Raw genomic sequence first — 113,185 nt, forward strand, 5'->3', positions numbered from 1 at the left:
TCTTGTTTTGGATAATTCTTTCGTGCTTCCCAGGCCTTAACGGTTTGAGTGTTCCGTTGTTTCCCCGTCGTCCTAATAAAGGCGGCCTGGGCTGTTGAAGGAGGCAAGACACAGATACCGAAAAAGGTTATTGGGAGAGCATAAACATGCAGCAACCGACAGCAACAAACTCGGCCCCAGCAGAAGAGGTACCTTTCCGCGCTTTCATCTTTGTCCTGTTTTTCACACATAGGTAGTTCTTATCGCGCGCAGACTATCTAAATTATCGTGCTCGTAGACCCTTAAATTGTAGGAACTGAAAAGTATATGGAGATGAACACTTATTAATTTATTGCGCATATGGGAAATCAAGAAAAATCACTTTATATGGAGAGGTAGTCCGTGGAATATGATCGACATACTCTCAATTCAAAGCGACCACTGCACCTGCGAACCGTGGCGGCCTCAATATCACGATTACCCCAACACTACAAGACACGACTGATTATCAGATAGCGAAAGAGCCTGACATGGTACGGCGTGCAATGGTCAATCTCATCTACGATCTTTACACAGGAGTCGTCTCTGAGATTGCTATAACTCGGACCGTGCAAGCCAGCAACATGACCTGGAAAGTGAGGCGTGATGTGGCGAACAGGGACCGGCTTTCCTTGCTAGAGAATGGCTTTTCTGAGTAGTTAGTTATCTCTGTTCAAAATCCTGACCTCCATCCACACCGAGCCTCGGAGGCGGCACCCTTGCCATGGCATCTCTTGAGGCTCTAGCCGCAGCACTAGCAGCAAATATACGCACACCCCAAGCGAACGGTGCTGAATCCAAAGTTTATCGAGGGAGGTGTCACTAGCTGACTACCTGATGATTCTAATCTCAATGCAGTTGAAATTTTCGTCCAGTTGCGAGATAGTTTGAGGGTTGATGGCTACAGTTGTATTATAGAGAAAAAGCACAGGCAATTTTACATGATTAAGCATAGATATAATGGCGCTTGGGAAGTATCATCGCTGCACCTGTTCTTTCTTTTAATCTTCTAACCGTCGAAATCGAATCTGCAGCGGAGTCCTGTGACGATGGCAAGTCATGAGACGAAGACAGAGAGCAGCCACCGTACCACAGAGCCAGCAAAGAGGGTTCCTTTTCAAGAGATTCGGAGGTAATTGTGAACTAATTGCAGACCGCACTTACGTTGATACAGATTTCTTTCTCGAGATTGACTTAAGCGGCCGGATGTTCTTCAAACGCGCCCTGAAATACGAAACGATCTATCCTTTGCTAAGAATGCGAAGTATAATACGATGAAAAAGACCGAAACTTGGTAATTAAAAAACGCCAGGACGCCGTTTCATCTGTCGATTTTCAGTATCGAGGGGGTCTTGCACCGCCCAACACCAGGGGAAATTTACCCTGCCGGGGGGGGGGGTCTTGACTTGAACAGTTCGTGTATAGAAACGGCTCGCCATTCCGGGACTTATATAAATAGACTCTAGCACTTAATACGTCTGTATAATTAGAAAGCCGAAGTATCGAAATAGCAGCCATCCACTTCTCCTTATTGTGTGTCGCTTGGGCCAGTATATAGCCACTGCGAAATGTGGGCCGATGATGTGAATAAGTTGCCCGCTGCCGAAGTTCGCACTATCTCATCCAGTCCCTCGATGAAGAGAAAACCAACGCTCCATGAATGCCATGTAAATGAGCACTTTGCAAGGCAATGCCTATGCTGAACGATTCAAGTTCCACACACCTCGTTAGGGAACTAGCGCTTGATCGATCATACCTATGCTCTTGTAGAACGAAAGCATTACTTCTTATTCCGACATATTAGTGCATTGCATGTGGTAAAATCTATAGCTATTAATACCATAAATTCTTCTTAACTTCTCCTGAGTCGTATTGATCCATGTTGTTCACATCATATTTTAAGGACAAGTATACTAAATGCAATGCACTATTCTTACATTGTCGCGGACAACTGGAGTGAAAATCGTTAAAAAAAAAGTAATTTATATGGGTTATATGATGCTGATCTTTGTTATAGCTCTTCCATTCATTAATTTCATAATTTAGTTTGAAATACCTGGGTAATACTTTGGCGGCGGAGATCTAAGTGGTCCTGTAGCTCAGTGCTACATATCCAATGTAGAGTTTATCCACGTTGCGTACAGTAGTTCCTGAGTTGAGTAGCGTTGTAGTGCTATTGCTGCCATCTCTTAGCTTGCGCCAAAATCTACTGCAAAAAGAATTCAAGACTATTTATGGCACTAGTAGGCTGGTACGTTCGCTGCTAAAATTAGGCATAGCGGCTCACTTTGCCGGCAACGAAATTCCCTCTATTCCAACAGAAACCTATTGTGATGTGAAATAATATGTATCTACTAAATCATAACGAGAATAGAAAATCCTCCGTCGCGCTTTTCAGTGCCTGTACTAATATAAATGAAGGCATTCCCCGGCCCGGGTGTTCTGCTGCTCAGTACCCTCACAGGAATTGTTTATCATTAGAATTGATCCAAAATGAAGGCTGCCATCGCCCTTCTCGCCCTTGGCGTTGCTGGCTCCGTCGCAACCATGCAGAACATTGCGAGGGATCCTGCCAGCGAGGCCAGGGGTGCCGTTGAAGTCACTGTCCCTCCACACGAACCATTTAAGAGGACTGATACGAATACCGAAAAGGGAGTTTCTGCTAAGGATGTCCCCGACGACACGGATATCGATGGGAAGCCGGACAAAAAGGGGGCCAAGAAAGGCCCCAATAATGACACCGCGGTTTCCGAACAAATATCTCCCGAGAAAAAGGATCCTTGGAAATTTAAAGCCAAGGACAAGAACGCCGCGAAGGATTCTGGAGCCAATAAAACCAAGGGCAAGAGGCCTGCTGCCGTTGATCCCATTGACCAAAGTCCGGATGACACTTATGGCGATGGCCAAACGAGCGACAGCCAAGCCGATGATCTTGCCGACTATGGTAGCTCTGATTTAGGTTCCGACGACGACGCCTCTGATGGTGTAGTTAACTTTTCTGGCGATGCTTCTGGCGATGCTTCTGGCGATGCTTCTGGCGATGCTTCTGGCGATGCTTCTGGCGATGCTTCTGGCGATGCCTCTGACGAGATCTCTAGCGATGCCTCTGACAAAGTTCCTACTAAACAAAACGCCAACGAAAAGAGAGCCATCGGGAAGAACGATTTAATCGCCAAACAGAAAAATTCCAAAAAAGGTCGAAAAAGGAGCAGAAGGGGAAGAAAGAAGAAGGCCAAGGGTGGAAACGTCATGGTTGGTGTAAGTTGAAGCCAAAACAACCGATACGTCAAATGACATGACTCTATTTACGACGCCATGCCTCCTTCGGTCATGCCCGAGCCAGTCTCTCTTCAAAATGAAGAGGCATCTTTTCGCTGATATAATCCGCCTAGAGTTGCAGAAAGGCCACTAGGACTTGCGAGATTATCGAAGTAGAAGTTGCAAGCAAGACCGATCTTCAGGGACGTGCCTTGCGCCGCAAACGAGTCGGAGGGAGGAAGAACATGAGAATAGTGGAGAGAAAGTACGCGTGCCGAAACAAGGTGAGTAAAGACGGCCTTGCCGACCCGCAGCTTGCAGCAAACGCGCAGACTGACTTCTGGAAACCAGTGCATGAAGGGTATTTGCACCGTTCCTCTGACGAGCAGGACGGCTAAATGCTATTGATATTGCAAAATTTTGCGTCAGAAGAGGCAGACTGGGCAAGGGAAGTAGCTTCTGCATAGGATACCAAGTTCTTGCATCTCAAGTCAGATCGACCTCGTCAACCACGTGATTGAAATCTCCATGGCCTTGTGAAAATGAGTTGCGACGGGCTCTTTGCGAGCTACAACTTTCCGGCTGATGCTCTTTCCCGTCACCCTGCTCACACCCAAAGCTCAATATCCCAGTGTCGGTCCGTAGTTTTGGTCTTTGTTGCTAAAGCAGCTTCCATAAATTTGCCGTAGTGTTGGATGGAGTCAGGGCCGCACATTCCGATTCTTAACCTTTACGAGGAAGAGACAGCATCAAACAAGTGCTTCCGCTGTATCATTAGCGTGCCAGTACTCCCGTTTCGAAGCGCTGATAGTTCCCTCGTGGCTCTTGGCGTTGATGCTGAGTCCCTAGGGCAGGCCGACGTCGAGCCAGGGCCTACGACAGAAACAGCCTACACCGGATGTCTCGATCGGTTCGCGGATGCTCGCCAAAGGTAGCTCTTTTTCTTGTACGAGATACTTGGTATGGCTTTAAGTTCAAACTCGGAGAGAAAAATACTAGGTCCGACGTGCCGGTTTTATCGGCAACGTAGGAGACGCAAAGCTGTGGTAGCCCTATGCAAGAAATGATTGGTCGGCCTACCCCACTTTAAAAAAAAAAACATAGGGCACACACAGGATTCGAATGCACAACCTTTTAAGATGCGTAAGCTATTAACGCGCAATAGTAATAGATTCCTCATTTTACATACAACATATTAGAGATATTTTGCACTTATATTCGCAATAGAGAATCTATTCTCTGCAGACTATCTATACCGATATAATATGATTAAAGGGTTACTGCTATAAAAAAAAGTGGCTACTCTTACTAGGTTGTGTAATATATTAATTAGGCGGCTAGCCAGGACTTAACGCTGTATTGCTATAACCGCCTTAGGCACTAGTCTGACGACCCGAAGGCAATATATCATACAACCTAGATTACTATATAACCGAAAGCCCTAGTACGCATAGAATATTAATTAGGTTAGTAGAATAGTCTTAATTATTTCGGTCGGTTGGTTCGGTCGGTTGGTCGGTTAGTCGGTTAGCGATAGTCGGTATAAAGCATTAGGCGTTAGTTGGCATTTATTATTGTCGGTCGTATTATTAGTTATTATCGGTCGTCGTTAGTTATTATCGGTTATCGTCGGTTATCGTCGGTTGTTATTGTTGAAATCAGCGCCTTTTTAGCTGTATTTTGGTACTGGTCTCGCTACCGTACGACGTCTCTACGTTGAGATATCGCGGTGGCTATACCAGGCGCTATGGTGGGGCACAGCGCCCACAACGCCGATTACAGTGGGCCACAGCGCCGGTCACGGCACCGGCACAGCGCCCCACAGCCGGCCACAGCGGCCGGTCACAGCGGGCCACAGGGCCCACAATAGGCGGCGCATTTCTACGGGATTACCAAATGGGCAAATCAGCACTTTCGGCCTTCTACATACAGTCACCCGCTACACCGCGCCTTTACGGCACACCGGTATAGGGCTTCCGGCCCGTACGGCACACCGATATAGGGCTTCCGGCCCGTACGGCAGGCTGTTATAGGGCATCCGGCACACCGCTATAAGCCACTGGGCTTGGTTGGGTGTGCACTGGGTAGGATATTGGGCACAGACTGGGCACGGTTGGGCAGACCGACTTTTCGTCGGGTTTTTCGCTATTTTTGCGGTTTTTCATTATTTTCAACCACTTTTTTAAGATGGTAGAAATATGCCTAAAATTCCCTCTTTCTAGCTAGAATAGTCACCAACAATTAGAATTAGATTTCCCTGATATCTTTGCTCTGGTCAACCTCTTATGCGCTTTAAATCCTTAACCAGTTCTTTGTTTTATTCTGCAACGCCTTGTACGCCACTGTCGGTATCCAGTATATTTCCAATAGTGTTCTGAATCACCATTTTGCAATAGGTTATGAGCCCGGTGTCTTAAGGCTTCTAGCTTAAGACTTTTTTACGCTAACTTAGGATTTTAACGCATTTGGCAGCTAACCTTCCAGAAATCTAACTAACGATATTACTAATCTGCAGTAAGGGATTGATCATCCCAGATTTAGGAACCCAGCTACTATACTAAGCTGCAATATATCCTTTTTGCAACAGGATTTTCTAAGGTTATTCCTTAATGCAGCTTTCTTCTAGTTTTATTTAGATTTTCAGTCTTGATTTTCTTCGCATTTTTAAAGACTTTCCGGCACCTTTTCTCTTCCTATAATAGCTAGTTAGAACGTTCCTACCGCCGATAATCCAAGCTATACGGCAGAGGTAGAAGAATCTAATAATAACTAGGAAATTGCCTAGCTTAGGGAAGACTAATAGGAAATAAGAAAAGAATTCAATTATAAATTTAATCGAATGAACTCAAAAATCGATTTTTTGGCTAATAAAGTAGGCACCTTAGTAGATAGACTAATCAAGCCTGCTACTAGCCTACCATCCCAGGATATAATGGATGTGGATACCTTCTAAACCCCTATGGGTAAAGGAAATAATCCACCATCACTACCTAAAGCCCAGCAGCAACCCCTGCCAGTTCCATCTAGCATTAGCAGCTAAGTCAGCGCTATAGCTATCAAGGAACTAGCTAAAATAGCCAACGGATTCCAGGAATCCTAAAAGCTAAGGGGGGTATTTAACTTCGACTAATAGAAATAGGCCCTTATGATTCAACTTAGGGCACTCAATATCGCTAAATTCATCGAAGATCCTTCTATTGCCAGCAAATTTAACGACTTAAAGTAAGCACTTTTACTATTACTTATTAAGAATAGTTGCACAGAAGGACCAGCTGCCGCTATCAACTAGTGTACTGACCCAGAGTCAGCCTTTACGTTACTCACTAAATAGTATTCTCACTTATTAGATGTATAGCGGACCCACCTATACCCTGCCTTCCATTAACTAAATTTTATAGGCTATAAGGGTACCTTAGAATCTTTTAACGCCTCCTTTAATAGCTACCTATCCAGGCTGCAAATTTTAGGCTCCCATATACAACCTTTCGACTAAATCAGCTAGTATTTATATGCTGTAGAAGGGGTCTTTTTTTAGTGGGTAGAACGGCACCGCATAATAATGAGAATCGCTTATACTTAGGGAAATACATTAAATATTAACCTGCAATTTTATATAGTTAACTTACTGGAAGAATAATGCATTAAAGGATCATCAGTAGTAAGGGCTACTACCCACCTCGCAAAGGTCAAGGGTGCCGCTACTAACAACAGTAGCAAGCCAGCTAGTAATAATACTAGTAAGGGTGGTAAAAATACTACCACCAACGCTAATAAAAAGAAACAGGGGTCTTCTACCCAATAAGGGTCTTCTTCAGCTATATAAGGCAAGCTAGAAAATAAAAAAAAGAAAGAAAAGAAAGATTTAGCTAATAAAGTAGATACCCTATAAAAGACCGACGAAAAGGAAAAGACTATTAATTCCTTCGTATTAGGGAATTATAACACTCTAAGTCTTATACCCAGTAAGACAGCCTATTCTTCCTTCTAGGACCGTAAATATATGCAATTTCTAGCTACTAGCTATAGTGTATAATCCGGTGGGAAAACGCTAATAGATTCTTTACTCTACAATACTGGTTCTACGGTGTATATTATTAACGATAAAAAGCATTTCACCTACTTCTAATACTATACCGGAAATAGACCAGTTATTAGCATAGGTGGTGGCCCAATTAAGCCCAATGGGTGGGGCATAGCGCGTTTTACCGTACTATAGGGCACCAACCCACCTTAGTAGGGCACCTTAGAGCTGACTAACGCCCTTTTTATACTAGCTTTTGATATTAATATCTTTAGTGGCGTTAAACACTATCTGAATCGTGGTAGTATTCAGGGCCAAAGCCTAGTTAATAGCAACAATAAGTGTATTGGGCTTCTTAATTTTAAGAAGTATAGCTTCTTTTTACAATAGAAAGGGGTAGATTCGCCGTTTTTATACTATTCTAGCCAAAATCACCCGGCTTTATATAATAACTCGGTCGAATTACCTGCCCTAGCCAACCTAGAAGAATACGAGGAATATCCCCTGCCAGAGGATTTACCTACCCCACCAGCTGACTCGGACCTTCCACTTCTACCAGCTAATTCGCATGCTAACCCACCAGCTAACTTACCAGCTGACCCACCAGCTAGTCCTGGTTTTTCGGTGGTACCAACAGAGGCTGCTATTCCTAATACAGCCTAACCACTATAGAGGGCCCCGGTCGCCCTCAACCCAGCCCTAGTTACAATACCAGCTGCTGATACAGAATATCAAAAGCTGATATTATTAGCCGGACTTTGGCATATCCGGCTTGGGCATATCGGAATCCAACTTTTAAAGAAAACCTGTGCATCAACCATAGGGTTACCTGATCTCAGTAAGGTAAAGGATTCTGATTTTAACTGCATCGCCTGTAAAAGGGCAAAGTTAGTTTAGCGTTTTACATTAGGGGCTATACTAGACCCTATATATTATTTAGATATTATAGAGGGCGATATCTTCCAAATTAATCCTCTTCTATATAATAAATGCCCCATTTGCCTCATTTTAGTTGACTGGAAATTACGCTTCCGTTAGGTATATTTACTACCTAATAAGGAGGGACCTATAGTATTTCCAGTATTATAGGGGTTCTTCTAAGGTCTTAGGAATCGCTACAGTAAATCAGCTATTGAATTCTACTATAATAGTAGCAAGGAAATTAACGATATCATTATAGCCTAGTTAGCTTTTAAGGGTATAGATTTTTTAACCTCTTCCCCTTATATTTATAAGCAAAATAGGTTAGTAGAACGCTCTATACGGGTTATTATTGACCGATTTAGAGCTATTATACTTTAGTCTCGGTTACCTTCTTACCTTTAGTCTGCAGTAATTCTTAGTATTACTACCTTGGTAAATCTAATAGCAGTCTTAAACCGTTCCTTGTTACCTTTCGAGGAATTAAAGAAGGATTTTCCGGAAATTATATATTACCACCTACCCGACCTTACTAGCTTTAGGGCTATTAGTGCGGCTGTAGAGGTGCTAATCCCTCCAGAAAAACGGGTTATTAGCCACAAGCTGGCCCCCTAGACCGAATCAGGTAGGTTACTAGCTACGCTAGGTAACAGCACCTACCTCGTTTATATCCTATATCGCCGGGTCGTCACCAAGACCTCTTTCATTACTTTTACCTACTAAAATGAAGGTATAGGCCCTATTTTAAGTGGCCTAGAGGGCACTTTTGATTTCTAACCGCCTTCTAATTTAGAGGGGGTAAACATCGACTAAATTGCTCTGGAAGAGCCTATTTAGAAGTCGCCTCGCCTAAATATGCCTATTTTAAGCTTAGCCGAGGGTATAGGCCTACCACAGGCCACGGATCTAATACAGCCCACGGGCCCACCACAACCAATAGGCCTAATATAGCATACGGATCTACTACAATCAGCGGGCCTACTATAACCAGTGGGCCTACCACCAATTGGCCCGCTATAGCACTCTGCAATATTTCTTAGTAATTCGCCGTCTTTCGATTCTAAATCGCTTCAGCCTAACTCAGCTTTTCAGCTTAGGCAAGACGGTCCGCTTTTACCGGCTAAGGAAAATACGCCTTTTTCCCATATAAAAAGGCTGTAAATGCTAGGAAATGCAGAAAGCTCTCGTCACTAAGAATCTTAACTATAGAGATTTTCCGAATCCGTCACAAAAGTAGGCATACCCCGTATATATGAAAATTCTGACTCGCCCCATATAGAAAATTTTCAATAGTCCGAATCTTAAAGCCCTACACATACTGATTTTCTGCGACTTTCCGATATAATAGATTCTGCCTTTTCGCCCGGCTTCCTAGTAAATACAGCATTTCGCTATAGTAAAACGCTACCTATACTAGAATATCTAAAATTCGAGAGTCTAAATATCGCCTTAAATGAGAGACCGTAGGAGAAAATATTTCGAGTATTAGAAAAGGTGCCTATTCAGCTATACCAGGTTAGGGCTACTAAGGGTAGAATTCGAGGAAGAATATAGCTACGGATATAAGACGTGCAAGGTATCCTAGGTTATAGATACTATAGGTCACTTTTGGACCTATAGACTGACCAACAGTCTAACTAATAGTCTGACCTACAGACTGACCAATGGGGTGCTTTCCCACCCACCTAGCCGAAAAACGACTAGATTTTCGGATACCTAGGCAGCCCCCCAAAGGCTTCCACACAGGATTTCCCCCCTTCCTATGCTTTTTACGATATTTGCTATGCAGTAAAGATTAAGGCTGCAAAACAGGCCCCAGAAGGTATGCCTAATAGCTGGAAGGAAGTCTTACACAGCCCACATAAGGATAGCTAGGTAAAAGCCTTATTTTCGGAATTCGAGCAATTAATCGATTTAAATATCTTCCAATTTATTCCTAAGACTAGTGTTCCTACTAGTAGGAAAATATTGCGTAACCGGCCTGTTTTTTGTATTAAGAAAGATGCGAATAATAACCCGGTTAAATATAAGGCACGATTAGTTATCAAAGGCTTTATATAGGTATCTGGGCAAGACTTTACGGAGACTTATGCCTCTACTTCGATCCCACCAATATGGAGGATTATCCTTACTCTTACTGCTGCAAATAACTAGGAAATAGAGCAGATCGACTTTATTAATGCCTTTTTAAATAGTGAATTACTAGAGACGATTTATATAGAGATTCCAGCTGGTTTTCTAGAATTTGCAGAAAGCCTACTCTCACCTAACCCAGCCTTATGGTCTGACTAGCAGCATCGTCGACTTCTAGCCTTACTTACTAAGGTTGGATATAACCCCTCTGCATTATAGGTTATACTATTAAAGAAAGCCTTATATGGGCTAAAATAAGGCCCTCGTGAGTAGCAGTTACGGTTAAAAGACCTTCTAGTGCAAGAGGGTTTTAAGCCGTTACTTTCTGATGCTGCCGTCTTCTATAATAAAGGAACGTATACCTTTATTGTGACCTATATAGATAACTGCTTGATTGTTAGTCTGGATCTTAGCTATATTGACCAGCTTAAGACTAAGTTCCATAAGGTTTACGCTATAGAAGACCGAGGACCTGCCTCCTTCTTTCTTAGAGTATAGATTATTAGGGATAGAGAAAAAGGCCTATTATAGCTGCACTAATCGCAATTTATTGCGGAAGTCCTTAAGAAATTCAACCTAAAGGATGCACAACCGCATCTAATCCCACTACAGCCCGGTATACTTGCTGAGTCTGAGGCTGGTAATATGCCGCTGGATGCTAATAATTAATACTTATTCTAGCAGCTAGTAGGAACAGCGATATGGTTAATAATAATGTCAAGACCTGATCTTACCTTTCTAACGCAATACCTGTCACGATATATGCAATAGGCTTCCACTATATAGCTTAATGCTGCTAAGGGCGCTTTTCGCTACTTAGCTGGTACGGCAAATACAGCTATTTGTTACCGAGCCGCTAAAGCTACCGTAGTATTAGCTGCATTTTCTAATAGCGATTTTGCTAGGTGCCGGCTGACTTCGAAGTCCACTAGTGGTTATCTTACTACCTTAAATAGTGGACCTATTAGCTGGAGGTTAAAACGGTCTTCGACTGTGGTTTTATTAACGCTTGAAGCTGAGTCTAATATAATGCTTGAGGCGCTTCGCGAAGTGGAATGGATATCTAATTTATTTAAAGAAATCCAGGTCGATATTCAACGCCCGATACCACTATATTGCGATAACCAAGGGTCTATTTCTAATGCAAATAACCCAAATTAGCATGCCCGCACTAAGCATACCTTGCTTAAATTCCGGTATATACGTGAGAAGGCCCACAGTGGCCTGGTAAAAATATCTTATTTACCCACGACAGATATGCCTACAGATGGACTCACTAAACCACTTCTAAGCCCGAAATTCCCTATATTTCGGCAGCTATTAGGGCTGCAATCCCTATAGCATCATCATCTTTTTTTTCTAATTTTTTACAGGGTCTCTTTCTTTTATTTCTAATGCTAGGATTAGCCATGTTGCTAATCAGAGGGGGTATTAAAATCAGCGCCTTTTTAGCTGTATTTTGGTACTGGTCTCGCTACCGTACGACGTCTCTACGTTGAGATATCGCGGTGGCTATACCAGGCGCTATGGTGGGGCACAGCGCCCACAACGCCGATTACAGTGGGCCACAGCGCCGGTCACGGCACCGGCACAGCGCCCCACAGCCGGCCACAGCGGCCGGTCACAGCGGGCCACAGGGCCCACAACAGGCGGCGTATTTCTACGGGATTACCAAATGGGCAAATCAGCACTTTCGGCCTTCTACATACAGTCACCCGCTATACCGCGCCTTTACGGCACACCGGTATAGGGCTTCCGGCCCGTACGGCACACCGATATAGGGCTTCCGGCCCGTACGGCAGGCTGTTATAGGGCATCCGGCACACCGCTATAAGCCACTGGGCTTGGTTGGGTGTGCACTGGGTAGGATATTGGGCACAGACTGGGCACGGTTGGGCAGACCGACTTTTCGTCGGGTTTTTCGCTATTTTTGCGGTTTTTCATTATTTTCAACCACTTTTTCAAGATGGTAGAAATATGCCCAAAATTCCCTCTTTCTAGCTAGAATAGTCACCAACAATTAGAATCAGATTTCCCTGACATCTTTGCTCTGGTCAACCTCTTGTGCGCTTTAAATCCCTAACCAGCTCTTTGTTTTATTCTGCAACACCTTGTACGCCACTATCGGTATCCAGTACATTTCCAACAGTGTTCTGAATCACCATTTTGCAACAGTTATCAGTTATTATCGGTCGTATTCTATTATATGTTAGTATTACGGCGAAAGGCATATTTAATTACTATCTAAGCTAATCTAGTTATATATAATACCCTACTATCACTAATCTAATCTATTATCCTTAACTTCCAATCGTAGCGGGGGGGGGTTTCTTCTTTTTAAACTAGGCAAAAAAGTAGCCTCAATCCCTATATACTTATAAAGAGGTCTACTACACAAAGGCCGGTCTTATGCAGCGTTTATTAGCGAATTAATAATACCAGCCTTACTACCAACTGCGTTAAAATACGACCTTTTTACTTATGGCTTAGGTTGAATACCAATTTACCAATTCTAGTATATAATATATTAATACTAATTAGAATAGAGGGAGTGGAAGGGGGTAAAGGGGGGGGATGCAAATAAGGTTATCGCAATACTATACCACACTATATATATATTACGATATATCGAGATATAATAATAATTAAGCACTCTATAATTGACTGTACAGCTTAATCTTATATTGATTTTAACCGTCTCCTAGATACCTATTATCTACCCTTTCTATTGAAGAAGAAATAATGTACCGTTTAGATAGCGCAGTTGCTTATCATTATAACGCCCGACTCCTAGATACCTATTATCTACCCCTTCTATTGAAGAAGAAATAATATACCGCCTAGATAGCGCAATTGCTTATTAATATAACGCTTAAGCGATATACTACCTCTTCTATTGAAGAAGAAATAATATACCGCCTAAATAGCATAATCGCTTATTAATATAATGCCTAAGCGATATACTACCCTTTCTATTAAAGAAGAAATAATATACCGCCTAGATAGCGCAGTCGCTTTATATTAATTCTATTGAAAAAGAAATAATATACCGCCTAAATAGCGCAGTCGCTTATTATTATGACGCCCGATTCCTAGATATCTATTATTTACCCTTTTTATTAAAGAAGAAATAATATACCGCCTAGATAGTATAGTCGCTTTATATTAATTCTATTAAAGAAGAAATAATATACCGCCTAGATAGCGCAGTCGCTTACTGTAATATCTGGTTAATATGACGCTCGTAATCCTTTTGCCTATCGCTACTATAGGCACTTCCCCTAATATTAGAATAATTAAAAGCAGTATTAAATATAATGCCCTAAAGAGATATAATGCATGAAATAGCGATATATAAGAGTCTGGCTTAGAAGTCCCGCTGCGAGATATCGACTACTACTCTCTCAAGCGTAGCACCCTATAATTTATATATAGTAATACTATATGCAATAGTTAAAGGGAATTGCGAGCGTGAATATAGTATTATACCCTTAAGGAAATCGCGAGTAGAATAAAAGATAGGAACTATATTAGCAAGACCTAGGTCTTTAAAGCATTAGGGTCTATTATATCGCTTAAATTAGACCAGTATAAACGTAGGCTACTCTATATGTGGATCGGTAACTATAGCATCCCATATAATATCATAAATAGTGCTAATTACTCTATTAATAAGACTAATAGTAGTCTAAATATTCTCTATTAGTATAATACAAGCTCTAATACATAAAGGAATGCATTAATATAAATTGCTAGTAGTTATTGAATCAACATCGGCCGCACCTAGGCCAATATTAGTTGCTATAGCTAGTATATATAGCACGCGTAGTCGCTTTATATATTCGAGGTTATATTCCTTAATTTGTATATTTATTGGATAAATGCATATAGCCTTATTAAATTTAGCGATCTCGTTATCTAGAAGAAGAGCTTAAATATAAGTGTAGAGTAGCTTCTAATCTTTAGTAGTTAGACTATTATATTAGAGTCTTTCTAAGGCTTAACGAAAAGTAGCCTATTTGTCTCCCTACTGCTGAATAACCTGATCTAGAATAATAGTCTTATTAAAGGCGCGATAAGTATTATGCCTTAGAAGCTTAGTCGGGCTCTTAAGTGTAATTATACTATAAAGTGGCTTTTCTATAATAAGCAAAAGCTAGTAAAAGTCGCTAAGAAGTAGCATACTAAGGCCACCAAAATAATAGTCCTAATAGCGTGAAAAGACCTAATGCAGTCGTGAATTAATATAGCTAAGAGTCTTAAGGCCGATTATTAACTTCTTATTAAGAATTAGATATTAAATGCGGCGAAGCTTAGCCTAAAGGTCGGATAGATTACTACCTTATAGGGGCGATATAGTCGAAGTATTTTTTAAGACTAGTAGACGAAGAAGAGTATATATTATAGACCTATTAATAGTATTCGCAGCTATACTAATTAGTACTACTCGAATAATATACTCTAGCTTTAATTATTCTAGTCGTTAATATAGGGTATAAATTATAAACGACTTTCCAGTCCCTCCTTATCTATTAACCTACACTAATAGTTAAGTAGGAGTTAGTATTGTTTCGTCTAAGGCATCTATAAGATAATTAATAAAGAGATCGAATATTAAGCGCTATTTTATATTTAATCGATTATAAATATTATTAGATAAGTTATATTCTGAAATATCGATATAGTCTCGCTTTATAACGCGCTAAAACTCGCGGCTAGTTAATATAATATCTAGATACCTTCTAATATAAGCAACCTAGGATGCTTATAGGTTAATATTATAGTTTCCTAGTAGCTTAATATCTTTAGTTTTAGGACCATACTAGGGAAGCTATATAGTAAGCTCTTCCTACTTAGTATTTATAATACTATAGTTATTATAAGGGCTATCCTCAAACTTATCTAGCTCTACCTTAGGAAGGTCTTAATAGTAATTATTAGGGTAAAGACTATTATATATAGTACAATAGTAATTATATGCATTAGCATATATATCAAACTTAATACCTTTAACCTCCTTTAGCTTATCTGGATATCGATATTTATAGTAGAGGAGCAGCTTTATGCGATAAAAGTTTTTATAGTCTATATAACTAGGAATAGTCTTATACCAAGGGAAGTAGGCTAGTACCTAATTAGGCGTATTATTAAAATATCACTAGGTCAAAGGAGTAAAATTAACTTTAGTTAAGAACTTAAAGTATATTAGATCCTCCTATTTAGTACCGTAATATAGATACTTCTAATATAGGTTTTTTATCGCTTAAACCTTATCGCTATCGATCTTTATGCTATAAAACTATTCATTAAGAGGGCGATAGTCAATATTACGTATAGTTTAAATACTGATTTATAAAGGTAAGTTAAGTAGCAAATGATATACTTCTATTATTAGCCAATCTCTCTTAGCTATAAGCTTATTTATAAAGCGTATTATAAATCCTTAAAGTCCTTGCGATTAATTAACTAAAGGAAGTAATTCTTAAGCGATAGCTTAATAATTTTAACTCTAGGTTTCCGCCTTATTGTAATACTTTGCAATATACTAAATAACTGCGTGTATTGAGGTATATGGTGATATATTATAATTAGCAAGCCAGCTAATAGCTAATATATTATTATAGTTGTTTAAATGCGAGTTATTGCGCGTACTATTCAAGGTATAATAATTAGTATTGAATAATCGATAAACTTAAGGGCTAGGATAATACTAACGCAGGAAATAAAAGCGGTATTTAGGCTAGGCATTAGGACTAGCACTATAGCGTTTTCGCAAGCAATAAGTTAAGTTGTATTAGTAGTATTAAATGCAATTAACGATATTAGAGAGAACCTTATAAGTTAGACCTTTAGTATAAAAGGATATTAATGGATCTCTATCGCCTTAATGACTAACTTAATAAGGCTTAGGATTAAAGGCTATTATAAACTGACCCTAAAAGTCTGTAAAAGCCTAGATTCTCTTAGCAATAGATAGATTAAGTAATAGATTATCCTCTATCTAAAAGATACTATAAATATATATGCTTCTATAGGCCTACTACTTATATCGAAACTAGCTATTATTAAAGTAGAACTTCTTAATTAATACTTCCTTTAAGAATATAGTAAATCGATAGTGGAAGTAATAGGTAGTAATATAAGGGTTATCGCGTAAGTTTGCGCTTAAGATATTAAGCTTACGATAAGAGTCTGCCTCTAGCCAATCCTAATATAGTGGGAAGTGTTTATAAAGACTTGCCTAGTATAAATCCATAGCAGAAAAGGTTAGGAAAAGTGCTGGATATCTAAGAGTATATATTTAAGCCTCTAATTAATATCGTTTACTATTCTAAAAAGTATAAATTCCCTATAAGCTCTTAGAGAATCGCATAATAGAGTTTAATAGTATATAAGACTTAGGTATATCTTCATTAAAAGCTTCTTATATAGCGCTAATATAAAGGACTAGCCCTAGGGCTACTGCGAATAGGCATCGAATAAATATATTAAATAGACTAAGGAGGAAAGAAAGAGGACCCGAATAGGGGCCTTTAAGTAGTCTATTTATGCCCATATATAGCATAGGCCGAGTCCTTAGCAAGCCCTCGTAACCCCATGCCGATACTCCTTAGGCTAATCGCAGGCACAGCCCGAGTCCTAGCTATATTGTAGCGCGGGCGTAGCCCGAGCCCGTAATATACCCCCCTCTTCCGCCTTAGAATCGGAAAAATCGCCTTCCGTCATCAATTAGTACTCTACTAGGGACCAATCATATCGCCGATTACTACGCCACGATATCCTTAAATCTATATATAGGCCAATTGCCGGGTATAGGAAGGATTCGTCTATAAGCGTAGTAGATATAGCCATACAATTAATAGGAGTCATATAGTCATTAATTAGGAATAGTATAGTAGAAGCGTGTAGAAGTTTATCGTTATACCGTTAGCTGGAGGTTGACTGGTGTAGCTGGGAATATTATAAAAAATTTTTTGCTAGCTATCGGCTAGAAATCTCCCTATAGTCTTTATTATTTTTCGCTAGGGGCTCTTTTCCTTCTTCCCTTCTTCCTATTAAGGCTATCACCAAGCATCAAAGGTCCCTATTATCGTAAGTTTTTTATCTTACGTTAAGCCTGTATTATATGCTAATCGGTTAAAGTATTATTTCCGCCCCTTCTGCATTAGTATTCCTTACTAAGTTCTATCTCTATTGCAACTAGCTACTAACTCCTTTCGTAGTAAGACCCGATCTAGCCTATATATAAAGCCTATTAGTAAGTCTTAAGTCCCTACCTATATTGCAAGCGTCTTATACTGACCCTATATAGAACCCGAATATATCCTTATCTGCCGCTAGTAGTACCTTTGCCGGGGGGGAATTAGATCCTACTTATCCCTAGAAGCTATACCGCGCTGCCGGTGACTATCTTCTGGAGGGGGACTCCTCGGATAAAGAGTATTAATATATAAAAGACGAAGAGTTCCTATACGATAGATGTACTAAACGTATATAAGCGACCGGAGAGCTACCTATTTATAAGCATTATAAAAGAGTAAAGGGGTGCAAAAGCTATACTAATTCCTATACATCCTATATATAGCTTAATTAATATCTCGCGGGGAACCCTATACTACGACGCATCCTACACAATTAAATTAAGGCAATAAAGGAGGGGAGGGCCGTTATAGAGCCCGCCCATCTAAAAACAGATATATAGAAAGCGCGTACCACTATCTTAACCCTTAAGTTTCGGGCTTTAAATAATTAATAGTATTATACTTTCGCTGCCGAGCAGGTGGCCCCCCGCGCCCCACATTTAGCATTCGGGCTACAAGATGCCTCTAATATAATTTCTACTACATCCGCGGTATTAACGCCCTCTTAGCGCTAGGCTAGGTCCGTTATAGATCTCGCCCCTATATTAAATATTATAAGGGAAATACAAGTAGAAGCCTAGGAACATTATGCCAGGATAGAGTAGTACTAGGTTAGAGTTTAATATCCCCGGCTACCTTTGCCCCTATCTTATCCCGCCTTCCCTATGTATTATATAAAGGGGGAACCATTATACAACTAGGGCGGCTAGTACTATACGGAGGCTTTGCCGCCGCTAACGCAAGGTTATCTATTATAATCCCTATAATAGCAGGTAGAACCTACTCTATAGCCCCCTACGCCCTCGCTATCTTTATCGCAGCTACCGCTATAGACGCCGTATCGCCTGGCCCTATCTTATTAAGGGGTCTTATCGTCTTTTAATGCGCCCCTACCGTATTCGCCTTATAGTAGCCTATAGATTCCGTTATATTGTAGATATATAGGGAATTATCTCTATCTGATATATAGTCTATATACGCGCCCTGCCCCGCAAGGACCCCCGCTACTACCGGCCTATATGCCGTTATAGGGATAGGAGGAGGCTTAAGGAAATAGAAAGTAGCCCTAAGAGGGGGCGTATTAAGGGTAAGCCTATATCGGCCCTAGTTTGGTTTATTATATTTTTTTTTTTTTGAAGTGTTTTTATTATTTTATATTTTACTTATAGTAGTAGGTATTCGGTATCGTTTATTAGTCTAATAGACCCTATTTTAGGACCCGGCTAAGCCTATTATAAGTTTTAATATCCCCCTATTTAGCCTTAAATATTTCTCGTGCGGTAGTATCCTTAAAGTTTTCTAGGGGTTCCTATATCGGTAAGTCATACCCTTTCTACTTTATAAATATATTATGTTTCTATCCCTAGCTCTATATATTCTTCGCTGCGAGTATTTCTTTAACTTTATACTCCTTATATAGGTTTATAGAGTCTTAGGGGAGGATAAATAGGGGCCTAAGTTATATATTAGTTATTACCTAATTAGGTAATAGATTAAAAGCGGCTTATTCGATTAGGTTAATATAAAAAACCGGATAGATGCCTTATAGGATATTAAGTTAGATATTAAGCGGTAATAGGATGGCAATAATAGTATATTTAGTAGAGACCTAATCGAGCTTCTTATATAGGCAGTTCGTTTTAATATTCTAGAGGTTTAACTATACCTGGTTACCAACCTGGAAGCGCTTAGCTAGGCATTATAAATAGTTAGTAGTATCTTACTATCGTTATTATACGAAAGCAATAGTAGCTTAGGCTAATTCCTATCCCTCTTTAAGGTTGCTAAGAAAGAGGGCTATATGCCCCTTTAGGGTAATTAAGCTTAAGGTTACCTCTAGAGGCAGGGCGATAATCAGAATATTAAACCTATTAAATAGCTAGTTTAGGCTAAACCTAGTAATGGATAATATCCGGTTATTTAACGCGAGTTAATATACCGTAAGATAGTGTGGCTAATTGTATTAATTAAAGGAAACTATAATATAGAGGACCGCCTATACCTCTTAGTTTATTCGCTCTATGCTACTATTGGTTTAAGGGTGGTATACTATTAATAAAAGTTGCTCGGTCCCAACTGATTTATATAGTATAGACTAAAATTGGCTTACTTAATCTAAATCTTAATTGCTAATAATCTCTTTAGGGAAGCTATAAAAGCGCTACTAGTACTATTAGAAGCATTCTACGCAGTCTTCTGCTTTTATTAAGTATATAGCCTTAAGCTAGATATACTTTAATAAGCGATTTATAATAACTATAAGGAATTGCGGGTTAGAGGCATTATAGGCAGGAAGGTCGGTTATAAAATCGACCGATATTTACGACTAAAAGCAGTCTACGATTAGTAGTAGTTATAATAACCCCTGGTGTAATTGGCGGCTCTTATGCACCCTACGGTATTGGCAATTCCGAATATATCTCGCTATTTTAGATAATATATTATCGAAGTAATAATCCCGTCGCAATAGTTAGAAGGTAGTATTTTTCCTTAGGTGGCCTGCAATAGGCGAGTTATAGTAGCGTTGGATTACTATAGTGGTTAAGGGCTTAAATGATAGAAGCTATACCTATACCTAGTAAAAAAGTATGCCGTATGCATTTAGGGTATAATCGGCAATTTATTCTTATATCGCCGCCTCTACTGGAAATTATTATTCCCTATTTATAACTACCGTCTATTAGGCCCGATATATACTATCTTCGGATATTATTTAGTCCTAAATAGCTTAAAGGTAGGAGTCGGCGAAGATATATAGGCCGTAAGGTAGGGTAGTCTATAAGGCTAAAGTTGGTATCGTCTTACCTTCTATTTTATCTATATCGAGTGCTAAAATAGATAGTAGTTTTAAAATTTAACCGATTTATAGCTTTGCCCTATCTGCCTTTTATTCCTATTGAGAAAATGCATTAAGGCATTAGGCTTATAACCTTAGCTTATACCGAAGATAGAAGTTAAAAAGCGCTAGAGTTTTAGCCTATTAGGCTTATCGCTTAGATATTTCTTATAGTCGGGCGAATTACTCTAGGTTTTTATAATCGATAAGGATAATAAAGGGGGAAGCTACTAAGCAGAATTCTACTAATTATACCTTAAGGCAAAAGATAATAGTAAGGAGTTCCTTATCGTATATAGTATAATTCTATTCTATATCTAATAAGCAAGCGGAATAGTATATAATAAGGTAGAATATACTATCCTCCCTGATTTATAATAGATAGCCGCTAAGGGCTATACTAGAACTATCTGCCTTAAGGACTATCTCTTTATTAGGGTCCTATTAGGCGAGAACTAGAGATAATATAAAATACTACTTAAGCGCTTAGAATACCGCCTCTTCTTCGTCTAACTATTAAAATAAGACCTCTTTTTTTATTAACCTAATTAAAGGGTTAATAAAGCGGGAGAAGTCTAGGATAAAGTCACGATAGAAGTTAGCAAAACTAAGGAAACTATAAACGCCTTTTAATTTCGTAGGTACTTCTTAGTTCTAGATGGCCTTAATCTTTTCGGGGTCTAGATAGATTTCCTTTCCGGCTATTATAATATATCCTAGGTATTAGACCTCCTTTACTGCGAAGTCGCACTTATTAAGATCTAAATTTAAGCCGGCCTTTTATAGTTATTAAAGGACTTCCTTAATGCGCCCTATATAGTCCGTCTTTATTCCCCCGGTATAGATTAAGACGTTATTAAAGTAGGTAGTTATAAAGTCTCTTAGTATATTCCCTAAGGCCCTATTAATATATCTTTAGAAAGTTATAGGGGCCTTAGTTAGGCTAAATAGTATAATAAGCTATTTAAATAGTCCGAATCGTATGCAGAATACGGTTAAGTATTTATTGCCCTCTGCAATATATATCTTATAGAACGCTATATATATATCAACTTTAGTAAACTATTTCGCCTAGGATAAGGATCGTAAGGTCTCCTTAATTAAAGGAAGGGGGTATTGGTCTTAGACTATAATCTTATTAAGGGCCCGGTAGTCGATATAAAAATACTACCTACTATTCCCTTTTCTAGCTAATAGGATTAGTGCCGCTGCCGATAAGGAGCTTATATAGATCTATCTTTTATCTATTAAGTTAATTACTTATCTTTGAACCTTAAGTAATTAGTCTTATGGTATATTATATAATAGGCCCTAAGGTAAGTCTGGCTGGCTCCTATCTATAGTCTTTTTAAGCCGGATATAATAGTCTAATATACCCTAGTGTAAAAGGAGACTAAAAGCCTTCTCCTTATTAAAGAGGTCGGCGAATTCTTATAATTCTATCGGGAGTACCTATAGCTCTTGCGATCGTAGGGTAGAATCTTAATAAGGTAGTAGTATAATATAGAGGATATGTATTATCTCTTATAAGCTTATTGCAATAAAGGAAGTCGACCGGTCCTTAGAGTATTTCGCCTGCTTTAGTATACTATAGAAGACCGAGCTAAAGATATTTACTATAGTTAGACCTTATTGCTTTCTCGTCGATTCTTTAACGATAAGGCTATTTATTAATCCGATCTTTAATTAATATCGCTTCGCCTATAGTATAATATTATAGTGTTCTATCTAAGGCATCCTAAGGATAATATCGCGGGTAAGGCCTAGGATAATATAAAGTATAACTATAGATAGCTATCCATCGATATCGATCGCTATGCAGACAATATAGGTAATAAAGGAATATATTACTTTACGTTCTCCTAAACGGCTTTAAATATCTACTGCTATTCTAATTTCCCTACGTTATAGTAGGCGGATAAATTAGAGGCCTAACTATTATACTATCTTTTCGCTTATAGCGCTATAGCAGTTATATCCCGAGTCGATTAAGGTATTAATAAAGGTATAGGATTTATATAAGATTGGTACTAAAAAAGGGTATCTATCTATTCATTCTGCGATCTCCTCTAATTCCTTCTGTGATTAGGCTGGGGTCTATATGCATATTTTAAGCCTTCTAATGAGATTAGGTTTAAAGGCTATTCTTTTTCCTAATCTTTATCGCCACTTTCGACCTCTATAATTTATAAGTTAAGCGAGGCTACTTTAGCTGCATTAGGTCGGATTACCGGCAATAGGTGGCATATAAATATCTAATAATTAGGAGAGCTATACTGAAGATAAAGACTTTTCTTCCTATAATCTTTATACTATTCTTTAGAGACCTATATCGCCTTAGGCGCGTATTAATTACCCTTCGAGTCTAGTTTATTAACACCCGATATTTATATATCGCCCTTAGAATCCTAGGCGTATATTAGTTAGGAATAGGTCGAACCCGTATAGTAATTAATAGTTAAGCTAGTCTTAATATTAATAGCAATTTATCGGTAATAGTCTACTACTAAATAATAGTCGTGATAGGAGACCCTAAGGCTAATAATCTTATTAGCTATATGAGCATTAAGCGCCGATCGGAGGTATTTAAACTTAACTTCCTTAGGCTAATTAAGACTACTAGTAAGTGTAAGTTTTTTCTCGAATCGTATAAAAAAAGCGGCAAAAGGTTCCTTAGGGCCTTAGCATAAGGAGTACTTAAGCTTAGTAATAGCGCGATCCTATTAGTATAGGTCTTTAAAAAGATATTAAAGGTATTTAAAGAACTTTATTATATTATAATCGTAAGCCGTATCGTTCTTAAAAAAGGCTGCGACCTATAATTAGATTATAGATGAAAGGTTCTAAAAGATAAATATTTATTAGATTTTCTCGTCCCTAATAAATTCCTTATCGACCTCGAGCTTATATTATATAAAGGTCCGCCAGGCTATAAATATAGCCTTTTTGCTATTAAAGGGGTCCCTTATCGGGATCGGCTTACATTTTAGCTAGGTATCCTAAGCCGTAGGAAGGGGGGCGTTCTATTATACGACTAGGGCCGGTTAAGTGGCATTTTAGGAGCTATTTAACTGGTTCGCAAAAAGGGTCTATAGCGAGGCGGCAACAATAGCGAGGTATTACGTATTAGTCTGCATTTGCGCCTCTATCTATTGTAACCTTAATGCAAGCTACTCTACTTAGGTATATATATTACGTCGGGAGCGTTATAGTCTTAGGTTATCTATACCCGTTTCTCTAGGTGTACTTATCTCGATATTTTATATAGCTTGCATTATCGGCTCTATAATGTAAGGTTATAATAGTAAGGCTGAGAGAGTCTATTTAAATATAAAGGACTGGCCCTAAGGCTACTGCGAATAGGCGTCGAATGAATATATTAAATAGACTAAGGAGGAAAAGAAGAGGACCCGAATAGGGGCCTCTAAGTAGTCTATTTATGCCCGTATATAGCACAGGCCGAGTCCTTAGCGAGCCCTCGTGACCCCGTGCCGATACTCCTTAGGCTAGTCGCGGGCGCAGCCCGAGTCCTAGCCACATTGTGGCGCGGGCGTAGCCCGAGCCCGTGACAGCTAATATCAATAGGTTCCTAACGACTAGATTTTTTTATAAAGAATAAGCTATAAGTATTAACCTATTGTCGTATTAGTATATTAAACACTATATATCGAAAACGCGGGTGCTATATAAAACGTCCATCGTACCACTTTATAGCATACTTAAGATACTCGCTATATTCGATAGAGCGAGCCTAAAGTGCAATAAAGTCTGCCTTACTATAGGGATATAGTATAGGGAAAGCAAGTAATAAAAGAGCTTATAATCTATTGAACTTATTAAGTAGCATTAAGTGAATATTAGGCATCTCAATATAAGGCTGTATAAAGACTTACTCTACTAGCTTCTACCCTTAGAGCTAATTATAAAGGCATTCAAGATCTGACTAAGCTGCAATAAATATTAGAATAGCTGCCTGATCATATATATATGCATTATCTTTAGTTGCATAAGCCTCTTCCTCATCTATAGGCTGCTTAAAGTTAATATCTTTAACATCCTAAATAGCTAATTGCGCTATAATATCGCTATCCTCAGGAAGTTCATCAATATAAGCATAGTTGATTATAATATTACGATATCCAGGATGGTGGTGCTATAGAAACTCCAACTAAATCTCAATATACTGCTTTCGTATACGAAATTTATTGCAATTCTCAAGGTCACTATAAAAGCAGAGCCTTACTAGCTAGCTAGATGGCACAAGACTGTCTGCGACCTGTGAACTAATCTTAGTATAAATACTAGATTTTTCACTAAGTCCTAAGACTATACAAGTGCTATAAAGCAGGGCAAGTGTAAAGGCAAGGCAAATATAAGATAACCAAAAACGCAGGGAAGGTGGAAGTTAAGAGGCATGTAGTGCATTAATAGGTTCGATTGTGCTGCCCTTCTACTATCTAGAAAGAAGGAGAAAAGCTATCCTATATATACACGAAGGAGGGGTGGGCCCAGGCATCCAAGGTAGCCAGTAAGAAAGCTCCCCGTAATGCTCGCTATGATACGTCAGCAACCCCGCTATATCCGACCTTTCCAACCACCCTAACTACCGCACTAGTAATTAGTCACCGCACTAGTAACTAACCACCACACTAGTGGACTAGCCACCACGCTAGTAGGCCACCACGCTAATTTAGCAATGCCACACCACGCTAGTAGGCCGCCACCACGCTAGTAGGCAACCACGCTAATTTAGCAATGCCACACCTTTTCAACAAGGCCTACCTTACTTGATATACAGTAAATAATCCACTGAAAATCCTTAAGGTAGAAGGCAAAGGCCTAAGGTAATACTACCATAAGTCCAAGAGGCGGTATAAGGGCCAGAAGGTTAGTAGGCCAGTAGGGCATAAGGCCAGCAGCCTAGTAGGCTACTATAGGATTTTAACACCCCCTCTGATTAGCTACTATAGTAGCAAGCTAATCGTATAAAGGATAGGGAAAGAAAATGCAGTAAAAAGTGCTAAGGAAAAACATAAGAAAAACCTTAGTAAAAGTAAGTTAGTATAAGTTAGCAGGCCCTAAGACCTAGTAACTCGCGGAACCTAGTAAATTTAGGGCCCGGCAGTGGCTTCGTAAGACCGTCAGCAGGCATACTATTAGTAGGTAAATAGGTAATTTTAACCAAGCCCAGCTAGGCTTGCTCCCTAATATACCGGAATTTTAATAGCGTATACTTAGTGCGAGCGTACTGATTAGGGTCGTTAGAATTTGAAATAGAGCCCTGGTTATCGCAGTATAGCGGTATAGGGCGTAAAATATCAATTTCTAGCTCCTTACAAAGGTTAGAAAGCCACTATACCTCGCGGATAGTCTCAAGTAATGCATCAGATTCAGCTTCTAAAGTAGATAGCACTACTAAAAAGGCTCGCTTAGAACGCCAGCTAATAGGACCACTATTAATAGTAGTCAGGAAGCCTCCAGTAGATTTAGAGGTTTCTTTACAGCCAGTAAAGTCGCTATCAGAATAAGCGACTATAATAGGCTATTGGTTGCTTTTAGTAGCACTAAAGCAAATAGCTAGGTTCTCAGTGCCTTTAAGGTAACTAAAGCTGCCTTTTGCAGCATTTAGATGCACATTAGTTGCTTTCGATATAAACTAAGAAAGGTATTAGATAGGAAATGCTAGGTCGGGCCTAATCATCATCATAAGCCACATTATAGTGCCAGTAAGGCTCTAATAAAGGCTCTGATCAGTAGGGCTAAGATCTTTTCCACTAGATTCATTTAGAATCCCTGGTTGAAGTAGAATAAGCTAAGGTTTAGTATCCTATAAGCCGAATTTAGCTAAAACCTCTACTATAAATTAGGCTTAGTGTAGCCACAATAGACCTTCCTTCCTATTTCGTATAATCTATACACCTAGGAAGAAGGAAGCCGGACCGCGGTCTTCTATAGTATAGACCTTATAGAATTTCCTTTTTAGCTGGTTAATATAAGTTATATTTGGACCAACTAATAGGCAATCGTTAACATAGGTGACGATAAAAGTGCTGGTTTGCTTATTATAAAAGACGGCAGCATCAGAAGCTAAAGGTAAAAAACCTTCACTAGAAATCAGGTCTTTTAGCCGGTATTGCCATTCGCGGGGTGCTTATTTTAGCCCGTATAGGGCCTTCTTTAGCAAGATAGCTTGCTTAATAGAAGGGTTAAATCCAGCTTCTTTAAGTAAAGTTAATAGCCATTAGCGCTATATATTAGACCAAAGCTTGCTATCAGTTAGTAGACTTTCCGTAAATTCAAGAAATCCGTCAGGGATATCCATATAAATAGTCTCAGAAAGTTCGCTATTTAAGAAGGCGCCTATAAAGTCGATCTGCTCTATTTCCCAGTTATTACTAGCAGCTAAAGCTAGTATAACCCTCCAGGTGGATAGGATAGAGGTAGAAGCATAAGTATGCTAGAAGTCCTTTCCTTCGACCTGCATAAAGCCCTTAACAACTAATCTAGCCTTATATTTTATAGGCTGATTATTAGCATCCTTTTTAACCCGAAAAACAGGCCTATTACATATAATTTTCCTATTAATAGGAACGCTAGACTTAGGAATAAACTAGAAAACTTTAATATCCAAAAGCTACTCGAATTCCTTAAATAGTGCCTTTATCTAAAAGTCTTTTTCTTTTTCAGGGCATTATAGCACATCCTTCCAGCTATTAGGCGTACCATCAGGGGCCTTTTTAGCTAGCTTACGCTTAGCTGCATAGCAGGAATCCCATATCAGGTGGTATAAATCCTAATTAGGGAATAAGTCGGTAGGGCTAATAGGGTCGGTAGGGCTAGCAGGTATAGTAGGGCCAGCAAGGCCAGCAGGGCCAGCAAGGTCGGCAGGAGTAAGGCTAGTAAGGATATCTATAAGGTCATCCTTTACAGTAGCCAGGGACTATAATATAGGACGGTTATCCAAGGTAGGACGGTTATCTAAGGTAGCATTAGTATTAATAACACTAGTATTAATAGGGTCCGGCATGCTTTCTAGGTCATCCGGTATAGCATTAGTATTAGTAATGCTAGTAAGGTTAGTAGAGTTAGTAGGGTCAGGAATGCTTTCTAGGTCATCTAGTAAAATAGCAGGTTCTCTACTAAATACCCCCTCTGAACCTGTATTTTGCCCTTTGTGAAAGTCTCCTTCTAGGCCATTAGAAATAGGGCCTATACCTTTATTTTGATGAATAAAGGTAATAAAAGTTGTTTTAGTAACAACCTTCTTCTTTAGAAGGTAGACTAGGTAAGTATTATTACCTAGAGTGGCAAAGAGCCTACCAGGCTCGGTATAGGGCACTAATTTGCAGCTTTTTATATGCTTTTCGTATGGTATAAGTACTTTAATAGCTGCTCTAATGGCCCTAAGGTTAATAAGATCAGGGTAGTGCTCCAGCGTAATATAGTCATAATCCTTTAATAGCTCCTAATAAGGGCTAGAAGGTCTATTAGTAACAGCTGTTATATTTACTAGCATAATAACGCCAGTAATTACAGCAGACCAGAGGTTAGATAGAAGCCTTAACCAGGCTATAGTAGCACATAGCCTATCAGCTATAACCCTAATGGACCGCTTAGCTAGGCCGTTTTATTCGTGAATATAAGGGCAAGATATATTAAAAGTTATACCCTATTCGATAAGCTAATTACTAAGCATTTTGTTGATTTCATTTCCACCATCATAGTGGAATTCAACAGGCGTTTTACCATATCTGACCTATAGGCTCTGTATAAAGCTCTGTAATGCTTTAAATACAATAGTGCCTTCCCTATTAGGCAGTAAGTATAGCCAACGAAATCGGGATTTTCTATCCACTAATATAAGGGCAACAGGTCGTTTGTTATATGGCATAGGTGATATAGCAAAAGTATCACCTTCTATAATATCCAGGCATTTAGCTGGATTTAGAATTGCATTTTTAGAAGGTCTTCTAACCTTCTTAGCCTATATATAGGCTAGGCAGCGAAAATCAGCATCTTTAACCTTATTAAGGTTAGGAAGACCAGGGGTATTAGCACAAGTCTTTTTAAGTAGCTAAATACCTATATGCCCTAGCCGTATATGCTAAATGCCGGCTAACTGTAATAACTTCTGATATTCTGTATTAGCAGCTACAGGGGCAGGAGTAGGGCTAGTAGCCACTACAGGATTTTCGCTAGTCGTAATAGCGGGCTCTTCGCTAGTCGTAATAGCGGGAGAGTTGGTAATAGGGCTAGTAGCCTCTATAGGTTCCTTACTAGTTGCAGTAGTAGGAATAGGGGTAATAGTGGTATCCTTAGGATCACTATAATCAGCAGGGTTAGTAGGGCTGGGGACCTCTACTATTATACTATTAGTAACAGTATAATAGCTGTAAGGTTGATGCAGTAGTGGTATGTCTATTCCTTTCTGTGGAAGGAAAAAGCCGTATTTTTCAAAGTTAAAAATGCCGATACATTTACGGCTTGCTAACTAAAGCTGATTTTTAATTAATACCCCTTTAGCGGCATAGTGCTTTACACCGCTAATAATATTAATATCTAAGGTAGGAATATATAGGGCATTCTTAAGCTCTATAATACCCCATTTGGTGGGATTAACGCCCTATAGCACAGTAAATCGTGCCATGCCCCAACCAGTAGGGGAAATAGGGCCACCACTAGTAGTAATAACAAGCTTATTATCCTTCTCAAAGTAGTAAAAAGTGGTGAAATGCTTCTTATCATTAATAATATAATAAGTGGAGCCTATATCGTAAAGGAGGGCATCCTTAGGGGTCCTACCGCCTAATTTAGCATTATAGCTTATATCAGTGGATATAGATGAAGAAGAATAAGATATATTAATATCCTAAGTATTATAGTTGCCTATAATAAAAGCCTCAATATCTTGCTGTTTGCTATAGTCCTATTTCTTCTTCTATTGCTGCTTCTTTTTCCTATTATTAGTAGAATTATTCTTACTATTATTATTAGTAGAAGCGGTATTAGCAGACCCTTTATTCTTAGAGTCCTTAGAAGCCTTAAGCTGCTTGGGGTTATTATTAGCAGCTACCTTATTAGACCCTTTAGAACGCTGTTCTTCTAGTAGGTCAACTATAAAATACTGGAGGTTAAATTTGCTGCTATTAATAACACCTTGGGCGCTATAAGCCCTAATTATAGAGCGTTAGCGTTCAGTCTAGCGGGTAAATACCCCCTCTATAGCCTAAAGATACTAGTTAACTTAGTCAAAAGAGTCGATCTTAGAACCTAGGATTCTGAGGCGAGATATATAGCTGTTAAATTCGCTATTAAAAGCCTCTAAAGTGCCTTTATAACCGGTAAATATAAGGGTGTGAAACGTAGGGTATAAGTATGCCCGCTATACTTCTAGTGAGTGGCAGTACTGGGCCACTAGTAAAAGGTAGGCTTCCTCTAGGTCATTACACCAGTCTATAGCCTCTATAGCTTCTTCACTATAGCTATTCTTTAGCATTAGTAGTAAAAATGCCTGCTCAGACTTATCAAAATGCCTTATTATAGAGGGGTCGTTGATAAAATTAGCTATTTTAAAGGCCTTGAGTTGTATTGTAAGGGCCTGCTTCCACTGGTCGAAATTATAGGGGCTTTTTAGCTTTTAGGACTCCTTAAAGCGGTTAGCAGTCTTAGCTAATTCCTTAATAGCCCCATCACTAATTTGGTTGGTAATAGTTATTGGTGGCGTTGTATAAATAGGCTCTTTACCCTTATATTTTATAGGAGTAGAAGGTTGGTCGATTTCCATAACATCAGCTTCACTATCATTATCTTTAGTGGTAGTCTTAGTGGAAGGTCTAGCTTTAGTGGCTTTAGTAGGCTTCTTATTAGTAGCCTGGGTAGCCTAGGTATCGTTATTTTGCCTACTAACTAGGCCCTATATAAGGTCAGTTAGTATATTCATCTGGGATTTTATATCGTCTATATCTAGCTGTAGCTGTGCATTAGTATCAACTTCAGTATCGGATTCAGGGACCTTATAGGATCCTAACTCTACCATAATAGGCAAAAAGGGTTTAAAAATCCGTTGAAAAATAGTGCCGATAGTTATAAAAATAGAGGAATAACTAGCTAAATAGCTAGCAAAATAGTCGAATAATTGGTAAAATAACCGAGTAACTAGCTAGACAGCTAGTAAATATAGTGGCTAGTAGCCTACTATAAAAGGTAACCGCAGAATATAGCGGTAGGTCTCAATATAAAAAAGCACGGATACCGTAGGCGTTGTGCAAGTCCGTATTATAGCGTTGGTATTCAAGGTGCTTATATGGTGCCGTAATATAAAGGTGCCGTAAGTGCCGTAGGTGCCGTAGGTGCCGTAGGTGCCGTAGGTGCTATAGGTGCCGTAATATAAAAGGTGCCGTAAATGCTGTACCAAAAGTGCTATAAGTGGAAGAGTATAACAGGTGCCGTACAGTGCAGTAGGTATCGTACACTAGGTGCAAAGGTGTTATACAGTGGTATAGTATGGTAGATATCACACTATAAAATCCGTAGGTGCCGTAGGTTACGCCGAAAATAACGTAAGGTTACGCTAAAAGTGCCGTGAGGTTACGCTATAAGTTGCCGTTAGGTACGCCGTTGATTGCCGCAGGGTAATACCGTAGGTAATAAGGGTAAGCCAAAGGTGATAATAGGTAAGCCGAAGTTAATAAGGGTAAGCCGAAGATACTAAAGGATAGCTATATTAGTAGTACTAATAAGCAAAAGAGACTAAGGGGTAAACACAAAAAGGTAGGGTTAAAACAAAGAAGTAAAACCCGGGCTCATAACCTATTGTAATTCTCAAGGTCACTATAAAAGCAGAGCCTTACTAGCTAGCTAGATGGCACAAGACTGTCTGCGACCTGTGAACTAATCTTAGTATAAATACTAGATTTTTCACTAAGTCCTAAGATTATACAAGTGCTATAAAGCAGGGCAAGTGTAAAGACAAGGCAAATATAAGATAACCAAAAACGCAGGGAAGGTGGAAGTTAAGAGGCATATAGTGCATTAATAGGTTCGATTGTGCTGCCCTTCTACTATCTAGAAAGAAGGGGAAAAGCTATCCTATATATACACGAAGGAGGGGTGGGCCCAGGCATCCAAGGTAGCCAGTAAGAAAGCTCCCCGTAATGCTCGCTATGATACGTCAGCAACCCCGCTATATCCGACCTTTCCAACCACCCTAACCACCGCACTAGTAATTAGTCACCGCACTAGTAACTAACCACCACACTAGTGGACTAGCCACCACGCTAGTAGGCCACCACGCTAATTTAGCAATGCCACACCACGCTAGTAGGCCGCCACCACGCTAGTAGGCAACCACGCTAATTTAGCAATGCCACACCTTTTCAACAAGGCCTACCTTACTTGATATACAGTAAATAATCCACTGAAAATCCTTAAGGTAGAAGGCAAAGGCCTAAGGTAATACTACCATAAGTCCAAGAGGCGGTATAAGGGCCAGAAGGTTAGTAGGCCAGTAGGGCATAAGGCCAGCAGCCTAGTAGGCTACTATAGGATTTTAACAAAATTGGTTTTTAAACTGACGAATCATATAAGGTTAATTATTAGCATTCTAAGGTCAAAGAATAATTATATCTAGGTCCTTTGGAAGCAGAGGGAGTTATAAATAAACTATCCTAATATCCCGAAGGAAGTTAATAACATAACCGCGATACTAATATTGCTGGCCACGATATTAGAATACCTAGATATGTATATAAACTCGTGCAATTAGCATTTCTTCAACTTATAATAAAGGTGGAAGAAAGTCTAGAATAGTACTAAAGTTAAGGTTATTTTCTTATGAAAAGAAAGGGGGTTTATCTAGGCCTTTATTTATATCACATCGGCAGCATCTACAGTAAATATAATTGCATAAGTCGAGGCCGAACCACTTTATTTTGCATTAAACGCAATACTCTATCTTGCAGTTATTAATCTTTATATTCCAGTTGGTAAGGAGAAGAATATCAGATTCGTTAATTGCTATTAAAGATAGATCACCTATAAACGTAGGGTTTTCAATAAACTCCCTAGGTTGCACTACTAAGGTAGCTGCTTACTGTGAACTTTAACCCTATTGAGACGAGAATATAAATAGATTATTAGTACTACTGCTAAAGAAGGATAATCTTAGCGTAGAACCAGCAGTAGAATGCTCATACCTATAATTGCAGCAATAAGGAACCTCGTCACTATTCGCTATAAAATATTAAGACTTAGGCTAAATGCTATAACAATTTAAGCAGACTTATTATTCATCTTGATCGTTTATACTACTTATCGGAATCGCTGTCGCAAGGTGCCCAATTGGGCACAATTGGGCACATTGCGACGGATGTGCCGCGCACACCCGTTGCGCACGATATGGCCACTTTTGCCCCTTTACCCCTAAGCCCAGTAGGGCACGCGGGCAGCCCGGCCCGACTGCGCCGATGCACGTGACAACGGCACACGCACAAAAAGGCCACATCGTGTAATTACCCTCTTTTACTTCCTTTCTTTCCTTTTAAATATTCAGTCATAAGTAAAGCAATAGAATCCGTTGCCTTGTGACCTCACGGTATATAATACCACGCGCGCAACCCTATATATAACTGGGTACCCCAAGTTTATATCAATACTAATTAATGGTGATAACCACCACTTATAGGATAATTATATCCCGTAAAGAACGGTGCATCACAGATCAGCAAGATATTGATTTCGAAGAGGCAGTTGAGCTTTCTTAGCTATACTAACTAGAGGGAGAACGATTTATAACCTCTCCTTCCCCTTATTTATCATGAGGAAGAAACTTACGCTAAATATCATAATCTTTGAAGATACCCTTAGTATCTAGGAAGAACGATTTGTGACCTCTTCCTATTCTTTCTTTCTTTTACCACTACGGTAAAAGCCCTTTCGAATCTTACACTCCTTGCAAGAGGGAATCTTACGCTCCTTACAATACATCCCCCCCCCCCCCCCTTCAAACCCTCATCTTAACACCATAGCCTCATCATTATTAATATCATCACAATAACCACGAGAGCTACCTAAGAGGATACAACGGTTTGCCTCACTCTTTGACGATAATTAGACTAACACTATAGAGCCCGTCGACCCTGATAATGCTACGAATATATAGCTACACAACTGTATCGCGTTCCTTATAGATACCTATAAGGAAAATACCCACCTAGATAATAATCTCTGGGAATAATTCCGCGAAGATTATAGCGAGTGGAATGAGGCCCTATTCCGCCGTATTAACGTTTAGGTTTTACGGCAATTCCGCTTAATATTACGGGAACGCGGCGTATATATTGGAGTATCGGGTTCCCTAACAATACTAACCCTACTTAAATGCCTTTAATAATAACAGAATCCATAATAGCCTTAAGAGGAAGTAACCCGGCAACTTATTCGCAGTGTATTCCTATCCCGGCTCAACCCTACCAGGGAAGCCTTACTGCCTATCGGTAATACCGAGCAAGAGATGCAAAGGCTTCAAAATACGCCCTCATATACACGCATAAGGCTCTTATCATCATCATCACGAGCCCCTATAACAGTTGTGCGAATACCCTCACTAAGGCTCGCGTTACGGCTCTTATAAGCCCCGTCAACGCCAAGGAACTTCGTCACACTAATGGCACGATCATAGTCACAACAACCTATCGTCCCCCCCTCCACATCGAAAAAGCCCCTTGACCCTGCCCCTACCGATAAAGAAAGGGGCCGGTCCCAATAACCAAAAGGGAAGACGCCTATTTACAATAGGCCGCTATTCGAAACAGGGGAAAGCTCCCGTCATCAATAATATGTAATGGCCGATAATTACAGCCCATAAGACCGACCCGATCAATCATATCAACCTAGGGATTATACCCCTAGCCGAGGCGGCTATTCTAATGCCCCTCGAGGTCATAGCATACCCAATAGAGCTCGGGTTATAGGCCCTGATGATGTGCTTCCTTCAATAGAAGACCCCGATGATACCCTATAAGCTAACGCCGCCACCGCCCGTAATACCAGATATCGGGCCCAAACGCCTCGCCCGATAATGCCAAAGATAGGTGCCCCGGCGGCCTGCCCTGACAAGATAGATACCCCGGCCCGTCACGACAAGATAGGTGCCCCGGCAGCCTGTCATGACAAGATAGATACCCCGGCCCGTCACGACAAGATAGGTGCCCCGGCGGCCTGTCCAGACAGGATAGAGGCCCCGGCCCGTCACGACAAGATAGGTGCCCCGGCGGCCTGTCCTGACAAGATAGGTGCCCCGGCAGCCTGTCATGACAAGATAAATACCCCGGCCCGTCATGACAAGATAGGTGCCCCGGCGGCCTGTCCCGACAGGATAGAGGCCCCGGCCCGTCACGACAAGATAGGTGCCCCGGCGGCCTGTCCTGACAAGATAGGTGCCCCGGCAGCCTGTCATGACAAGATAAATACCCCGGCCCGTCATGACAAGATAGGTGCCCCGGCGGCCTGTCCCGACAGGATAGAGGCCCCGGCCCGTCACGACAAGATAGGTGCCCCGGCGGCCTGTCCCGACAGAATAGATGGCCCGGCCCGTTATAACCGTCCTGATAGGATAGATATCCCGGTCTATCCCAGCCGGATAGAGGTCCCGGCCCGTCCCGACAAGATAGAGGCCCCGGCCCGTCACGACAAGATAGGTGCCCCGGCGGCCTGTCCTGACAAGATAGGTGCCCCGGCGGCCTGTCATGACAAGATAGATGCCCCGGCCCGTCCCGACAAGATAGAGGTCCCGGCCCGTCCCGACAAGATAGAGGCCCCGGCCCGTCACGACAAGATAGGTGCCCCGGCGGCCTGTCCTGACAAGATAGGTGCCCCGGCGGCCTGTCATGACAAGATAGATGCCCCGGCCCGTCCCGACAAGATAAAGGCCCCGGCCCGTCCCAATAGGCATATATCTTTCGACCTACCTATTTCACAATAATAAAGGCCTAATTTTAAAGATATCGCGAGATGGAATAAGCGCCTTGAATGGCAGGTCGATAACCAGCTCTATATAGAGCAAGCATGTCATATACAGCGCAATCGCTTCCAAGCCGTAAAGTATGGTACGAAAGGGAATGACAATCTCGCCGATGTAATGACTAAGGGAACGCCTAATAAAGCCCTTGAGACCTTCGTCGACCAAAATAGGGCTGTTATACGTGTGGAAGGATAGGTAAAGAGGCCGGTCAATGTCTGACTGCGTTTGGAAGGTATTGGTGATATCATGGGTGGCAAGTGTGTGGATTTTCCTATATTCAATGTTGTGTTGTTTTACTGCGTTTACTACTGCCCCTTTTTGCCCCTTTGTTTTGGCTGCGATACTCAACATACCGGCTGTGCGGTATGAGGCCGCGCGGCGCGACAGCGTTATCGGCGGCATAACCTGCCGAGACCGCGCCGCACTTTTCTTTCTATGTGTGCGCCTTACATCCTAGCGATTCCGATGTTTGCTTCTATAAAAAGAGAAGCTGCCAGTGTCGGAATCGCTGTCGCAAGGTGCCCAATTGGGCACAATTGGGCACATTGCGACGGATGTGCCGCGCACACCCGTTGCGCACGATGTGGCCACTTTTGCCCCTTTACCCCTGAGCCCGGTAGGGCACGCGGGCAGCCCGGCCCGACTGCGCCGATGCACGTGACAACGGCACACGCACAAAAAGGCCACATCGTGTAATTACCCTCTTTTGCTTCCTTTCTTTCCTTTTAGATATTCAGTCATAAGTAAAGCAATAGAATCCGTTGCCTCGTGACCTCACGGTACATGATACCACGCGCGCAACCCTACGTACAACTGGGTACCCCGAGTTTATATCAACACTACTAATAGTACCAGCACACTAAATGTATAGGCTATCGGGATATCGATACGCAATAGCACGAGCAATTCTATATGCACTATAAATAAAGAAACCAATATTATTATTATTACTATTACTATCTCGAGATAGAGGCTAAGATAGAGGCTAAAGTAGAGGCTGATTATATTGACTTAATTGCAGAAAGGCTGATAATAGAGGAGTAGCTAAAGGCTGCTCGCCGGCTCGGCATCAAACCCGATATTTACACTAAATAATATCCTATATATATATATATATTAGAGTTTATATAATATATCTACTAATAGTAAGAGTAAATACCTGCTGCCGATATACCCATACCTAAGTAAGAGTATCATTAAGGCGAATGCCTTTGCGGAAGAACTATAATATTAATCGTCTAGCCCTATTAACGAATTAACCGATGCATATAAAGGATATACCTAAAGCTTATAATAGAAGAATTAGTCGAAATAGCAATATAGGATCTTATGGCATATCTAGTCGAAGCATAATAGGAACACCGCATATGACTTCTTAACGCTCTAGAGATGCTAGCTCAGTAATATCACGCTTCTGCCTATATAATATACTCCTAATTCGCTCTATAATATTCGACAACCGGCTTATCTATAAAAAGAAGAGAAGTATTAGAATCGTTCTCTAAAAAGTAGCAAAAAAAATATACTAAAGAGATTCGCTACTAATAGTCCAGACAATTCTAAATAAGCTTATTTGGATTTCTCGCCCCTTTAAACTCAGATAAAGGCTTATCTCTCTTATAACGGCCACATTACTTATGAGGCTTAGAAAGATCAGGATCATCAGGCTGTGCTAATAGTAGTAAGGGGGGGGGTGGAGGCAGTTCTAGATTTGCTACTAATGCAGCCATTATACGACGATAATACTAATAATTACTTAATGATAAGGCTGTTTGTATTGATAAGGCTGCTTATATTAACGAGGCTGCTTATATTAACGAGGCTGCTTATATTGATAAGGCTTATGTTAACGAGGCTGCTTATATTGACGAGGCTTATATTAATAAGGTTATAGCGATAGCTAGGCTAGGATCACACATAAGGGAATTAGAGGCGGGTGTTATTGCGCTATGAATTAGAGTAATTCCTTATTATTTTACACTAATAGGATAAGATAGGCTCTATAAGGATTCGTCTATACATCTTTCTATTAGACCTAGCTTTCTACGCCTCTTTTCCGCCACTTCGTCATAATCAAGAACAAACCCGACCTCTTGCAATACTAAATACTATAGCAACAGCCTCATTTACGCCTCTTTAGAGTACGTACCGGATCTACAAAGATACATACCGGCTCTATTTTTTCAGCCAATAAGGGCGTTTTAGTGCCCTCTAGACCAATCAGATGGCTTGCTTGAATGACATGTGGCTAGTGATTATAGTGGCTTAGCACCCCTGGCCTCTCATTAAAGAAGCAAAGCTGGAAGGCACGCTTTACGCACTTACGTAGCACACGCTGCACCTTCGGCACAGCTTTGCTTAACAAGGTTTGCCGGTTTGAGACGCTGTGCGGATTACTGAGTACTTGTGGTTGTCGAGGTGATCGAGTGATAAGACGGCGTCGGGTGCCTCGGCGAGAATTGGCATCTTTGAGTCGAACTTTCAGATGATGGCGCCTGGGGGTAATGTTCTCAAGGTCTGATGGTTGTAGGGTTGTGATGGTGAGAGGTTCAATCTTTCTGGTGTCTTCCATGTCTACCTAAGGTATGTGGCAGCGCTTGTCTGGTTGGCCCAGCCCAGCCTGGAGCCGCCCAAAGACCCCCCCAAGTTACAGTGGGTAGCCTCACCCAGCTTACCTAAACCCTGGTTGTTGTAACGGACAAGCCGGTACTTACCTCCCAGCCACCCCAGGGCAATAAGTTTGCATGTGGTCGACTTGCCCAGCCAATTTCCTGCCACCACTTGCTCCTCTTCCCTCTCCGACAAGAGATGGCAGAACCGTGATACAAGGCAATCCTTCCACATTTTCTGTATGCGCCATCCTTGAAAATGACGATTGGGGAAAACGACAATGCTAAAGGCCCCGAACCCGGCCAGAAAACCGCCTTGGTCACGGGTGCTGGCATCGGTGGCATCGGCGGCTCTCTTGCTACAGAACTTCACTCTGCCGGCTTCTTCGTCATTTGCGCCGTGCGCCGTCCCTCGACCGCCACCGACCTCCTCCTACCGGGTATGGTTGCCGTCGAGCTGGACGTGACCTCGAGCGACTCCGTCACCGCAGCCGTCAAGCGAGTCTCGTCTATAACAAACGACCGACTCGACGTCCTCGTCAACAACGCCGGCTCGGCAACACATCGCCCAGCATTGGACCTCGATGTCGACGGCGTCGTGGCCGCCATGTTCGACGTCAATGTCCTAGGGGCCATGAGAACGGTCAAAGCTTGCGCAGACCTGCTCATCAACGCCAAGGGGTGCGTCGTCAACATTGGCAGCATTGCGCCGATTATGCCTCTGGGGTACTCGTCTGCGTATAATGCCAGCAAGGCTGCGCTGCACGCATATGGGGATTCTCTTCGCATGGAACTGAAGCCCCTGGGGTAGGTCGATTGTACCTATGCAGGCGGGCATCGCCGCTAATGGAATCCAGTGTCGATGTCCTCACCGTCATAACCGGTGGCGTGAAGAGCAACATTGGTGAGAAAACAGCATCCCATTGCCTATCGCACGTGAGCTAACACTGCTCAGTCCGCGAAGAAAGTCCCTCTCTGCCCGAAAACTCGCGATACAAACCCGTGGAACAGTTCTGGCGTAAACGAGTTACCCAGTCTCAGGAAGGGGCTATGGACACGGACAAGTATGCGCGCGCAGTTGTCAGCATGATACAGAAAAAGAACAAGCCTATTTGGTTTTGGCAGGGCGGCTTCTCTTCTCTGGCGTGGTTCCTACACTATTTCATTCCGAGGAGCATGAGATTGTACATTATGGCGAGAAACTTTGGCATGCATCTATTATAAAGGTGTGGCAAATATCCTGGGGTGTCGGGGGGGAGGGGGGGTTGACAGGTTTGTACAGTTGAGAATGGACGGCGGTCTTTCCGTAGGGCCTCGATGAGGAAGACGAATCGCCTATGACACGTGATTTGGAGATTTGCTGACTTATTACAATGCATAGATAAAAAACCACGATACTATGAAAATAACGAAGTTTGTAAAAGGTAAAAGACTGAGCAGCGCGGGAAGTAACAACCAGACACCACCTACCAGGGACCTTATTCTAGTGGGAATAGGGGTACATGGCCTTAAAGGGGACTGGGCTGCTGGAACTGTTGCCGGGGATATCGGTGGATCCGTGTAATTGTCGGGAATGTTCGGCTAGGATGAGGCACATGTAACCGAGGGAACGGTAGCCCCTTAGGGCTACCCCCGTGCCCACTATAAATAGCTGGTGCAGCAAGTACCGATCAGTTAGTGCTTGTTAACCTTTAGACAACTGAGCGCGATGACGAGGACTACGAGGAGGGCTTTAAAGGGCGGTTGACTAAGCGAATGGGACGAAGGCGCCCATATCTCTGAACTGGGGGGACGAACCCGGGGCTACTCCGGGTAGAGTTTATGCGGCGTCACGGGCTATTAGAACCGGGGGGCTTGGGGGAAAAGCTCCACATGCGCCTGCCAAACGACGATTTGTTGCGACCGGAAAAATCAATCGACCAACACAACAGAACGAAACGTCGATTGCACTCCCCGCAAGAGCAGCGCGTTTTCTTTTGGGGTGTGGCCGAGCGATACGGACGCGCGCACCGGCTTGGCGAGATACCGATCCGTCGAAATGCAGAACCAAGACAATGATCCGATGCGACAATGTCGGTGCATGAAAGTCTGTAAATATACTCTTGCCACTTGTTTTTGTAGACTCAGCTCCGTTCTGCAAGACGTGTTGATAGTTTTCAGGCTCACTCTCATTCATCTGCATTTGAACCAACATGCTTTCCTGAAGCCCGTTGGCAACTTGTCGATAGAGGAACTGGCCTAGTCTTTTTAGCCTAGTCTCTCGTGCTGAATGTGTCTGGTTTTCTTCTTCTCAAAGCGCAGTATTCTTACAACTCGACAGCCATCCGCCAGATACTAAACTACCATTACTATACGAATAGGAAGGAATCGCACCACGATAAACTCATGATTTGTTGTTCGTTTCGCCTTGTGGTACGTATATTTTACACCACAGACCCCGTTCTGTATTAGAATGCGCCAACCTTGGACGGGCTGTTCTCGCATTCAGTGATTTGAGCTTGGCCCCAGCTCCCAAGTCCCGCCCATAGTAGCCGTGGTCCTGAAAATAGCAGTGTGTTGTTTTGGCAAATGCCAAGTACAAGAGTCCCAGGCACCGGTGAGCGGTGGTTGTATATAGTAGATTCCACATCCCAGCTGGTAATGGCACGTATTGCGAGGCATCAACAGACAGATCATTCTTTGATGAACACGGACTGGTTCTTCCTGTGAAGCTGCCTTGGAAGGACCAGAGGCAATTAAGCGTGAATGGAGACCCATCAAGCATCATGTTCAAGAGCTCATGTCAGCCTAAATGGGAGACCCTTTGCACAAGGAGTCTGTAAGTCAAAAGCAATTGCAAGGTAGCTTTTCAAAGGGCAGAACTATCGTGTGATGTTGTTTCCAACAGACTTGACCTCAAGGACAGTCCCGAAAAAGATCGTCTTGTGTCCATCATGCACTTCCATTCCCTGTTCATGGCACAGTAGCATCATCAATCCTCCTCATACGCGTATACCTCCTCCTCCAGTCCCTTTATCTGCAAAGCTAGCAATTGGGAATAATACCGACACAGCGCAAGATTCCCCCCGTGATACCAAAACCCCGGGTGCCCCGTCCTCTGCCAAATGGTCCGCATCTCGCCCTCTTCATTCCACCCCCACACATCGCCCACTCTGTCTGCAACCAAATCCCCAAAGATATGACGTGTTTGACTCCTCATGCTTTGATAGCCAGTAGCAAAGATGATTTCATCAGCTTCCAGCTCTGAGCCATCCGAAAATCGGATACCGTGAGGAAGAATTTCGGTGATTTCTTGGCCATGCTTCACCTTGATCTTTCCCTCAGCAATAAGCCTCGAAGCCCCCACGTCAATGTAGTAGCCTCCACCGCGTTGGAAATATTTAAAGAACAGACCAGAGTCGTCCGGTCCATGGTCAACTTTGAAACCAGCCTTTTCCAGGCCTTGTAGCAGGTCTCTGTCGTTGTCGCGCTGAATCTTGGCGACCACGACTTGGATGGCTTTAAGCATGCTGCTGGACATGCTCTGCACAATCATGTCCGCGTCTTCGACAGGCGGTCCATCCTCCGAGTAGATGCCCTTGAGGGCGATTTCGGTAACGGCCTGCGACGAAACGACGTGGGTGCTGGAACGTTGCACCATGGTGACGTGGTAGCCGTTTTCGACGAAATCCTGAGCAATGTCGTGTCCGGAATTGCAGGAACCCACGACCACGGCTTTCAACCCGTCTCCCCCTTGTCTGGCACCAGTAAATTCGGAAGAATGGCAAATGCGGCGACCAGCAAATTCATTCAACCCCTTTATGTCTGGCTGATTTTTTTCGCCCGAGTGCCCCGTGGCTTGGATAATGTGATGCGGGTGGAAGGTTTTCAACTCGGAGGTTCCGTCGGCCAGTTTTCGCACAACGTCTACCGACCAAAGGCGTGTTTCGTCGTCCCAAGATGAGCTGACCAGCTCCGTCTTCAACCAAACATTCAACTCCATGATGTTGGCGTACGCCTCAAACCAGTCGGCCAGCTTGTCCTTGGGGCTGAAGACTGGCCACTGAGGAGGAAAGTTCAGAAACGGCAGGTGATCGTACCAGACGGGATCATGCAGTACCAGTTGATGGTAGCGGCGGCGCCAGCTATCGCCAACACGCTCATTCTTTTCGATGACAAGAGCATTGACTCCCAAGGCCTTCAACCTGACTGCTGCTGTCAAGCCAGCCTGTCCGGCGCCTGTTGCCACCACGTTAGCATCGCCCGGTAAACACGGCCCTCCCACCAGCAGAACTTACCAACGATGAGCACCTCAGGCTCGGAGCCATCCCTATAGTCCCGAGCCAGTGCTCTCCTATCAGCCCAGTTCTTTCTGCCCGGCTGGCCGCCGTGACTAACACCCTGTGGTCGGTTTGAAAAGATGGCCTCATTGTAACCTTTCAATGCGCGCAAGCTTGTATATATGGCGTATATTTTCCATTTTCCGCCTTCACGGGCCAGACGGACAAATCCCTCTCCCGAGCCGAGCACACTTTCCACTGACAAAAATGCCTGAATGCTCGGCACGCTGGCTTCCCCATCCAGGTATCCCATACTGGGTTGGCGACTAGGGGTACTCTTGTCAATGGCAACTTTTTTGAGCCGAAACCCATCCTTTGATTTGGCACCTATCTGAAGAAAATCTGCAATTTGAGCGGGACCCTTGACGGTTCTAAAGTTCCACGATATCATCAAGTGATCCCGCCAATATCCATGCGTGCAGAACAGATCCGCCGTCTCGTTGAAAGTAGCATCTTGGAAAGACTCATTCAGATGGTTGATTATCCTGTCGGCTTCCTCGGCGGGCTCAACGGTATCCGCTGCTTCAGGAGAAGGAAAGTCTGCAAGCGGAATGTTCGACGACCCTGGTAAGGTGTGTATAGTCGGCGCGGCCTTGGCTGCTACCTCGCTTTCCATCGTAATAAGGAGAGTTTCTTTCCGCTTTGGCGAGTTTGGTAGTGTTTTGCGGTTTCTTTGTTGATTTCCGTCGAGTGCCAAGTGATGTTTACCAGTCGGGTCTTGCGAGAAGTCTGCGGGTTAAACAGAAGAAATCAGCAGGTTCGGTAAAACGTCGTGTTTCACAGGCGCGGGGGTTCAGGTCGTAGGTCCGGCTAGTGAAGGGCAAAGGGGAAAGCTAAGGAGCAATTGGCCCGCGTAGAATTGCCTCCTTACCCCCGGTATAACCTTGTATTCCGACAGCGGAGCTCTGCATATACCATTTCTACCACGTGCATCCCCACGCCCTATTCTCAGACGGCCGCGGCTATGTAAAAAGGGTTTATGAACAAGATTCCAGAAGCTGTGCCTTAGAGCCACCCAGAACAACAAACACCCTTTGCGGGGGAAAGAAAGCAGCAGTGAATCACGCCGGTCCGGTAAGTCACCAGCACGGAGATGAATATGGCATCCCGAGACGAATGACGTGCAAACGGTCTGTTTTGTGCCTAGGCCAAAGCTGGAAGGTGAAATCAAGTGGGCCGGTTCCCGGTTTGTTTAATATATAACACGATGCAGAAACAGGTCCGCTTCTCGGAGCAAAAAAACGTCTCCGACGGGAAGTGTCAGAGCGCTTCAACGCAGTGGTTAATTTCTTGATGTGGCACAAAGGGGCCACAAAGAGCAAGCACTTGTAGGAAATTGCATGGCACAACGCGCCCTATGATACGCACAACTTCAAGACAAATCTACATACTGACACGCGGGGAAGCCGCCCCAACCGGGTAAACCCTATATATAAGTGGGTCATAGGCTAGCGTTGGAATCGGGAAGCGCCGTTGGGTTCGGGAATGGGCATAGTGTAGCCTTTTAGTAGGCATTCATAATACTCCGTAGAGCATCGGCTGCGCTGCTGCAGCATAGGGGGAAGGCTCTTTATCATCGTTGCATTTCATTTCTCCCCCTGACAAGACACCTATATACTCAGATCGAGCCTCCTAATAACAAGTCATGTCTTATCATCGATCGCGTCGCAATCTTCACCTCTGAGGCGAAACCAGGTTGAGGCATTAAATTTGCTGGAAACTTTTCGACACCCCGCTCGACCGCTCGCTCCACAAAAAAAAGTCCCTGACCCTCTAGCTGTCGGACTAGTTAAATAGTCCAATTCTTCAACTAAAAACACCAACGCCACCGATATCCGTAAATTTCATCCCCTTAGCTCATGGGCGGACCGCAAAGCCGGCAATTCCTGCGGAACATTGCTATACTCATTGAAATGGTAGTCGGGAGAGCAGTTCTTTGATGTGTTAGTCCCATTCGGACCTCTTTCGCCATTCCTTGACCTTTGCCTGTGCATTACTGCGATTGCCCCTAGGGCGGCCAGGAGTGCACCTCCCAAGACTCCCCCGACTGCTCCGCCAACAACAGCCGCTTTATCCGTAGGACAGGAAGCGTTTCCCGTCAGATTGTTATTCAAGGTTACGTTCGATTCACAGGCTGCCGCTGTGGGTGTGGTTGCGGCCGTTCCGGAAGGTGCAGTTGTGACCGTCTTTGGCTCTGGAATGAAGAGACCTCCTAGATCAACTTCTACCTGGGCCAAGGCATTGTCGCAGCAATTCTTGTGGTCGTTTGCGTCTCGGCAACAGTAATGGCCACCGCTGTTGCATGCTAAAACATTGATAGAGAAAATCGATGAATCCAGCTTGCCTGACTTGGACTTAAATTGGCCACTCGAGAACTGGACACAAGTCCCGGGGAATAACTAAACAACATACCAACGCAGATCTGTGGACAGTTTCTGTCTTTTCCAGTTGGATCAGTGCAACCATTGGCAAACGCCAAGCCCGTATACCCTTCATCCTGAGAAATACAAATGCCACGCGTCGTGCAGATATCTGGTCGAGCCTTGTTGGATGCGCAGCATGCGCTGACGGCTTGGTTGGGATTGCACGGTTGCATGTCTTTTGTTGCCTCTGTGCCATTCATCCAGTAGCACTGTGCTGTGCTTTGAGCCGAGTGTGCCAGCGCAATGGCCGCGAAGATGAAGCTTATTGCCATTTCCTTGGTGACATATGGTGAGCCTGGGATGGTGTTTTGTGGTGGTGCAGACAGGAGACACCCGGGTTCTCTGCCTAAATGCTTAGAGCTTGCCGCCTCAATTTTTAAACATGCATTACTAGATTCGGGTGGTAAGATGTATAGTCAGTCAAAAGGGGCTAAGCGCTTACATGGCGGAATATAGACCATTTTCGTCCGAGGCTTAGTTTATCCAGGCGCCAATAGATAGATAGGTAAGGACAGGGGCTAAGCGCTTACGTAGCAGACTATCGACTATTTTTATCTTAGGCCCAGTTCACGGGGGGCCAAAAAACGGACGAGGCCGGGGGCTTAAACAAGGAAAGTGCATGTATGTAGTATTGCCTCCTCGATTCCACCAATATCTTTCAGAGGATGCAGTATTTTGCGACCCTGACGGCCTCTCGGCCTCTCGGGCTGTGCCTGCAGGTACGTACTACACCATATGCTGCGCACAGGAAATCCCAACATTAAATAACAATTACCCAATGTTCCAGAACGGCCAGCAACTCTTGGGAATTCCGTGACAGCTCGCTTATTTTTGCTCCTATATATCGATCCGTCCTGTTTTGTGACGACGACCTTGGAGCGGCGGACGTCCCAGAAGAGATGCCAATCTAGACTAGGTATCTCGAGGCTTATAAGAGCGCTGTTGATGCTATTCTGGTCGAATATGTCGCCGCAGCTGCCAGCAATAATAAGAGGAATCTGTTAGGCCAAGATAGCAGTCGCGCGGCTTGCTCACGGGAGCTGCTTCAGCCAAAGTCAAAGCCTTTCGTCGTAATTTCGCCCTTCCTGGCGGTTGTTTGAGGCTCTTACTCATAATTCTTCAAATATAATTCGGCATCTTCTCCAGATTGGTTTCCTAGTAGGCGTTGTTGCCTTGCCTTATTAAAGTAAATGTACGAACGCGGAATGGAGAATACTCAACAAGATGGATACAACCAAGATGTTATTTTTCGTCGCAGAAGATAATCTCCCTTTCAACCCTCAAAGCCGGCCAGCATCTCGGTCAAGGTTCCTCGTTAGAAGCAGTGGGTCGAGACTGCTGCTCAGTGACGTCTTTAGCGCCCTCGCCGCATTCAGCAATTGCGATCATCATGCCCCTCTGCATCATCGAGAAGCTTATCAAAAGCATCCTCAAAAGAGCGAGCAACGATGGGTTTGCCGCTCCCTTCGCCAATAATAACGTTTTCTACTCCTTCAGGCTTCTGCCACCAGCCCGGACCCGAAATTTCCCCGTTGATAGCGCTGGCAGCAACAACTTCAGGGCTTGGTGTAATAATCGTAACTGAATCAGGGCCAGCAACCAGGGGTGACAACCTAGACAAGTTTAGATAAAGTTCTTTGGTACCAAAAGGGCACTTGTTGTTCCAGACCCTACAAGTGAACCCATGCGGTCATGTAGGATTCGTCGGTACTAGCACCGACCTTAGTATCGATAGAACCAAGGACATCTTATTGGCTACTCACATATATGGCCATACCTTCTTGATGACCCCGATCATGACTATCTATGCCTGTCCTTGACTAGGTTCATCCTCTGTTAGGTTCTGCGGATCGCCGTTTCCGCACCATCCAACTGCCCATAGTAAAGAGACCGCGCCGTCAAACTTCGCCCGCCGTCGTTTCCTACGGAACCCCCGTGCCGCCATGCCCGACAAACCACGAGGACGAGGACAGCCTGCCGAGCGCCACAACTCTCAGAAGGTAAGGCGGTAACCCGTCAAGTACGCCGTTTAGAAGAAAAGGCAGAAGTCTGCGCGGCGGGAGGTGCTGGCCCTAGCAGCCCTAAAGAAAATGTACCACCAATATCTGCGAAAGCAAGAAGCAAGCAGCCGGTTAATAGGTGCAGACTCGGTAGAATCCGATTTATATTGGTTCCTCTCTTTCAAACTATTAGTGGAAGAGTCCTATAGACCTGGCTCACTAGCCTTCTATAAATGCCTTAAATCCAATGAACTGTGGCGGATTCACAGGAATTGGGTCCAGTTCTTTGGCGTATGTCGCACTGGGGCCGGCAGTAAGCCGATTCTCCAAATATTATGGATTGGCTCGTGGTTGATGCGCTCTTTTGGTGAAACTATCGAGCAAAGCGGCAGTGGAAATCTCGAAACGATACCGAGAAATAAGCACATTATTGATCACAGGCCATATGAAATGGCGAGGTTTTGAAACCACGTAAATTATAGATCAGTTATTCTCGGCTTACCACCGAGGGTTCCCCACTGTGGTTCTGTTGCTGGCGGAAAGGCGGTCGCCCACTTGGGAGTATGCGAAAGTCTGTTCGGAGCTAGGCAAACTCTCTATAGTGGTGAGATAATGAAGAAGCCATAAAGAGCAACTAGTCGCACTCAGTGTGTATACGGTATCCTGAGCGAATCAGATTAAAAAGCCATTCTTTAGTAGAACACCGATCGGGAGGATACTGATAAGAATCACCTTGATAACAGGCGGGACCTGCCACCACGTCGGGTTAGATGAATGTTAGCACGACTTTCAGCTGCGTAGAAGCTGTCCGACCTACCCCGTAGCCCAGATAGAGACCGCGTGCGACCTTATAAAGGGAGATGAGGGCATGGAAAAGTATGCACGAGACTTCTTACCCGGCTGTATATATTGGAATGACTATCGCTTGCGACAGTGGCAGCTCCCGGACACGTGAATCCCTCTTCGATAATTGGATGACTGATTCCTTGTCCTCTTAAAGGAGCAGCCATGTTTACGGGCAAATTCTTTTAAACAGAATATAATTCAGTGAGTTTAAAATCGTATACGGTCCTGAGCGTCATGAGCCAGGGTCAGAGCAACCTGCTGGTTGTCAATCATCTTGGAGGCTCCAATTTCCATATATTTCTTGGCAACCAGGCATTGCCATGTCATGACGGCATAACGGTGAACAATCTTCTCAATGATGGATTGAGGGGCCGCTTAAGCCCTCTCTGAGGATAGGAATGCATTTGTATATCCGGGTTTTTTGGGTAGAAAAGTCGGTGTGGGGCGTTTCCGAGCTGCGAGAGGAAAGCGTCGAGTTGATGTTGTCGCAGGGAGCAGCTGCAGAACCGCCACTGAGCCGAGTGCAGCAAACCACGGTCCGAAGCAGCAGAACAAGGCATTGCGACCAACGACTCTCCGCTCTAAATGAGGTACAATCCACAGTGCCGCGTTCGTCAGGTGTCTTGAAGCCGGCCGCGGGCTTGGGAAAAAGCGAATCGCAAGTTTTGAAACATAATGACCAGATTCGGGAAGATAAATAAGGTAGCTAAGCTATACTGCCACACCCCACCGAATTATTCAAGTGGGTACTGTGTTGCTCGGGCCGACCATCTACGGTAGTTATTCCGATTTTCAGGTATAGATATGTGGGGTGGGAAAATAATGCACGAAGTCGATTCCTCGTGCAACTTGGTAGCTTTGTTTGATGCTCTGTTTGAGCGGCTTTGCTGCCTTCATTGTGCGCCGTTTTGACTAGCAGAGCTGTTTGCCAGTTCTACATCAAATATCAGGCACAAGCCTGATATTATTTAGATCCTATATCGCCTGTCCTTCCATTTTTTAGACAGCTAGTTGCTATCATTATCTTCTTTTTCCAGAATCATTGTGCTGCTGCTTTTCACAGCAGCTACGGAGTTCAGCTGCGAATATCAACCTACGGGCATAACTAACGGGTAGGTTCCTAGGTTCGTGTCTGGGTTACCATAGGACACTATGAACGCCTTGAAAAGGAGACAAAGAATCCTGACAAATTCATGCACGGGCTGTCAGCAGGCGGCCTGTATCAAGAAAGCTGAGAGAATTTTGGTGAATGAATAAAATACCCTCCAAGGAGCCAAAGGGAGGCTTCAAGTTCAGCGAGCCAACGTTCTTTGGCCACCACGGAGTACTCACGTGAGGAAAAGTATTCGCACATACCTACCTCATAAACGTAACAATGATTTTCTGAGGGCGAATTACGCAACAAGACCCAGAAACATGTTACGCAACGCCACCGAGAAAACTCGGATGGTCCGATTGTGTGGTTACACGGCAGTGGTGGCAATCATGGAAGGAGCATCCGAGCTTCAGGACTGGACAGGGTGGACAGAAACATTGACGGCTGGCCCCCCAAAATGAACAGCTGAACAGCAGCCATTCGCCAATGGCCTCCGGTCTCACAGAAGGTGCCAGTCAGCCACGTTATATACTGGACGAAAAATCTGCAGCATTCATCATGGCTCGAGGTGAGCTTGCTGCGAACCAAAGCCCATGACAAACTTGATGATACCATGTGCCCTCCAAAGCCAAAGCCGATTCGGAGCTTTAAGCGGACAAGAACAAGCAACGGCAGCCGAGCTCTCGTGATACTCTAGCCAGCGCAATGGCCAACAAAGGTCCGTCCACTGGTTGCACCGCACAGCCCGAGTCACTAACAAAATGAAAGAGGTTAAGAATGTCTCACTTACGTCAACGGTCAGCATTTTGAACCCCGACGGCCGAGTCTCGCAACTCTGAGGCCGGCCTTGTTTAATTGATTACCTTGGGGTGTGCTACTTGGTCTGTTCACTTGGTCAACCCTTGGAGAAAGGACGTGGGCCATTTCATTCATCTGCCTTTTTCTCGAGCCCGCACTGTCAAGATGCAACGGCAAAGCTTTTTAGCTCGACTTCGCCAGCAGCTCTGCAGAACCAAGCTCCCAGGCCAACACCACGAAGACTCTATTCCCTCTCATGCGACTGAGACATCACCGCTACTAAAGTCCGATTCATGCCTTGACCATGATCATGGGATCATCGTATGTGTCCGTCGCCGACAGAATATCGACCAGCCAGAACAAGGAATCCTCTCGCTTGACGATAATCCCGTTACTTGGCTGCACGAGGCCAGGACCATTGCATCTTATTCGCTCCCTCTCACTGTCACATTTTTGCTCCAGTACTCAGTCGATGCCCTGAGTCTCATCGCCGCGGGAAGGCTCGGGAAGCGTGAGCTGGGAGCGGTATCTTGTGAGTTGCAGCCAGACACCTGGAGTCGTTGCCCACGAAAAGAGCTGACTGCTGACGGTTTTGAACTAGTGGCCAATATGTCAGCTGCAATTACATGCTTCGCACCCATACAAGGCCTAGCAACAAGCTTGGATACTCTTTGTGCTCAGGCCTACGGCTCCGGGCGAAAGCATCTCATCGGCCTCTACTGTCAGCGCATGGCCCTTTTTCTCTTATGCCTCTGCATCCCCATATCTATCCTGTGGCTGTACGCCGAGCCCATCATGAAGCACCTGGTGTCAGACGCCGAGTCTGCCCGCCTAGCAAGCTTGTATCTCGTCGCACTAACATGCGCAATTCCGGGCTATGTCATTTTTGAGATTGTGAAGCGATTTCTCCAAGCGCAGGGGCTCTTTCAGGCGACAACCTACGTTTTACTCGTCGCAGCGCCTTGCCATGCCATCGTGGTTTCTGTCTTGATTCGGAAATTTGGTTTCATCGGTGCTCCAATGGCGGTTGCGGCCACAAGGACGTTGATAGCTGTCCTTGTCCTCCTCTACGTTAGGTTTATCAATGGTTCTGGCTGCTGGGGAGGTTTCAGCCACCGAGCACTCACCAACTGGTGGACCATGATTCGGCTGGCGATTCCAGGGATGATCATGGTAGAAGCAGAATACCTTGCTTTTGAAGTCATGATTATTGCTTCCAGCCAGTTTGGCACCGACTATCTCGCCGTCCAGGGCATCTTGTCGGCAATCGCGACGATTTCATTTCAGGTCCCCTTTTCCATGTCGATTGCTGCCTCCACGCGAATCGCCGGCCTGATAGGTGCCGGGGCGGTTGGCGCCGGTAAGGTTGCAGCTAAAATGGTGCGTATTCTGCTCATCTTTTCCACGACAACTGTATCATTTTGTCCATAGTGCTGACCGAGACAGGCCTTGACCGCAGTTTGCATTACGGGCTGCCTCAACTTCATCGTGTACATCTTATTTCAAGCCCGACTTCCCTTTATATTCACCGACGACCCGGTTGTCGCGAGACTGGCTACGCAACTCTTGCCGATGCTGGGCCTCACGACATTTCTGGAAGGTGTAGGAGCGACAGCCCATGGACTGCTGCGAGGCATCGGCAGGCAATCAATTGGCGGGCCGGCCACTCTTTCATCGTATTACTTTGTTGCGCTACCTACCTCTTTGGCATTGGGTTTTGGACTTGACTGGAAGCTGCATGGTCTCCTTTGGGGTCTAACGCTTGGACTGGTTGTGTGAGTGTTCTGCAACTAATGACTAAAATAGAAAGTGCTAATTGGTATATAGCGTATCACTTATAGAATACACATATCTGTGCATGGCGAATTGGAACAAGGCAGCCACGGAAGCGACGGCCAGGAATGCTGCAGGTTGATCTAACTCTAATGAACTTCCAAGAGCAACTAGACGACGACCTAGCGGCTGAACAGCTGGTTCCCAACTTGCGGTTTGGCGAGAAAAAAAAAGTAACTGGGCAAATTGGGTCCAAATTGTACCACAAGATGTACCGTAATTGTTAATGAGAGCGCAATTGTTATCCATCGAGGAAAAGGAGCATCATCAGGTTTGCGCCAGTGTGTTTCCCATCGAGCCAATGCATTTTCCTTGTTTTATTGTATAGCCAAAGGGTGATTTTCTCACCTTCATACCGAACGACGGCTTGCTAGCTGACTGCCCATGCTGCTTCGTCTCGGTCCACGACGGAGCTTTTCTGGGCAATATGACCCGGGTATGACTTATCTCCCAGTTATGAGGTCTCATTTCTTCATCAGCAAATGATCGAGCCACAAGACCATATATGCCTCCCGCAGCATGCCAGCAGCTACACTGCACGAGACCTCTTTTCAATTCCAGCGAAATAGGGGCTCGGAGCCTGGTCATTGATCATTCATCTGGAGTCCGTAGCAAATTCTGATTCTTGGTTTAACGATCTAGCTCCGTTCATCCCCGGTAGCCAGAGATGTCCAATGAAACAGAGCAGTTAATTTCCGAGCCAGCTGTGTGAAAGTTCGTCAGCCCATGTTGGGAAGCTCACTAGCCGTGGTTGCAGGAGTCGACTTTTGAAAAGTCACTTACGAGCCTTTGCATGCCAATATAGTTTTGCTATGCTCCTTAAATAGATGTTATAGTGGATGGAGGTAAAAGGCAAGTAGATGAGCCCAAGACAGAAGTTGTTACTGGGCTGGCACTGTGCATTGCTACCTTGAAAAAGGTATTTAAGCAGGTCAATTTCCAGGTCGCAACCAATTCCACTTCAACATAAAATTTGGTTAACCTACAAGTTGCCAAACTCTCGCCCACTCAACCAGAAAGAAGCTATCACTATGCCAAGTATTGAGCATGGATCACTTGTCCTCGTCACCGGGGTGAACGGGTATATTGGCAGCCATGTGGCTAAACATCTCCTGGAACGCGGCTTTCGCGTTCGTGGTACGGTTCGAGACGACCACAAGCGCGGCTACATGGAAGCACTATTTGAGGAAAGCCATAGAAGAGGCGAGTTTGAAGTTCAAATTGTCGAGGATATGGCCTCTGATGGCGCCTTTGACACGGCTATGCAAGGTTCGCGCCAACATGATTCGTCACCGCCGGTCCAGGTTCTGCTAACGATACTACAGATTGCCAAGGTGTCATCCATGTGGCTTCGGACCTCTCGCTCAACCCAGATCCCAACAAAGTCATCCCGCCGGTGCTTTCTGGAGTACGGAACGCCCTCACTGCGGCAGCCCGGAATCCATGCGTCAAGCGCTTCGTCTACACCTCCTCTTCAACTGCAGCAACCGCCCCAATCGTAGACACGGTGTTCGACGTCGATACAAATACATGGAATCACGATGACGTTCAAGCCGCATTAGCCCCGTCGCCGTACAATGACGATCGGAAGCTGGCCGTATATGCCGCGAGCAAGATGCTAGCCGAGCAGGAGTGTTGGCGCTTCATGGAGCAGGAGAAGCCTGTCTTTACCCTCAATACGGTACTGCCAAATTGCAATATTGGAAGAATCTTGTCCAAGGAGCAGCCAGCGTCGACGGGTGGCTGGTATAAGAAAATGTGGGAGGGCGATAAAGATATTCTCGAGCTTTTGCGATGCCAGTTTGCGCCGCAGCACTATGTCAACGTAACAGACACGGCTGTTTTGCATCTGGCGGCCTTGCTCGAGCTGGATGTGACTGGAGAGAGACTATTCGCATGTGCGGGCCCGTTTGGTTTCAACGAGACAGCCGAGCTGATGGAGGAACTAGATGCTGCTGGCTGCGGGGACGGCAGCAGGCGGTTCGAGAGAAGCACGAGTTCATCCAAGGATCTCAAGACGTTCGCGACGAAGAGGGCTCAAGAGCTGCTGCGAAGGTATAGTAGACCTGGGTTTACTGGCCTGAAGGAATCGTTGAGGGAAGCCATCGAGTCCTGAGTTTGACAATGTGGACTTGCGCAACCTCATCAAAGCTTGTGATTGAATGCCAGATGATGGTGCGGATTTGCACAAGTGTTATTTCAGTTACTCTGCAGAATCTAAGCGCTTTGAATCATGTTCTTTGGCCTTGACCGCCTTGAAGACACCGTCGTCGTCGGACATGGCCACGCACATGACACGGAAGCAAACTGGAATTTCCAGATATCAGGACGTTCGGCCACCGAAAAGATACAGCCTCTCTTTGAAGCTACCATGCGTCATGTTGCACCAAAAATGTAAAGTCACACCAAGTGCGGCTTCTAATGCAGTGTGTGATGTAATGCAAAGACTGCCTGCAAGTTCAAGAACTTCGTGAGATGCAGCAGCACAGTGACGCTAAGAAAAGAAAATGATAATGTCTGTCAAATCCTGTCAGCAGAGGGGAGATATGACATTACTCTCTATATATTAGGCCTGTGTCTGATATATGAGGCTGCTAAATGACTCATAGAACCGGCTGGAAAACAGCTCGGCTAGTAAAACAGCGCACAACAAAGGGCAAAAAGGCTGCTCAAATAGAGCATCAAACAGGGTCCCCAACGCATTTTACCCGAGCTCAGACAGCAGCAGGACAGATGAGTGTCTCCCCTCCGTCTGGAAACAGAATCTGATGGTTGTAAAAGCTCCCCCCCACGCTCGCAAGAAACAATATCGTGGCGGCAATGTCCATCTCCCCGCCTGGCCTACCTACACCCAATATTAGACACGAAACCTACGCGGCAAAATCCCCTCACTCACCTGCAGCGTTCGTCACCGGGCGATTCATCGTCGACTTTTGATCCGGCCCCGAAGAACCCGTCGTCATCTGCCCCTGTCAGCTCCCACCAGCAAGCGCAGGGTTTCGCAAAAACGTACTTCTGAAGGAAACGTGCCCGGGGCAATCTGGTTCACCCGCACAGTCGTATTGGCAAGCAGCCGCGCCAGTATGCGGCTCAGATGTACCGTCCCGGCTTTACTCACCGCGTAGGAAACGTACCCGCGGCAGCTGTCCTTCAGAAAGGCCGCGTTGCTGGATAGATTGACGATGCTGGACGCGTAGCCGTCGACTACGGCGGAGCCCTTTTCGAGCAGCGGCAGAAACGCCATGGACATGAAGAAGCCGCCCATGGCGTTTGTGGCAAACGACGCGGCCCAGTCGTTCGGCGCCGAGCGCATGAAGTGCTCCGAGATGGCGGTGGCACTGCTCATGCACGGCTGGCCGCTGTCCGCAAACCTCGTGGCGTGGTCCAAGGCAATCCCGGCGTTGTTGACGAGCAGCTGGATGCCTTGGGGCTCCAACGCGGTGATTTGCTCCGCCAGACGTACCACGTCGGCTTTGACGCTGATGTCGGCCACAAGACTAGGAAGCTGTTAGCGGAGCAGTATCAAGGGGCGCGAGAAGGGATGTCTTGCGGTATCATCTCGCCGGGTCCGGTGTTGTACAGCCGCTGGACCGTGTCCAGGGCGTCTTTTCGTCGGTCCACGACGTAGATCTTGGCGCCGTTGGCAATCAATGCCTGGGTGATCATCAATCCTATTCCGGAGCCGCCCCCCGTGAGCACAGCCGTCACATGCGACACGTTGAAGAGACGGTCACGATTTAGATGCTCTGGGCTGTGAGAGGCCATGGCTGTATGTAGAGAGCTGGTTTTTGAACAAGATCAAGGTTTGCGGATTTTGTCAAAAGCATCATCGGGCGGTCAGTCTTAATGCTGGTAGGAAAGCAGGCTACCTGACCCTATCTATCTCTGTTGCGAATACTGGCCAGGGAGTAGCAGGGGTGGGTTGTAGTTTGCAGCATTAGTGCATAATCCTGCAGAATCCTCACATAGGAACATGCTCTTCGGGGCTCGGTAGCGGATGGGCAGAGGTAGGAAGGGAAAGTGTAGAGAGCGCTTCCATTGGACCTATCCATCCATGTTGGCTGCCAGAGCGGCTGGGACGTAACGGTCCGAAACACGAAGTGAATTCGGAGCACTCTCATCTTCCCGGAATCATTCGACTCAGCGTTTTTCCTTCTTTTCTTTCATGTTTCTGTAATCCAGCCAGTCAGCCATTCCTCGATTAGACAGCGGTAATCTGCATTCCTATTGACAAAACCTACACGATGCCGACAAACAACGCAGATTTCGCCCTCTCCAATGTCTTCAACGTCAAGGACAAGGTAAACTGCCAAGTCTGTAACCCAAATCGTCACTAACCGGCGTCTAGGTGGCCGTTATTACCGGCGGTGGCTCCGGGCTGGGCCTGATGGCCGCTCAGGCTCTGTCCGTCGCCACTACCCCCCCTCCACTCTCCCCCAATCCCAGCTTCTCGCATCTAACACAACTGCAGAGCGGTTAACGGCGCGAAGGTCTACATCGTCGGCCGCACTGAAGCGAAGCTGCAGCGCGCAGCGGCAGCTCACGGACAAGGCATCAGCGGCTCCATCATCCCCCTACAGGGAGACGTCTCGCAAAAAGACGACATCCGGTTAGATCTCTGCCCGGCGCTCGCAACATCCGGCTGACTTATCCAGGCGTCTTGTTCAAGAACTCAGCAAGCGACAGCAGTGGGTGGACATTCTGATCAACAATGCCGGCATCTACAGCAACGAGCAGAAGGCCCGAGGCGCCAGCGCGCAAGAGGTGAAGCAGAACCTGTTCGAGGCGGACAACGCAACCTTTGCGAACTGGACCGATGTCTATGCTACCAACGTCGCCGCCGTGTACTTTGTCACGACGGCCTTTCTTCCCCTCCTGCAGCGGGCAAGTGACGAGCGGCCCGGTGTCGCGAGCACCGTCATCAACATATCGTCCATCAATGGCTTGATCAAGGAATCCCTGAGCCGGTTCGCGTCAAATGCCGCCAAGGCAGCTACCATTCACCTGACCAAGATGCTAGCTGTCGAAATTGCAAACTGCAAACTGTCCATCAGGGTCAATTCCATTGCACCGGGCTTGTTCCCCAGCGAGATCACCACGGGTACAAGTGATGAGTGCCAGAAATCGCCCCCTCTGCCGGCGGGCACCTGTGCCGAGATATCGGCTGGGAGGCCTGGCAATGATGTGGACATGGCGAGTGCGATTCTCTTTGCCGCTACGAACCAATACCTCAACGGACAGATCATAGTTGTGGATGGAGGCTACCTGGTTAAATATGGAACGCTGTAGACGCTGTCTTTGTATCCGTCAGCAGTCCAATATAGCGTGCTTGTTGATAAATCATTTAAGATGCACCGATTCCGATGGATAAATCCAAGCTCTTGCTACTTTTTGTCACCCGTCTATCGCAACTTGTCCCTTAAGACGCCTTTATTTTGCTCTTTTTCATCTCTGCTGCCTGGCGATCTCTTGCGTATAGCTGACAAGCAACCTGCTCGTCTGTAAACTCGGTGCCCCAAAGGCGGTCCCAGAACCGGAAGTGGAGAGCAAAATTCTTCTGCAGATTATGTTAGCAACAGACAGTAAATAGGGTCTATTGACAAAAACGACGAGAGGAAAAGGATCACATTACCTTTAAGCCCCATCGCTGATGGTGTTTATCGTGATATCCAGCGTCGACCGTGGTAAGAATGTCTACTGGGTTCCACGGCAGAGCATATCCGCTATGGTCTGTACAGGACTTGAAGGAAGAAAAGGCCGAAAACACCATGCCTTCTCTGAGAGTCATGCCAGAGCCCACGACAGCCACGACAAAAGCTCCGACGCTAAGAAACAAGCTCTCGAGTGGGTGGTCGTAGATTCCGCCCCAGCTATAAGGCACGTACAATTCGTGATGTCGGGCATGGAAATTTCCTACGACAGCATCAGCCTATGAAGTACACTTGTAGCATGCCACTTACTATACAGCCATTGGTTACTGTGCTCTGCCCGATGAATAAAGAAGACCCATGTGTCCGCCAATCGCAAAGCGAGGTAGAACCGTAGCACTGGGATCAATCCGTAATACATCATCTTTGCTAGTAGCAGTTCCGCTTTCTCATTTGGAGGGAAGGGCAAAGCGGTACCAGTGGCGGAGCGTGAGAATGGGTCCATAGAGTCCATAGAGTCGGTCGAGACAGATCCACCAGAGAGCGCCATCACGATGGTCCGTCTCCAACAACGAACTAAGTCTGCCCATGCCATCAAGTCACCTTGTGCATTGGGTGTCGATTCTCCCTCAGTGAAAAGCATATTCATCATTATTCCCAAACCTGTTTGTAGGATCTAGTACATGTCAACAGGGCCAGTCGTGGACGGATACCCCCGTGACGCACCTGCACCAGAATCACACCACGGAGGCATTCCATCCGGGTGATGGTGTTTTTTGTTTTTTCCTCCGCACTAGTGTGTATTTTGTATTGATAAAACAACTGGTATCGCTCGAAAACCTCGTACACAGCTGCAGTGAGCCAGTGTGTCACCACCGGGACAATCAACGAGAGGGTGTAGTCGGAAACCCCGTTGATAAGTGTGTGCTTCTGCGGCGGCGGGTGTGATGAAGTCGCCATTGGTCTGTGGTCCATATGGTTCATTGCGAAGCATATTACTCAATAATGGGCACAGAGGAGTCTGTACTTGGAACAAGCTATTATACTTGTCTGATAAAAAGTATTCTTATCATAAGAACAGAGCCGTGGCTGGAACAGAACAGACAGGCCTATTGGTGTTGGTTTCCCTAACGGATCCTCTTCGGTAGCTCAAAGGTAAGCTACTGGAACCGGATTTTATATGCATACCCCTAGCATGCAACTTGCAAATGGTGGAACAAGTTGAGATTGCCAGCACGAACAGTTCATTTGCGCCTTTAGTTCAAGTCAAAACACCAGTCGAGGTGCGTAACTTACGGAGACTGTACCTAGTACTGCCTGAGCCTGGAGAGAAATACGCCGAGCCAGAGAAACATTAATTAACGCAGCTAGCCCATCTTTTTTCCAGCAGTAAAACGCTAAATTGGCTCATCTTCTTAGCAACTATGCCTATTATAGGGCATATAGGCGACCCTTGCTAGCGCGGCGTATAGTGATAAGGTTTCTTAGAATTACAGAACCCTTCTACAAACATATACTGCAGATCCTTACCAAATCCAGAAGGCGCCCGATCTCGACTCGATCACGGCCCTACGGGTTCCCTCTGGCTTCACTAATTCGTCTGCAATTCTACCTCATGGAGGGTTGAAATTATAGAATCAAAGGCAGTTCAACCTGATTGGCTTCATGGCGGGTAGTTTTAAGATCTTAAAGACGAACTGGACGTTGTGGAGAGCTTATAACCGACAACCACAGGCCTGGGTGAGGTATATTCCTCTCTGATGCTATCGTACAGAGCGGGGCACGTAAGCGAGGCGCGCGTAAAAGTCAATCGTTGTATCGGTACGATACGAAGCGGCGAGCCCTGCCGCTAAATGTAATGCCCAGTATCAAGCAAGTACATGTATGAAATGATGGCAAAACGGATTAATCTTATTTAGGCGTAAAATCTAACGATAGAGATATTGTGAAGTGTTGATAGCATAAGCGCACGAAGGCTGGCGTGTAAATGGTGGCTGAGACTTGCGCCATCAGCATTAGTATGCTTGGAAAACCGCCCACACAAGTGACAAGACACCCAAGGGATAAGATAAGGCACACACGGAAGCACTTGGGCGGCACTGGACCCGGCAAACGGACCGGGAGAGGGACCCATCATTATGCAAGAATTGTCAAGTTGACCACGCTTCGGGCCGTCTTCTTAGCCTGACCCGCAAGCCGGTAATGCGTCTGATAAGGGAGCTCCCAACAACCATCCCTTCAAATACCTCGCTCAACTTTTTGAAAATCTAGCCCACGCACAAACCCCCTCAAGAAAAGGAACCGAAAACCCCGTCACCGCAAACCATGGCTGCGCGCTCTTTGGAATCCGCCTACCAGGCTTACATCGCTGCCCTGAACGAGCGTCCCTTCCGCAGCCTAGCCGACCACATGCACCCAGTCGTCATTCTCAACGGCAATCCCATGCCTCGCGAAGATTTTGAGGCCCTGGTCGCGGAGGATGTTGACGCGGCTCCAGACCTGAAGTTCACAGTGGTCATGCCAGTGGTGGACGAATCGACGCAGCGGGTAGGCAGCCGGATCGAGTTTCGATGCACGCCCCAGCGCGAGTTCATGGGGAAGAACATACAGGGAACGGTCAAATGCATGGAGCACATGTTTTACGAGTTTCGGGACGGCAAGATCGAAAAGGTGTGGTGGATGCCTGGGGAGCTGGTGGCTGTGGAGGCAGGCGATGCGGATGCGTGAATGCATCGCTCGAAGATGGGGCGACGTGCAAGAATCTCGGAGTTGCAATAACTTGCGGCATCGTGCTATGGCTTCTCGCTAGCATTTTCCCCTTTTTTTTTCCTTTTTTTTTTTTTTTTACATCAATCTCAGATCATTGCGCAGCTGTTGCCGTCCCGTCCCACGTCCATTGTATGGTTGAAGGTGGTATTGCGAATCTCCATGCACGCGGCAAGGAATAGTGAGCCGAACTGTACGTGGCCAGGAATATTGGGCCAAACGGCCCAGCAGAAACAGGACAGGGGCTTGCCGAGACACCATGCAGCACTATACGACGTCGGGCAATGTATGACGCGGATGCGGATGCACGGCCGTCCTTGCGAGGGAAGAGCTTTTTCCGCCAATTGTTCGCCCCCTCTTTGGCGGTGCCGTGTGAAGAGCGGAAGTCTAGATGGTTGATTGACACGGTTTTGGAAACGAGCATGACGGAGTTGCTTGTCTCTGTCCAATGCGGACTTTGCCCGCCTTTGATGATGTCATGGCCGTTCTGCCCAGCCGCCCTGGTGTTCCGTCCCGGTTTGCAGTGATTCGTGGGTTTCCTCGACTTACCTGGCCGTTTTTGGGATTGCGCTGCTGGTTTGATGGTGCTTAGGTTTGTGTCTTGTGTGGGTGGTGTTTTAAGCATGCATCCTGTGTCCCTATGCGCTGACTGCGCAGGTCCCGGCAGGTATGCATGCGCTAGCCTTGGTGCGCTTATGCTGTTGGCTCAACCTTTTTCTGTTATCGGCTCTTTACTAGTAGATTCCGTTTTGATTGGGCAGGGTATTGGATGATTTAGTAAATCGTTCGTAGTTTAGACTCTGTGTCCAATAGTCAATCCTCTTTCCCCATCGTTCGATGCATCCAGTCGCTTGATACTGAGCATTAAGCGGCAGCATTCGCCGATTTACCATGCAGCAACGTCCTGATGCAGCTTCTGGCATGTAGCCCTTGTGTTGGGATCTGTGAGTCCCGGCTTATGGCTCCCAACGTAAAGCTTCATCTTGGACCTCCCAACAGCTCTGCTGCTGGGCTGGCCAGTAGTTGCAACGTGCTGGATACACATCTTGAGGCCTGCTCAACCCCCATCAGATGGAAAGCCACACATCCGCATTTTCACTACATGGCCCAGAAGAGTGGCCAAGGTTGAATTGCCCAAAGGGGAATGACACAGACCCAAGTCCTGTAGATGTTCGAAGAAGGAAATGAATGAAAGACATGGCAAAATCGTGCCCGTTTCGTGCTGCCCTTGTGAGAGCCATGCATTGCGGAAGGCGCCCGAATTCACAACCAACCCTTGCCAACGTGATCAATAGTACGGGAAAGACAGCAATACAAGGCCGGCGGACCGAAACTTCCATGATCGGCGTCTCGGCCATGGTGGCCAATGACCGCACCCACCCCGGGACCGCCTCCTTTGCGAATCTGGCGACCAAGAAACGGGAAGGGTGATGTCGGTCTTGGAACCAGGCAAGCAGCCGATACTCGAATCTCGCCCCAAACCAGCCTTGCGAACTCCAGCTTGTGCACCAGTCTCATCGGTCAACTCTCCCGGCCAAGGATACCGAACCAAATCCCGAGAAGCAGAGCAGAATGGCCCTCGACAATATATTCACGGGGAACAGGCTCCCAACGCCGCTCGTTTCTGGCATATCCGATTTCCATCTCTCACTCCTGGCCCCCGTCGCCGTCCACTGGCTTACGTCGGCGCTCTTCGTGCTCTGCGAGAAAACCGGCTGGCTGGGCAAATACCGGCTCCATACGTCGGCGGAAGAGCTCATGAGGAACCGCGTCTCCAAGCGGGAGTGCTTGCGAGTCACGCTTCAGTGCCAGGCAAGTTGACTCCCGACAGAACCGTCCTGGGGGCAGTTTCGAGCACTTCTGCTGACAGATACAGGCGCTGCAAATCCTCCTCGGACTTGGTCTGGGTGCTCTCAGCAGCGACGACATCGCCACCCGCGAACCCGACCACGTCGCCATCTGGACAGGACGGGTACGCAGCGCATTCGCGTCAGTCCCCAACTTGCTGTCCCTCTCCGGCATCGACTTCACGTCTCTGGCAACCACGCTGTCTCGAACCGCTCCTGCCGTGCTCCTCGCGCGCAACGCCGCCGACATGGCCGCCCTGGAGGAGGCCACGGCCAAAGTACTCGCGGGATACGTCGTACCCGCCGCACAGCTTGTCGCGGCCCTCGTCGTCAGCGACTTTTGCATGTACTGCCTCCATCGCTTGGGGCACACTAATAAATGGCTGTACAGTATGTCCCCCGCGGCCCTGTGCAATGTCACCAACGTTGACCGTGATTCCAGAGCACGTACATTCCCAGCACCACCGGCTTTACGTCCCGTACTCATGGGGCGGCTCGTACAACCACCCATTCGACAGCCTCGTTGTCGACGGCCTCAGCTACGCCATTGGCTGCTGGGCGAGCGCCTGCTCTACTAGACTGTCTGTCTTGCTCTTCGCCTACGCCTCTTTCAAGAATGTAACAGATCATTGCGGCTACGTGTTTCCGTGGAACCCGATTCTGTTTGTCACGGGCACTGACCCGAGTTTCCACGATGTCCACCACCAGAGCTGGGGGTTAAAGGTAGGGCGCGGTGCACCTGGGGTCCGAGGAGTACTAATTTCGAGAAACAGACAAACTTTGGAGCGCATTTTAGTATCTGGGACCGGCTTATGGGCACGTATTTTGGCGACCAAGTGCAGATTTTAGAGCTGCGCAAGAGGAATCGCATTGCGGCTGAGGCATCTGCGTTTCGGAAACCGGCTTCGGAGATGTAGCCCAGCTACGCGGACATGTGGATCACGGCTTTTATTCCTTGAATCTCTTGTATTAAACGGGGGAAAGATTGCGGGCGCTGCTCGGTTGGGGCCTTTCTTGGATTGATAAGTTCCTGTATAAGCGTCGGCTCTATCCAACAGCCTATCAACCGTCAAGCGAGGAGCATCGTGTAGGCAAGGATGCAGACTCGCTTAGTTTACACGCTCGTACGTAATATCGTCTTCTATTTTTCGTATTGCCAAATCTTCCTCTCGGCAACCCACATATTCCGTCGCACATTCGCCGTGTCTACGCAGTGTAGACGTGTTCTAATCGTAGAATCGAGCAAGCTCCTCCATAGCCCGTCCCTCGATCCTCATCCCCGCCCACTCGTCCATGACCTTGGCGCCAATCCTCTCGTAGAACTTGATACTCGGCGCGTTCCACTTGAGCACTGCCCAGTCCATCTTGCCAGCCTGCATGGCAACAGCCTGTTTCGCCAACTCCACCATGAGCCTCCTCCCGTACCCCTTACCCCGCTCAGAAGGCTGGATGAAGATGTCCTCGAGATATATCCCCGGCTTGGCTTGCCACGTGCTGTAGTTGTAAAAGTACAGTGCGAGCGCTATAGCCTTGTCTTCGGGGTCAAACAGGAGCAGGCAGCGAGACGGCCTGTTTGGGGATATAGGCTCCGTTTCCGGGACAGTGATGCCGTCTTCAGCCGAAGCTGGTGCCGCAAAGGCTATGGTATCCCGGATAGCTTCGACGGTGGCGTCGATTCTGGGTTCTTTCTCATAGGCAGCAAGTGCTTGGATTAGCTCGAGAATGACAGAAGCGTCTAAAGATGCCAGTCAGTGCGTAGTCGTGCGGTGAATCGTGGAGCGGGAATACCTTCTCGACGAGCGTGCCGTACAGTGGCCGAGGCCATTGTGACCAACAGGGGAAATACGACTATATCACCAGAGGGTTCTTGTCATTCGAGCAATACACTCAGGTTCGACACAGATGAAGGAGCCGGGGCACGATGAGTGTATCTCGAAGACTCTCGTCCACCACGCGACGGGACAAGGCACACGAGTCGACTACATTGAAATGTCGCTGCTTACGGGTCCACTGCATGGCAGCTCTATCGGGCCTCGTGTACAGACAGGCTGCTAATCCTGCAGATATCGGGTCCAGCACATTATCAGCTACGGGTGTATGGCTTCGTCTTCCTCTGTCTTCTCGCTTTTTTTCAACCCGATATATCACGGAAGAAGCCGGGGCGCAACGTGAGTCGGAACTGATGGCCAGCAAGCGGATACAAAAAACACCGACTTGCCTGCCGAACCTGCCAGCAAGACTTGCGCAGTGACCGCAGCAGCAGCGATGCAGAGCAGCCTACAATGCACGTTTCGAAATGCTCAATGCGTCAAGTCACTTCTGTTGAGATTCCATCGAAAGAAGGGGTAGCGAAATGTTGAAAACAGAAGTGGCTGACTCCCTCATGCGTGTGTGCCCAAGCACCCATGCCTCGGTCCACAGGCTGTCGACGTGTCTGCGTCATACTGCATGATTGGATGAGTTGCGGCAAGGGCCAGGTGGCCCGTCATGCCTGCGGGACAGAAGAACCTCGTCAAAGTGAGCGAGGCATCTGCCGTCTTGGTCGACGTGGCCGCACGCATGCAGGCAAAGGCCAGCAAGCGGGAGAAAATGCCGCGAGATGATGCTCCTCCTCCGTTGCATCACGCTGCGTTCCGTCGATCGCTGCAACAGCGGCATTTAGCAAACCAGCTCTTCCTGCGGCAGTTCCGACATAGTTGTTCTAGCAACAGGACGGATAAGCACGCGGAATCCCACGCAGGCAGAAGGCGTCGCGACACCCTGTGTCAAACTATCAACGGCACACCACGCCAAGCCGTTCTAAGCTCCACGCAGCACGGAGGCAGCTCCGAGGCGGATCGTGAAAGCAACCTTTCGTGCAAGTCGGCGGAGAGAGGCAAGTTCGACGCAACGGCTTGGCTGAGCGCGTCGCGATGCAGAAGAGCATGATGGTGTTTGATCTCGGGCGGAACAAGCCAGGCCAGTCTGTGCCTCTCCCGTCTTGGGGTCGGGAGAGCCAGTATCCATTCAGCTTGAAGTCCACGCAAACGGTGAAGACGGCTGCCAGCATAGAGCAACTGGTGCCGCTCAATTGGGCTCCCCACGGCCTCTGTATGGCTCCACGACACCGCGGCGAGCTACTCGCCTCCATTTATCGTCACAGCCCCAGTTTATACAACTCTGCCTGCTTCATCATTGCAACCCCAGTATACGAGTCTCTCCCGCCAAGACGCTCCAGCACGACTGGCTGGCACCGCGAGTCGGAGCCGGTAGTTTCAAAGACAGTAATGGAAATCTTTGCACAAGCCTGATCTGGCAGAAGAATATGTGGCGAGAGCGTTGCAACGCTCATGTATCCCTTTGAAGGTGCTAAGGTGCAGCTTTTGTACTTGACCCACTTTTGCTAAATACCTCCTAGCAGGTACGGAGTACCTCCTTCTAACCAGTCAAGCCGCCAAACCTTAGTCACTTAGTAATTATAGTATTTACTATAGAGCTAATAACTAATATCAGGAGGTCTAATGCCTGTTAAATACAGCCTATTAATAAGGGTATAATGCTTATTTTCTGCGGCCAAATTAGCAGAAATCGCCTTATAGCATGCTGTATCCTACGGGGAGTGCGATATAAGGCTTTATAAGTCTAGATATTATAGGTTACTTCTACTAGTATACTATTTCTTTATCTGATACACCCTTTAATGTATGGCTTTCTATTGGCTTAAACCCTGGTCTAGTATAAAAGCTGCACCTTAGCACCTTAAAAGGGATGTAAGAATGAGGAGGCCATTGCTCCGGGAACCTATAAGGATGAGCAAAGTTGTTGCCAGACGATGTAGAAACGAACAGTTGACACACGACTCCTGTTTGATCACCACTAGAGCTTGTCGACTTCCATCATCACTCATCTGGTCAGTTACAGACACCATGGGTTCCCGCACGTGTGCATCGCCGTCTTCCGTGACACTCCTGGAATTCCTGCGTTCCAAATCCTCCATCGACTACGACAGCCTCGACATGGCAGGTGAGCCGAGCTGGCGTCCCGTCCCCGGCGGTGGCTGACGCGGCAGCAGTCGCCAGGCAAATCGGCCCCTTTGCCGACTGCACCTCCAACCAGGTAAAGCGGCCCCGACGCGATGCGCGCAATCACGCTAACCAGCGTCAGTGGGATGCCTACGTGCAGCTTTCCGACCCGACCAAAGCGTCCGTTGTAAAAGAGTCTCTGGAATCGGCGCAGAAGCTTCACGGCGACGTGGGCGCGGCCGACATGTCGGTGGAAGAGCTCGCCGTTGAGATTGCTGCAAGTCCCGGACCCTCCCCCGGCAGCTATGTCCCGGTGCTGACGGCATTCCAGATGATCAAGCTGGCGCTCGCCTCAGTGCCCTTCATCTCGGGCTCAATACACGTCATGTGCAACCCGTTCTACGCATGGGATGCCGACAAGATCTACCAGACCGGGCACCGTTAGACGCTTCCCCTCCCCCCCCCCCCCTCCTCTGGTGATCTCGTCCCCTAGCTAAGTCCCCCTAGGCTTTCGCAGCCTCTGCCGCCTCTTTCAACCGGATCTAGACCTGTCCCGGCTGGTCATGAAAGTCTCCGCCACGTGGGAAGGCATGCAAGCGTGCCGACGGCTGCGCAACGACGATGTCAAGACGCTCGCCACCACGCTCTTCACCATGGAGCAGGCCGTGCTGGCGGGCGAGGCGGGATGCACGTCCGTTTCGCCGTTTGCGCACGAGCTCCGCGTGCACGCTGACCCGAGGTACGTGAGCTTTTTCCTTCGCGGCCTGGCGGGCCGGGCTAACCGACGGGCAGCTACATCGGCGCGGGGGCAAACCTGGATCTTATTGTGGAGGCGCAGAGATACTACAGGCAGCACGGGATCCCGACCAAGGTCAAGGCCTGCTCGTTCAAGACTCCCGACGAGATGACCAGCATGGCGGGCATCGACGCCATGACCCTGCCGGCCGGGGTGCTTCTGCATCTGGATGCAACGACGGACTCGCGGGAGAGACTCGAGGCGCGCTGCGTGCTCGGCTCGGCCGGCAAGGGGCCTGGGGACGGCGCTCGCCGGAGCTACATTCGAGATCGGGCCGGGTTCAACCGCGCGTATCTCACCAATGGCATGGGCAAGGCAAAGACCGAAGATGTACGTGGCACATGAAGAATGGGTGTAGCTTTTAATGCTAACGCGCGACAGGCGATTGCTGTATTCTGCGGATTCCAGATGCGGGCCGAGGAGCTGGTGAGATCGGTCATGTAGGCAGTGGCGAGGGGATCTTGTCTTGTCCTTCTCCTGCCGACGCAGTTAGTTGTCTCTTGTGTGTTTCGTGGTACAAAGGTCAAGGAACAATCGAGAATGTAATAAGAATGCCAGATGCAACGCTGGCCCCAAGTAACCACCCAAGTGACTACAGATTCGCCGCAACCCCCGGCACAACGCCCTCCAGCCGGGCCACCAGCTCGTCCCACACCCTCCGCTGCACCCGCCCGCCCTCCTCGCTCCTCACAAACGCGCTCGGCTCCGCCACCGCCCCGTCGCTTATGTACTTGCCGTGCGTGCCCGGCCCGCCCGCCGCCGCCCCCACAATCATCCGGCCGCCCACCTCGGCCGGCCGCGCCAGCAGCAGCGCCATCACGTACAGGTACCACCCGGCCTCCCGGCCCAGCTGCGAGTGGCAGAACCCCGGGTTCAGGCAGTTAATGACGACGGGGCCGGCCGAGCCCGCCCGCTGCGCCATCTCGCGCACGCACAGCAGCCCGACCAGCTTGCTCACAAAGTACCGCGTCGCCATGTCCGCCCGCGACCGATCCGACAGCGCGTCCAGCACGTCCGGCTCGTGCCGCTCCGCCAGCTCGACAAAGTTGTGCTGATGTCCTCTGTAAGCAGCCGTGACCTCGGGGGGGGAAGGGGGGGAGGGGGGGTCTTGCCACTTCGCTCGACGTAAAGGTAATCGTCGCGTGCGTGTTGCACCGCCCCGCCGTGGCCTTCATCTTGGGAAGCAGCAGCAGGGCGAGGAGGAACGGGCTGGTCACGTTGACCGTCATGGTGGACTCGTCCCGCTCGGCGAAGCGAAATGTCTGGGTGGCGATGCCGGCATTCTCGCACAGAACGTCCAGCCGGTCGAGCTGCTTGTCTGCCCGCGCGGCAAAGGCCCGCACGCTGTCGTAGCTGGCCAGGTCGAGGTGCCACACGTGGATGGGGGAGGGGTCGCGGCCCAAGGTGTCGTCAATCGACGCCTTGGCGGCGTCGCCCTTGTCCAGGTCGCGCACGCCGAGGATCACGCGGGCGGCGCCGAGACGGCCAAAGTGGCGGGCGGCCTCCAGGCCGAGGCCGACGTTGGCGCCGGTCACGATGACAGTCTTGTCGTCGAACCGGGCGCTCGGCTTTGGGGGGGTGACGAGGAGCTGGCGGTAGAGAAAGCCGGGGAGGAAGGGCCACGGGACAATGGGCATTGTGTCTGCTGCTGCGGGAATTGGTTTGGCAATGATGAGAGAGAGACGAGGTCGGCTTGGTCACGCTTTGCAAGGTGCTTGGAAGTTGTGAGCCTTGGGTGCCCGGGCTATAGCTTCTAGATTCGCAACATCACAATAATTTCGCCTCGTCTCGACACATTTGCAAGCGGCGCGGCTCGAGACGCTTTGCCGACAATGCCGCGCCTGCGGGGCGGAATCCAACGTCACAACGGGCATCTCAAACGAGCCCAAACCAGCCCTTGCTTGCGCAATGAAACCCATTGCTATGCGTCCATCCTGCGGCCCCTGAATCCCATAGATCCAGCATGACGAGCGAACAGCCCATGCCGGCATTTCTCACGCCAGTTTCTGTCATGCCCTTCATGCGCGCGCTCCTAGCTTCTCCCGTGCCGTCCGCGCCCCTACAGTCACCCCTCCCCGTCGGTAAACCTTTGTTTTCTAGCTCAGTGCTCAACGCCACGGCCGCGCATCCCAGCTCCTTGGAACTTGATAGCTAGTCGAGCAGCCAGCGGAAGCCCGCCCCAACATTGCACCGGGCAGTCATCTTGTATCCCTGGCATACTTCCGGCACTCCTTCTTGCAGAATGGCAGACAGCCGCCCAGCCATCGCGCTCTGCTCCGTCGGCAGCCTTGGCAAATACCTCTGCGACGAACTCCTCGCCCACAGCCGCTACAGCTTCGTCGTCATTTCCCGTCAGGTGAGTTTAGCCCCCCCCTCCCCCAGGGGGACGTCATGCCGAACCCCAACCCCAATTGACGCGGCCAAGCGCAACAAAGACCCGTTTTTCGCGGACCGCAACATCGACCTACGCACCAGCGACTACAGCGTCGGCTCCGTGCTCGCCATCCTGGACGACACCAACGCCACCGCCCTCGTATCCTTCAACCACAGCCCCGGCAGTACCTTTGTCGACGTCCATCGCGCGTTCCTGGAGGCCTGCAGGCGCTCCCGGAGCTGCAAGCGCTTCATACCCTCCGAGTTTGCCGGCAACATTGACGACTTCCCCCAGCACCCGAGCTACTACACCGCGTCCCGGGTGCCGTTCCGGGAGGTGCTCGCGCTCGAGACCGACGTCGAGTGGACCATATTCAACAACGGCTGGCTGCTGGACTACTTCCTCACCCGGGACAAGACGTACATGCCCGCCATACCGGACGAGTTCCCGGTCGACCCAAACGGCTGGAAAGCGTGCATTCGGGGCAGCGGCAACGAACCTCAGTCGTTCAGCAGCGGCCGCGACGTCGCTCGCGCGCTGGTGATGCTCCTCGATGCCCCGGAGTGGGTAAGTCGCTTCCCCGTGCCAAGCAAGCACTGGCTGGCTGCTGACGGCGGGACAGGAGCCTACCACCTACATCACGGGGCAGTGGGCGACTTTCAACGAAATGGTAGCCCGTATGGAGGAGTTTTACGGTACGTACGAGGTTCTCGTGCCCCGGCGGCCCTCGGCTAACGGTGGCTAGGGCGACCGATGCCAAGGACGCACAGGTCCGAGGAAGACGTCCGACGTGACGCTGTGCTTCCCGCTCTGCCTGAAAACGCGGCAGTGCGCGAATTGGCAAGCGTGGAGGAAATGATGCTGAACGGATCGGGCGCGTGTCCCCGCGAGAAGACCCTTAGGCAGCGGGACAAGTTCTTCCGGGGTTACGTGTTTCTTACGCTGGAGGATCTCCTGTTACAGACGGGCTCTATAAGAGGGCAGGGGCCGTAGCTTTACTTGGCTGGTGTATTCTTTGCACACGGGTTCTGCAAGGGACGGAGACTAAAACTTTCTCGGCTTGAAATATGCGTAGTCCGATTATAAGCAGGCTCTATAAGAGTCCACGACTGCAACTCCCCTACTTGGAGTCTGCTTCACCCCACTGCAGTCGGGCTCTACATGACGCAACAACCACATCAAATCTGGTAGCCACTGCATCGTGACCGTCTGGTTCTCGTAGCCCATGGCTTCGAAAAACGACACAGCCAACGTCCATCTCCGCACCCTCACTTTTCCTGCCCTCCAGCCGAGCCAGCCGCACCCTCCCACTCCCCACGAGACACGCGCTCAAACCGCACAACAATCTCGTCCTCCAACGAGCCCGGCTCCCGCACATCCGTCCGTTTCGAAACCACGCTCGTCCTGAAATTCGAATACACCACGGCCAACACGTAGCGCATGACTGCCGGCACGCCATTAGCTCAGTGCAGGCAAGCCAGGGTTATTTTGTTTTTCTGTTTTTTTCATTGCCCGACACCACTTACGGTAATAAGTCAGGGACACCCCGACGCACATCCGGCTGCCGCCTCCAAACGGCCACAGCGGCAGCCTCTGCCCGCCCGCCTCGGCTTCCAGCCACCTTTCCGGCAGCCACTCGTGCACGCGGTGATAGCTGTCGGGGTTGCGGTGGATAAACCACTGGAAGACGTTGACCCTCGTCCGCGGAGGAATGCCGTCAACGCCTGCGAGAGACACGGAGCGATGGCGCGGCGTCAGCCGAGGCAGGGGGGTGCTCGTGGGACGCATGCGGAATGATTCCTTGAGAATAGCCGACAGGTAAGGCAGTTTCTCCAGCGAGCTGGCGCGCGGCAGCTCTGGGCGGCGTCCCTCCTGTTCGGCTGCGCAGTCGTGATGCGCGGAAGGCTTCAACGTCGCAAGCTCCTCCATCAGTCGCGTTTGCGCCGCCGGCTTCTCGGAGAGATAGTAGATTGTGTAGGAAAGTACGAGGCCTGCATTTTCCAAGCTTAGCATGCATCCACAGCAAGTGCGGCTTGCGCCCCAAACGCAATAGCCGCTTACCCAAGACTTCACGCCCCCCGGCTAGTTTACAAGTCAGCATCCGGCCGTAATGGAAGGCGGTCCCAACCTACACATTTCGTCAAAGAGTTCACTCGCAATCTCGCGTCTTTTGTCCTCGAAGCTCGCTTCCGCACTGTCCGCATAAACCGCTTGCTTCACAAGCTCATACACGACCGGCACATTGCCCGGGTGCGCACGCTCCCCGTCTTGGCCGCGCGAAGCCAATCTCTCGGCTCCGTCGCACAACTCAAGCAGCCACTTTTCCAGAAATTGCGTGGCCCGCGACTGCGAAGCAGGCAGCATGTTGATGCCCAGGTGTCCCATGCACCGCGTCAGTGTCGGAAGCTCCTGCGGCCAAAAGGCTTCCTTGCAGTAGCGCTGCTCGTAGTGATGAAGCCATTCCATAAGACTGCTCCGATCTTGCAAAAAGTTTGACCCCGAGGATAGCCCGAGCTGATAGCACGTCAAGAGGTCGAGGCTGAGGGCGTATACCAGAGGCAGGATGTCCGTGGGTTCATGCGAAGAAGCGTGCTGCTGGAGCTCGGGCAGCAGTCGTTGGAGAAGAATAGCTCGAGTGACGGCGGATAGCGATTCCGACTTGTACAGTGACGACTTGCTGTATGCAAAGGTGATTCTTCTCCTTCGCATTGAATGGTCCTGCCTGGTCAGGCTGCAGAAAGCGTTCTTCCTGGCGTAGTACGAGAAGAAATTGTAGTATCCCGGCTTTTCGAAATCCCCATTATAGATTGTTCTTGCGCCGTTCTCGTAGCAGCTGACCGAGAGATCGGCGGGGCCGAGCCGCAGGATAGGTCCTAACTGTCGGTGCTTTTCTTCGAGAACCTGCAACTCTCTATTGTTGTAACGAGTCCACAGAATCCACAGGGGGGATACACCGGAGCTCCAATGCGCATTTGGAATATGTCTTAGCGGTGATCGCAGGAGAGCAAATGCAAATATGCATATGATGAATATGAAAAACAGCGTCCAGGGACTCAGCCATCCGCTGGCATGGAGAGTCGTGGCCATTATTTTTCTTTGTCTTCCATAAAAGAACTTAGAAGGTCCCATGGGTAGCTTAATCCCCCGGCTGGCTCACTGCGTATTTATGGACATGACTGGCGCATGGATTTAATCTATTTGGATTTCCGTAGTGCTTGCTAAATTGGGAAGAAATACGGCCTGAGCCGCTACGACGTCGACATAACCCGTCGGGGGTGCGGTTAAGCTGGTCGTGCCACGCCAGCCGAAGCGTTTATCTATGCATACTCAACAAAATCAGATTTTCATTCCGCGTCGTGTGAGTGGAGAGACAAACACCTCGAACCCAAGGGAGCGTTCAAGGCGTTGGAACTTTATGCCATGACGGAAGCAATGAAACCGGGTCCTCCTTGCCAAGACAGGGACAGAATTGCGGCATATAATCCTCTGTTTCAAGTACTGCCAGTGGCGCGATACGGCAACTCATCAACTATTAAGTGTCAAGAAACCCTGTTTGGTGAGTGCTCGCCTTGGCCACTCACGGTTCAACAATAAACAAACTGTCAATTGTATGCTTCAATTTTCCCGGGTCACGCCATGACACAGCCTCGAGATATCAACATTTGCGTCTTCAAACACTTGAGATGCGATTCGCCTTCTCCAGAGGATCGCTTGTCTTTTCGTGTCAACGTAGAACCTGGGCATGACCTCCAAAGCCGTTCCTCACACCATCAGGTCCCATTCAGCAACCTCCTTCTGGTGGCATGGGGATTGCTTCTAAAATGCTATTTGGCAACGGACCTTGTCTCGTTCGCATCATTTGGTACTGATGATGCCTTTTGTGTGGAACAAGAAGAGGCTGATGATACTCCCCGCAGCAATGCTCATAGACCAGGATTGTCCTGGGTTCACAGCCTGAAGATATCAGAGGACGCCAGCATCAACCATATTATCAGAGAGTTCCGACAACCGAGCAATACAAGACTCTTTGATGCTGATCTGCTCCCATATTTTAACACTGCTCTGTCGTATCGCAGACGGGAATCACTGACCGCGAACGGCGAGACGGGTGGCGAGTTTCCCGATTTTATGACTGAGGTACGTGGGACCGAATAAGTAAATGCAGAGGCTTTTTTGAGCTGATGAGACTCTGTTGTGTGCAATTAGGCGGATATCTGCGTGATTGTGACAGACGATGGAGATATCCTGTCCTTGGAAATTGAGGTCTGCGCCAGCGCCTTCTCTCGGCCAGCGGCACAGCGAATCCTGCAGACTTTTCACCACATCTTGACACTGGTCTTGAATGGAGACGCAGGGCAAACAGTAGCCAGTGTCGACCCATTAACTCAGCAGGACTTGAGCCAGATCCGCGAGTGGAACTCCAAAACGCCAATATGCCGCCAGACATGCTTGCATGCCGTTATTGAAGAGCAAGCCCGTCGGCGCCCACTGGCACCCGCGGTATGTTCCTGGGACGGGAATCTCGCGTACGTGGAGCTTCAGGCCCTGTCCACCAAGCTGGCTCATATGCTATCACGCCTCGGCGTGGGGCCCGAGATCCTGGTCCCATGCGCATTTGAAAAGTCCAAGTACGCCGTGGTAGCAACCCTTGCAGTCCTCAAGGCCGGCGGAGCATTCGTTCCTCTGGATGCCTCCCATCCTCGGGAACGGTTAAAGTCCATCATCTGCCGTGTCGACGCGAAATTGCTGCTTGCCTCAGCCAAGACTGCCCCAGCATTTGATAGTCTGGTCCCGACCATCCTGATAGTTGACCGGGCCTTGCTGGATACTCTGCCCGAGGAAGAGGAGAATCCAGAAAGCACAGTGGACCCCAGCAACAGCGCCTTTGTGCTCTTTACTTCTGGAAGCACGGGCGAGCCAAAGGGGTTGGTCCAGGAACACGCGTCCGTATGCACCATAAATGAAGCATATGGAGAATCCATCTTCATCAACCAGGAATCGCGGGTCCTCAACTTCGCCGCCTTTACCTTTGACGCGAGCACAGTGGATGTATTCACCACCTTGCACCACGGCGGTTGTGTCTGCATACCGTCGGAAGAGCACCGCCTGAACGACATCGCGGGCGCCATCAACGCCTTTCATGCCAACTGGGTCAACCTGACGCCTTCGTTCGCACTGGCGAGTGTGCCTCACCCAAGCGAGATCCCGACCGTGCAGTTACTGGTTCTGGCCGGAGAAGAAGTCAAGAAAGAGCACGTCCAGCACTTTGTTGGCAGAATCAATCGCGTCGTCAATTGCTACGGTCCGGCAGAAGCGGGAGGGGTTCTTGTAAATGTGTACCACAGCACAGCAAGCGAGCCGAGCACTGTAGGACGCGCGATGAGCAGCGCCAACTCCTGGATTGTCGATCCAAGCAACCCGCGTCGGCTGGCGCCTATCGGCGCGATCGGTGAGCTCGTGGTCGAGGGCCATACGTTGGCTCGCGGCTATCTCAAGCAGCCAGACAAGACAAACGCGGCTTTCTTCCGTCATCCCGGCTGGCATTCAGATGATGGCCATTCCCCACAGCCACGACGGTTCTACAGGACAGGGGATCTTGTAAAGTATAGGCCAGACGGTATGATCAATTATATAGGACGCCGGGACACCCAGTATGCTGCAAATCGCCCCAAGTCTCAACCTGCGCATCTGTGCTGATGCATTGTTTAGAATCAAGATCCGAGGCCAGAGGGTTGAATTGACGGAAATCGAGCAGCATCTTGCCATTGACAAGAGGCTCAAAAGGGCAATGGTCGAATGCCCACGGTCCGGGATTTACGCAAAGCGGCTGGTCGTGGTCGCTGAGCCGTGTAATGGGACTCTTCATCACAGCGAGGAGCCACAGACCACTCCGGGTATTAAGCTGCTGTCACCAAAGGTTTTGCGAGAAAGCGGATTCTCAATTCACGAATCCGCCAAAAGCCTTGCCGAAAGAACTCCGACTTACATGATGCCTGCCGCATGGCTCATGGTGGCCAACCTTCCGCTAACGGACTCCCAAAAAATACATAGACGGAGAGTTCGTGACTGGCTGGAGGACCTACCGGTCACTCAAAGTCTTCTCCTGCCCGATGTCTCTAGTGCTCCTCTGCTTCCACTCAACAACCCGCTGGCTCTTGACATCAGCCACAAAGTAAGCGAGTTGAGTGGCAATGGGAACGGCCATGTGTTTCGCGCCTTGAACGGTCGGAACTTGGATTTGAAAACTGCCGGGATAGATTCGATTCAAGTCATGACGCTATCGAGGTGGCTGCGGGATAAATACGGGCTAAGAATCGCCGTGGATACCCTGTCACGACCGGGCGTGACCGTTGATGAGCTATCGCGAATGATTATGACCTGTCAGAGCGGCCAAGATGCTGGGAAATTGCAAGCTCCACAGCTAGACATACGGGAAGAAGCTCGTTTGCTCTTCAATACGTTGAGGAGATCATCGGCGCGCATCGCCGAGAATCATGTTACAGCAGCACAAAGCGCATCGACTGTTTTTCTTACCGGCGCCACGGGCTTTCTTGGCACGGAAATCCTACACCAGCTGCTTTGCGATGAGAAGATCCGGAAAGTCTTTGTTCATGTGCGGGCCGCAAATACTCAAGAGGGCAGAGAGCGCATAATAGCCGCAGCAAAGAAGGCGCTCTGGTGGTCAGAGTCCTTTAATCGGCGCATCGAGGTCTGGCCAGGCGACCTCGCCAGCGCCAAGCTGGGTTTAAATCGCAAACAGTGGGATCGCTTGACTGGAAGTTGCTCGGCGGGTGAAAGCATTGACGCGGTGATACACAACGGCGCCAGTGTAAAATGGAACTTGGCGTACGACTGTCTGAGGGACTCAAACACCATGTCGACCGTCCAGCTCCTGCAGGCAATGGCGGAGCGGCAATTTGGCGGTCGCTTCGTATATGTGTCCGGAGGCCAAGGCCTCAGCACAGACTGCGACGAAGATGAGTGTTGCACGCCGACTGCGCATGGCACACCACTAACGGGGTACGCTCAAACCAAGATGGTCTCGGAACTCGTGGTCAAGCAATTCGCCCAGTGTCCAGAGGGGCAGCCGCATAGTGCCCGGGTAGTAAAGCCAGGCTACATCATCGGCGATGCGAGAAGAGGCAAGGCAAACCCAAACGACTACCTCTGGGGGATCACAAAGAGCGCCCTGGAGCTCGGGAGCTACAACCGCGAGGAGCTCAACGGCTGGCTGTTTGTATCCGACGTTGCCACCGTGGCAAGGGCCGTCTGCGCAGCTTGCCACACCAAGGGTCCCAAGCCGGGCGTCGTCAAAGTCTTGGACGGGTTGTTCATGAGGGACTTTTGGGACCTCTTGACCGGGCGTTTCGGCTACAAACTAGAAGCCGTAGATGCGGACGAATGGTGGCGTTTGCTCAGCTCCCGCGTCGAGCAACAAGGCCACCAGCATTGCCTTTGGGCGCTGCAAGACGTGCTCGAGGCTGGAAGGGGAGCCATGTCCTCGACTGCGACGGTGCCTACAACGGCCATGATGAAGACCTGTCCAGATGTCCTTGGAGCGATCAAATCTAATGTGCAGTATTTGAAGGATGAGATTGGGTTCTTTCCATCAGCGTCTGCTCGGAGTGAAAAGGTGGAGGTGCTTCAATCAATCATCAAGTCATGCTGGGCGAGAGCGAGGGCCATGGCTTCCTTTCGGTAAGCGTTTCGTTTACCGCTTCCTCGGTTTCGTAAGGTCGACGTCGATGAGGTCGAGCTGCGAGCAAACGAATGCCCCCGTCTTGCGGCGTCACTTGAGGCTGATGTCTGGTACTGATGCAAATTTGTCAAGAAGTTTGTACCAGGGATTAGAGTAGTCTTCGGCGCGCACAGACCACGCGTACGTACGCGTGCGCGTAACTAGAAAATAATTCCCTTTGCTGCTCCAAGCTGCCAGCCGCCATTGCCTCTACAGACGTGTTTTCACCAGCATGTACGGTATAGAAGTGGTAGATACAAATCTCATGCAGAAGTAGCAACGTCTGCAGAACGATGTTCTCAAGCACAAGTCCTGGCAGGAGCTCATAAATGCTATTGACCAAAGTCGTTTAAAAGACCTGCACTCTACATGAACAGGACACTTTTGCATCCACATGTATTCACCTTTGCGCGCCATCTCAAATCAAAGTAAAAAACGCCCGACATGACGAAAAGTGAGACTCTTGTGGTAGACGGTTGCAGTCCTGGACATCTATTCCTCGGTTTTCCCAACATTCTCCTCGTCCCCTTGTTTTCTTTTTCCTTCCGTGGTATTATGCAAGCCGGGGTATGCCAATGGTAATATACAAATCGCGCATTCTCCGCGAATGGCGCATGTTGCGTGAGCAGAGAAAATTTCTTGATACAACACACATATTCCGAGGAGCACCATGCTCCGATGCAGCGAGCGTGTCGATAGGTCGGCGAAAATCGCTCTCTCCGTCTGATAAATCTTTATGCGGGAGTGTGGAAAAGTCGGAGAATGCCCTCGTACATGCCGAACATGATGGCTGCGCTGGGTACCGTCCTCATCAAGTGAGGTGTCAGGCCTCCGTAGAGCCCGATCATGCCCTCCTCTCTCCAAACAAGCTTGAAGCATTGAATCAAACCCGTGTATTTGGGGAGGCCGTTATCCAGGGGCGCTTGTCGGAGACGCGTACGTGCGACCTGTTGTCTCCAAGTATTAGCATTCTTTGGCCCAGAAACAATGACATGTCTGATCCAAGCCGCACGCAGTTACTTTGGGGATTCCCTGACCTCGTGGGGGTATGCGAGAATGGCAGCAATCAGCTTGGCGCCCCCAGCTGCCCCGGCCTTTCCAGTCCAATCTACCGTCTGATCCCACCACGTCTTCTCCCTGCCGCTCCGCAGAATGGCATCTTCCCGACGGGCCAAGGAAGCCTTCATCTGTTCGTACAGCATCCACTGCAGCGTCGACTCGGCCACGCCGAGATAGCTGGCGCTCATTCCCTTGTAAAGACCGCGGAGGCCCTCGTTCCGGATAATCTGCCGCACGCAGTCATAGCTATTGCGGTATTGTCTCTGCATGACGCCGCCGCTCCGCTCCGCGACGTTCTTGTCCAGCTGCAACCGTGTCTTGACCATCCAGATCGGGTTCGTTGCAGTTGATGTAGCCACGCCGGCGGCAACGCCTGCCAGCAGATGGACCCAGGGTGCTTCTTGGCCTCGATTCCAGTACTCGGAGATGATGCGCTTGCCGTTGCCGTAGACGAAAAAGTTGATGCTCCTGGCGGGAACGATGCCGATCAGGTTGGGGCCAAGACCCTTGAACAGAGCCCTTGGTCCTTCACTGCGGTAGACTGTGCCCAGGATCTCCAGCGTATCAGACAGGTGATATAGCGCGGTTCTCGCTGGATTCAGGCCCGTCAAGACTTGTCCTTTGGCCAGGCGCGACGCCCGGAGTTGTGCCTGGTACATGTCTGACTGCAATCTCGTCTTGAGTACGTCGAGGGGCGCCGTCAACGTGGCGGCCGTCATTCCGCCAATTCTGTCGAGCGCGGAAAACTGTCAGCATCCCAGGCTGGGCTGCCTCGGCCATCAAGGAGGCAGGGTTTGGGAGGACGCCCAGTACTACTCAAGGCGGGAATTCGGATGGACGCACCCTCCAGCCATCAAGTGAACCCACGACTTGGCAAAAGGCAGGGCTTTTACCTGACCCTGCGGTACGTCCTCGGCGATCACGTCCCCCGTCTCTCTTGACTGGACGAGCGCCGCACTTTCTACAGGCGCGGGCGAATGATGGAATGGTCTTTGGCGCTCATGGCCTGCCGCAAGTGCGCCAGGCTGCGGTTGCGCCATTGTCGTTCCGACGACGAGCTTGGGTAGTCGACCAACGCTCGCTTTCGATGCTGATCAAGGGACGACGGTAATAAAAGAGGGCTTGGAAAAACGGACAAGGTGATGAATACCGGTCGCCATGTGAAAAAGGCCGGCGCCTGAGCAGAGCGTTCAACTTGTTGGTCTCGCAAAAGAAAATCGCCGTCCGTTTATTGCAGGGAAGCACGGCCATGAAAGGGCATAAGTACTGTATTGCCAGCATCACTGTGGCTCCGTAGCTCCAAGCCAAAATCTTTTTCGGACCCGACAAGACGTTAGTAATCATGGGGTCAATAGGTACTGCTGGGTGGATCTCTCGCTTTGCGCCCCTCAGATCAATCCGCGTCTCACAGCCCACCGTATCTTCCCCTGCCTCAACAACAGACGACAAACATGGCCATAATTAAGCAAAGCTGTGCCGAAGGTGCAGCGTGCGCTACGTAAGTGCGTAAAGCGTGCCTTCCAGCTTTGCTTCTTTAATAAGAGGCCAGGGGTGCTAAGCCACCACAATTACTAGCCACATATCATTCAAGCCAGTAATCTGATTGGTCTAAAGGGCACTAAAACGCCCCTATTGGCTGAAAAACCAGAGCCGGTACGTATCTTTATGGATCCGGTACATACTCTTAAGAGGCGTAAATAAGGCTATTGCTATAGCATTTAGTATTGCAAGAGGTCGGGTCTATACTTAATTATGACGAGGTGGCGGAAAAGAGACGCAGAAAGCTATATCGTCGGCTTTATGTAATGCTTTCTAAGCAGAGGCCTGCTACAGGCGAAAAAGCCCTGCAGGCGAAAAAGCCCGCTATAGGCGAAAAAGCCCGCTACAGGCGGAAGCTCGCCGCAGGCGGCCCCCGGCAGGGCCCCTAGAGGGCCCCCGGAGGGGAATAATAAAAATTGCACTATATTAAAATATTTAAGTAAAAAGAAGGTAGTATAAAGGCGGTAAAAAAAAGGCAGTAAAGGCGGTGAAGTGAAGCAGTAAAAAGGCGGTAAAAAGGGTAGTAAAAACAATAGTAGTAAAAAAAGGCAGAATAAAGGCGGTAAAATACGGCAGTAAAAGATAGTAAAATAAGGTAATAAACAGGCAGTAAAATAAGGCAGTAAAAAAGGCGGTAAAAAGACGGTAAAAAAAGGCAGTAAAAGGCGGTGAAGTGAGGCAGTAAAAAGGCGGTAAAAAGGGTAGTAAAAATAATAGTAGTAAAAAAGGCAGGATAAAGGCGGTAAAATACGGCAGTAAAAGATAGTAAAATAAGGTAATAAATAGGCAGTAAAATAAGGCAGTAAAAAAGGCGCTAAAAAGACGGTAAAAAAAGGCAGTAAAAGGCGGTGAAGTGAGGCAGTAAAAAGGCGGTAAAAAGGGTAGTAAAAATAATAGTAGTAAAAAAGGCAGGATAAAGGCGGTAAAATACGGCAGTAAAAGATAGTAAAATAAGGTAATAAACAGGCGGTAAATAAGGCAGTAAAAGGCGGTGAATTAAGGCAGTAAAAAGGCGGTAAAAAGGGTAGTAAAAACAATAGTAGTAAAAAAAGGCAGAATAAAGGCGGTAAAATACGGCAGTAAAAGATAGTAAAATAAGGCAATAAACAGGCGGTAAAATAAGGCAGTAAAAAAGGCAGTAAAAAAGACGGTAAAAAAAGGCAGTAAAGGCGGTGAAGTGAGGCAGCAGCTAAGACGGACTAATATTTACCCGCCTGGCTACTCCGCCTTCCCTATGTCTTTGATACTAAAGAATTCAGCGGCACCTTAGGGCTACCGCAGCTTTGCGCCTCCTACGATGCCGATAAATTCGGCGCGTCGGCCTAGTAAATAAAGGCGCCCCGCTGTCTTTCTGCTCTGTTGCTGCGGCTCCGCCAGCCGGAAGGAAAACCTGGGCCGGGACAATCATTGGCAGTCTAGTCTTGTCTTGCACCAAGCTCAGTGACCTGTGCTCTGGGCTGTAGCTGGTCATTCGTACAAGTCGCGGCCACAACCTTTTTGCGGGTAACGTGGTTTTCTAAAATGTTCTGAAACGTTTCTATTCATTTGAAGGTGGCCGGCACGGACTTTTTTGCTGAAAACGACTTGATCGTTCTGCAACTTGGTTATATTTACGTCACGGGGTTTCCGGTCGGAAATTGAGCGGTTAGCGGTCTGGTGGCCTGAACCTGGTCCTGTCACGCAAGCAACGAACCACGAGGTTCTGCCAGTCCTGGTGCTTCTTTCCGCGGCATGACCCTCATCACCTTTTGCAATTCCGCATTGACTTGACGCGTCCCGGACAACGCAGATGCGCGTGTTGTCTTTTCTATGCTCTCCGTCCCGCCGCCTACGTCGAGTGCCTAGGCAGGTGGTTCAAGCCCTCAACTCTGCAGAGAAGCGCGCGCATTACGCATCGGGCCGCCGCAGAGGTTGCATCACAAGCTCGTGCAAAGTCGCGTCTACTGCCAGTCCTACGGCAACCATGCGGAAGCAGCTAGATGGGCGACAGCACCGCGGATATAGTCGCAGCTGAACGAGAAGACGAGAGACCCTTTGCGAATCCCATTGGAGTTTACCAAAGGGCTCCCTTCAATACGGAAAACTGACCGTTGCCTCAGCCACCGTGTGGCTGGTCCTGCCAGAGTGACCACCCCAAATGGGCAAAAAAAAAACCCCCCCCACCGCCCGGCACGTCCCTCCCCCGCCAAGTGGCACTTTCCTCAACCCGCAAGGCCGTCATCACCGGCACAGCGCACTCAGACTCATTCTCGCCTCGTGCGTTGCCAACAATGTCCGATAGATCCACGCCCCGAGGCGGAAGAGGCGGCGGCGGCGGCCCTCCCCGTGGCGGACGCGGCGGTCGCGGCGGTCGAGAAAGCGCCCGCGACGCCGGCGGCGACAAGACCGAAAAGCCCAAGAAGGAGAACATCCTCGACCTAGCGAAATACCTGGACAAACAAATCACGGTCAAGTTCAACGGCGGCCGCGAGGTGACGGGCACGCTGAAGGGATACGACGCGCTCATGAACCTGGTGCTCGATGAGGTCCAGGAGACCGTTCGAGGTACGTCGCTTACCCACCGCGCCTTGTTTCGCCCCCCCCCCTCCCCCCCGGCCTTCCTCCCCCTACCCTTCTGGAAAACAGACTCTTCTCGTTCTGGACACGGCCAAGCTGACTTGTTGCTCGGCAGACGATGAAGGAAACGAGTCGACGCGGCCGCTCGGACTGGTGGTAGCTCGCGGCACTCTCCTCGTGGTCATCACACCCGTTGACGGCAGCGAGGAGATTGCCAACCCGTTTGCAGCGCCAGAGGAGTAACAGCGAGCTAGAGGAGCAGCTCTGCGGAGCTTGGACGCATTGCCAGGGCATCGCCACGGGGTGTAGCTCGACGCAAAAGGTTGCGATGGCCGCGAGCCCGCCGCGACACGCAATGGATTTTGGAAATGACCGGCTCGGGGCGCATCGTCCCGGCGAGAAAAGTCTGGCTTGTCCCGTGTGAGTAGGGAAATTGGCAGCAACCTGGTTAGCCCAGACGCACCGTCGAGGCTGAAAACAAGTAGACCGGTTGTGTGGCATGTTTTTTTGGAGCACGTGTTCAACGGGTCACAAATGGCGTCATCTCCAACCATGATATATACCCAGCTTTCAAAGAGCCGATTCTATAAATACAGATATCAACTTCTTTTTTTTTTTTTATTTTGGGTCATGGCTTCCCATGATTTTGGACATCGATCGCGTTCCTTGCCTGGCCTGCATCCGCCAAGTTCGGCCGTCCTGAGGCCTTCCAGTAAGTGTAGATCCGGGACCAGACATTCGTCATGCACCACTGGCGTCTGCAGCTGGCGCCATAAGAGGCTGTTGTGTTGCTCCAGGAGTACGACTTGGATTCATGACTGTCCTTGACTAGTTTCAACACAAACCAACTCATTTGCATAGTCACATGGCCCGCCCATTCATGTGGTTGCACCGGCTGGGAAGGGGTCATCTTGGAAGCCGTGTCACCAGCCATCTGCCACTCATGGTCCCGAATCACATGTGCGAACTCTTGGAGCGGCGTGGCGGTGTCGTTGAGATCTTCTAAATCCCCTTTCCTTGCTTGCTTGTCTTTTGGAGCTCACCAAATGCGTTCCCCAGCTGCTTTTTCAGTTCCTTGTAGCTGACGATGAAGCTCGTCTGCTCGTCCCGACTCGTGAGGCAAATCTTCTCTTCTGTGCCGGCATCCAACCTGTTGAGACACCGCAGCATGTGGCCCATGTCGAGTACCGGGTTCCCATTGCTGTCGACTTGGTGGAAGACGTAGTCCCGAAATAGCTTGAGCATATAGCGCTCACCGTTTTCGGACCAAGATCTGTCTCCTTCGAATTCGGGTCGCTCGTTGATGGCGCCGAGTTTCAGCAGCAGGCGCGCGATTCGGCCGTTTTCCAGCTCGCGATACAGTTCTGAGTTGAGCTCGTCTGCCTGGTGCTGGCTTTGATCGAGCGTCGTGACGATGTGGCCGGCGATTCCGCGGATGAACTCCTCGATTCCCTTTTGCGCGGGAGGCTGGGCCGGTGTCAATAGCCAGATGATAGTATCTCGGAGCTCTACGGAATATGACCGGCTCATTTGCTCGATGGAGGCTTTCAGGTTGGTCAGTTGGGCGGGGGGGGTGCTGGTTGCTAGGCACAGGATTGTACGTCCAAACTGAGTAAAGTCGTCCTGCTGAAGTTCTTGAATGGGTCGTCGCAGCTCGAAATGGACGACATCCAGTATGGAGCACGCGTTCAGTCTGATGCGGTTCTTGTCCGTGAGAATGATTTTGGTAACATCAATGCATCTTGCAGCCAGGTTGACAGAGTGTATCGACTTTAATGCGTTGGCAAGCTGCGAAATGTACCCCCACAAGACTGCCTCAGAAACTGGAGGCTTTGCCTGAAACCGGTTTCCGGGTCCTGCGGCAGTGGAACCGAGGTGAACTTCAGCCAGGGTTTTCGAGAGGGGATGGTAACCTTGCACAAAGATGAGAGAGCTATCTCCAAACACCCGAGCCGTAAAGGCGTCGTGTATCGTTACCACGTTGGCATTGTCAATCTTTCTCCACTCCTTGACGGACCTGATGGCGTGTTCGTTTGAAAGCCGAAATCCCTCCAATCGGCGCAGGCAATACACATTGCCGGTCTTGGTTGATGTAGCCTTGTAAACCCAGCTGGGGTAGCCAAAGACGTTTGCGTTCTTTCTGTGGGACGTATCTAGTGGCACGAGGGAGTGGTAATTATCCATCTGCGGCAGTTGCGAGCTTGGCATGACTTGCAGAGCAGCCTCCGATTTCCTTTGCATTTCTTCCCTCAGTTTCTCGGGGAGGAAAAAATCGTGGGCCATGCGGTGGTACGGCATAAGATCCTCTCGATGAGGCCCGATTGGTGCGTATAGATGGTGCTGCAAAGGCTGCAGAGGAGCAGCGTACGCGCTTGAGCCAGGGTAAAAGCCTGCACCAGCACCAGGAATCGCGTGCTCATCAGTATACGGGTTGTACGGTGCGCTGGGCAGATTCTGGCCGACTGCGCTCATTGAAAACGGGTCATAATTGAGGGCCGCATCATGGCTGGCTCCGTTGGATGCGGTCTGCCCGGAGAGTTAGCCTTCCAAATGCCTTTGCGGCGTCTTCACCAGCAAGACATGCCTGTGCATTCAAGTCAAACCCAGGGGTAAATTCTCGTATGGCAGCGGGATTGAAAATGCCAGCCTCCGGGTCTGCGGGAATCGATGGCGAGGCTATATGTAACCGGATCAGCATGACCTTTACCGGGCGACGCATTCGTCAGAACCTACCTGCTAAGCCTCTGGGTGTGAAAGTAGGCGCATTTGCCGCTTGCGTGGAAAATGTGGCCTTTTTCGCGGCACTTTGCAGGTTTGCAGGGGTGAAGGAGGGCGATTCGACATTTAGAGCCTTTCGAGACCTGCAATAGACAGCTTGTCAGCAAGTGGAGGGAATGACCGGAATATGGACCGTGGCACGAAGACAGACGAGTCGCTGTGCTTTACAAGAAAAAAAAAATCGACTGACATGTCTGAAGGATTTATGCTGTTTTTCGTTTGGTCGTGAGAAAACGTACAGCCTTGATCTTCGTATCGGCAGTGGCCGTAGATGAGGACGTTCCGGCAGAGCGTTTCCTTGTGTTCAGCTGTATTGCCGATGTCAGCTCTGGAAGCTTATTCACCAATGACAAATCCATGATGATCCAACGGCACAGGAGTAGTCGCGTCGTACCGCGTCCCTTCGGTTTGGGAGAGGAACCGGCTGGACGCCTGAGGTCGGCTGCTGCGAATCGCGACGCCGCCATTGTCGAGTCAGTGGCAACGCTGGCGAGATTCGGCTCCCTGGTCGACTTTACGACGTCTAGACACGGTCAGAAACTTTTTGCGACGGCTCGACCCAAGCCGATTGACGGGCGGGTCAAGGTCCAGCATGGGATCTGGGCTGCTGGTGATGAGGCGCGCACGCGGGCGCGTACGTACTTGTGTGGGGCAGTCATCGCCCACGGCTCAATCGATGGCGGCAAGTTTGCGCCCATGTACGAATGAACGGCGTCGACCGTGTCTTTTCTTTTGCCGTAATCGAGGCAGAACCGGGCGCGGCGTGGAGGAGCCGCAGGCCAAAGAACAGCGATGTCGATGCGATGTGTAGACACGCAACAAGCATTGAAAGTCGTTGAGAAGTGGGGGATGGTGCAGACCAATGCGGGACTGTGACTGTGGGGTGGGGCCTGTGGGCCGGTGTCGCTGCATGTGGACATTGTGGAGGAGATTGGACGAGGAACTTGACGACATGCGGAATGCCTCTATAACAACTCAGACACTGCCCACATTGGAGCCATGTTCATGTACCGACCGAGAGAACACTTGCACATGCAACCGGCTGCTGATTCCCTTCAAATGCGGAGTGAAGCTACATTAGTACTTGGATATATTAACGCTTTTCTCATCTACCAATTGATTACTCCCGGTACCGCCTACCACTAAGGCTGTTTAATCAAAGTGTCCCTATCAATTCCGTTCCGCTCTTTGCCAAAATTTACATTATGCGTACACACAAAGTTTCTTCGGGCAGCTTAAGCATGTTGGGCATGATTCACAACCACAATTCATGATAGATTATGTAATCTAACATATCGACCGACCATTATAAGAGTTTGAAATTAAAACGCCCAACATATCGCCGGACACGTTCCGCACAGTCTTCCAGGTCGAGATACATCAGCCGGGACGCTGGGAGCTCTACGTCAGCAATCACTCGCTGGAAACAAGAGCGGTAGGTCCCAGGGCATGTCTTTAGCTCCGTCAAACGTATCTTTGGCCCTCCCTATGAAGGACCTGGCCACTGCGTTTCAGTCGTTGGCAGCCTGGCTCAAACGCTGAAGATACTACCGACGAGGCAGGCATAGAAATACATTGCAAGGCGGCAGATGGGAAATAAGGATACCCATGTCCGTGCTAGATTCTCCTCCGCTTCGAAGCGCCGGTAGGGAAGCAAAAACCCGGGCTTGCAAGGTACAACGCAGGCCAGTCGAGTCGAGACCTTGTGCGGACGGACTAGGGGGAAAACAAGCTCCTGTGGCGAAATCGACCTTGTGTGGCTGCGGAAGTCCCTGAATCATCAATTCCAATCATCTTTTCCAGACGACGTATCCCGGACGGACCCCGTACGGACGACGGACTACTCCGTACAAACATGCAATTTGGTGTCTGGTTGACGATACTGCTCGTTGCTTCTCCGTAAGGTACCTAATGCAGCATTCCCGTGGTATGTATGGGTTGGGATAGGTAACCCTATGTCTATGTTCGCTCACTCGGGTGTCAGCTTTCTCAACCGGGCAGTTGAGGCGATCTGGGCCCGTCGAGCTTGCAGAGCCACGGCTGCTGTCCTTTCCGCTCCGACTCCAACTCCTGCCTTCTGCTCAAGCCACCCCGGCTGATCCTGCTTGCTTGCTTGCTCGTACTTGGATGGTCAAAAGCTGCGGCTGTGCAGCAAAAGTTTGGAAAAAAAAAAAAAGTCGTTTGAACTGGGCTAGGCTACGGAGTAGATCGCTGGATTCCCGAGAGCTGGGTACCACCGGCACAACGCATGTACGCGCGTTTTTCGCCCGGTCCTCGGGTTTCCTGTGTAGTTTGGTATTGAGGCACTAGATATTAGTTTGGCATCCCCGTGAGCTTTCTTATTTGCCAAGGCCTTGGCGAACCGTGGCTGTTTTGGAAACAGCGCCTCTCCGTGTCCACTTGACGGTTGCGTGCTTGCCAGCGTTGTCTTGACTGGAGTTGCACCGCCTATTATCATGAGCAGGTATATATATATACCTACCTAGGCATATGTATATTCTGCAAGACCTTGAATAGAACTTCGCCTTGCAGAATAGTCCTAGCGCCATTCCCGGTTCCCAATCCTCTGCCAGCAATCCGGCTATACGGCACACCCAGCCCCTTCCACCACTCAATTACCCATCGCCCAAGATAAAAGTTGCAACTCTTGGTACCATCGCATCTTTATTATTTCCATTGGCGACATTCCCTTCTACATCCGAAGCCAGTATCATCAGCACCAGGCGAGAGATAGACTATCGCAGAAGCCTCTATAATTTATCCCTCGCTTCTTTGAAAGATAAGGCTGCCCAAAACGATTACGCTCGCGTGATATTTTATCTCGGGCGTTTGGGTCCTCCCGGATCGTGTCTAGAATGCTTTCCGTCAGTTATCATCGTCATGACAGAGTATGCCAGAATATTAAAGAAATGGGCGCGGATGGGGCTCGAGATGAGGGCCTATGATGCTTTGGTCAGGTTATCTCAATCGAGCAATGATGCCAATTATCCTGTTCCAAAAGGTGTTCTTGACGATTATTTGCGCCAGGTTTGGGAGACTATAGGTGAAAGGTAACGCACACAGTGGGTTAAAATTGAGCAGCTCTGCCTAATGCTCTATTAGATGCTCTAGTAGAGCGGCTGTGTCGGCTTTGTAGTGCGTTGCTTGACTAGACGAGCTGCTTAATCCAGGTTTTCAGACAAGTCGATACAAGGCAGATGGATCGGGAGGGAGGGGGGTAGATTGCATCATTAGGACCTACGATGCCCATCTGTACGATGGTGTATTTACTCAAATCTGTGGAGTAGGCTATTCACAGCAGGGAAAGAATGAGTACTACCTCTAGTAGAATATCCCAAGTGTGTTATGGTTTCCCCAGTTTTGCCTCCAAGCAGTACCATGATTGATCACTAGGGTTATGCTTGAGACTGCTCTGGCAACCAGTTCGTCAACCGGGCAACAATCCAGGCAGCTGCTGGTATACAATGGCATCGAGTCAGTCGGCTGGTAAAAAGACGAAAAGAATCTGCGGACTGAGAAGTTGTCGTGTCTTTACGTGCTTGTGTTACAGACTGTTAAGCTAGCAAAGGCCGGCCCCGCTTGTTGGCGCGCAGAAACGCCCTCGGCACTAGCAGTTGCTAACAGACCCAGGCACGAAAGGCTGTACAGGAGAGTGGGAGTTGCGTGACAAGCTTGGGTAATAAAATGGTCTAGAGTGCTGATTCTATCGCCATATACGAATGAACTGCCAACGTCGCATGCATATAGGGAAGGCGGCCACACCGGATTTTCGGTGCAATACGGGTGCTGATTATGGCCTCGGCGTCGGTCAGGAACCAAGTCGGATGTGAGGAATCATATGAGAACCTAGGATTAGGACGCTTGCAGAGCAGAGCTTGAGAATTACTTGGTCTGGTCGCGAGGGGGCCGGCAGCGACTTGCGACTACCCTGCATCTGTGGGGCGGGGGCAGGGAGCATCTCGGACCGGCCGGAGGACGGGGCCCGAACACGTCTGCCTTGTTCGGATTTGAGCATCAGCACGACCCAATGCGTGGGGTGGCTATTTACGCCGGTTTTTATTTTTTATTTTATTTTCGCGATTTGCTCGGTGGAGGAGTTGCGGCGAGAATCAATGATTCGGGGATGGGGGTCTAGACATTGCAAAGCTAAGCTTGCCGGGCGGGCGGGCGCACACCTCCCACATGGACGCAGCGCCCCCGTCCCCCCCCCCCACTTATGTTGTATTTCGAGACCGGAGAGGCAGGCAGGAAAAGACGGTGTTTCAGTTGCCGAGAAAAAGGGGGGTAGTGCGGCGTGCCAAGCGGGGTGACGTGTGGAATATGGGGGAGAGAGCCGGCTCTCCTGCGGGTGAAAAAAGGGGGTTTCTTGGGGACTGACTGACTGCTGGTTGCGCTGGTCGCACGGGCAGTATCATGATGAGGACGGCGGGTGCGGGAAGCGGCGGCTGGCTCTGTACGGAGCAGACTTGTGGCAGCTGTTGGCGACGGGTTTTATAAGGGGGTCCAGCAGCCAAACCCGGCCAGGTTGAATTGATCGAAGCCTGGAATCTCGAATCTGGCCGAGTTTCAGCTGGCAGTTGGCAGTTGGCGGTTGGCGGTTGGCAGTTGGCGGTTGGCAGGTGGCGGTTGGCAGTTGGCAGTTGGCAGTTGGCAGTTGGCAGTTGGCAGTTGGCAGTTGGCAGTTGGCATCAGCAGCAGGCAGCAGCAGCAGCAGCCAAGTCCACGATGCTTATTTCTCGTTGCCAGTGGGAAAAGGGCCCGTCCAGATGCTGACATATACCAGCCAGGTTGGCCGCCTGGTTGGCAGGCAGCCAGGTGCATGCAGCACAGCCCCGAATAGGGCTGGGGTCAATTGCAAAGGTTGCACAAAAAGCTCCGGGCGACAGACAAGAACAGACAAGACAGACAGGCAATCCGCGCGGTGCAATCTCCATCCATCCAGGCTCCTCCCTCTTGCTCGGCTGCCGATGCTGGTGCTGGCTGGTCTGCTGACGGCGGGACCGACGGATCAGATGATTCAGGCTGCTGCAAAACACCGCAAGAAAGCTCCGTGTCGATGCGGGAAGCATACGGACTAGTGGGGCCCGGGGAATGACGAGACATGATCCATCCATCATCCATCATCCATCACCATCACCATCACCACCACCATCACCATCACCACCACCATCACCATCACCACCACCATCACCATCATCGAGCTGCAACCTGCGACCTGCGACCTGCGACCTGCGACCTGCGTCCTGCGACCTGCGAGACCTGCGTCCTGCGATAATGGCGACTCCTCGCTTGTTCCTCGTCCGGCACGGCGAGACGGAGTGGTCGCGCAGCGGAAAGCACACCAGCCGCACAGACGTTCCTCTGACGGCCGACGGCGAAAGGAGAGTGCGCGCGACGGGCAACGCCCTCATTGGTGACGACCGGCTCATTGTCCCGCGGAAACTCGTCCACATGTAAGGCACCTTCCTGATCCTGCCACTCCTCCGTTTTCTGCAGCCTTTCCACATGCTGGCTTTGCTGGCTTTGCTCCGTGTCGACTTGTCCACTCGTCAACTCGTCAGCTCGTGTCCTTGGCTTCCTTCTTCCTGCTTCCTTCTCCATGACGCACACTCGTCTGCGCTTCCCTCTGTCTACGGAACGTATCCTCGGTCAATCCGACCCCGTCCCGTGCACACCAATGCAGCGTAACCATCGCATCGAGACGAACAGGACGGACAGGACGGGCAGCCTTGACATGCGAAATCCTCCCCAATAAATAATCAGACAAGCCCCCCTCTCCCCCCCTTTCCCGGGTATGCTGCCCCATCCATGGCCCGACCCGTGGTTGTACAACGTGCGTTTTCTTGGCCCCTGACGGAAATGGCAGCCGACATGCGTTGTTCTTCTGCTCACCCCCCCCTCATCACAGAGCATAGTGGACGCAGTCCATTCACATACTCCCCATGCAAATCGCCCTGGATGGAGCCACGTCTTTCCAAGACAATCCTTGCCTTGCATAAGGGTGCAAGACACTCGGTCTGCAGGCTGCCACGGTTGGACACCATGTCGGCCAAGCTAACCGGGCCATTGTGTATGCCAGATACGTTTCACCGAGAAGGCGCGCCCAACGCACTTTTGAGTTGATTAACCTGGGAATCTCGGGGGACCTGCCGTGGCAGGCACACGGAACCAGCGAGTCCAGCGGGCTCCAATGCCCGGCCAACATTGAGGTGACGGAGGCTGTGAGGGAATGGGAGTACGGTGACTACGAGGGCATTACGTCTCGCGAGATTCAGCAAAACCGAGCCAGCAACGGCATCGCCGGAACTTGGAACATCTGGAGGGACGGCTGTCCTGGCGGTGAGTACGTAACGCACGCATGCCCCCCCCCCCCCCCCTAACTCGACTGCCACGGGAGTCCTATGCCGGGGTTGCTTTTTATTTGACATCGATGGTTGCTGATACCCGGGTTTTCTTTCGACTGCAGAAGCCCGGGGCAAATCACACAGAGACTCGACCGGTTAATCAAGGAGATTCGCGACAAGTGGCATAGGCCAGTCATCGGGCAGCCCGACCCGGGCAACGTCCGCGGGGACGTACTGATTGTGGCTCACGGCCATATACTTCGAGCCCTGGCCCTGCGCTGGGCTGGCAAATCCCTGGAGGATGGGCCGGTCTTTTTGCTCGAGGCGGGAGGTGTTGGTACGTTGAGGTACGTGCGACGCAGACGGACGGGCTGGCGGGCGGGGGGGACCTGGATTAACAGAGACGGCAGTTACGAGCATGGCAATATCGAAGAGCCAGCCATCCTGCTCGGAGGCGCCTTTTCTGTGGAGGCTCACGGGTAGGAGGGCTAGTTGAAATCATGGCAAGTCCGGAGGTGCGCGTTGCCGCATGTTGCGTGTCGGCGTTGATCCGTGGGTGGAGGTTGGCAGACAGGCTGGCCCATGGGGGGCGAGGGCTCAGCAGAACAGAGGTTAATAATGGTTGACTGGTAGATGTCCCTGTCGGTTGGCGAGACTGTCGAGCACCGCGCGAGCAGCACGTAGGGATCAGATGCCTCGAGAACAGCGCTCGTGTCGCCAGCAACACCGTAGGTCGGCGGCGTGCCGGCTCGCTTGGAACGCGTAGCAGCAGCATCCTGGGCGTGATGCCCTGGCAAACACGTCGTGTCGAAATATGATGCACTGGCAATACGTAGATTAGCAGAAATTTTCCGTGTCGGAAGTAATGATGCCCTGGCAACAGCAGACCAACAAGCAGCCTTTGCCTCGGATGCCGCGTCGCCCAGCACTCACTCATCTCTACACGACGCGCCGGCCGGACCTGGCAGAAGCGCCGTGCGAGAGCCAGACAGAACGTTTGCCCGTCCAGGCGCAGCAACTCGCAGCAGCGCGCGGCCGAAAGGACCCAGCTGAACGACCGACTTACAACCAGACAGCGCCGGCCAACACGCCGCTGGGGGCCGACCGGCTCAACGACCCCCTCCCCCCCATATATTTTGGCTGTCCTTGCGCCGAAAACAGCCAAGGAACACCCGCAGCCGCCGCCGCCGCCGTCGCAGACAAACCAAGCAGGCAGGCCACGTCTTACGTATGGGCTGGGGCATGGGGCACGCGGCCGGGGCCGGCAAGCTCTCCGCCAGCTGGCCTGCCCGGGGTAGTGGGGGGGGGACGCGCAATCCCTCCCCCCCCCCTTTTCCCCCACGGCAAAATGGTTTCGGTGGTGCCATCGCCAAGCAGAGTCGAGGACGTCAATGGCTCGACGCCCGGCCGAGGGCGAGAACGGGCTTCGCCCCATCCCTGGCCAAGCCCGTGCCCGGGGCTACGGATGCGCTTCGCTTCACCACTCCACCCGGGGGGGCTCAGCTTGGCAGGGCCGTCCACGCCCCCCCCCCCCCCCCCCCCCCGCCACGGCGGGCCTTGGCTACTTGCCAGCTGGCTTTTGAGAATGAGGCTCCCGCGGCGCCGGGCAGCACCGCGCAGGGAAAACGGCAGCAGCCACGGGGGGGGGGGGGAAGGGGGGCAAGTGCCGCGCCAATCGGTGGTGATGGGCTTGGGCCGAGCGGGTGGTTAACGTGGCATGCTTGGTGGGGGGTGAATTGAAGAGAGGAGACAAATCACCTAGAGACAAAGAGAAGAGAAGGAAAGAAGAAAAGAAAATAAAAAAGGAGGGGAAAAAGGAAAAGAGGAGGAAAGAAAGCAGCTGGTGCCATGTTGTGGTTCTACAAGGGCGTGGGCAGCAAAAAAAAAAAAAAAAAAAAAAAAAAAGCCGCAACACCCAAATATAACCAGAAACCCCGTACTCTGTGAAAAAAAAAAAAAAAACACAGCGCACCGCGTCAAAGAAAATCACCCCCCTGAGCAAACTTGGGCAACTGGACTGGGCTGACGTCGACGCCTCGCAAAAGAAAACGTGCCGGACGCTTGCGGCAAAAACGCCAAGGTGAGCGAGCTCCATCCGGCCACGCCGTCCGCGTACGCTGCAGCAGCAGCAGCAGCATCATCAGCATCACCAGCACCAGCACCAGCAACACTTGGACGAGGCACCAGGCGCTTTTCGGAGGTTCCCCCCCGAGGGCGTCGGTCATGATTCATGGGGGCGCGAGGCCCTGCCTTTGGACGCCTCGCCTGTGCGCCCAGGCGTTCTTGGTCCCGGGGGTGCGGCCCCGCTTCAGGTCCGTCTGGGCGGCTGCGTCCAAGTGTCGGCCACCTGGCCGGGCTGGAACGGCTGGCCCCAGCTTCACCCACCCTACCCACTGGGCTGTGACTTTGGGCCGTGTTTTTGGGCCGTGTTGTTTGGGGGCTCGTCGGTGGTGCCGCTGGTCTGCGCTCGGGACTTCTGGAGCAACCAGTCTCTTCGCCTCGGGTCGTCCAGCGAGTGAGTAAGTGAGCGAAGCGAGCGAGCGAGTGACTCAAATGCAAGTCTCAGCTGGGAAGCCGGAAACCTCTTGCGAAAATCTGACATGGCACCAACAGCATAGGCCCGCCGATGGTGTTTCTCTACATCATTTCGATCATTTCGATCATTTCATTTCATTTCATTTTATTTCGCTTTATTTTATTTTGCTGGGAAGGGGAAATAAAAAACGAAAACAAAAAGGGAATAAGGGGGAAAACACGTGGACCCTTCCAGTGCAATCCGTCTTGCCGCACAGCCGTTCCCCCCGTCCCCCGTCCCCCGTCCCCCGGCACCAATCAAATCCAGCAACGCTGATGGACACCCATCGCCTTCATGCAGTCCAAACCTCGGGGGGCTGTTGTCCCGTCTGCTCATGCCACGGCCGCCTCGGAGTCGAGTTGCCGTCCGTCCGTCTGCCCTGGGGGCACATGAGCAGCGCATCTCAATCGCTCCGGCCTGGGACTTGTCGACCCCCTCTGGGCAGGCCACTTGCCGCCAAGGGGAGTTATACTGCCTCGGCCGAAGAGAGAAGGCAAAAACAAATAAAAATAAAAATAAAAATAAAAATAAAAGCTGCCGTCGCCTTTCCCCAGGGATCCGCGTCAAAAGCCCAGGTTTTGCCGGCGTCCAGACGACCGGCTCCCAAGCACGGCCGCCGCGCGTTAAATCTCGACGTCAAGTTAACGACCGCCCTTCTGCTGAACCCCCACACCGACATGGTGAGGTCTTACGTGTTGGGTGTTGCGAGGCTGTGTGCTTGGCCGATATTTGACTGTTGGGCTTTTTTCTGGCTAGCTAGCTAGCTAGCTGGGAACGGGGCTTCCCCGGTACTGTATGTGCTTGCTTGGTTTTGATTTCGCCGCCAGTTCTGCGCGAAGCAGGGCCCCCCCCTTCCCGCCCGGCGGGCTTGCAAGCAGCCGCAGGGCGAGGCTTCGACTGCCATGGCAGCATGTTTCTGTGGGGATGGGCCGCGGTGGTTCGCGGTGGTTTGCGGTGGTTCGCGGTGGTTCCTAGCGGTCGATTCGCTTGTTTGGGCAAAAGGCGCTGGCCAAGCGCCCGCGGCCCTCTCAGGCAGACAGGTTGGGACCGGACCGCCTGGCAAGCATCAATCAAGCATGCCGGTACGAGGCCGGACGACTGAGCGACTCGACGCAGAAAGGGGTTCTACGGCCATCCCGCAAGGGGGGGCCTCTGTACGACAGCACCCTTTTTGCGCCGGTCGCCCATGCTCTGCCTCGTGGGAAACGCCTGTTGATGAAACCACGGGAAAAATATCAAAGCGACTGCGCCTTGGACAGGCCTCTGAGAGATGATGAAGAAGAAGAAGAAGAAGAAGAAAAAGGACAAGGCAGTGACGCTGGATGCGCCCTGCTCCAAGACCCGGATTCGGACTCCCGGGCTCGAGCTGCGAGCCCGCCGTCCGAGTCCTGAATCCTGAATCACCATCACCATGCCCAGTGAGTGACCAGGGCGCCGCCGTCTGTGGCGGCACTCTGGGATGCTACGACGACGGAAAAAAACTACAAACAACCCAGGCCTGGACGCCCCCCCCCCCCCCACCACGCGTAGAAACGTGGCGAGGTTTCGTCAGTTTTTGCCTCGCACACACACACACACACACACACACACACACCCTCCTCCCCGGGGGTCCACTAGCAGTGTCAGCCGATCACGGGTGATCATGCAGCTGCAGGAGCGCACCGTTCCGTCTCGAACAACCCCCCGGTCGACTTTGCCCGTGCGAATCCGTGCTTGACCATCTTCATCGCCTTTGCCCAGCTTTTTTGCTTTGCGGCCAACAAAGTCTGCGGTCTGTTCCGTCGCAGGAGCCCTTCCTTTCTTCGTGTCGCCCACTCGTCCGGCCTAAACGCAAACTGATGAGTAGCAACGACGCGGGTTGGGGGGCACCACCACAGGACCAACCCCTCCCCCCTTCTCCCCCACCCTTGTTCCCTCTCGTACTTGGCAAAGATAACTGGTCCGTGGCTGGAGTCGTCTTTGTCAGGAGCAAAATCCTGCCTAGTGACCGAAGGAAATTCAAGTTCATTCCGGCACCGCGCGACGGCGCAGCTGGTGCTTATCCCCTCTCAGTCCAACCCCACAAAACAACCCCAAGGACGGGTCGGGTACCCAGACCGTCGACCTGCAGCTGGCCGTCCTTCACCGCCGGTTCGAGATTCAAATTGTTGGCGTGGCAGACATGGGTAGGTTTGCCGTCAGGGACTCGGGGCCCTCCCTCACTAGGCAGGGGCGGGGCAGGGCAGGGCAGGGCAGGGCAGGGCATGGGGGCTAGACCTGCTTTTCCGACGTTGGACCTGGTTGGCAATCCACGTCGGCAACGTTTGGGCACTGAAACTTGCCGGGCCAGACTTGGAGGCCGTCATCTGTTGCAAAGATCAGGGTTCAGAGGTAGCCGTTGTCTATCCCCATCTTCCAATCCGCGTGAGCTGCGAAAAAAAAAAAAACCCCCCAAGAGGCGTGGCGCACCGCCGACATTGTTGCGGAACCTCGCTCGCTACCGACTCCAGAGTCCCCAAGAGGGGCTGCGCCGCGAGTTCACAGACGCCGACACAGTGGCCAGTCGGATCGTGGTGTCCTCGGATGCCCTCGGATGCCCTCGTCGATGGGAATGAGTCTGTTGAGCCATTTCCGGCTACTCCGGCGACCCCTGTAACCTAATCTCACCCCTGTTGAGGCCGTCAAAACACGTCGCCGTCCACGGCTCGACGTCGAGAATTTCAGCAGAGGCCAAAAGCCTTGGGGTGAGTGTGCAAAGACGTCGCAAGACTTGCGCACTTTGCAGTAATGCCCCCCCGTGGCGTGCTCGACTACACGGCAAGCACCTTTGCGTCATCAACGTGAACTCGGTCGTCGCTGGCTTGGGCAGAAGGCGCTTGGGGCACCATGTCCCCGTGGTGGTGCAACTCGACACACAACGCCGGCTCCCCACGGGTATCCGGTTTGCTCGCGTTCGGCATTGGAAGGATGCCCGCAGCCGATGGATCCAAAAAAGGAGGCCGGGGAATGGGGGACCAAGGGACTGCTCGTCGAGGCACGCCCTTTGCGCCGCCGGGCAGCAAGCAAAATGTTTCGCCCTCGAGGCACCCGTGCTTTTTTGTGTGTTTTGTGAGTTTTGTTATCAAGGTAGGGGAAGAAAAACGGGGGGGGGGGGGGGAAGGGGGGGCGCGGGGCGCGGGGAATCCCGCAGGGCCTTGCCCGCTTGCAGCCTGGCCCGCATGAAGGATCCATCACGTGACGTTCCGCTACTGTGCTTGGGTGCGGGACGGCCCTTGGTCTGGGCCAATCAATCAAGGTTCGATTACGAACGGGGCTGAAGCCCCCATAATTGGCGTCGGGCTGGTTTGCTGCTGCTGGCGGCGAATGACGAACCCGAAGGGGTTAGGAGCCAGCGGTATCGGAGCCCCGGCGCCAGTCGTGTTTCAGAGTCGGGGACAGAGTTCGCCAGGTCGCCGCCAATGATGCGATGCGTCTTTGGGGCGGGTCAAGTTGCAGAAAACGGGTCAGGCCAGCAGGCCCGAGTTCGCCACCGGCAAGGGCTGAGTCGAATCCTCGTTGTGCGTGCCAGCTTCTTGTTGTTGCCATGTATGCGGGGGGTCGGTGCTTTGGTGCGCATTCAACACGGTCTTGACTCGTTACAGTCAGTTCTGATGGTCGGTGCCCTCACCCTTTCTCTTTTCTGGGGCTTCCCCCCTACCCATCCCTTCTGTGATGCTTTTCATTTTGCTCCCCATTTTGGGCTTGTTGGCTGCCCCCAAGTCCAGCGGGCTGCGCCTGCAACCAGTAACCCAAAAGGTTGGGTTGGGTGGGTGGCCGTTCGAACGAAGAAGCCGGGTGAAGTTGCGTGGCGCCACGGCACAACAAGAGAGACGATGGTGTCATTGGGGCGAGCGAGCGTTCGGCAAATATGATTTCAAAATGAAACACGGACGGAGAAGTGAGACAGCAGTGCTGCAGCAAACCCATTCATTCCCCTGTTCCGCGCCTTCCTCGTCAACATCGCGCACGGCCCTTGCTTGTTCTGGACCAGGGAGGGCGGGATGCTGTATTCTGGGTGGGGGGATGCTGCATTCTGGGGGGTGGGGGGCCGCTGGATGCCGACGGCGCCACAGTACACCAGCATGTATTTGGCTGGGGCGGGCAGGTTGTGGTTGGAGCCGGCGCGCCAGGTCTCACACTTTGGTGCCCAAGCCAAGGCAGTTGCAAAGGCAGTTGCAAAGACTGTTGCAGGGACAGTTGCATCAAACAAAGACTCGTGCTGCATGCAGCAGGTCTGTCGGCCGCCCGTAGCCCAGCCGTATGTATCGGGGGCAGACGCCGTGCCGTGCTGAGGCTCACTCGTTGATGTCAACTCTCTGCATGTGGTCAGTCTCTGCGCCAGTCCCGCCCGAGCTGCTCGCTACGTACGCCCCGGGCCACCAGCTTTTCTTTCTTCACCCGGATTCGTTACAGTCGGAAGTGGTTAAACTTTTGGCTGTTGGGGGGTTCGCCCAGAGCGTTGATACAGGGTGGTTGAATGCAACAGGAGGTTCACCAACAGCCAGCGTGATTCGCCACGTATCAAAGGAAGCCGATTGGCTGTTACTCTCTTTTCCTCTCCTTCTTCTTCTTCTTCTTCTCTCTTTTCCTTTTCTTTTTTCTTTTTTTTTCTTTTTTCTTAGCGTTGGAATATGCGCTGGAAAAGGTTGACCTTGAGAATGCCGAGACATTGCACAGTGCAAGGCCGTGCAGGTACGGCTCCGCGCTCGTTCTGTCTCGGCAGTCGAAGCTTGCAGCAAATGTATGTGCGCGCGGGAGAGTTGCCCCCTACAGCCAAAGATGCGGGAGGGATCGATTTTCGATGTCAAAGTGCTTTGCCCGTTCCCGACGGGCGGAGGAAGCCCGACCAGACGCGCTACAGTCTTGCATTGTACTGTACGGCGCGCGCAACAGCAACAGCAACAGCAACAGCAACAGCAACAGCCCACCGGGCGGGCTCAACCACCGCGGACAGCGCCGGCACGGGCCCCCCTCCCCGGGGTCCAACGGGGCTGGCTCGTCCGGGTTTCCTGGACGCCATGGCATGCAAAAAGCGTGGGATGGGAGCGGGCAAGTGTTTAGCGGAAGTCAACAGAGACGGCCGAGGTCAAGGCGCGCGGCAAGGACGGGATGAGCCTTGTTTGTTGCGTCTGGCCAAAGGTGATGATGATGGGTGGTGAAAGTTCAATGTCCACGCCCCTCCCCGTCTCCCCGCGCCTGCCGCCCTGCTGCGCTGCGCTCATGCTACAGCGGCTTCTATACCGTGCTGGCCGCTGCACCAGACCAGACCAGACCAGACCAGACCAGACCATGCTTCCACGTTGCGAGCACGCACGATGCCGGCACGATGCTGGACAGGTCAAGTCCAAGTCCGGGGGGTTTGCGTGGCCCATGACCGACCCGTCCATTGACCCAGAGGTGCATTGACAGCATTGACAGCACGGAGCACAGTACACCAGGCCAGACCGTCAGCGACCGAGTGCTGGCCCCGTCTGGTCGCAGGCAGCAGGCAGCAGGAACCCGGGAGCCCTGAAAGCATTGAAGCAGGCTGGGATGGCCCAGGCCCCAGGGGGGAAGGTTGGAGGGCCAGCCCGGCCATCTGATTGGTTCAGCCCCCTCCCCCTCCCCCCCTGTTCCGGTTGAGCCTGGCGCGCACTGGCGTACTGACGCGGGAGTGCTGTGCACCAAACCACTCGTCACCGCTTTTTTTTTTTTTTTTTTTGTGCCATGCAAAGTCGTGCTGAACCAGACTTCTCCCAGATTCTCGGGAAGCTGGAACTTGGAAACCGCCAGCACGACCCCACAAGCTGCATGCATGCATGCATGCATCACGGCGGGGGTTTCATTCCATGATGATCATGATCTAATCCCCTCCCCTTGCTCACCCGCCGCGCAATGTAGCCCGTCCGTGTTGGCTTGTCATCGGATCAACTTTGCCGAGCCAAGACAAGGAAGTCATCATCATGTCGATTGCTATGCTAGACAGGCAGCGCCGTCTGCTGAGCAGCCGACGGCGCAACCGCTGCAAGCAAGGGCGCTGAACAAGCCGCTTGCCCAGATCCAACTGGCGAATACAAGGCCAGGGGGGGGGGAACCCGGATGGCATGGCATATCAACGGCCAGGAAAGAAAAAAAAAAAAAAAAAAAAAAAAAAAAAAGAGAGACGACCAGACGCTGTCTGTAGCCGCGGCACAGCTTGGGCACGGGGGCAGCAGCATCGCGTTTGTTTTCTCTGGCCGCCCTGTTCGTCTGGCCGCCTTTATTGATGCTCTCCCCTGCTTCATCTCCTTTTCTGCTCGAACGAATGATGCGTTCGACGGCCTTGTTGGAAAACGTTGCGCCAAAGCGTCTTGTCCGCCATGCGGGATGCAAGGAGCGCGCCAAGAGACTCTGCATGCCCGATTGCGCCAATCAGGCCGTTCCCCGCACCAACCGAGGCCGAGGGAATGTCACCAGCGCGTTTTCCTCTCTTTTCCATGGACGAATCTGATGTCTCGCCAGTTCTCGAGATTTGCTCCGCGATGCGAGTTGTGCCATTGGAGACTCTTGACCCGGCCGATCGTTGTCGTAGGGCACCCGTGCCGTGCAGGGGGGGGGGGGGGGGGGGCGAAGGTCGAGGGAGAAAGGGGTGGGAGGGAAAGGGGGGTGTGTAGCCAGGAGTGCAGGTCAGCCACCGTCATCATCAAGGCCGTCAAGTCTGGACCGTCGGGATCATCACATCATCACAGCCATCAGGACAAAGGATACGCATCTAGGACCAGGGCCTAGTTTGTTTGCAGCAATGCCAGTAAAAAGAAGAAGAAGAAGAAGAAGAAGAAGAAGCAGTGTCGTAGAGTTTATCGCTGTTTTCTTTTTTTTTTTTTTTTCGTTCTGTATCTTCTGTTTTTTTTCTTTTTTTTTTCCTTCTTTCTTTCTTTTTTTTTTCCCACAGAAAAAAAAGCGTCAACAAAAACACACCTTGACACCTTGACCCTTCTGAGGGTAGAGGCCCCCCCACCACCCGCCGCCCCAAAACAACCCGCTGACAAGCCTGGCGTCTTGTTCCCCTTCAGGTACAGAGAGAGCAGGGGCGGCGAATTGACCTCGAGCATCAACAAATCCCACCTGCGTGCCGGCGCGCGCAAGACGCGGCCGACCTGGCCGACCTGGACGGGGTTCCCCAAGTGCCGACAGGACGGAGGGAAATTCCCATGAGTCGATGCGACGGGCCAGGCCCCCTCGAGCGCATCCACACGAGACTCGCAAACCACAAACGTTGGGTTGCAGCACGTCGTCCGTTCTGCGCAAAAGCCCTCCATCCCATGCGGCCGCCGGGGGAGAGGGGGGGGGGGGCGCGGTTCGCAACCATGCAAATCAAGAAAGCCGCAAGGCCCCCCCCCCCCCCCCACCCCTCTGGGCGCTGGCATCCCTGCAGCCATGGAGGCTTGGCGGACTTTGACGCTGGCAAGGGGCAAAATCCCAGGCGGATTCCCAGCAGGAACAAAACCAGCTGCGAGCGGGAGGACCCATCGAGAAGCACACTACTCGTGCATCCTGCGGCCGCCTCTGCAGCCAACCCGTTGTCGGGAAGGGACGCCATCCCTCGGGACCCCAGATGGAACGCCTGAAAAGCTTGCTGGCAAACCTTGCCTGCCTGATGGACTGGGGCCCAGTTCCAGGGGTCTCCAAGTGGCATACGGAGTACGGGGTCTTGGTTCTGGGTACTTTGGCTACGTGCCCCTTGCCCTGCTTACCTTTCCTACCCTCCCCTTCTCTCCACCCCCCTCTGCAAACCCCCCCTTCTTTCTCCACGCCCCCGTTTCCCTTACCCCGTGCCCTCGTCTTCCTTGTGGATCGTGCCTTCCCATTACTTGCTTGCCTTCGCCTGCTGCCATCTCCACATCCCCCCCCTTCTGCTTTTGCCCACCCATCCGCCTCCTCCGCCCCCCCTTGCCGCCGCTTGACCACCACAGTCCGTTCGGCCAGCCAGTCGCCTCTGAACCAGGGCAAAAAAAAATAAATAAAAAAAAAAGCCGAATTCATCGTCTCGATTCTAGTCGGTGGATGCGGTAATTCAGTAGTATATACTACAGCGAAAAGAATACGTGCTGGGGAAGGCACCCGAAATCCTCCCCCCCCCCCCCCTCCCGCCGGGGGGATGCAGCAGGGTCGGCTGACAATCTTCAGTTATCGTCAGAGTGCGTCACACACATTCCCCCGAGGCGGACGGACAAGGCGACAGCAACAACAACAAAAAAAAAAAATGCCCTGCGGAAAGAGACGAGAGACATTTTTCTCTCGGCATTCGGGCCCATGCGCTGCCGCATTTTTCGAATGGAGAAGTCGGGAAAGCTGGCAGCGCACGTTGGCAGAGAACAAAAAACTTGCGACGGCAAAAAACAACCTGCCTAAATCGCGTCAAAGGCATGTACGACAAACGGCTATCAGCTGCCGCTCACATGACACACGGCCTATGCCGGCTAGTCGCATGCGTCCGCTCGCCATTCCACGTTGCACTGGAAAAAGAAAACACCAGGCTAGCTTAGGTACCTCCTAGTTCTTGCCTGGGTACCTAGCCTAGTGTACTTCGATACGTGGCTATCTGGCATCCCGAGGTGGAGGGGTTCACTGGCGCGACCTTCCCAGGGTAACTGACGTCTTTCCCCGCCGGTGCCGGAATAATTGTCTCTCGTCCTCCACGTCAAGCATTTCATAAGCTCGCGTCGAGGGTGTGACTATACGACGGGCCAGCCCCATGGCTGAGGAACGCAACTAGCTCTCTTCTTTTTCCTTCTTCTCCTTCTTCTCCTCCCCTTCTTTTTTTTGTTTTTTATTCCCATATTCTGCCCGGCGGAACCGTCAATTGTTGCCTCCGGACCGTGGTCTTCTTCGACTCGGACGCAACCAACGGTCTGGGTGTCTGGGGAAAGAGAACAGAGCAAATGCATCTCCTCCCCCTCCCCCCCCCCCACGGGGCAGCGAGTTAAGAAGCCACCGTTGACGCTTGCCCGGGTCCACCGGTTAATCCACGCATCACCTTGATATTCTGGGCCCCATGTCTGTGATGCGTCCGACACACGCCCCCTTGAATGATGAATCCACTCGGCTCGTGGCGTCTCGCATCGACTCTCCTCTCTCCCTCTCCCATCTCTGCGTCGGCCAGTTTCACCTGGCTTGTCCCAGCGTACGTTTGCATCGTCATTATTTAGTAATATCCTACCCAGGCGGGCGAACCGAGGCGGCATCTCGACTCAGCTGTTGCGCCTGTCGCATTTGCGATCCCGACCCCGTTTGCCGTAGCGCCGCAGCAGTGGATAAGGTTTCTTTCGACGGACGCGCCGCTGTGGTTCTGGTTGGTCTCGCTTGTTTTCGGACCATGGTCACACACTCGCTCACCCACTGCACTGGCAGGCAGGCAGGCAGGAACAAGGTCGTCGTCTGCTCGGCTCGCCGGCCCTGACTGAATCGGGGTGAGCCGAAAAACATGGCTTGCGACTTGGGGACGCGGTGCAGGTCGGCGTCGCGGCTATCGCAATGGCTATCAATGCCTGGTGAAAAAGCATCCAAGCCAAGTATAAAGTAAGACTGGTTTGGGAATTATTGTCGTCGCCAGTGACGAAGAGCCCCACGATGCCATGCCGGGCCACCTCGAACTTCTCAGCTTGCCCAAACTTACGAAGCAGACAAGCAAGTTGGGAGCCACGCCGCGCTAACAATAGGCAAACATGTCCCTTGTGCGTTCATGATTGGGCAACCTGACGATGGGCAGGATTGGTGCATCGCCTTTTCCTAGCCCCAGCCAGCCAGCCAGCCAGCCAGCCAGCCAGCCAACAAAGCAAGCGTTTCCTGTGCAATTATTCTGCGTGATGTTTATGGAAAGGGGCACGCGCATGCACGTCCCAACGTGTATCACTGCAGCCAACTTGCATTGACACGGGAAAGCCCTCGCTCACCGCTGTTGACCATTGACCAAAGTCATGCGGAGAGAAAGGACAAGGTCACGAGGGAAGGGCCAGGAACAAAACTCGGCCAAGGTGACGCTCGCCCTCGCCCTCGCCGTCGGCATCCTGTATGTATGCATGCAATGCGAGCCCCGTTTGCATTTCTCGCGTTGAGCGTGGGGGAAACTTGAGTCTCGACTTGACCTTGGGGGGGGGGGGGGGGGGGGGGCGAGCAAAGACTGCGTCCGCAAGCTGGGGGGATCCTGCGAAAAGGTTATATGCATTGATCAATTTCATCGTCTTCATCACCCGCTCTCGCTGACGGGGATTAACATGCAAACCCGAATCGGGCTTGTTGATATGAGAGAGGGGGGGGGGGGGCCGGACTTGGGAAGCCATCGTCTGATTTGGCCCTGGCGGAGTTGGCGCGGCGATGGATCGGCCGTTCGAGCTGGATTTCCCTTTGCGGAGAACGGAAGGCAACGGACCAAACAAAAGACAAGACGTAGCCAGAAACGAGGAGCAAGTTCACGCCACGGTCGCAGGGATGCTTAGCGTCGAGACGGAGCCATGGAAGGTGCCGCGATGCATAGGTCCTGGGCCCCGGCGCAGAGTCGGCCCAGACGAATGACGGATGGGCAGGGGCATGACTCTGCGCCGCTCGCAAGCTGTCTGGTACGAACAATGTCTGGTACGATACAGGGCGGCAGGCCAGGCCAGGCCCGCCCCAAGAGGACACCAAGGTGCACAGCCGATGTGAGACCCGGCCCCTTTTATAAGCTCCGCTGGGGACTCCACTATATACACCTCCGCTTCGGCCCAAAAGATACGGGATCTGAGAATCCGTTTTTGCGCTGCTCCATTCCATGACATGATTTAGCCCGAGAGCCTGTCCTCGTCCTGGCCCTTGCCCCTCGATGGGATGGGCTGGGCTGGGCTGCTTTGGTCTCGGTGCCTCTTGTGTTGTGTTGGTGGTGGTGGGCAGGCAGGTACGTATACATGAATTTGCGTACCGCGGTCACACCCCCCATCTCCCCCTCCCACGCCCCCAACAAACAAAAGCATCGCCCAGCCCGAACATTTGGGAGCGGCACGACGCCGGTTTCCATCGTCCCGTCGCTACATTCCCGTTCTGCAACACACGCTGGCTTTTGCTCCACGGGTTCCCAAGCCCTCCCTTTTGATAGCCCTGGCTCATCAGGGCCTGTATGCGTCCCCCCTTCCCCCCCACCATTTCCTTTCCGTCGATTGCTTGCTTGCTTGCTTGCGAGAAAATCGTGGAAAATGGTCGCGGTAGGCAGATTGAATCCATCCCCGTGTCGGTTTAGGCAACGCGGCTTGGCACCACGAACCGTGGGCCTTGCGACTTGCCAGAGCCAGACCTGAACGTGGGACCGCTGACGGCATGACAGGGAAGAAGCGACACGCCCCCCCCCTTGCCCCCCCTCTTTTTTTTTATTTTTTATTTATTTATTTTTTCGACTTTTTCTTTCCTTTTTCCTAACGACACGCCGCGTGGCGCCCCAGGCAACAACCAACGTGCCACAATAATAGAAAAACAAGGACTAGAGGTGCACGACTCGATCAACAAAACAAGTGATTTATTTTTCGTCTTTCCGCAAAGGAACTCGGGCCCCTTTTGGCTTATCCACACACTTTTGGTTGATGCTCGCGTGCTCTGCAACGAAGGCACGCTGCAAAAGGGTTTTTTTTGTGTTTTTTTTTTTTTTCTTGGAAAAATAACCGAGACAGGAAAGAGCAGGAAAGAGCGACAGAGAAAGAGCTGGGCCTGGCCTTATGACCACACCCCCCTCGTGTGGGCGTCACGTCACGATGCCAGAATTTATTGCAATTGCGGGAAAGGGGCCTGCGCCAACGGACCGGGCGGCATCTGCGTGCGTAGGTCGTGAACTTGCTGCGGCCCTGGAGGGCACGGGGGTTTTGTCGTTGGTCGCGTTTCCCCGTTTCCCCGCTGCGGAAAGCGTTGTATAAGCCTTGCCTTGCCGTGCCGGGCTTTTGGCTGGACTGGAGCGTCGTTCGGATTCGTGTCGTCTTTGTCGTAAGTCGAGTCGCGTGCCCACATCTTCGGCTACGAGGGCGGGCGGGCGGCGCTGCGCAGGGCTGGGAGGGGTGTGGTGTCGCCGCCACGGGGGGCCGGCGAAGTTGATTGGATGTCCCGAATTTGCGGGCTGGAATTCTGTCAACTGATTTCTGCTGGACGTGGTCGGTCTGCTTTCGGCGGGTGCCATGCGCTGAACGGGGGGCCTGGGTCTCCCCCCCTTCCCCCCCGGCCCCCTTGCCGCACGCAGCGGCGATGGGCGTGCAGGGTGCTGGATGTCAATGCCGACGAACCAGACTGGACCTCCTCCCGATGCCAGCGCCGAGCTGGCATGGCAAGCGGCAGGCAGCCTCGCGTCTGTTTCTTTGGTCAAAATCCCGTGTCTGCCGGGGGGGGGGGGGAAATCTGGTTTTTGCCAAGAGAATATTTCGCGCGAATGAACGTGGCATGACAATGACTTGCATAGCCCTAGCCTGGGGCACGGGGGCGCGGGCCACAGCAGGTGAACGAGCCCGGATGAACCAATGAAGGGGGGGGGGGACATGTTTCTTCCGAACAGAGGGCACTTACGTACCTCATATAGCAAAGGGATGGGGGGGAGGGGCCGGGGGAGCGCGCCGCTCGCTGCTCGCTGGGCTGCCGCGTTGCCGCCGGGCTTGAGGGCCTGCCAGTGTCGACGTTGCGGCGCGGTGCGGTGCGGTGCGGTGCCGTTGCAGCGGGCTGCGCTGCGCTGCGCTGCGAAAAAAAAAAAAAAAAAAAAAAAAAAAAAGAAAAGAAAAGGCCCCGAGGCAGCTTCCAGCGCCCCCCCCCCCCCCCCCCCCCCCCGTTGTCGCTGTGACGGGGGCGTCTGGCCCCTCTGACTCGGACCGCCAAAAAGCCAAACGGCGCGCTCCGTAACGGAGAGGAGGGGAGGGGGGGGGGGGGGCTGGGGACCTTTGGGTGTGGGCGGCGCATGGCCGCTGGGGGTCGACTGCGACGGACGAGCTTGCCGGGGCTTTGCCAGCATCACCACGCTGGAACCAGAGGCCCAAGTTTTGCGCGCGATTGACTCGAGGCACATGCCGCGTGTCAGAATAGCGCAGGCCCAGCAGCCCCGTAAGCCCACTGGAAGCCCAAGGCCCCCAGACCAGACCCCCTCCTCTTACGCCTGGGCCATGGGTCACTGTGCAGTCCTGCCCGCACTTGATGGCACGCACGCACGCACGCCAAAAGGAGAAGTGGGGGTGGGAGGGGGTGGGGGAGGGAGTGGGCTTAGCAGCGACGAGGTGGCCTATGTGAATGGGAAAAGAGCCTCAACCACAGAACAGACAGGGTGCGCGGCGGTGGGCGGGGCAGCCCCAAGTTCCCAACTGCTCGTGCTGCTTTTCCCATGTTCCTTACGTCCTGTGTCCGTTCCTTTGGGGGTTGGAAAGGCCGTACCTGCGTGATTGGTTTTCGCGGCATCAATCAGGCACGGCTCTGTGCCCTTTTTCTTCCATGCCTTTTTCTTCCATGCCTTTTTCTCTTCTTCTTTTTTTTATCAATACGTGTTGCTTGCTCCGTGCATGCGCCTGGATGGGCAGATGGGCAAGTCAAGTCGGCCCGCTAGCTGCCGCCTTTTTTTCGTTTTTTTCTTTCCTTCGCTCGAGCCGTTCTGCTGCCCCGTCTGCTGCCCCGTCTGCTGCCCCGTCTGCTGCGGAGGGGCGCCTGGACAAAGGTTGCATTCGTCATCAGGCCCCCGGCCGGCATTCCCACGGCTGCGCGCATTCCGCATGGCCCAGGAGAAAGCCAAAATGCCCGTCGTCGTCGTCGTCGTCGTCGTCGTCGTCTACACTTCATGTTCATGTCCTGCTGCTTTTGCTGCTGCTGGCGCTTTCTTTTTCCTTCCCATCTGGCTGACGAACCGAGCCAGGCCGGGTACCTTGCCCCTCCCCCCCCTGCTCCCCCCCACACACACCCACGCACACCCACACACACACCGCCGCGGGTGGGTGTGGCCCTAAGTAAACTCGACCTGAGGTGGGTTCTTCCTGGCGGCCCCGTTTGGCGTTTGGTGTGCCAAATTACAGAGATACCCGAAAAAAAAAAGAAAAAAAAAGAAAGTGGTGCGCAGCTGCCTTGCTGCACGCACGCCCCTCCGTCCGCGCAACCAAGTACGTAAAGACCTGGCATTTGTCACTTCCCCTTCGGCCTGGGCTTTGGTGTTGTTTCTCTGCTTGCGATCAAAAGTCTGGCTCCGTTTTTTTTTTTTTTGGCCCTTGGGAGGGAGGGAAGGAGGGTGTGGGGTGAGAAGGTGGGGGTGCGAAAGAGAGGGGGGGGGGGGGAGTTTAATTCCTTGGGCTTGTGTCCTGGGCTTCGTTAACCTATTTCCGAGCCTTTTTTTCCTACTTTAATTTCTACACACCTCACTTTCGCCTTCTTTCTCTCGTGCGTTCTTCCCTTGTCTATTCCCAACTTGTCCTGCCCTGGCGTGCTGGTATCCTTGCCGCCTCTCTTTTTTCCTGTGCCTTGTGCGTTCACCTTACCTAACCCCCTCCTTCGGTCCGCCTACTTCCGCCTACTTGACCCTGCTGGTTGCTGCCTCGCACCTGGACTTCATGTTCCACGCCGCGCTTCGCCGCACCAGAAACCCCAACTTGCCCTCCTCCACCTTCAGCATCTGCCTTGACAGTCGTTGTTGTCCCAGCTGCTTCGCCGCAGGTTGTCCCCCAGAGAGAGAGAGAGAGAGAGAGAGAGAGAGAGCTAGAAGGAGCACGCCGCCTCTCTCTTCCACCAGCGCAGTCGTACTAACCCGGTCTTTGCCAGGACCAGGCGCGTCCTGCTCTGCTCTGGTGCCTGTACGACATCACTTTCTGTGCAGACTCGCCGGCATTTCCGACCTGGCCTGCCAAGGGGCTTTCTCGAATTGCCAATTTTGCCCGTGGCGTCTCGGCAGCAACCCTCTGGGAATCAAAATTCGTCTCTCGGTCCTCTGTCAACTGTGCGCAGAGATCTTGCCAAAGCGCATCCACCCCCCTCCAATATCTCACATCTGCAATATCTGACATTTGACTTTGTTTCCTGCGCTGCAAAGGCTACTTGCATCGCTCCTCCGGCATTTCCCCGTCAGATCGATATCTGCGGAGACTGCGGGCTCGAATTTACTCGTCCAGCTTGCCACCTGCTTACGCCGTGCTGCCTCCCAAGAGCGGGCTAGGGGGAGGGAATAGAAACAAGGACGAAAAGAAGAAAAGATCAGCCGAATACCAGAAAAAAAGTGACAAAAAAGAATCACTCGAACCGTCGGCAGATAACTCTCGGTGATTCAACTGGCAAATCTGGCGCAACTGGTAAACCTATCATCCTCCAAAACCACCACAGCTATAAAGTGGCGACACATCCGTATCCATTCATCTCAAAAAGACAGACGGTTCGGCACTTGTCCCCTTTGCGGTTGGTCTTCTGCCTTGACAGAGACCGCGTCCGAGCCTTGCCCTTGGACGGCATAGTATGGCAGACGAGCTTTATCGTCAGGATCATCCTCAGCGCAACCTTCCCGAGGATCACTCAGCTCGCCCTTACCCCCCCCCCACAGCAGACGACCAGCACCGCTCAGCGTCGGAATCATCAAAAGTCAGCAGCATGGCTACCTCTGTCACTCTTCCTTCCATCCACGATGCCCGAGCTGGCGGCTACGCGCCCCATGCGAATCCCACCGGTGGTCGCACTTTCGGACATCACCACCCTCGTTTTGCTTCTCCCAACCCCACGAATGGGTTTCCGCCACCACCTGGCGGGCAACAACCTCCGTCAGCCTACCTACCACCAATGCAGTCGCCGTCAGATCCGCGAGGTGCCGTGTACCCTGCCCAGGACCACCGAGGCTCCTACTTTGAGGACCGAAGAGCCCCCCCGGCTCTCCAGGAGGCTGGGTATGGCCAGGACACTTTCTTCTATCGAGGACCTTCTGGCGGACAGCCTACCAATGGCTTTACACGACCCCATGCTGGCGCGTACGCGTCCGAGTACGCTCAAACAGGAAACGCGCCATCTGCACTGTCCCAAGCTGCTCCCCGGCAGCGTACTTCCATCGCCTGCAGATATTGCAGGAAGCGCAAGGTTTGTCCCCCCAGTTTTTTTCCTTCTCTTGCCGTTTACCCCTTGCAAGGAACAAAATATTGTCCCGAGCATCTCTTTCTTTGACAGATGGCTTCTCGGGATAACAAGACACGAGATTCTTGTACCAGGACTGACCACGTGCCATAGATTCGATGCAGTGGGTACCAGAGTGCCCCTGGAGGCAAATGCCAAAATTGCGCTCGCATGAATCAAGAATGCATCTTTCAACCTGTCTCTTCTTCGAGTTCAACGGCCTTTATTCCCGTCTCCGCAGTTCCTGGTGGCGTACCCCCCGGCACGCAACTTTTCGGAGCTTACGGTCAGCCTTTGGCACCCAACTCTGTTCAAGCTTCCCATCACTATTCACAAGGAGCCGGTCCTCCACCTCCCATCTCAGCAGCCGGTCCAAACTACTATCAGCCGATGCAGTCTCCGACCGAGCCGTACTCTCCTTATGCAGGAGAGGCTAGAGCAGCAGATGATCAGGTAGCAGGAAGACGCCGCCGCCGAACGCCCGAAGAGCAGGAGGAGGGTTACCGCCTCCCTCCTCCACGAAACGCCATGCCGGATGATGATCCGCGCCGGAGATCCCCTGCAGAGGCTTCCAACAACGGTAGTCCGGCCACGGTTACGCATCACCTTCCTTTCCACGGCGCTGGTTCGAGACACAGCCCACGAAATTCATCCTTGGTCCAGCTACCCACAACGAGCGCGAGTCAGGTCCCAGCAGCAGTGGGGGGCCGGTCCCCCATGGGGCAGAACGGTTCCAGCGGGACCTCGACCCCGTCCCAAGTCCAGAGACCCGGTCCAGGGGGGACATCGGTGATGAGCTTGAGCAATCTTGTTGACAAGTCGGACATAGACAAGGGCATGATTGATCGACTCAACAGACCTAGAGACGTCAAGGGATCGCCTCCGAGGGGTTCACGTTGACAATCTCGCCGCTGACGTGACGAGACCGAATTTTCCAAAAGAGAACACCAGAGACAGCCAATGGCGTCAGATGCAAGCGGGGGGTGGAAGGGGAGAATCTTGACGCTGCTGGGCATTTTATACCGCTCTAGACTCTCGTTTGACCACCCCGATTCCACCAGCCTTTTTTCCCCCGCCTCTGCCGTCAGCCATACGAGGGGGGGAATTTCCCCGCCCATCACCTTGACACTGCCGGACAGTCGATCAACTCGTGCGCATCCTTTTTTTGGAGGTGGAATTTGAGCGACCCTTTGAAATTCCTGCCTCCTGTTGACAGAATCCCCATTTCGGACCAGCATGACGTTCAGGAGGGTTTGCTCTTGTGCGTGGCAACAGGAGACGGAAACTTGGAAACAACAACGGATTGGTTTGGCAACATGCTGCCCTCGGCCTGGGTAGCGCGAATATGTATGCCGCTTCAAGTCGCCCTGGCCCGTTTCTCTCTCGCCGTCATCATCCTCTGCCGTGTGGTTCCCTTTCGAATGGCCCTGCCCGCGCTAGCGTGCTATTTCAGCTTCATCCGCGCCTTGATGGGAGGAATGGAAGGCCGTTGGCAACTGGTGGCCGAGGCTCTGGTTCCTGGGGCGGGGCTCTTGAGGGGTGGGTTTGTCCGCGTGAATTGTAATGGCCAGGTTCACGTTGAGCTTGTTCGCGTTCGGTTCGGTTCGGTTCGGTCCAGTGCGGTTCGGTTCTATTCTATTTCTTATACTCGGCCACGTTAATCGACGTTGGCTCGTGCACCACCAGTTGTTTGCCATTGCTGCTACGAAGACGGATTGCCTCACGGCGCCAACATTTTGGTTTTTATGACACGATTCTTTTCCCGGCCATGTTTCTCTGTATCTTGTTTTTGTGGGCTCGCTGTTTCGACAAAGGTCTTTTTTTGGGGGGTGTTTTTTTTCCGAGAAAGGGGTCTGGTTTCATCTGGCTGTTTGCTGCTTGATTTGATTTGCAAGGCCAGCTGGGTGTACTTTGGCAACGGCGGTATCCCCGTTTGCGCGGCTGCTGGTGATTTGGGCGCAGGGATGGCTATCAACTCCCATCCACTTGGTGAGGGGTCTCGCGATGTCGACATGTAGCAATAGAGAAGGCTAATACAGTTGTGAGATGTTTTGCAGGCCGTGGTGTGCCCTTCCAGCCATCCTTTCCAGCCATCATTTCCAGCCGTCCTTCCCAGCCGAGCCGGTCACCCTGTCCGGGGGCAAGCCTGCCAAGCCCATCATGGGGCCAGACGGGGACTGCGTGTCGGACGGTCTGAGTCGGCCCCGCAGGGCACTGGACTGGACCGTCGCAAGGTGCTAGTCGTAGCGCAGGATTTCCCCTTTCCCGCCCGTGCTGCATTGCATGACCCGGGATGATGGGACTCGTCGCAAAGGGGTGGCGTGGGGCGCTGGTGCTCTGACCGACGGCGATGCGCGCCGACGAGCGGACGGGCAGGAGCGCTGTTGGGCCTGCTGAGTAGCTGGGCGGGATGGGATGTGGCAGCCGGAGTGTGGGGGGGTGTTGTCGGTTCCGGGGGCGGGCATGCACCTTGAGGCGGTGGTGGTGGGTGGGTGGGTGGAGGAGGAGGAGGAGGGTCAGGCCTGGCCGGGGTCACGGGGCGGGGACGGGCGAGGAGGGGGCCGGGTGAAGTTGTGGTGGGTGGTGATGGGGGCGGACGGGGAGCCTTGTTGTAAGAGTGAACCGTTTGCATTACACCTTCAAATTCGCGGGAAAGCCCTTCCCAAAGGCGCGTAAAATTTAGGAAGTCAGAACTCTAATCATGAAAAATCTCATCTTTGTCATCTTGTGGAAGGAATCTGATGGGCTGTGCCGATGGGGCAGAGGCGTGATATGCAGACAGGGCAGTCAGCAGGGCTGGAGTACGGGAGGGAGGCCGTGATGGGACTGGGCGGAGGCGTGTTTGTTCCGCAGAACTGGCATGGCTGGTAATAGGACTGGAGTACGGGAGGGAGGTCGTGATGGGACTAGGCAGAGGCGTGTTTATTCTGCAGAACTGGCATGGCTGTCAACAGGACTGGATCACGGGGCGAGGGATACGGGACTGGGCATGACATATGTAGCAGCTTGTTTTGCCAGGAATGGCTGCGAACGTGGGCAGAGTTTACAGACGACCGGGGCGGGACTGCGGGCACAAGTTTAGCGTCGCCGGGGAATAGCTGATAGGCGGGCGGGCTCGGGTACTAGATTACGGGCGTGATGCCCATGTAGAACGGGACTGGGCATGAAGGTGTCGTGCAGGAACGGCATGGCTGCCAACAGGGCTGGATTACGGGCGTGATGCTATAACGGGACTGGGCATGAACAACGCGGGCTACACCACCGGCGAGGCAGACGGAGTGCGCACGAGTTTGTTTTCTGCTTCTGCCCCCAGGAATGACGGGCCAGACTACCGACCGTGAGCTAGGCTGCGACGGGTGACGGGGCCTTGGAATGGGGATTCCCTCTGTCCGCGAACAAATACACGACAACGCTGGGACACGCGGGGCCGCCAGAGCGGCCAGAGTCCAGATTCCCGATCCCAGATCCCCGACAGGCCTCGAAAAGCCCACGGCAGGTGTTGCGCACAAGTGGCAATGCCAGGCCAAGCCCAGAGGAACGTCGAGCCCCCAGGCACGGCATGCTGCCCTGGCATAGTTGGAAGTTGG

At 50.3% G+C, this 113,185-nt stretch overlaps 24 protein-coding genes across 24 annotated transcripts; 13 read left to right on the plus strand and 11 right to left on the minus strand.

The window, feature by feature from the left end:
* Positions 1 to 2,511: 2,511 nt before the first annotated feature.
* On the plus strand, positions 2,512 to 3,674 carry UV8b_06044 (uncharacterized protein; the record flags this gene model as incomplete). The annotated part of the gene is made up of 2 exons (XM_043143541.1): positions 2,512 to 3,276; positions 3,411 to 3,674. 2 exons carry the CDS (start codon positions 2,512 to 2,514, stop codon positions 3,672 to 3,674), a joined length of 1,029 nt encoding a protein of 342 aa, XP_042999476.1.
* Positions 3,675 to 38,435: 34,761 nt separating this feature from the next.
* Positions 38,436 to 39,400, plus strand: UV8b_06045 (uncharacterized protein; the record flags this gene model as incomplete). Its single annotated transcript, XM_043143542.1, has 3 exons — positions 38,436 to 38,983; positions 39,034 to 39,080; positions 39,132 to 39,400. The coding sequence occupies 3 exons, from the start codon at positions 38,436 to 38,438 to the stop codon at positions 39,398 to 39,400; spliced, it is 864 nt and encodes a 287-aa protein (XP_042999477.1).
* A 1,747-nt stretch (positions 39,401 to 41,147) lies between these two features.
* On the minus strand, positions 41,148 to 43,111 carry UV8b_06046 (uncharacterized protein; the record flags this gene model as incomplete). Its single annotated transcript, XM_043143543.1, has 2 exons — positions 41,148 to 42,394; positions 42,454 to 43,111. 2 exons carry the CDS (start codon positions 43,109 to 43,111, stop codon positions 41,148 to 41,150), a joined length of 1,905 nt encoding a protein of 634 aa, XP_042999478.1.
* Positions 43,112 to 44,339: 1,228 nt separating this feature from the next.
* Positions 44,340 to 45,379, minus strand: UV8b_06047 (uncharacterized protein; the record flags this gene model as incomplete). Its single annotated transcript, XM_043143544.1, has 3 exons — positions 44,340 to 44,839; positions 44,908 to 45,264; positions 45,361 to 45,379. The coding sequence occupies 3 exons, from the start codon at positions 45,377 to 45,379 to the stop codon at positions 44,340 to 44,342; spliced, it is 876 nt and encodes a 291-aa protein (XP_042999479.1).
* A 911-nt stretch (positions 45,380 to 46,290) lies between these two features.
* On the minus strand, positions 46,291 to 46,716 carry UV8b_06048 (uncharacterized protein; the record flags this gene model as incomplete). Its single annotated transcript, XM_043143545.1, has 2 exons — positions 46,291 to 46,531; positions 46,682 to 46,716. The coding sequence occupies 2 exons, from the start codon at positions 46,714 to 46,716 to the stop codon at positions 46,291 to 46,293; spliced, it is 276 nt and encodes a 91-aa protein (XP_042999480.1).
* Positions 46,717 to 47,416: 700 nt separating this feature from the next.
* UV8b_06049 (uncharacterized protein) lies at positions 47,417 to 47,928 on the minus strand (the record flags this gene model as incomplete). Its single annotated transcript, XM_043143546.1, has 3 exons — positions 47,417 to 47,581; positions 47,651 to 47,668; positions 47,815 to 47,928. The coding sequence occupies 3 exons, from the start codon at positions 47,926 to 47,928 to the stop codon at positions 47,417 to 47,419; spliced, it is 297 nt and encodes a 98-aa protein (XP_042999481.1).
* A 1,895-nt stretch (positions 47,929 to 49,823) lies between these two features.
* Positions 49,824 to 51,573, plus strand: UV8b_06050 (uncharacterized protein; the record flags this gene model as incomplete). Its single annotated transcript, XM_043143547.1, has 4 exons — positions 49,824 to 50,190; positions 50,260 to 51,038; positions 51,105 to 51,433; positions 51,486 to 51,573. The coding sequence occupies 4 exons, from the start codon at positions 49,824 to 49,826 to the stop codon at positions 51,571 to 51,573; spliced, it is 1,563 nt and encodes a 520-aa protein (XP_042999482.1).
* Positions 51,574 to 52,522: 949 nt separating this feature from the next.
* Positions 52,523 to 53,607, plus strand: UV8b_06051 (uncharacterized protein; the record flags this gene model as incomplete). The annotated part of the gene is made up of 2 exons (XM_043143548.1): positions 52,523 to 52,760; positions 52,817 to 53,607. The coding sequence occupies 2 exons, from the start codon at positions 52,523 to 52,525 to the stop codon at positions 53,605 to 53,607; spliced, it is 1,029 nt and encodes a 342-aa protein (XP_042999483.1).
* Positions 53,608 to 54,205: 598 nt separating this feature from the next.
* Positions 54,206 to 55,256, minus strand: UV8b_06052 (uncharacterized protein; the record flags this gene model as incomplete). The annotated part of the gene is made up of 4 exons (XM_043143549.1): positions 54,206 to 54,332; positions 54,388 to 54,506; positions 54,610 to 54,988; positions 55,042 to 55,256. The coding sequence occupies 4 exons, from the start codon at positions 55,254 to 55,256 to the stop codon at positions 54,206 to 54,208; spliced, it is 840 nt and encodes a 279-aa protein (XP_042999484.1).
* Positions 55,257 to 55,735: 479 nt separating this feature from the next.
* Positions 55,736 to 56,780, plus strand: UV8b_06053 (uncharacterized protein; the record flags this gene model as incomplete). The annotated part of the gene is made up of 4 exons (XM_043143550.1): positions 55,736 to 55,792; positions 55,840 to 55,895; positions 55,963 to 56,100; positions 56,147 to 56,780. The coding sequence occupies 4 exons, from the start codon at positions 55,736 to 55,738 to the stop codon at positions 56,778 to 56,780; spliced, it is 885 nt and encodes a 294-aa protein (XP_042999485.1).
* Positions 56,781 to 56,910: 130 nt separating this feature from the next.
* UV8b_06054 (uncharacterized protein) lies at positions 56,911 to 58,123 on the minus strand (the record flags this gene model as incomplete). The annotated part of the gene is made up of 3 exons (XM_043143551.1): positions 56,911 to 57,048; positions 57,124 to 57,316; positions 57,987 to 58,123. 3 exons carry the CDS (start codon positions 58,121 to 58,123, stop codon positions 56,911 to 56,913), a joined length of 468 nt encoding a protein of 155 aa, XP_042999486.1.
* Positions 58,124 to 59,464: 1,341 nt separating this feature from the next.
* UV8b_06055 (uncharacterized protein) lies at positions 59,465 to 59,866 on the plus strand (the record flags this gene model as incomplete). Its single annotated transcript, XM_043143552.1, has 1 exon — positions 59,465 to 59,866. One exon carries the CDS (start codon positions 59,465 to 59,467, stop codon positions 59,864 to 59,866), a length of 402 nt encoding a protein of 133 aa, XP_042999487.1.
* Positions 59,867 to 61,243: 1,377 nt separating this feature from the next.
* UV8b_06056 (uncharacterized protein) lies at positions 61,244 to 62,669 on the plus strand (the record flags this gene model as incomplete). Its single annotated transcript, XM_043143553.1, has 5 exons — positions 61,244 to 61,332; positions 61,363 to 61,699; positions 61,782 to 62,142; positions 62,195 to 62,475; positions 62,526 to 62,669. 5 exons carry the CDS (start codon positions 61,244 to 61,246, stop codon positions 62,667 to 62,669), a joined length of 1,212 nt encoding a protein of 403 aa, XP_042999488.1.
* Positions 62,670 to 62,978: 309 nt separating this feature from the next.
* UV8b_06057 (uncharacterized protein) lies at positions 62,979 to 63,577 on the minus strand (the record flags this gene model as incomplete). Its single annotated transcript, XM_043143554.1, has 2 exons — positions 62,979 to 63,487; positions 63,541 to 63,577. The coding sequence occupies 2 exons, from the start codon at positions 63,575 to 63,577 to the stop codon at positions 62,979 to 62,981; spliced, it is 546 nt and encodes a 181-aa protein (XP_042999489.1).
* Positions 63,578 to 65,657: 2,080 nt separating this feature from the next.
* UV8b_06058 (uncharacterized protein) lies at positions 65,658 to 66,993 on the plus strand (the record flags this gene model as incomplete). The annotated part of the gene is made up of 7 exons (XM_043143555.1): positions 65,658 to 65,754; positions 65,804 to 65,847; positions 65,896 to 66,030; positions 66,085 to 66,193; positions 66,261 to 66,492; positions 66,546 to 66,879; positions 66,931 to 66,993. 7 exons carry the CDS (start codon positions 65,658 to 65,660, stop codon positions 66,991 to 66,993), a joined length of 1,014 nt encoding a protein of 337 aa, XP_042999490.1.
* A 148-nt stretch (positions 66,994 to 67,141) lies between these two features.
* UV8b_06059 (uncharacterized protein) lies at positions 67,142 to 68,186 on the minus strand (the record flags this gene model as incomplete). Its single annotated transcript, XM_043143556.1, has 2 exons — positions 67,142 to 67,600; positions 67,665 to 68,186. The coding sequence occupies 2 exons, from the start codon at positions 68,184 to 68,186 to the stop codon at positions 67,142 to 67,144; spliced, it is 981 nt and encodes a 326-aa protein (XP_042999491.1).
* Positions 68,187 to 68,791: 605 nt separating this feature from the next.
* On the plus strand, positions 68,792 to 69,916 carry UV8b_06060 (uncharacterized protein; the record flags this gene model as incomplete). The annotated part of the gene is made up of 4 exons (XM_043143557.1): positions 68,792 to 68,905; positions 68,975 to 69,490; positions 69,546 to 69,618; positions 69,669 to 69,916. The coding sequence occupies 4 exons, from the start codon at positions 68,792 to 68,794 to the stop codon at positions 69,914 to 69,916; spliced, it is 951 nt and encodes a 316-aa protein (XP_042999492.1).
* A 275-nt stretch (positions 69,917 to 70,191) lies between these two features.
* Positions 70,192 to 72,010, minus strand: UV8b_06061 (uncharacterized protein; the record flags this gene model as incomplete). The annotated part of the gene is made up of 4 exons (XM_043143558.1): positions 70,192 to 70,367; positions 70,450 to 70,914; positions 70,985 to 71,005; positions 71,056 to 72,010. 4 exons carry the CDS (start codon positions 72,008 to 72,010, stop codon positions 70,192 to 70,194), a joined length of 1,617 nt encoding a protein of 538 aa, XP_042999493.1.
* A 549-nt stretch (positions 72,011 to 72,559) lies between these two features.
* UV8b_06062 (uncharacterized protein) lies at positions 72,560 to 76,625 on the plus strand (the record flags this gene model as incomplete). The annotated part of the gene is made up of 3 exons (XM_043143559.1): positions 72,560 to 73,060; positions 73,130 to 74,574; positions 74,633 to 76,625. 3 exons carry the CDS (start codon positions 72,560 to 72,562, stop codon positions 76,623 to 76,625), a joined length of 3,939 nt encoding a protein of 1,312 aa, XP_042999494.1.
* Positions 76,626 to 77,395: 770 nt separating this feature from the next.
* On the minus strand, positions 77,396 to 78,760 carry UV8b_06063 (uncharacterized protein; the record flags this gene model as incomplete). The annotated part of the gene is made up of 3 exons (XM_043143560.1): positions 77,396 to 77,608; positions 77,699 to 78,449; positions 78,564 to 78,760. The coding sequence occupies 3 exons, from the start codon at positions 78,758 to 78,760 to the stop codon at positions 77,396 to 77,398; spliced, it is 1,161 nt and encodes a 386-aa protein (XP_042999495.1).
* A 2,769-nt stretch (positions 78,761 to 81,529) lies between these two features.
* On the plus strand, positions 81,530 to 82,058 carry UV8b_06064 (uncharacterized protein; the record flags this gene model as incomplete). Its single annotated transcript, XM_043143561.1, has 2 exons — positions 81,530 to 81,803; positions 81,931 to 82,058. The coding sequence occupies 2 exons, from the start codon at positions 81,530 to 81,532 to the stop codon at positions 82,056 to 82,058; spliced, it is 402 nt and encodes a 133-aa protein (XP_042999496.1).
* A 759-nt stretch (positions 82,059 to 82,817) lies between these two features.
* UV8b_06065 (uncharacterized protein) lies at positions 82,818 to 85,060 on the minus strand (the record flags this gene model as incomplete). Its single annotated transcript, XM_043143562.1, has 5 exons — positions 82,818 to 84,341; positions 84,400 to 84,491; positions 84,549 to 84,676; positions 84,784 to 84,901; positions 84,988 to 85,060. The coding sequence occupies 5 exons, from the start codon at positions 85,058 to 85,060 to the stop codon at positions 82,818 to 82,820; spliced, it is 1,935 nt and encodes a 644-aa protein (XP_042999497.1).
* Positions 85,061 to 89,867: 4,807 nt separating this feature from the next.
* Positions 89,868 to 91,420, plus strand: UV8b_06066 (uncharacterized protein; the record flags this gene model as incomplete). Its single annotated transcript, XM_043143563.1, has 4 exons — positions 89,868 to 90,046; positions 90,673 to 90,936; positions 91,060 to 91,284; positions 91,348 to 91,420. 4 exons carry the CDS (start codon positions 89,868 to 89,870, stop codon positions 91,418 to 91,420), a joined length of 741 nt encoding a protein of 246 aa, XP_042999498.1.
* Positions 91,421 to 108,956: 17,536 nt separating this feature from the next.
* Positions 108,957 to 110,498, plus strand: UV8b_06067 (uncharacterized protein; the record flags this gene model as incomplete). The annotated part of the gene is made up of 2 exons (XM_043143564.1): positions 108,957 to 109,565; positions 109,713 to 110,498. The coding sequence occupies 2 exons, from the start codon at positions 108,957 to 108,959 to the stop codon at positions 110,496 to 110,498; spliced, it is 1,395 nt and encodes a 464-aa protein (XP_042999499.1).
* Positions 110,499 to 113,185: the final 2,687 nt, after the last annotated feature.

The sequence above is a fragment of the Ustilaginoidea virens genome, chromosome 5 (genome assembly GCF_000687475.1).
Source record: "Ustilaginoidea virens chromosome 5, complete sequence".
NCBI classification, from domain to species: Eukaryota; Fungi; Ascomycota; class Sordariomycetes; order Hypocreales; family Clavicipitaceae; genus Ustilaginoidea; species Ustilaginoidea virens.